Below are 144,179 nucleotides of genomic sequence, written 5' to 3'. Positions count from 1 at the left end.
TCTTCTCATTCATCAATGCACGTGCAACCTCTGCAATGTGCCTGTTTTTCCTTTCTGCGACCCCATTCTGCTGTGGACTATATCTGCATGTAAACTGCCTGCGTATACCATGCATTCGCAGAAAATCTGAAAAATCATTGGAGAAGTACTCTCCCCCTCCATCTGACCTCAATGTCTTGATTTGCATATCTGTCTCCTTCTCAATCATGACTTTGAAGTCCTGAAAGTGACCAAACACTTCACTTTTGTTACGCATGAAGTAGACCCATACTTTCCTTGTATGGTCATCAATGAAAGAGACATAATACCTGCAACCATGTATACTTGCAGTATCGGTTGGACCCCAAACATCTGTGTGCACCACCTCAAGTGGCTTTTTACATACATTGTGCTCATGTGGAAATGAGCCCTTTGACTATTTTCCAAACTGGCATGCTGCACACACTTTATGCATACCATCCACCTTGAATTTGGGCAAACCTTTTACAATCTGTTTTGATTGCATGTTGCGCAATCTCTGCTCATTGACATGGCCAATGCGTTTGTGCCAAATGTCAACATCAGCCACAACACCTGTGCCCTGTGCAAATAATGCAGCTTTTACCTCAGGCATATCTACATTCAGCGTAAACATTCTACCCACACATTTGCCCTCTGTGATCAGCTTACAGCCATTCTGAAAATCTTCTACATAACAGCCATTTGGATTGAAGCGAACCTGCAAACCCTACTCAACCATTTGTCCAATAGAAACAAGATTCTTTGTAATGTTTAGGACATGAAGTACATCTGCTAAGTACTTTGATTTCCCACTCTTCGTATTTAGAGGTATGTCCCCTACATGAGCAATGGGGTGAGCTGTGTCATCTCCTGTCTGTACATAGCCTGACACATCTAGTTTGCCCATATCTCTAAATCACTCTCCATGAGACGTCATGTGATTAGAGGTACCTGAATCCACATACCAAACATCATCTTGGGTGGAATTCTCTGCAAACATTGTATTCATTACATGCTGCATAACAAACATGCGCTCGTTTTTGCTGTCATCTGCATCTTTGCTAGTAGATGCATAGTTGCCCTGTTCTCTCTTTCCACTTGATTTTCCCTTTGGACAGTCATGTGACATGTGACCTCTTTCACCACAAGTCCAACATTCTCTGCTATCTGCAATATGTTGTTGCCTGCTTGATCCTGCACCACGACCTCTTTGACTCCCCCTGCCTTGAGACTGGTTTCCCCTACCACCTGTATTGATTTGATTTGATTGACCTTCTTGAAATTGGCCCCTGCAACCACTTGGGCCTCGACCACGACCTCTACCTCTACCTCTGTTGGAGTTAGAATAGAAGGCCTGTTCAGACCTATTTCTACCATGAGAAGAAGACGTGTCAAGACCAAGGTTCTTCTCCTCAAGAATAAGCATAGAAATCAAATCTTGGAACACGGGGATGTCGTCTCTTGTATTCATGGAAGACCTGAAATGTACATACTCATCTCCTAGACCATCCAAGCATGCACGGACAATGTCATCGTCTTCCACTGAGACTTTAATAGATCCAAGAGCCTCAATGATACTCTTGATCTTCAAAGCATAATCATTGATGGAGAGGTTGTTCCTCATAACCTGATTTAGCTCCGACTTTAGTTGAAGCTTTCTGGCCTTGGTGTTTACCTCGAACACTCTGCCTAAGTTTTTCCATGCAATGGCGGGGGTTTCAGCATCTTGTAGATAGACCATCATGCCATCTGTGATGCTCATAGAAAGCCAATACATCACTTTGCTCTGGCCTTGTTGCCAGTCCCTCAAATCTTTCCTTTATTTTGGCTATAGCATTTGCCTCGGGAATCTCTGGTTTCTTTTCATTGTCTCCTTCTACATAGTCCCAATAACCTTTTCCTTTTAGGAAATTTGTTATTCTGAACTTCCATGCAGGGTAGTTATTTTTCTCAAGCTTCTCAGTAACAATTTGACTGAAACCGTCAAACATCTTGAAGCACTAAGACAAAATAGCTGCAATCTGCAAAAACCTGCAAATCTGTTGAACCTGCTATCGTGGTACCTGTAACGCTTTCTACATCAACGAGTGTCCACAATCAAGCGTACATACAACCGTTGTACTTGTACAATAAATCTCTGTGTACTGCACTTTGGAGACCTGTTCAGAAACTTGTAAGAAAAACCTCTAAAATCTGGTCGTGGATTGCGAACGAAGGGATTGTGATGCTCTTGCTCTCTTAGCCTCTCTTGCCTGCACCAGGGCTCTGATACCATGTAAAGAAAGAGGATGCAAGAGAGCTACACAAGACAAGCACAAAGCACACAGAGATGGAAAGCTTCTTCTTCTTCTCACAGGAAAGAGAGTACAAAATGACTAAATGCTAAAACTGAAAAGTAGCACATATGTACATGCGGTCACTAAGTGTGAACTCGCTAGAAGCGTACTAGGTTGGCACTATAAGTGTAGTCCAGCTGTAGAATCACTGGCAGAGATCCTCCGTGTCAGTCACCTAACGCGCCAGTGAGTAAATATCGTAAGCGGCCAAGACCCGTAGTGGATGCCAGCTCAAGATGTAGAGCTCGACATCTCAACATAGAAAACTTGCCATCACCAATTGCGGAAAAAAATGCCTTCCCCTACTCAAGAGTCAGCTAATCCAGAGGTTGAGAAGGAGAGAAAGGAATGCACCATGGATTCTCTTGAATAAACGACAAACAAAGTGTTGTCACCAAAGCAGACAATTTAAGAAGATGAGACAGCAATACCAAAGATTAGCACAACTCCAGCGGCTCATGAAGCACAAATAACAGAAGAAACAATGACAATTGAGGTTGGCACTTTTGATCAAGGTCAAAAAGGTCAACAAAAGCCAAGGTCTCCTCATTTGTAGGCTGCGGTAGATGAAGGGGCACAATTGATCAGGCCTTCTGACATTGACGCACATTTGGACCAGATCAAGCTCCAATTTCAATGTCAAAGAGCACTCTACAACCTGCACAAATTAGAGTTGGAGGACACAAAGAAGAAGACAGCCAAAGCGGCCAAAAACAATCTGGAACTGCAAAACAAATCGAGGAGTTACAGAAAGTACAATTACAACTCTAGTCATAATTACAGAAAGAACAAGAAAATGTCGCCTATTACTACAAGGAAGTTCAAGCATTCAATGAATCAAACACAAATTTGCAGGTAGAGCAGCAGAGACTAGAGGAAGAGCTAACCAAAGAGAGGCAACATAATGAAAAGCTTGGAGAGTCATATGCAGTGGTGAGCAAGACTCTTACATAGCTTTTAGCCTTTTAAGAGATGCCAAGTTCAATAAGTACGTCAGCTAAACCAACCTCGCTGACAAAAGAGGTCCAAGATCTAAAGAATGCCCTTGCTCAAGAGCAGTACGACAAGCAAATCATAACAGCCGGGCATAGACCTTTACAAAAAGCTAAAGATAAAGAGATTGAAGAACACAACGCAGACGAAGCAAGCCCAGCCAGTCCCTATAGAAGTCACACAAATATAAGGACAGGGACAGTTCACGTTTGAAACTCACCATGCAGATATAAACACACAAACACAATGCATGAGTTTGAAGACCCGCCATTACATCAATCTTTGACACTACAAAAGATGAAATTTAACGGTGGATATCAGAAGTCAGGGATCCTTCACACAAAGGATATCTACAACACAAACTCAAGGTGTTGGATTCCACTGCTTTCTCATGATCACAGCTGATGAAGTGGTGAAGAATCTAGGGCATGAAATGTTCGCATTTCCATTGATGAGGTAGGCGGCTCTCTTATGGAAAAGAAAAATGTTGCCTATCATCGAGCCCAAACACAAAGGCGATTACAAGGGTGTTCCTATAACTACTATACAAGTACAAACAATCATCAAGAATCAACCAACCTGGAGAAGGAAATGGTTTCAACAGCGTCCAACATATGAAACCTATTACAGAAATGCTCCACAACATCTTCGGATCGACTTGACCTATCATCCCATCAATAGAAGGCGATGCTGGGATAGCTTCTATTCCTGGCAAAGTAGGAGACCAACTGTTCTCAATTACCCAGTCATAACCAAGCCAAGCAAACCTTCTCCCCTCAAAAAAGTATATGATTCCCACGGTCAAAGAAGTCATCAACATGATGAAGGAAGTACCAAATCTTGCATGCCAGATGCTTGTAAAGATTGCATGCTAATCACCTGCATAACGGCCTTCAATGATATTGAAGCAGTGGAGCATCCTTGGTAGGTATTTGTGGAAGGAACAAGAGGACTATATTGGAATATGGAAACAGAAGTTCCCAGCAAAAACATCATCATGGGATTATATGCAGGAGTCATGTTTTTGCCCTCACACTACATGCAAACCTTTGAGGGGGCATTCATGACAGGATTCTTTGAAGTTGACTCCTCCACATTTAATTCCATGACCAAGGATTTACCAGCTCGGCATATCGCATATCATAGTACTCTCAACAATAACCCTTTCAGAGAGCTGGCAAACAAGATTATGGAACTCAAGACAAGGGCAGATAAATTCAGACGACTCACAGGGATGCTGGAAAAAAGAATGATAAACTACTAAAGGCAACAATCAAATGCTGCACAAGGACGTGCAATGAATAGGAAGGGGCAAATGTTTGGTGGATACAGTGGACTGTCACCTAAAAGCCGGATACACGCCAAACTTTGTTGTATTCAATCATTTTTTCAAAAGAAGCCGTGTAATTCTACTATTGATGATTCTCAAATTGTAATATAGTTTACCATTCTCTATTACCCACTCATAACCTACAAGCATTGTAAGTGGCCGTGGGAAAGGGTCTCAAGTTTTTAAGTCAAAACCCTTAGTTTTGAGGGAGACATTATCATTATCTTTGGGATTTATTTGACGTCAACTAAGAGTTGTACTTCTGCTACAAGTTGTAATCAACCTTTCTCCTTGTCTGGTAATCAGAATTTGATTCCGAATAACACATTGTGTTCCTTGTCTCTTGCTCTTTAATCTAAGTGTAATCATTCTCAATTCTGTTGTGGTTTGCGACGTCTTGTCTATGAGCTAAATGCGCTGATTAGAGGTCTTAAATGGTTATTTTTTGATGTTTTGACCTTGGAAGAGTGTTTCTCAGCTTGAAGGGAACCTTTTCGTGTAGTTATGTTTCAATTTTCTATACATTTTTTTGGGATGGATCATGATTTATGTACCTTCCCAAATGATTTCAAAACTTGGTAGGTTTATGCCCTTAGGTGTTGTAACACCTCTCCTTACGTTTCTTGCATTCCAAATTCGTTTGGATACCAAAAAGGCGTGATGACCTAGAGCAGTGAGATTGGACATAGGCTAATGTTTTGACTAGGAAGTGGTTGATTTTCTATTGTAGATGTATGAACAATTCTTTAGGTTCACTTCTTTGAAATTGACAATCTCATTGAGTCTTCGTGCCCCATCCCAAGTCACTTCCTTGTGTATTGACATTATGTTTGTACCACATAGTTATGTTGTAGACGTCCGTCGTGGTGACCCGCTAACAGGTACAGATGAACTTTGCTCCCTTTTGGGCTAGTTCATACAATGGGAGAGCCTTCATTGCAAAGAAATGAATCTATGATATAAATTCATGTACACCAAGAATGACATGAGTTTAGACACATTTGTTGGAACTGAAGGTTAGATGAATTTCAATCCCTTTTGGGCCAATTCATACAATGGGAAAGCCTTTGTTTCAAACATATGAATGAATGTGCAATAGAAATTGATGTGCCGTAGGAATGAGTTAAGTTTAGACACATTCATTGGTGCTCACGCTTGTTGCACACAAAAAAAATTATTCGATCATTTCAATGTCATTTTTAGAGACAATATGACCTAGAAGTTGATCCTTCTAGACCAGAAAGAGTGATTTAAAGGGGTTTCGACAAATCCACTTTTCCTTGCATCTCTCAAATAACATTTTCAAAAATAGGAGATGCATATCCTCTGTGGATAATACTGTGAAATCGTCCACAAAGATAGCCAGGATTTTGTGTAAGAACTCATTGGATATCTCCATCATACAATGTTGAAATGTAGCTGGAGCATTACACAATCCGAATGGCATGACTAGGTACATAAATGCTCCCCATTCAGTGATGAAGGCTGTCTTTGCTCTATCTTTTGGTGCAATTTTAAGCTAATTATAGCCATCCATGAAGCTATACATTTTGTGACCAGCTATTTTGTTCAACATCATATATGTGAATGAGAGTGGGAATGGGTCCTTGATTGTCTGGGCATTCAACTTTCGATAGTCAACACACACCCTCATCTTCCCGTTCATCTTTGATACAACCACTATTTGAAATAATTAATTATTGCTTGCTATCCTTGTAATGCTTGCTTGTAGAAGGTTGTCAATCTCCTCTTTGACCTTCTTGGCATACTTAGGATTCATTCTATATCATTCGAGCCTTACTAATCTTGCATCAGGCTTAAGTAGTATCTTATGCTGGCACAACTCTAGATCTAGATCGACGCCTTTTTGGTATGTGTGTTCCCAAGCAAATACATCTTTGCACTTTTGAAAGAGTTTCTTGGCTTTTTCCTTGATCACCAATGTCAGATGCTTATTGATTTTGATCATTTTGGGATTCTCCACTGAACTCAGATTCCACTCTTCAATTTCTTGGTCATTTGGAAATAAGTAGTTTGGTCCATTTCCTTTTCTTTTTGCCAGTGAACTCGGCTTTCTTGTCAGTATTTAGATCCTTGGGGCATATTTAATTGAATGGATTCCCTAATTTAGTCAACCCTACTTCCATGTCTATCCCTTTGGTGCTTTGATCATGATTCTCTGTATTGGCTTGCCATAAACTACTTTTGACTAGAATCCTTTATGGCATGTGGTGATTGAGCTAGGGTTCTACCATCTAGAGTTACTAGCCCCTCACCTAGATTGGACTCACTAAAATTATCTAGATATAGTTGTATTTGCCTCTCAGCTTAATCCTTATCCATCAACATTGCATTGAAATCAATCTATGCTATCTGAAATATGTTCATAGATGCGAGCATACGCTCGATCTTCTTTGTCCTATACTTCTTGCAGATCTCCTCTAGTCTCATGGCTTTCTTCCAGCTCCTAGTGTTGTTGGTCTTTATATGAAAATCCAAATTGGGCCCTTGAATGGTCAACATCATACATGTATAGCTGTGAATGGATCTTGCACTCCTAAGCCATGGTCTACCCAATAGCATACTATCTACTCCTTGCATATCCAACACTAGAAAATTGGTTTTGAACTTTTCCTTTTCCACTTTAATTTGTAAGATTTCCTCCAACCCAGTGGACTGGACAACTTGTTGGTCAGTCATTCTTATCTTGGATGGAACTTGTTTCATTTCTTAAATGTTGAGTTTGTCCTTGACATGCTCTCCCAACATATTTACACTTACCCTACCATCACTTGATAATGGCTCCCATTGCTTCTTGATCTTATAATCTACTTGGATGACATTTATTTCATTATCTTTGATGAAAAACAAGTCCATGGCCATTGCTTCAATTGCTTCTCGATCTTATAATCTACTTGGATGACAATTACTTCATTATCTTTGATCGAAAACAAGTCCATGGTAATTGCTTCAATTGCTTGATTCCTCTTCCTTTAGATAAATTTTACATCCTTTGGTGGGTCTGCTTGATATCTTCTGCACTCATCAACCTCCGTAGCTTTGCCCTTAGCTTTCCATGTAGCCTGTGGCTTTTCCCATCTTTGAGCCTCTTCAGTCTGCTTTGTTTCTTGCTCACGCTCATTTGATAGATCCTTGATCACCACTCCAACGCTTTTGGTAATAACTCTCACTAGAACTGGTTCAACTGGATTTGCTTCAGATCCTAAAGGAGTACGAGCGGAAGTGCGATGCGAGAGAGAGTGCGAAAAGAAGAGCACGACGATATGGTGAACTCGCTCTCTGTAATGTGTAGAGCATAGTGAGTTCTTATTAGGTTTTTACAAAAGAATATGTGTACATACCTGGCGGCCCGCCCACTTACCTGGGCGACTACATTGGGCTTTATACCCCAACAATCTCCCACTTAAAGTCTAATGTGGTACTTTAAGTGTGAGAGAAGCTACTATACAAGCTAATATACAAGAGATGTAGAGAAGTGATGTACTACCTTACACCTAACTGCTTGCAAAAATGCGCAAAGCTCTTTGAGGGAAGTCCTTTTGTAAGTAGATCAGCAGGATTTTCTGTGGTGTGAATTTTGACAAGTTGAAGTTGCTTATCCTCGAGCATTTCCCTGATGAAATGATACTTCACATCCACATGCTTTGTCTTTGAGTAATAAACTGGATTGCGAGCCAATTGTATAGCACTTTGACTATCACAACATAACACAGGCGTCTCTTCTTTGATTCCCAAATCTGCTACTAGTCGATTAAGCCAAATTGATTCTTTGCATGCCTCTGATGCTGCAACATATTCAGCCTCTGTAGTAGACTGAGTAACACAATCTTGTAATCTAGAACGCCATGATACTGCTCCACCAGCCAATGTAAAGACATACCCGGACGTAGACCTTCGGTTGTCTAAGTCACCTGCATAATCAAAGTCTGTAAAACCCTTTACACTTAGCTCCTGACTCCCATAGCATATACGCATACTCTTTGTAGCTTTCAGGTATCTCAATATTCCTTTCACTGCCTCCCAATGTTTCTTGCCTGGGTTTGACATGTATCGACTTACTACTCCCACTGCAAATGCAATGTCTGGGTGAGTAGCAATCATTGCATACATCAAACTACCCACTGCAGAACCATATGGAATCTTATCCATTTCAGCCTGTTCTTCCTCAGACACAGGACAATCTTGTTTGCTAAGTTTCACATATGGTGGCAATGGAACACTCAATGCCTTTCCCTTCTCCATATTGAAACGTTGCAAAACCTTGTCAATATACTCTGTTTGAGATAACCAAATCAACTTCTTTGATCTGTCTCTCTCATTGCGCATACCAAGTATATGACTTGCCTCACCCATGTCTTTCATGTCAAACGATTTTGCCATCTTTGACTTCAAAGCTGAAATTTCTTCCAAGTGCTTGCCAGTAATCAACATGTCATCCACATACAAAATAAGGATCAGCCAACTACCATCCTTAGCCTTCTTTGTATATAGACAGTGATCGAACTCACTACGTTTGTAGCCTTGAGAAAGCATAAACTTGTGGAATTTATGGTACCATGCCCTCGGTGATTGTTTTAAGCCATGAAGACTCTTTAACAATTGGCATACCAAATCTTCCTTGCCTTTCTCAACAAACCCTTCTGGCTGCTGCATGTAAATTTCCACATCTAAATCACCATGAAAGAACGCTGTCTTGACATCCATTTGGTGCAACACCAAATCTAATATGGCAACCAATGCAAGAAAGCATCTCAATGTAGTCATCTTGACCACCGGAGAGAAGACTTCATCAAAGTCAATGCCTTGTTCTTGCTTAAAGCCCTTCGCAACAAGCCTTGCTTTGTACTTTGGCTGACTATCATGAGTGGTGATCTTATACCTGTAAACCCATTTACAAGGTAGAGCCTTTTTGCCCTGTGGTAATTTAACTAGCTTCCATGTCTGGTTTTAATGCAGAGCTGTCATCTTTGACTGCATGGCCAATTGCCAATTCCCGGAGTCCTTCATTTGCACTGCTTCCTTGTAACATGAAGGCTCATTGCAATCAGTAAACATGACATAGTTCATAGATGGAACAAACCGATCAGGAGGTCGCATGATACGTCCAGATTTACGCAAAATAGGTGGCTCAGGCTCAGCCACAACCTGTGGTTCCACTCTATCCCGTCCTCATCTTCTTGGAAGACAACTCTTCTAATCTCCTCAACCCTCTCTGGTTTAGAATGATATTTGGCTTCATTAAAGTGAACATCATTGCTGCGGATAACCTTTCTGGATTCGGGATCCCAAAGTCTGTACCCCATCTCACCAGAATTACCATAGCCTAGAAAGATGCACTTTCTACTCTTTGGCTCAAGTTTGTTCCTAAATTCCTTTGGAACGTGAGTATATGTCTCACAGCCAAAGACTCTGAGATGCTTGTATGAGGGCACCTTGCCAGACCATACCATCTCTGCCACTGAATCCTTCTGCAAAACCTTGCTAGGATCTATTTATAAGATGAACAACTGTTGATACAGCTTCATCCCAAAACCCATTTGGCAGCTGTGCATTAGACAACATACTTCTGACCTTCTCTTGTATGGTCCTATTCATCCTCTCAGCAACACCATTTTGAGGAGGATTGTAAGGAGCAGTAAGTTCACGTTTTATACCTTTTGACTCACAAAAAGGCCTTTGAAACATACTCTCCACCATTGTCACTGCATAAGCATTTAAGCTTCTTGCCACTCTGATTCTCCACAAGTGTCACAAACGTTTTGAAAACACTAAACGCTTCATCCTTGTGCTTGAGAAAGTAAACCCATACTTTCCTCAAGTAATCATCTATAAATGTCATAAAGTAAGAAGCTCCCCCTAGAGATAGGTTAGGCATAGGTCCACACAAATCACTATGAACAAGTGCCAACTGTGTATCTCTTCTACTGCTTCTATGCTTATGTGGCTGCTATGTTTGCTTACCATACAGACAATGAGCACAGAATTCAAAATCATTAAATGAAAAGCCAGGAAAATAACCAGAACGAGACAAGATTTACATTCCCTTCTTGGACATATGTCCTAACCGGCTATGCCACAAAGAAACGTTTGGCTGCTCGGTTACATTGATTACATTTTTAGAGACATTTGATACATAAATCATGTAAAGTCCTCCAGACTTTACTCCATGTGCTACTGTCATAGAACCCTTGGATATCTTCCACATGTTCTGTCCAAAAGTGGTGATGTAGCCAGCATCATCAAGTAAACCTGTGCTGATCAAGCTCTTTATAATTGCGGGAACATGTCTCACATTCTTCAACGTGAAAGAAGAGCCATTCTGAAACTTCAATTGAACATCTCCAGCACGTAAGATCTCACATGTCTGCCCATTGCCTAGCCGAACATGATCTTTAGTGGTCACATAAGAGGCAAACCACTCCTTGTTTGGAGACACATGAAGTGATGCCCCTGAGTCTATAATCCAGTCACTCAGTGCATTTCCATCAGATGCTGTAAGAAGAGCTGAGTCCATTGTATTCTTCAAGAAGTAGATGTCTCGTGACACTAGACTGTCATCCTCTGCAACAGTGTTTGTCACATTTATTTCTTGAATCTTCACTGAGGAATTGTTCTTCTCACCATGGTCTTCAGCTTTCTCTTTGCCTTTTTCTGCTTTCCATTCTTTGCAGTCTCTTTTCATGTGACCCTTCTTGCCACAATGGTAGCATTCTATGTTACTCTTGCCTTTAGCACTGCGGGACTTGCTACGAGACTGATTCCTCTTTCCACCTTTGTACTTTTCTTTGGTCCTTCCCCTGACAACTAAGGCTATTCCTTTGCCTTTGTCTATTGTCTTTCTATTGGTTTCTTCAGTAAGCAGACTGCCTTCTACACCTGCTATGGTTAAACCATCTGGAGGTGCAGAATTACTCAAAGCTGTGCGAAAAGTGTCCCAACTTTCCGGCAATGTGATCAACAGGAACATAGCTCTAACAGGTTCATCAAACTTGACACCTTGAGCTGACAACTGACTGTAGATGGTGTTGAATTCATTCAAATGATTGGACATAGGTGTCCCTTCTTTCATCTTCAAGTCAACAAGCTTCTTAAGCCAGTATACCTATGAAGCTGCACTTTGCTTCTCATAAAGATCACTCAACTTTGTCCATGCTTCATAAGCCGACATCTCGTCTGCTACATTGAAGTAAACGCTTTCTGCCAAAGTCAGCATAATGGTAGAAAGTGCCAATTCATCCATTTCGCTCCATTCATCTTCGTCAATATCTTCTGGTTTTATCCCTTTGAGCTTTATAGGTTTTATCTGCTTCTTTATTACCAACACGTGCCAAATCTGCTTCTTCCACAATGGGAAATTGGTTCCATCCAGTTTCTTGATATTGTAAAGAGCAGTGTCTTGTGATCCAGCCATAGCTACGCTTCACAGTAGTTTACTTTCCTGGGAAAATTTCGGCAGAGTTTCCCCTATAAACTGACCTCTGAACCAATATCAACCTGTCAAATGAACCAAGAAAGCTTCAGATTCTGCAGAAATTTCGACATAGTCTCCTTTGTAAAATGGCTCTGGTGTACTAAAAAAAACAGACCAAAAACAGCTCAAAAACACTATCTCTCTAACACTGTAAGCTGTGGGTAAACCTGTCCTCCACCTGTACTGTCTCTCACTGTCCTGTCACTGTCCTGTAAGCATAGACTGCGACAATGCCTCAACGGTAGTAAAGCAAAGATGCCATCCCAATTGTCTAAATACATCCTAGCTGCCTATCTAAGGGTGCTCGAGGGATCGCTCCAAGACCTGTATCACCAAAAGGATCTCAACATTCGAGAATCCCCCAGCTCAATAAAACCTCACTCGACCCTCAACAAAGGCTGCAGTAAATCTGACAATACATAGACTTCCCACAAAGTCATACATCCACAAATTTCCCACTATATGTTGTAACCGCTGCGGCGGTTGTTTGCTGCGTGACTCACAGCCAGCAAACCCTCAACAGACATACATCAATTTGACAATACATCCCATGTGGAAGTACCTGCACTGTCAGGATGAAATCTGGAATATCAAGCAGCAAACACAAGCTACCTGATGAACTAGTGGATGTCGCCTACAGTCTGTGTGTAGATGTGCCCGTGTCGTATGTGACACGCTTCCAAGAACTGTGAGCCGTTCTTCGATGTGTAGACAGCCACAAATCAGCACTCTGGGAGTGCCGATATCCTCAGCACCTGCAGTCGTAGGCCGAAACCCCAAATTTGCAGAGTCGGATCTGCACCCGCCAAGACCACATAGTCGAAAATGGCCTGCGCAGAGCTTTGTCGAAGCCGAACGATGGCCGAGAATGATTTGGGGCCGCGTCTTTGCCTGTCGAATCTCACTCCAATCTGAGCAGGTGACTCTGGCTACCTGCAAATGCTGCCCTGAGCCTCGATCTGAGCTCTGATACCAGTTGAAGGAGTAGGAGCGGAAGTGCGACACGAGAGAGAGTGCGAGAAGAAGAGCACGACGATATGGTGAACTCGCTCTCTGTAATGTGTAGAGCATAGTGAGTTCTTATTAGGTTTTTACGAAAGAATATGTGTACATACCTGGCAGCCCGCCCACTTACCTGGGCGACCACATTGGGCTTTATACCCCAACAGATCCTTCTGTCTTTGTTGGAATTAGGGTTGCAGAGAAACACACACAGCTTGGAGAAGACGAAGGAAGCTCAAGACACACAATAGAGAGTGTATTACTTAGTGTGCAATGGAAAAGATAGATAGCCCTAGAGTGATGGGCGTATATACAATGCACGGGGGAAAAAACCTCCTAAAGAGGGAAAAAATGCCCCGGCGGTCCTAGTGTGTTCACACACATCACTACCACATGTATATGGTAACAAATCCCCCCTGGAGTGATGCGGTGAATGAGAGCTGGCACATGAGTAAAGGGAAGTGCCATGCCCTGAGGACAGGATCAGTCCACAAAGGGGAGTAAGCCCAAAGCTTTGCGAAAAGCTTCAAGCTTCTCACGAGACAATGCCTTTGTGAAAAGATCTGCAAGGTTGTCATGTGTTGGCACATAAGCCAAGTTGATCTCTCCTACTGAGAGCCTCTCCCTGACATAGTGGTAATGCACCTCAATGTGCTTTGTGCGAGCATGAAAAACTGGGTTCCTCGCAACTGCCAATGCGCTCTGACTGTCAGCGTAGATAGTGTTGGCAATGTCCTGTCCAACACCCAAATCAGCCATAAGGCGTCTGAGCCATACACACTCAACCGTAGCTGTGAAGACTGCCCTGTACTCAGCCTCACAACTTGAAGTGGCCACAGTAGGTTGCTTCTTGCTCAACCATGATATACATGAATTGCCAAGCATGAAACAAAAACCACTTGTGGACACTCTCGTGTCAAAACAACCAACCCAATCTGAGTCCGAAAAAGTGTTGGGATTAAAGCCCAAGTGGCCTCTTATGCGGATATGGCCGCCCGCCCGCCTAACTCACTTACCTCTAACTCTTTGTATATACTAACTTATACTTTGTGAATACTAAGGAATTGGGAGATAACCCTTTTAACAGTTCTCTGCGTACTACTGTACTGTGTAAGCTCACTGTGTGTGTGTGTGAGAGAGTCGACCCACGCTCCGCTCCGCGACTTCAATTGGTATCAGAGCCTTGGTTCAGTGCGGATTTGCGCAATCGCGCGCGCGCACTTTTTCGGCAGATTCTGGATCCGGAGTTCGAAAATTCACACTCGGCGTTCCGGGAGCGTTTCCAGTAGGTGACCTGGAGTTTTACCCCCCTTTCGAAGCCGTTTATGCCCTCAGAATTTTGTTCTGAGCACTACAGCAGAAGATAGATTTCAGCCGCAAAGAAATCCGTCTTGTGTAGATTGACAAGCAGGAGGTGGTCGACATCAATATCGACATCGACATACATCACTTATTCGTCTTCAGAGCATCATCTATAGACCAGGTACACATATATATCATCAGATATATATATTGCACTCTGCATTGCTACTTCTTGTGCTTGCCAGGTTCCAGGGGAGGTGTGGCCATACGACGGCTTGACACCATTGGCATGTATTGCAGATTGATGTACTGTGATTGTGGGTCTGCTAGTTGTGAGTCACGCTAGCAGACAGACCGCCGCAGCGGTCATAGGACAGTGATTGGTCTATTATAGGATGTATGCTAGTTCTGGGCAGTTTGCTGAGCCATCTGAGAGGGTCGTGTGTGAGGTTTTTTGAAGCCAAGCACTGGGGGCTGGGTTACCCAGTGTGAGGTGGATTAGGTTGCTGGAGTTCCCCTCTACACGCATCTTCTTCGGCGACTTTTATCCCTTAGGATGTATGACTTTGTGTAGACACTGGATTGCATCTTATGCGTCAGGCCGTTGAGGCATTGATCAGGGTTCAGTCTTGAGACAGATACAGGTTCTGTCATCGCCCAGAGAGGAGACAGTGTATGCTTACAGGACAGCATATTACAGGGATTTTTTAGATTTGTCATTGGTCAGCTATTTATGATTGTTTCTTGAGCTATCTTTTGGTTCCCAGAGCTCAGTTTACAGGGGAGACTCTGTCAAAAATTTTCAAAAATACTGACAGTTCCTGAGGAGAGGTGTTCAGCTTGTTGATTACAGCTTGTTTACTGTGTACAGAGGCCAGTTTACAGGGGAAACTCTGCCGGATTTTTCTTAGGAGTAAACAGTTTGGCAGATATGGCATCTTCTCAAAGTGAGACTCTTTACAACATAAAGAAGCTGGATGGCACAAACTTTCCATTCTGGAAGAAGCAGATTTGGCAGGTTTTGGTGCAGAAAAAACAAGTGAAGCCACTGAAGCTCAAAGGGGAGAGACCAGAATTTATGGCTAAAGATGAGCGGGAAGAGCTTGACGAGTTAGCTTGTTCCACAATCATGCTGACACTGGCAGAAAATGTTTACTTCAATGTAGCAGAAGAGACTACAGCGTATGGCGTATGGCAAAAGCTATGTGATATGTACGAGAAACAAAGTGCTGCTTCTCAGATTTACTGGCTCAAGAAATTGGTGGATTTGAAGATGAAGGAAGGGACACCCATGTCAAATCATCTGAATGAATTTCACTCAATTTTCAGCCAGTTAACAGCACAGGAGATAGTCTTTCCAGATTCAGTGAAGGCTATGTTTCTCTTAATCACTTTGCCAGACAGTTGGGATACTTTTCGTACAGCGTTAAGTAATTCTGTCGCGCCAGAAGGTCTTACAAGTGCCAATGTAGAAGGCAGCTTGCTCACAGAGGAAGTGAACAGGAAGAACATTGACAAAGGCAAAGGCAATAGTGCTTTGGTCGTTCGAGGGAGACAACAGTTTAAAGAGAAGAAGGGTAAGAAGGCACAAAACCGAAGTAAGTCTCGTGATTCGAAGTCAAAGGATGACATAGAATGCTACCATTGTGGCAAGAAGGGTCACATGAAGCGAGACTGTATGAAGTGGAAATAAGAAAAAGGAAAAACAAAGAGTTCTGAGCAAGATGAAAAGAAGAGTTCAGTGAAGATTGAAGAGGTGAATGTCACAGGATCTGGTTCAGACAGTGATTCTGGTATAGCAGCTGGTGACATCTTCCTTACAAGCAATCTTGATTCTGTTTTCTTGACTGCAGAGGATGGACATGCTATGAGTGATTGGATTATCGACTCAGGGGCATCTTTACATGTTTCTCCGCACAAAGAGTGGTTTACATCATATGTGGCTACTAAAGATTATGTCAGACTTGGCAATGAGCAGGTTTGTGACATACTTGGAGTGGGAGATGTGCAGTTGAAGTTTCAGAATGGCTCTTCTTTATGGCTCAAGAATGTCAGACATGTTCCAGCAATCCGAAAGAGCTTGATTAGTACAGGGAAGTTGGATGATGCGGGTTATGTGACAGTTTTTGGGAACAGCGCTTGGAAGATCTCCAAAGGTTCGATGACTGTAGCACATGGCAGCAAGTCAGGAACTCTGTACACTTTACATGTTTCAGAGGTTAAAAACCATGTAATTAATGTGATTGAGCAGCCAAGTGTGTCACTGTGGCATCGTAGGTTGGGACATATGTCAAAAAGAGGAATGGAAATACTTTCTCATTATGGTTATTTGCCTAGCTTTTCATTTCAAGATTTCAAGTTTTGTGAGCATTGTGTTTATGGTAAGCAAACACAGGAACCGCACAGATCAAAGAGGAATCGTAGGGACGAACGGTTAGCTCTTGTACACAGTGATCTATGCGGACCAATGCCTAGTTTGTCACTAGGGGGAGCAGCGTACTTTTGCACATTCATAGATGACTATTCTCGCAAAGTATGGGTTTACTTCTTGAAGCACAAGGATGAGGTGCTCAAGGTCTTTAAGACATTCTTGCAGCTGGTGGAGAATCAGAGTGGTCAGAAGCTGAAGTGCTTGAGAACTGACAATGGTGGAGAGTACGTTTCCAAAGCTTTTCAAGACTTTTGTGAAGCAAAAGGGATTAAGCGGGAACTTACTGCACCATATAATCCTTCACAGAATGGGGTTGCAGAACGTATGAATAGGACCATACAAGAGAAGGTTAGAAGCATGTTGTCAAATGCTGAGTTGCCTGATGGATTTTGGGCGGAAGCAGTGGCTACAGCAGTCCATTTGATCAACAGGTCTCCTAGTAGGGTTCTGGATAAGAGTGCAGTGGCCGAGATGCTATGGACAGGCAAGGCACCTTCGTATAAGCATCTCAGAGTCTTTGGTTGTGAAGCTTATAGCCATATTCCTAAGGAGTTCAGAAATAAGTTAGAACCAAAGAGCAAGAAGTGTATATTTCTTGGCTACGGAGAATCGGGCGAGATGGGTTACCGGCTTTGGGATCCTGAGTCCAGAAAGCTTATTCGTAGCAATGATGTGCATTTCAATGAAGCCAAGTTTCACGCTAAGCCAGAGAAGACAGAGGAGATCAGAAGAGTTGTCTTCAGGGAAGATGGACCTAGTGCTAGCACATCAAGACAGCATGGTCAAGCTCAGGAACAGCCTATAGTGGCTAGAGAGGCAGAATCAGTTGTGGTGCGACGTTTTGAGCGTGTCTCCAAACCACCTGATCGTTATGTGCCATCTCTAAATTATGTCATGCTCACAGATTGCGGAGAACCATCTTGTTACAAGGAAGCATTACAAGTGGTTGACTCGAAAAAATGGCAGTTGGCCATGCAGTCAGAGATGACAGCTCTGCATAAAAACCAGACATGGAAGTTGGTTAAATTACCACAGGGCAAAAAGGCTCTACCTTGTAAATGGGTTTACAGGTATAAGATCACCGCTCATGATAGTCAGCCAAAGTACAAAGCAAGGCTTGTTGCCAAGGGCTTTAAGCAAGAACAAGGCATTGACTTTGATGAAGTCTTCTCTCCAGTGGTCAAGATGACTACATTGAGATGCTTTCTTGCATTGGTTGCTATATTGGATTTGGTGTTGCACCAAATGGATGTCAAGAAAGCGTTCTTGCATGGTGATTTAGATGTGGAAATTTACATGCAGCAGCCAGAAGGGTTTGTTGAGAAAGGCATGGAACATTTGGTATGCCAGTTGTTAAAGAGTCTTTATGGCTTAAAACAATCACCGAGGGCATGGTACCATAAGTTCCACCAGTTTATGCTTTCTCAAGGCTACAAACGTAGTGAGTTCGATCACTGTCTATATACAAAGAAGGCTAAGGATGGCAGTTGGCTGATCCTTATTTTGTATGTGGATGACATGTTGATTGCTGGCAAACACTTGGAAGAAATTTCAGCTTTGAAGTCAAAGATGGCAAAATCGTTTGACATGAAAGACATGGGTGAGGCAAGTCATATACTTGGTATGCGCATTGAGAGAGACAGATCAAAGAAGTTGATTTGGTTATCTCAAACAGAGTATATTGACAAGGTTTTGCAACGTTTCAATATGGAGAAGGGAAAGGCATTGAGTGTTCCATTGCCACCATATGTGAAACTTAGCAAACAAGATTGTCCTGTGTCTGAGGAAGAAAAGGCTGAAATGGATAAGATTCCATATGCGTCTGCAGTGGGTAGTTTGATGTATGCAATGATTGCTACACGTCCGGATATTGCATTTGCAGTGGGAGTGGTTATCAGATATATGTCAAATCCCGGCAAGAAACATTGGGAGGCAGTGAAAGGTATCATGAGATACTTAAAACATACAAAGAGTATGCGCATATGCTATGGTAGTCAGGATTTGAGTGTCAGAGGATACACTGACTCAGATTATGCAGGAGACTTGGATAAGAGGAGATCTACATCAGGCTATGTCTTTACATTGGCTAGAGGTGCCATATCATGGCGATCTCGATTACAAGATTGTGTTACGCAGTCTACTACAGAAGCTGAGTATGTTGCAGCAAATGAGGCATGCAAAGAAGCTATTTGGCTTGGTAGATTGGTTGCAGACTTGGGAATCAATGCAGATATGCCAGAGTTATATTGTGATAGTCAAAGTGCTATACAATTGGCAAAATCGTATTTCCACCACTGAAAAGAGGCAACAAAATGTCATAAATGTCCTGTGAGCTTACATTACTGTCTCAAGTACATGACAGCAAGGGTGGAACAGAATCTTCTACAAATTCTACATCCCAAGAAACCAGAATACGTTTTGTTTGCGGATGATACAACCTGTAACCTTTGCTTTCAGCACTATAACCAACAAAAATACATTTGACAGCCTTATCATCCAGTTTTCTGCGTTGCACTTGTGGCACCAAAGCATATGCCAAACAGCCAAAAACACGCATGTGCTCAATAGAAGGCTTTCTATCATGCCATGCTTCATATGGAGTAATAGACTGCAAAGCTTTCGTAGGACACCTGTTAAGTACATAAGTGGCACACATGATGGCCTCAAGCCAAAAAGAATGCGGCAAAGCTTGACTTTTGACCATACATCGTGCCATTTCCGTCAGTGACCTGTTTTTCCTCTCAGCAACACCATTTTTGCTTAGGTGTATAAGGCACTGTACATTGGTGTTTTATCCCACGACTAGCCAGAAATGCATTAAATTCATGAGACATATACTCCCCCCCTCGATCGGAACGGAGGTTGCCCATAGTACATTTCGAGACATTTTCAGCTATAGCCAGAAATTGTTTGAAGAACATAAAAACTTCGGACTTCGCTTTAAGCGGAAATACCCATGCATGCCTGGAGTAATCATCGATGAAAGTCATGAAGTACAGGTAATTGCCCAAGGACGAAGTTTGCATGGGCCCACAAACATCACTATGCACAAGCTGCAACCTGCATGTGGCCCGAACTAAACCATCCTTTGGAAATTTAGAACGTTGCATCTTACCCAAAATACAAGCATGCATCATGGACATCAGTATTTTGGGTATAAGCTTATACAGAAATACCACACATGTGAATCTGCAGCAACTCACAAGCATGCATCATGGACAACAGGATTGTAAGTGCACTCTGCGCTAAAAGCCCATTCTGCATCAACATCAGCAACACAATCTCCTTTCATAGAAGACTCAACAATGGTTGCATTTGTAGTGGAACCAGCATTTGCAGTGGAACCACCCTCTTTCTTCTTAGCCTCTTTGGCCTTCAACTTAGGACACGACTTGATCAAGTGATCATTGGCTTTACATTAATGGCAACGCATCTTCTTTTTGCCCTTATCACCAGAATTGCCAGACGAAGTACTGCGAGCAGAAGCATTAGGAACAGAATTTTTGCCACTCGCAGCAGAACCATAAGAAGTGGTTGCATTACTGTTACCACCCTTTCTTTGAGAAGCAATAAAAGCCTGTTCAACTGCACGCTGCCTAGTCCTGTTTTTTCTAGAAAGTGACTCTTGCAACAGCGATCTGCATAATGCATCAAACTTGACAACTTCAGGATTTCCTTGGGTCATCAGTCTCCAAGTACTAGCAAAAGTCTGGTAGGAATCTGGTCCATATCATCTTCCTCATGCATAATCTTCGACTCCAGATCTTTACGCAGCAAAGCAATTTTAGCCTCTTTGCGGCTTGCATAAAGACCTGCTAAAATATCCCAAGCCTGTTTTGCAGATTTTGTTGAACGGATGTGAGGAACAATGGTGCGCTTCACAGACAACGCAATCAATGCATGAGCCTGCGCATCCTTAACATCCCAACGAGCTTGTTCTACTGTAGGCAAAACAACTCTAACAGCTGCAATCCTTGTAGCAAGACCTGCAACATCCTCAACATCGCCTACATCCTCGAACCAGGATGTACATCAATGCCCTGCACAATGTTCCAGACACCCTTTGACACAAGAACATGTTGCATCATATAAGCCCACATAGGGTAGTTGTCCCCATCCAACCTGTCCTCAGCAGCAAACATCTTGAACACATCTGTGTTGTTGTTGTCAGCCATGGTAAATGTTGCACCTGATGTGAAAACTGCCCGAAAATAGGAGAAACGGAGCGGGAACAACATGTGCTATATAGCACAAACTGTAGAAGACTATAAGGCACCTGTTATGCTAAAAACGACACTGACAAAAATTTTGCACAAAATGAAAAAATAGCCTGTGCAGTACTGCCTGTAGTGGAAACGGAGGCCGAAACTGCGAACGCTTGCCAAAGCTCACTGAAATCGGAGAAAGTGAGCAGGCGTGTGCTGGAGCAACTGGCGACTAATCCCAGGAGGACGTGACCTGCTCTGATACCAATTGTTGGAATTAGGGTTGCAGAGAAACACACACAGCTTGGAGAAGACGAAGGAAGCTCAAGGCACACAATAGAGAGTGTATTACTTAGTGTGCAATGGAAAAGATAGATAGCCCTAGAGTGATGGGCGTATATACAATGCACGGGGGAAAAAACCTCCTAAAGAGGGAAAAAATGCCCCGGCGGTCCTAGTGTGTTCACACACATCACTACCACATGTATATGGTAACAGTCTTCACATTATCTAGACACTAGGTTGCAAATTGTCCATAGTTTTTGCAAGTGTAGCAGCTGAATTTTTTGCATTTGAAGTCAACTCTACCTCGCCCTTGGCCATTGGTGCCTTGATACCGCCCTCTTCCAGGCCCATTACTAGTATTGACCTTGTTTTCTCTGGTACTAGATGCTCCATCTATCTTCAACACCATCAAGTTCATTAATGCGATCATCGACATATCCTTTCCCTTCTTAGAATGATCTGTCGTGATTTGGCAATTATTCTAGAAAAGGCCATATGCCTTACAATATGTACATTGAGAGCACTCATCAAACATGTGATCTTTTGATTTTCACTTTGAACACCAGGTTTCTACCTCACCAATTGAAGGTCTAATCTTGGACATCTTTGCAATATGTTTAGACATAGCTTCAATCTTCTTGGTCTAGGATCCTTTCTTCTTGGTTTGACCTTATCATCTGAGTCCCTGCCAGACAAACTAGAGCTAGGAAGGACTCCAACTCCTAGTCAATGTCTCACTGTCATTGGAGTCTCTTCGTCCCTTGTGGCCCCTTTCTTTCTTTGCCTAGTGCTCTAGCTTCAATGCTCGTTGTACCAGGTCATTGAACTTGTTTGTTGGTGTTGGTTAGAACCTCTTGTTCCCTGAGCCTTTTTCTTTGAAAACCAATGAGGAATTCTTTTTTTTGAAGGAGGCTCATTCAATTTCTTGGTCAATTCTTTGATTTTGTCAACATAGCTTCTAATTGAGAGCCTTTCCTGCTTAATTTTATCCAGTTCACATAAAATATCTACATCACCTTTATTGTCAATATACTCTATACGAAATGCTTTGATCAACTTGTTGTATGTTCAGAGCTTGTAGGTTGGGAAGTAATAATACCACTTCCATGATGCGTTATTCAAGGTCTGTGGAAAATGTTCTCCCCACTCAACTTCATCAACGTCCTTTGGTTCAACGTATTGTTCAAATGCCTGAATGTGAACATTGGGATCATCCTTCTTTCCACCCTCGAATATAAAAAAAGTGCATCCTCAGATTAGTGGGGCACTCATTGTTTCTAGTTTGGTGATGGTGTGAGACATGGTCCAGGGGTTTGGATTTCTCTTTCATTTTCAACTTTCGTTCTCTGGTGCAATGCTTCTTGTAATGATCGGTATTTGCATTCCACTTATCATTATACTTATCATTTGTTTTTGTGACTATGTCCATGTCATGCTTCCTTTAAGATTTTTTGTGTGCTACTTTGTGACTCTGTCTAATGCCGTCACTCCATTGGTCTGATCCTTTCCTTTGCCCTTATCCGCTTTCTGAGACTCATGCAATTGAGAGCATCTCTCAGCTCTCTCTGAATGTTGTCTCCTCGACTAAGCTGAATGCTAGGAACACCCCAAGTCAAGGAGGTTACGTACTGATGATAAATTAAAATTGACAATAATTTGATCTAAAATTGATGGATCTAGCTCACCATATTCATGGACATGCTGCTATGCAACATGCTGTGTTTGATGGATAGCCCATTTGCATGATTACAAGGACATAAAACCTTGACTAAGAGGTAGACATCTCGATCGAATGGTCCACACTGTGGTCACTACTCATAATGTTTGTGAACACAACCGTAAAACATAAATTTAATTTCAAATCTATACTTTATTCGAAAAAATAGTACATAACCCTAAACCTAAACGTAACCTTACAAAAACGTAAATGAATTAAAAAATGTCTAACAAGAATGCAAACATATATTCCAAACAATTAACGGACCAATGGGCAAGCCATATGCAAAGCGGCAAACAAAAACAACAAGTGTGCAATACATTTTTAAAGTCTATTTGCATTTTTTATGTAAAATCGCAAACCAACTTTAAAAATGGCTTACCTAACTGCTAATTTTGCTTGCCTCTTTGCACATGACTTACCTTTGTCCCTATTGATGGTTTCCATAAGCAGTATGCAAAGTGGCAAGCACAAACAACAAGAGAACAAGACGGTTTCTAAAGTTTGTTTGCGATTTCAAGAGAAAAAACGCAAACGCATCCGAGAAATGGCTTTCTCTCTTACCGTTTGAACTAACAAGAATGTATATGTTTTGCCCAAACCAGCAATAGAGAAGTGGGCAAGCCATATAGAAAGCGGCAAGCAAAAATGGCAATTGTCCAAAGCATCTGAAGCCCTTTTATGTTTTTCTCTTAACAATGCAAACGGACTCGACAAATGGCACGCTTGCCATTTTTCACACGACTTATTCAAACCAACGCAAGTCGTGTACAAAGCGGCAAGCAAAAAATGCAAGAGAGCAAGCCAAAATTTGAAATTCATTTGCGTTTTCAAGAGAAGTCTTGGAAATAGACTCCATAAACATACTCCCCTCTTGCCACTTATGCTGAACAATAACGAATATGGCTTGCCCAAACCATAAATAGGCACAGGGAAAGCCGTGTGCAAACCAACACATAGAAATGGCAAGTGCACAAGCCGTTTTCGAAGTCCAAATGCATTTTTCTAGAGAAAAAATGCATACGAACTGCAAAAATCGTAAGTGTGTAAGCCGTTTTTAAAGTCCATTTGTATTTTTATGAGCATAAGACTTTTCCTTCGTGCATATTGATAGTTTGAGCAAGCCATATACAAAGTGGCAAGTAGAAATGACAAGAGAGCAATCCGTTTTAGGAGCCCGTTTGCATTTTTTCTCTTAAAAATGCAAATGGACTTCAAAAATGGTTTATGTACTTGTCATTGGTGCTTGTTGCTTTGTACATGGCTTATCCTTGTTGATGGATTAGACAAGCCATGCGAAAAGTGGAAATCCCACGCAGTAAGAGGACAAGACATTTTTTAAGTCAATTTGCGTTTTTAAGAGAAAAAGACGCAAACAGATTCTAAAAATGACTTGCTCTCTTGACATTTGTGCTAACAAGGATGCTTACGAAAGCAATAGGCAAGTATGCAAGCCATATATGAAGTTTCGAGTACAAATGGCAAGCGCGTAAGCCATTTCTAAAGTCCATTTGCATTTTTTCTCTAAAAGAACACGAAGAAACATTAGAAACAACTTGCGTTGTTGCCAATTCTACTTATCACTTTGCACATGGCTTGTTGTTTTGCATGCAGCTTGCTATATGTGCTTGTTGCTTTGCATACAACTTAAAAATTTTCCTATTGATGGTTTGGGCAAGCCCTATGCGTTCTTGTTAGCAAAAACGGCAAAAGAGCGAGCCATTTTTTAAGTTCGTTTGCGTTCTTAAGAGAAAAAATGCAAACCACTTTACATACGGTTCGTCCAAATCATCAATAAGTAACTGGGTAATCCATATGCAAAGCGTCAAGCACAATCGGTAAGAGGGCAAGCCATATGAGAAGTCCGTTTGCAGTTTAAAAGAAAAATGCAAACAAACTTTAAAAACGGATTGCCCACTTATTGTTTGTGGTTGCTGCTTTGGATATTGCTTGTGCACTTGCCTATTGATGGCTTGAGCAAGCCGTGTGCATTCTTGTGAACACAAACAACAAGATGGAAAAGCTTTTATGAAGCCTGTTTACATTTCTATGAGAAAAAAACACAAATAGACATCAGGAACGGCTTGCCATTTTGTTGTTTGTGTTGATCGCTTTGCATATGGGAAAAAAGAAAACAAGTGATTTAGCCTCATTGTACATGTTTTATTTACTCACTAGGAGAGTCTCCCCATGCTTTTGATGTAGCCCTCTCTAGTAGAGGTGGTTTGTAGCCCTGTGGGTAGTTTTATTAACTAATGGAAGGATCTTTTTCTTGGAAAAAAATGGCTTGCTTGCCACTTTGCACACGACTTATTAAACCAGGGTAAGTCGTGTGCAAAGCGGCAAGCACAAAGTGTAAGAGAGCATGCCAAATCTAAAGCCCGTTTGCGTTTTTAAAGAGAAGTCTTGGAAATAGACTCTAGAAACATACTCCTCTCTTGCCGTTTATACTAAACACTAACGCGTATGGCTTGCCCAAACCATAAATAGGCATAAGGAAAAGCCATGTGCAAACCAACACGTAGAAATGGCAAGCGCGCAAGCCATTTTTAAAACTGTGGGCAAGCCGTATACAAAGTAGAAAGCACAAATGGCAAGGGCGTAGCCTATTTTTAAAGTCCATTCACGCACTTGCCATTTCTACTTACCACTTTGCACCATGGCTTGTTGTTTTGCACACAACTTGCTATATGTGTTTGCTGCTTTGCATACAATTTTAACATTTGACAATTGATGGTTTGGGCAAGCCTTATGCATTCTTGTTAGCACAAACAGCAAAAGAGCGAGCCATTCTTGAAGGCCGTTTGCAGTTTTAAGAGAAAAAATGCAAACAAACTTCAAGAATGGTTTTCCATCTTGTCATTTGTGCTAATCACTTTATATACAGTTCATCCAAACCATCAATAACTAACTGGGTAATCCATATGCAAAGCATCAAGCACAATTGTCAAGAGGGAAAGCCATATGCGAAGTTCGTTTACATTTGTAAGAGGAAAAACACAAACGGTTTGTGCACTTGTTCAAGATGGAAAAGCGTTTCTAAAGTCTGTATATGTTCTTATGAGAAAATGCACAAATAGACTTTAGGAACGACTTGCCATTTTTTTGTTCGTCATGACCGCTTTGCATACAACTTGTCTAAACCATCAATAGGTAACTGGGCAAGCCATATGTGAAGTGGCAAGAACAAATGGCAATTGCACAAGCCGTTTCTAAAGTCCGTCTGCACCTTTTCTCTCCTAAAGTGAATGGACTTTATAAATGGCTTGCACGCTTGCCATTTCTATTTACCATCTTGTCTAGACCATCAATAGCTACAAGGGCAAACTATATGCGCACATATGGCAAGTGCACACACCATTTTTGAAGTTTGTTTGTGTTTTGAAGAATTTAAACGCAAACGAACTTAAAAAACGGTTGCACACTTGCTATATGTGCTTGTCGCTTGGTACACGGCTTGACCACTTGCCTCTTGATAGTTTGGGCTAACCCTAAGTGGAGTCAAATGACCAAACTAACTTGGCACTAAGCCGAGTTAGAGTAGCCAACTCTAAGCAGCTTGATACGGCAAACTTGAAGCAGTCAAACCATGAGCCGTTTATCCTAAGCGGCTAGTCCTAAGTACACTAAAACAGCCAAGCCAACTTGGCCCTAAGCCGGTTTAGAGCAGTCAAACCTAAGCGGCTTTATAGAACCAACCCTAAACTGCTTTACACAGCTTACTCAAAGCGGTCAAACCATAAGCTGCTAACCCTAAGCGGACTGAAATATCCAAACCAACACGACTCTAAGCGGATTCAGAGCAGAAAACCCTAAGCATCTTTACACTACCAACCTTAAGCAGCTAGCTCTAAGGGGATTGTTTAGAGCGGCTCGCTCTAAGCGGATTGTTTAGAGCGGCTAGCTCTAAGTGGCCAAACCATAAACTCTAAGCGGCTAATCCTAAGCACAATGAAAACGGCCAAACTAACTTGGCTATAAGCTGGGTTAGAGTGGCTAGCACTAAGTGGCTTTACATGGCCATATCGAAGCTAGCAAACCATAAACTTGAGACCCTAGGTCACTTTGAGTTGGCCGTTTAAAGCAGCCATAACATAAACCCTAGACCCTAAACGCAATGGATTACACATTTATGACTCCAAATTCAATTCTAAAAACTCATATGGACTCCTTATGACTATGTCTACTTGTAGTATCAGCCTTGTCTCTATTCTTATTAGCAAAAATAGCAAGATGACCCGTCATTTTTTAAGTTCGTTTGCATTTGTAAAAAAGAAAAATGCAAATATACCGACATCATAAATGGCTTGTCATCTTGCTGTTTGTGCCAAAAGCACATATCTAGACTTAAATCCTAAATTATAAATTTCAATCTTTAACTCAAAACCTAAATCTAACTGAAATGGTAATCTTAAACTAAAGTCAAACATAATTCCATTTAACACAACATAAAATCTAACTTTGAACTTAAACATAACACTAGTTATAAACCTAAGCTTATAATGTAAACTTAACTTTAGCTAACAAATATAAATTTATTATTTTTATTTAAATGAAATTTAAAAATGTGAATCAATTACTTAAATTTGAATTCAAAAATATAAACCCTAATTTAAATTCACTCTTTGAATTTACAAGTTGATAACAAAATAAAATTCCAATCTTACATTTTAAAGATAAAATATTCATATATTTGGAAATTATAATTTAAATTTAAATGAAGACTTCAATATCACATTGATATAAAAAAACAATAAGAATTAATTAACAAAAAAGTTGAAATCTTTCATATTTTAATTATTTTTTGATCTAATAATTAATTATATATTTTTTCTTTCTAAATTTCTTTGAATTTGTTGTACGTACATGCTTGTATTAGGTTATGTGTATGCTAGATCTACAATGTCTATGTGTAAGTGTGTGTGTGTGTCTTTTTATGTACACACAGAGAGAGTGAGAGAGAGAGGGAGAGAGGTGAAGCTTACCCACAACAAAAGGGGGGAGGGTGGATTTACCTCTTATCACGAATAGCTCAAAATGGGCTCGTGGCCTACTCCACAATTTTTTTTGCCCTCACTGACCGTTGATACCACTGTCGGTATTTGCATTGATATTTTCGACGTGCATATCAACATCGCGAGAAAGTCTAAAAAAGTGTCTCCCTTTTTGCGTTGATAGGCTAAAGGGTCGCTAGTAGTGGAGGACATAGAAAAAGAAGAAAAGCCATGTTTCTCTTCCTTCTCCCTCTCATTGTACTCTTTTGATAAGATAAACGATGAAGCTACCTCATTAAGTGACATGACCTACACATACACATATGGAGAGAGAGAGAGAGAGAGAGAGAGAGAGAGAGAGAGAGAGAGAGAGAGAACCAATCTGTTATCATTTTACCATTACACTAATTGTTTAATTTAACTTTTCTATTTTTTGTTGCATTTTTTGGTCTCTTTCCTTGTGTGCTACAACAAAACAAACACTTTTGCCATAAAATTTACAAAGCAAAGAGCACAACACCAATTTGGTGTGGCTATTTGGTTTGATATTTTTCTTTTACTTCCCATGCCTATGTAGTAGGGTAGATTGCACACTAGACTATGGGGCTGGGCACAACTTTCGTTTCTCTAATTTTTGGACAGACACAATGCCAACTCTCCAACGTACTTCTGGATGGAATTTTGTAGTCCATGCACTATATGGTTTTCAATAGCTTAGTATGTTTTAATTAGTGCCATAACACAACCCCTCTACCTTATTTTAATTATATATAATAAAGATAAAGAGATACCTTAGTTAGAGCTGAGTCTCCCTATGTTCTTAAGATTAAGTGTTGGTGTTAGAGGGCTCCCCCATACGCCCTGTGAAGGTTCCTTTTAGGGGCCCTTAAGGTATTTAACCAATGTCTCATACCAGCCCAAATTAGCTACATGATCGGCTATGAGGAGGAATGATGCGCTGCCTTAGATAAAGAAATACCTTGGTTAGAGCCGAGTCCCCCTATGTTCTTAAGATTTTAGCAAAATTAACTGTTACCCATTAAATTTTTGTGAGAACAAACTTAGACAAAAGCAAAAGAGAACGTGGGCTCTTTTAATATTTGAGAGCTTTTAGTCCTGACTTCTCATTGGTTAATCATGGTAGTGACTCCTTAATAAAAAGAAAGTCAAACGTTCAGCACCACTACTGTTTTCTAGGGTCTTGTCCCTTGTATATTACTAATATCATAATATTATTATTGTATGACCCGAAATATTACAATTACAATTTTATTAAATCTCACTAATGCCCTTAATGCATAGCGGAACGGGGCTCTTAGTCCCTTTCTAGGCCTAGTCAACAAGGCCAACATCGTTTATTTGTGTTTAATCTGAACTCTCTCCGAGCAACACGTGGAAGTCTGTAGTAGCGAGCTCAATCAAGCAGCTCAGGGTCGTTGAGAGGGAGAACAGAGAGAGCGAGAAAGAGCAGACCTTATGGCAGGAACCGCGCTAAAAGGCGCTCCCATTTCCTGTTATGGTGGTGGTCTCATCATTCTCGGAAGCTCCCCTTCTTTTGGGCTCCTACGGTTCAATGGACCGCGCCCCTTGTTGGTCATCAGATGTTCCGCAAAGGACACAGCTTCACAGGCCTCTGCCCCCACGTCGCCCATCACCAGACATCAACTCCGTGATGGAGGATCCACATCCACTGCGCTCCATGACCAAGTTTCGTGCATCCCGGACGAAACTCCTCCTTCCGAACAGAAGGTGCCGCTTTCCCTCCACTCCCCCTTTCTTTTCCCCCTTTCTTTTGCGTACAATTCTGTGACTTTCGTAAGGTTTGCCATTGCGTGGGTATGAGGGTGGAAAACAAAGTTTTGCTGTGAGCTGTTTGTCATTCCCTCAGTGTCTCAAGAATCTTACATGATGTAATAGAAAACAGTATGATGAGGGTTTCCATGAAAGGATTAGTGTCATTTCAAAAGAATTTATATGATGAGGGTTATCTGATGGGTGGAGGTAGGGGGCTGATTGCCAGACTTGCCTGCGAATAGAGAACCGCAAGTGAAGTATAGAGATGTAGACCCACTAGCATTTTACCTGTCTGGTCTGCCAAAATAAGGCCCTGGTGGCCAAACCTGTGTTTGCTGTGCCACATACTCACCACTTGCCCTCTTTTAAGCTTCACATACTCACCCGAAGTGCATGTCGCGTTTTCTTTTTCCTTTAAACTCATGCTTTCACCTCCATTGTGTCCCTCAGATCTTCTTGTTGTAAGTGTACCACCCCTTTTCCTTCTCTCATCACTGAATCCTGCCTCTATCTCCATTCCATATCTTTCTGGCTACTGGTGCCTGTATTTAAGAGAGGCAGGACTGAGGGCGGGCGCAGAGGGCGAGAGGCTGGTGACCGGGGGGGGGGGGGGGGGGGGAGCGGGGGCGTGTAGGTGGATGGCGAGCAGCAGCGAGCCCAAATGTAGTACACATTTAAAGAAGACCGACTCAGTCGAAACTTTACTTTAAGCTTTAACACACAGAGAAACCTTGCAGAAGAAACGTGTAATGGGAATTAACACTTCAAAGTACACACAGCTCGGAAGCTAGAATGCTCCGAGCAAACGCCGACTACCTTTAGGCCCCAAAAACTGACGCCCCTTTCGGTATTTCTTTATTCCTTTAGAGGGTAAAGTTACAAAACTAGAGCCCTGAGGATCTTCACCTGTATCCAACTAGATCTCACCTGTTCTGGCAAAATTTCGGCAGCATAATGTCCCCACTCGCCCTTAACAAATCTCCTTGCTGGAACTCACTTCCAAAGACTTAAACCCTATGATTTTAGCCCAAAAACAGCAATTACAGCTCGCTGTATTTACTGGTTTTTATTTGCAAAGTTTCTCTGCGTATTAAAGTAAAGTTTCTAGTGAAAGTCCAAGTCCACTGTCTTATGGCTCGGTTTCAGTCATCTATGAATGTCAAGAAGTATAACGCTCCCCCTAGAGACTTGACTGGCATAGGTCCGTACAAGTTGCTATGAACGAGATCTAGAGGACTCCCTAACTCCTTGTCCAAGGGCGCTGATGTCAACCTAGTCTGTTTGCCATAGATGCAATGCTCACATAAAGAGAAGTTAGAGTAATCTAACACAGGGATATATCCAGAACGCTACGAGACTTTCATTCCCTTTTGACCAATGTGACCTAGCCGGCTATGCCACAACTCTCTAGACGGCAGCTCGACTACACAAATAGAATTCTCTTTTACGGAAGAGATATAAAGTGAGTACAATGAGCCAGATTTCTGGCCTTTAAGCATGACCAGATTTCTCTTGTTAGGAAGTATAATGCTCCCCCTAGAAACTTGATTGGCATAGGTCCGCACAAGTTGCTACGAACGAGATCTAGAGGACTCACTAACTCCTTATCCAAGGGCGCTGATGTCAACATAGTCTGTTTGCCATAGATGCAATGCTCACATAAAGAGAAGTTAGAGTAATCTAACACAGGGATATATCCAGAACACTGCAAGACTTTCATTCCCTTCCGACTCATATGACCTAGCCGGCTATGCCACAACTCTCTAGACGACAGCTCGACCACACAAATAGAATTCTCTTTCACGGAAGAGACATAAAGTGAGTACAATGAGCTAGATTTCTGGCCTTTAAAGCATGACCAGATTTCTCTTCTTGATAATCCAAGAACCATGAGCAAATATGGTAGTGTAACCCAAATTATTCAGCTGTCCAAACTCTTTGTCAATTTGGGTATATGTGTCACGAAGACGTGGCAGTTATTAACCATGTCACAGAGATGTGGCAACTGCTAACCTTGGTTGTTGGTTTCTTTCCAATGGGGTTTATTTTATTTGTTTTGAGACCCTCTTTTTGAAGTAGCAAACGGTCGAACATTGTATGGCCAATGTGAACGGTAGATTCACCCGCAGGCGGGAAGTGGTCGGCACTGGAATTCGTATGGTAAGAGGATGTCTAGGCTCAGAGCAAGATCAATAGGTCCCCCCCGTCGCACTTAGCAAGTTGGTGGATACTAGGAAGTGAACTCAATTAAGGCGTAAAGTCAAGGTGGGACTACCAACAAAAAGTATCCGACAGTTGGGCCACATTGCACTTTTGGATGCGGCTCCAATGAGGATAGATGGTCAGAAGACCAGTGGGAGCCCAACGGAAGCATCTCCTAAAATTTAGGGAACTGCTATTTTGGGCCGTAAAATGTGTTCGCGTCATTACCTCCGGTATGACTAGGGGAACACTTTATAACTCTGCCGCGAAGTCAACTGACGCGTCGGTTGGGATATTTTTAAGCGGCGAACCCGAAACGGGAAAATGCTTGAAAATGCGCCAAGTGTCACATTTTGGTGAACTTTCCTCTTGCAGAAAAATGGGCGCTGATTTTTATGCTGGGAGAGGCCTCATTTCAGCTTTTGTCACAGGTTAAGAGCTATGGAGTGCTTCCTTTCCCTCTCATGTACAGTGTGGTGCTAGGAGTGATGCCCTGCACACTACACACTGCTCTCTCTCTCCCCTACGTGCAATTATGTGATGTCCCACAAGAGGGCTACTCATTTGATTGATGTACAGTTGTGTGGGTTCATGCTTTTGTGCTGAGGCAAGAGCCTCCTTGAGCAGGAACAGGGGTAGCTAACTGCTGCTCCAAAGCAGGCACTGGTGAGGGTCATAACCTCACCGTACAGGTGCAAAATCAGCGCTGTGTATGCGCTGTAAATTCACTGTTTTTCAGCCGTACGGACGCCAGGATCATTGGGAATCGTGCCCCACTGGCAAAGGACAGTCAGGGGACTGTTTGGGGCTGAAAACAGGGCAAAAACCAGTAAATACAGCGTGCTGAATTTACTGTTTTTGGACAGGAATCAGAGGGTATATGACAGTGCAAGCGAGTTCCAGCAGGGGAATTGGTTTCGCGCAAGTTTTGGGGCTGTTATGCTGCCGAAATTTGGCCAAATCAAATGGTATCTAGGTGGATACACGTGAAGGATTCCGAGGACCTTACCTTGTAATTTCCCCTCCTAAAGAATAAAGAAATACCGAAAGGGGCGCCAATTTTGGGGCCTACAGGTTGTCGGCGTCTGCTCGGAGCATTCTAGCTTCCGAGGTGTGTGTGTGATTAAGTGTTAATTCCCATTACAGGTTCTCTTTGCAAAGTGCTCTGTGTGTGTGTATAAAGTAAAGAATTTCGGGTGAAAGCCAACGCCTACCGCCCTACGGGCCGGTTTCATGGTTCCATTGCCGGGACATCAATCACTTTTTCCTTAAAGAGTGAGCCTGGATTGTTCAGGGTAAAGACGCACAGTGCAAGAACGCGGGGATTACACTATGGCCGACATGGGGAAGGGAATTATGGAAGAGGGTTCCTATAAGGGAAGTATGTGCCACTTCCCCCAACTTTCCAGCCCCGTTTTCCAGTGATTACTCGCGTCCCTTGTATTCGGCACTCTTTTATGATATTGATCATTCGTTCGCGTCCCTCATTCTCGTGTCCCTCTTGCGTGGGCCCACGGCCCGTGGCTGTCCACCACGTTTTCGGCCCGTTCTGCCTCGTTTTTCCACGTTTGCTCCGCGTTCTCGGCCCGTGTGGCCCCGTTTTGCCCCGTTTCACCACGTTCCTTGCGTGATTGCCCCGTTTTGCCCCGTTCCGCGCATTTTCTCCACGTTCCTCACAGTTTTTCACCGTTTTGTCTCGTTTGAACCGCGTTTCGCCCCGTTTTCACCGCGTTCTTCGCATTCTTGCCCCGTTTTTTAGCGTTTTACCTCGTTTTGCCCCGTCTTACACCGTTTGGGACCGGTTTTCACCGTTTTTGAGCAGTTTTTCGCAGTTTTCGCCGTTTTGGACCTAGTTTCGCATTGTTTCATAGTTTTTCAACGTTTTCAAGCCGTTTTCGCACAGTTTGTCAGTTTTCGACATTTTTGAGTTTTTTCTTTTCGGTTTCGGCCACAAAAATACAGGAATGGTTGGAGATCAAGAATATGATGACGGCTACAGAACCGAGCTTGATCTAAATAAGAAGAAGAAGAAAGAAACAAAGACACGACAAGATGCACAAGACACAATAGAAAGAAGACTCGAGGCCCGCATCATGGCCTCCGTGGAACAACAAATCAACCTGATGTCGGCTAACCTGGGTGATTTGATTCAAACACAGCTAGGCCAACGATACGAAGACCAACCAGGTCCCAGCAATGTCAACACGCGGCGTAACACCCAAAGACGAACACGACTCGAAGATGAAGATGATCAGGATGATCAAAGTGAAAGACGCTACTACAGCCCGGACCGACATCTAGAAGACGAAAACAGACTGGGAAAATTCAAACCCAGTCCCCCAGAGAAATACAAAGGCAACCGCTCCTCACTGGCACTCAACAAGTGGTTCAGCGAGGTCGAAGACTACATGCAGTGGAACAGCATAGGCAGACGCAGATATGTGCAAGTGGCCAAAACCTTTCTGGCCGACGACGCCTATGTCTGGTTCCTCACTGAACAGCAATCAAAGCATTGGGAGAACTGGGAGGATCTACAAAAAGACATGCTAAGCTATTTTGTCCCAGAAAATGAGGGCAACAAAGTCAGGGATTCGTGGCGCGATCTACACCAAGACGGCCACATATCATACTACATTGTCAAGTACCGGCGACTCATGCTCCAACTCCCATTGATGCACACAGCAGACAGGCTGCATGGTTTCCTGTACGGCCTTAAGCACTGGGCCCGCCGAGAGGTAGAGAAACAGAGTCCCAACACCTGGGAAGTGGCCGCCAACATGGCAGAAAAGCTCCGTGACACAAACACCACACCAGGTTTGCCTCCAAACAACCGTCCCAACAATTTTGCACCCAACCACTGGCCTAACCCACCCGTCGGGCAAGGTCGCGGATTTGTACAGAATAACAGAAGCAATGTTACTCGCCCCCCACCGCCCAATCTCAACCCGGGACTAGGCCGCGGAAATGGCGCCTTAGTCCCACGCAGCGTTTTTGCAAGCAACTCCTACAATCCCACACCCAACAGTTTTGCCTCCCAGAACTACAACGGCAATAATAACAACCTGTTCCCTGACCGCGTGTGGTGCAACGACTGCAAGAAGGATCATGGTCCCTACTACGCTTGTGTACGCAAGCGCAATTACACCTCAACATCATATGGCAGAGCCAACACCATACAAATCGAAGAACCACCCTCCCCCCCCCAACGAAGAATCGAAGAAACGGCTGACGCTAGTGCTGACCAACAACTTCGGATTGGAGCCGTAGCCCTCCACCCTCAATGCATGGCAGCATCAATCACGGACATTCAGAACTTGTATGTCCAGACAACGATTGGGACCCATCAACAATGGATCATGGTAGACTCAGGCGCTACACACAATTTCCTATCCCCTCAGTGTGCCGCTCGCCTGGGCCTACGCCTCACCACTGTCAATGAAACGACCGTCAAATTTGCCCAAGGAAAGGATAACAACGTAAAGGTAGCACGTCAAGTGAGGGTCGAGATGGGTGAATTCACATGTCGCCTTGACTTCATAGTGGTCCCAATGGACGACTTTGAGGCCATCATTGGTCTGTCCTTCAACGACAAGTATCTCATTGCACTCCTCGGCATGAAGGTGGATCAGTTACTGCTAAATAATCAAGGCAAAGCAGTGACAGTGCAAGGCGCCAGACTCACAACGAAGCAAGCATTCACCCGTCAGGCGCATACGCAATCCAAAGTCCCTACCATCAACCGCCAAGACCCTGCACAGTTAGCAGCGATGAAAGGAAAACAGAAACTCCCAGAATACTCGTCCCCCAAACTCAAACCTCATGAGTGGTCCAAGCAATCAGAGAGTGCTTCTCAAGAAAGGAGCTCAGGTTCATCTCTGCATCATGCAAGCAAAGGAGCAACCCACAGCAAGGCTCAACTCCATCACCATCGAGCAAGCCAAAGTGGGCGACCCCTCCCTTACCCCCATCCTCCAGAAGTACAAGGATGTCATGCCCCCAGAACTCCCCCTTGGCCTACCCCCCCCTCGGCAAATTCAACATGAAATTGACCTCATCCCAGGAAGCACACCCCCGGCAAAGGCCCCCTACCGCATGAACGACACCGAGCTCAAAGAGCTCAAGAAGCAACTCCAAGAGTTAGAAGACCAAGGGTTCATCCGACCAAGCAGCTCCCCTTTTGGCGCCCCAGTCTTGTTCGTCAAGAAGAAAGACGGTTCGATGCGACTCTGCGTGGATTACCGGGCCCTGAACAAGATCACTATCAAGAACAGGTACGCAGTCCCCCTCATGGAAGATCTGCTGGATAGACTACAGGGTGCCCAATACTTTACTCGCATCGACCTCCGATCAGGCTACCACCAAGTCCGCATCGCCTCTAAAGACATCCTGAAGACTGCCTTCCGCACCCGCTACGGCTCCTGGGAATGGATGGTCTTAGGGTTCGGTCTCACCGGCGGTCCGGGTACTTTCTGCAGAATCATCCATAACAGTTTCCGCGACATGATTGACGACTACCTCATCACTTACATCTATGATCTGCTCATTTACAGCAAAACCTTAGAAGAGCACCAGAAGCATGTCGCGGCAGTACTCCAGCGCCTCCGGGAACAACAACTTTATGCCAAGCTGGAGAAGTGTGAGTTCGCTGTCCGGAAGATCGAGTTCCTTGGCTTCATTGTCACGTCCGAAGGAATTATGGTGGACCTCAAGAAAGTCGATGCTGTCATCAAGTGGGCCCCACTGACATCCATCAAAGAAGTCCGAGAGTTCGTGGGTTTCTGTCAGTACACCCGCCGCTTCATCCGCGACTTCAGCAAGATTGCGGCGCCACTGACAGAGATAACCAAAGGCCACAAACCCTTTCAGTGGACCTCTAAAGAAGAAGAAGCCTTTGAGAACCTGAAGATAGCCATGTGCAGTACCCCTGTCCTTCGACTACCCGACTTCACCAAACCTTTTGAAGTCCACACCGATGCCTCCGATGGTGCCATTGGCGGTGTCCTCATGCAAGAACATCAACCCATCACCTACGAGTCCCACAAGTTCACAGATGTGGAGACCAGATGGACCACCCATGAGAAGGAAATGCTCGCTGTCGTCCACTGCCTCCGAAAGTGGCGACACTATGTCCAAGACAAACACACCAAGGTATACACTGACAACATCTCCCTCAAGTACTTCCAGACACAACCCAAACTCACCCCCAAGCAAGCTAGATGGCAAGATACTCTCGCAGAATACGACATCGACATCATACACAAACCAGGTACTACAAATGTCATGCCAGATGCTCTCAGCCGAATGCCCACCCTCACGGCTATCTCCACAGCAACCAGCACTTTACGCCAACGGATCCTCGACGCACAAAAAGCTGATCCTGCTGTTCTCCGCATGCTCAACGACCACATCTCTGGGAGAGCGGCAGTGGGTCTTTTTGAAGTCAAAGATAACCTCTTCTACGCACATGGAAAAATCTACATCCCCAATGACCCAGAGTTAAAGAAAGACCTCATGTGGGAGGCTCATGACTGCAAGCTAGCTGGACATGGGGGCCAGAAGAGGTCTTATGACAAACTCCATCAACACTACATGTGGCCAAAAATGAAGGACGATGTAATCGACTACGTGCGTACCTGCCCAACCTGCCAACTGGTCAAAGCCCAAAGAGTCAAGCCTGCTGGCCTCCTCCACCCAATGCCAACACCCTCCCGGCCTTGGGACATGGTAAGTATGGACTTCATCGTCGACCTCCCCCCCTCCCACGGCCACACCACCATCATCGTGGTCGTCGACTACTTCACCAAGCAAGCTCACTTCATACCTGCAAAGCCTCCCGTCACAGCCTACTAAGTAGCCAAACACTTCTTCGCCAAAGTATTCAAATACCACGGCCTCCCCTTAGCCTTAGTGTCTGATCGCGACACCCGCTTCCTCAGCGACCTCTGGCGCGAGCTCTTCAAGCTGCTAGGAACCCAGCTCCGCTTCTCCTCCGCCTACCACCCAGAAACCGATGGCCAAACAGAAAGAGTCAACCAAGGCATTGAAGACTACATCCGCAACTACGTCAAAGCAGATCAAAAGGACTGGTCCGAATACATGGACATCATGGAATTCCACTACAACAACTCCATCCATAGCAGCACTGGCTACACCCCCTTCGAGCTCTCCACAGGTAAAGAAGTCATCACCCCTCTTGCACTGGCAACCGGCGACGTGCATGCCCAGGATCTGGAATGTGAAGAGTTTTTGCAGCAATGGCAAACACGCATGCAACGCGCAAAGAAGAGTCTCGAGCAAAGCAAGGTACGCATAGCCAAATACGCCAACCAAAAGAGAAGACCGGCCGAGCTGTTCCAAGAAGGTGACTTGGTATTGGTAAGCTCCCAAAATATCAACCTCCCTCAAGGCCTCTCCCCGAAGTTCAACCACCGATTCTACAGGCCATACAAGGTGCTCAAGAGCTACAACGACATCACCTACAAGCTGGAGCTACCCCCACAAATCAACATCCACAACGCTTTCCATGTAAGTCTCCTCAAGAGGTTTGCACCGGATAGCACCTATGGTCGGAATGTCCCCGAATATGTAAAGGATGGCCCGCCCAATGAGCCGGAGGCCATCCTAAAGTCGCGCTTTGGGCGCCGGGGACAACTATTCTATGTCAAGTGGCGCAACCGACCCATGACGGAATGCACTTGGGTACCTGAAGAAATCATGCTCCGTCTCGGACGACCCCTTGTGCTCCGATTCTACAACATGCCCACTGAAGAGGAGGACATCGATCAACATGACACCACATAGAATAGTCCTCAACCCCCTTGTAAATAGCACCACCCTAGGTAGCTAGACATTTTGGAACAACAACAAACTCTCATCTTTGTAAATATCCACCCCTCAACCTCGGCAACAAATTTTGTATCGGCACGCCTCAAAACCCCGGCATGACGTGGGCGTCAAGCTCTCTCAACCCGGGGGAGTATATAAGGGAAGTATGTGCCACTTCCCCCAACTTTCCAGCCCCGTTTTCCAGTGATTACTCGCGTCCCTTGTATTCGACACTCTTTTATGATATTGATCATTCGTTCGCGTCCCTCATTCTCGTGTCCCTCTTGCGTTCAGTTTTCAAGTTGCGTTCTTGTATGTGCGTTTGCTTACCTGCAGGTCCCGTTTGCATCGCAGGTGAGCCGGCGCGGCCCCGTTTCAGCGACGCCCCGAACGAGGGCGTCACAGTTCCTCTCCAAAGGACAGGTAGGAGATTCCTATGGTTTTTGAGATTGGCGAGAGCTCACGGCCACGTCAGTCTGTACCTCCTGTCAACGTGAATGTCCCTCCAGTAGTACAGGGCTTTATGACAGGGCAACTTGAGGATGATGCGTTTAAGACTCAGTTAGTTGCCGCGGTGAATGTCTTTTCGCAGCTGGTGCAGAATCCGAGGTTTATGGAATTCTTGCAAGCGCCACTAGTGCAACATCAAAATAGGCAACCTACGCCGCGTACGGAGCTTGTTGAAGCTCAAGCCCAGGTACTTCATGATGCGCAGGAGGAAAGGGAACACTCGCATGTTGCGGAGTCGGGGGCTCCAAAGCAGGTTCCTCCCGTGCTTGATCAGGTGGCTAGAACGCCTATTCCACAGGTTATGCCAGTTCAGACCGCCACCTTTCAGAGCCAGCATGCTGTCTTGAATGGACAGGGAGCTGGATACCAGGCTATGCACTCAATTTTTCCACCACCCACGGTACATCCTGGGTATTTCGGGGGTGGATCAGTGTTCCAAAGTATGGCTGGTTATGCGCTTGGAAGTCAGCCGTACATGCCAGGAACAGTGTTCGGGGGTATGCAAGGCATCATGCCAAACCCCATGTATGGTACTATCGGCATGCAGCAAGGTTTCCACGGCAACCAGGGCCAGTTTGGGGTGCCACAGGCTCATTTTGGCATGGCTGGTTTTTCTGGACAGCAGCTAGATATCGCACCTCTGATGCAAAATGTGAATGGCCAACACGTGCCGATCATGCCTAGTACAGTGCCCATGTTGCAGACCATCCCGTATGACAACTTGGGGGCACTAGAGAAGCCGAAGGCTTACAAAGAAGGTGGTGCAGCGGTAAAGTTCAGTACCTTTAGTGGTTTCGAGGATAAGACAAAGGCACTCACTTTCCTCCAGCAGTTTGATACAGCTTATGCGGGAGGGAATTTTACAGAGGCCTCGAAGGTCAAGAAAGCTGCCACTTTCTTAAAGGACAATGCGCTTACATGGTGGACGGCATTGTTAATGCAAGGACAGGCACCCGCCACTTGGGTTTACTTCAAGCAAATGTTTGCATCTGCTTGGCTATCAAATGAATTTGAAGCCGATGTCCTGACAGATTGGCACCAGCTTACGGCAGCTTCGTGCAAGAGCTTGCTGGAGTACAATAGGAGGTTTTGTAAAGCATTACTCTCAGTGACCTCCTACAGATTTGTGCCATTGACAGAGCAGATAGAGAAGTATTGTTGTGGGCTGCCTAAAGGGCTTCGCGATTACTGTACAAAGAACAGAGTGGCTACCCTTACTCAGCTTATGGAAGTTGCGAACACTGGTCTTGCCCTGTTGAAAGGAGAGGACAGTGGATTTCCGAGCAGTGATAAAGGAGGGCAGCAAAAGAAAAATTCAGCGACGAAGCCCTTTGTGAAAACGGCTCCTGATGCGTCATAGGGGTCAGAACAGGCCACCAAAGACAAGGATTCAGCTGGGACTTCTGGAGCGCAGGCAAAGAAACAGAAAAGGAAGCCTTTTGTGCGCAAGTCGCTCGAGGAAAAGAAGGTCCTAATGGCTGAGAACAAATGCTTTATATGCGAGCAGCCTGGTCATATTTCTATAAATTGTCCACAAAGGAAAAGGCCAGCTGACTCAGAGGATAAAGAAGACCAGAAAGGCAAAAAGCCCAAACCCACGGCAGGTTTAGTGCCAGACATGGTGGGTGACAGGCCCAGCACAGATGCCAGTGAGTTATGCAGGGCATGGGGTAAAGTTAGGGATCAGACGACACTCATCTTCTTTGATCCAGGTGCCAAAGCCAACTTTATCTCACCAGAGTTAGCTATGAAGCTCGGCATCAAAGCTGAAGAGATGGGGTACACAGCAGAGGCAGGGTTGGCATGTCCTGGCCACTCAGAGTGTGTTACTCCCATCATTGGAAAACTGCGTCTGCATATTCAGTCGTATGTGGACACTGAAGAGTTTTACATCATGCCGCTGGAAGGTTGTGACACCTTGTTGGGGATCCCGTGGATGTTCCGAGTGCATGGAGTCTTGGATGCCTACAACAAAAAGATCACTGTACAACATAGGGGCAAAACTCACATCTTGGATGTAAAGCTTAAAGGAGAGTCAGTCCCTATTGTATCTGCTTCTGCTATCACTTCTGTAATAAAGAATCATCTTTCTGTGTACTTGATTTTTGCACGTGATGTCTCAGATAGTGATCAGTCAAATTTATCTGTGTTAGATAAAGAAAGGTCAGCATTTTTGCAAAAGTTTAGTGACTGTTTTTCTGATTCATTACCGTCGCAATTGCCGCTAGAGAGACTTGAGGACCATCGGATAGATTTGGTGCCCGGGTGTAGCCCACCAAATAGACCTCCCTACAGGGTTATTGCGGCGCAACAGAAAGAGATTATGGGCCAGGTTGAGGAGTTATTAGAGAAGGGGCTGATTCAGCCTAGTTCTTCACCGTTTTGCTCCCCAGTGCTCCTAGTGCAGAAGAAGGATGGCTCATGGCGCATGTGTATTGATTACCGTGCGTTGAATAAGAATACCATCAAGAATAGGTTTCCTATTCCTCGCATTGATGATATTCTCGATCGTTTAGAGGGTGCTGCAATTTTCAGCAGGATAGACCTGAAGAGTGGGTACCATCAGATTCGTATAAGCCCAGAGGATGTCCACAAGACTGCGTTTAGAACGACATTTGGTCTTTATGAGTTTCTAGTGATGCCGTTTGGGCTAACAAATGCTCCTACCACGTTCAACAGAATGATGGACCGGATTTTCCGCTCGCATCAACAGTTTGTTGGAACATTCTTCGATGACATGATTGTGTATTCGAAGAATGAAGAGGAGCATAGGCGTCACTTGACCATTGTGTTCGAAGAGCTGCGCAGTCACAGGTTACTTGTCAATCCTAAGAAAAGTGAATTCTTCCTTGAAGAGATCCACTTTCTGGGCCACATAGTCTCAAAGGATGGTGTTAGAATGGATCCCGCAAAGGTCGAAGCTATCAAGACATGGCCAGACTTGAAGACTGTGCACGATGTCAGAAGCTTCTTGGGATTGTGTTCCTACTATAGAAGGTTTATCATAAATTTTGCAGAGATAGCATCGCCTCTTCACGCATTGCAAAAGAAAGAGGTCACTTTCAGATGGACCCAAAAAGAGATTTCAGCTTTTATTCTCTTAAAGGAAAAGTTGACTTCAGATCCAGTTATTGTTCTGCCAGATCTCAGGAAGTCATTTGTGGTCCAGTGTGACGCGTGTGGCAGTAGCATCGGAGCAGTGCTAATGCAAGATGGACGGGTAGTAGCCTATGAAAGCCGAATTTTGCAAGGGCCAGAGAGGACTATGCAAGTCTATGAGAAAGAGCTCTTGGCCGTGATTCATGCGCTTTCTAGCTGGAAGCACTACCTCTTAGGTGCTGATTTTGTTGTCCAAACAGATCATCAGACCTTGCGATACTCCTTGACACAGTCAAAGTTATCCGAAAAGCATATGCGATGGGCAAACATTCTTTCCATGTTCCACTTCCAGATTATGCATGTGGAAGGCAAGAAGAATGTTGTGGCTGATGCGTTATCAAGAAAGCCACAAATTTCAGCTGTGTCGATTCCTTATCATCATGAGTTAGATGACATGAAGGAACAGTATACTGTTGATGAAGATTTTGCAAGGATCTTTGAACAATTACAAGAGGGGCAACATCACGAGCACTACCTCCTCAGAGATGGTTTTATGATGATGCATGGCAGACTTTGTGTCACTAGGCCACTGCGACATAAGGTCATGGAAGAGAGTCATGTCCCACCGTATGCAGGGCATCGTGGCACTGATGTAACAGTTAAAGCGGTAGAGGCGTTCTTCTATTGGCCTACCTTGAGGAGAGATGTGGATGCCTTTGTGCGAGCATGCATAGTTTGCCAAAAGGTCAAGTTTGACAGGCAAAAGGCACCAGGGTTGTTACAACCACTCCCGATTCCGGATAAGCCATGGGAAAGCATTGCTATGGACTTTATCTTTGATCTTCCAAGGATGCCAACAGGGAATGATGGTATATGGACCATTATCTGTAGGTTCAACAAGCAGGCCCATTTTATCCCTGTCAGGAAGAAGATAAAATCTGATCAGATGGCACGCTTGTTCATGTACAATGTGTTTAAGTACCATGGTATGCCACAATCGATTATCAGTGATCGTGATCCTCGCATGACCAGTTTGTTCTGGAGAGGATTGTTTGAGAACATGGGTACTACGCTCAAGTTCTCGTCTTCGTTTCATCCACAAACTGATGGATAGTCAGAAGAGGCCAATTCTACTGTCTTAGCTGAAATGCTATGTGTCAGATAATAAGGGCAAGTGGGAACAGTATTTGCCTATGCTTGAGTATGCGTACAATAATACGGTGCATTCGTCTACTGGCAAAGCACCTTTTGAAATTGTTGAAGGCGGCAAAAAGGTTCCTCCCATTTTGCACACAAAGGACAAGATCTTTGAGGCAGATCGATATGTTGAGAACATGGATGAGATGTATAAGAAGATTAAAGTTGCCTTGGAGAAGACTCAGGCAAAACAGAAAAAGGTTGCTGATCGTCACCGTCGTGAATTGCTACTATCACCTGGTGATTGGGTTCTCTTAAGGTTCGAAAAGGCAAGGTTAAAGAAGATGAAGGGCAAGGAACGGCTGTTTCCTAAGCTCAGCATGCGTTACTATGGGCCTTTTCAAGTGCTTGACAAGATCAGCGATGTGGCTTACAGGCTGAAATTGCCTGATGCGTGGAAGATTCATAATGCGTTTCGCGTGAGTCTTCTAAGACCCTTCGTGGGTGATGTGCCAGAAGATATGCCAGTTGAGGATCAACCAGAAGTTGAGGAACTTGATGAGATCCTGGTACCTGAGCAAGTTTTGGCACATAAGGACAGAAAAGTTAAAGGACAAGTTGCAAGACGTTATTTGGTGAAGTTCAAGAACTATCCACCTATGGATGCAAAGTGGATGGAAGAGCATGAACTGTCAGAGTCACCAAATGTATTGCAGCTTTACCTTGAAGCCTTTGGGTTACAGCCTACTTATGCCCCAACCCAACGTGTGCAAAGGAGGGGTAATGATAGAGCTAGTACATCAAATGTACATATGAATTCAGTGCCATAGATGGAAATGGCAAAAGTATGAAGGCCTCATTAAGTCATTTGTATCTATGTATGTTACGACCTTTCTTGCGGATACATGCGATGATAAAAGAGTGTTAATAGCACAAGATCATCAGTGGCGTGTATTTATGGTATGCAATCGAGGACGTTTTTCAAGAGGGGGGTATGTCACGAGGACGTGGCAGTTATTAACCATGTCACAGAGATGTGGCAACTGCTAACCTTGGTTGTTGGTTTCTTTCCAATGGGGTTTATTTTATTTGTTTTGAGACACTCTTTTTGAAGTAGCAAACGGTCGGACATTGTATGGCCAATGTGAACGGTAGATTCACCCGCAGACGGGAAGTGGTCGGCACTGGAATTCGTATGGTAAGAGGATGTCTAGGCTCAGAGCAAGATCAATAGGTCCCCCCCGTCGCACTTAGCAAGTTGGTGGATACTAGGAAGTGAACTCAATTAAGGCGTAAAGTCAAGGTGGGACTACCAACAAAAAGTATCCGACAGTTGGGCCACATTGCACTTTTGGATGCGGCTCCAATGAGGATAGATGGTCAGAAGACCAGTGGGAGCCCAACGGAAGCATCTCCTAAAATTTAGGGAACTGCTATTTTGGGCCGTGAAATGTGTTCGCGTCATTACCTCCGGTATGACTAGGGGAACACTTTATAACTCTGCCGCGAAGTCAACTGACGCGTCGGTTGGGATATTTTTAAGCGGCGAACCCGAAACGGGAAAATGCTTGAAAATGCGCCAAGTGTCACATTTTGGTGAACTTTCCTCTTGCAGAAAAATGGGCGCTGATTTTTATGCTGGGAGAGGCCTCATTTCAGCTTTTGTCACATGTTAAGAGCTATGGAGTGCTTCCTTTCCCTCTCATGTACAGTGTGGTGCTAGGAGTGATGCCCTGCACACTACACACTGCTCTCTCTCTCCCCTACGTGCAGTTATGTGATGCCCCACAAGAGGGCTACTCATTTGATTGATGTACAGTTGTGTGGGTTCATGCTTTTGTGCTGAGGCAAGAGCCTCCTTGAGCAGGAACAGGGGTAGCTAACTGCTGCTCCAAAGCAGGCACTGGTGAGGGTCATAACCTCACCGTACAGGTGCAAAATCAGCGCTGTGTATGCGCTGTAAATTCACTGTTTTTCAGCCGTACGGATGCCAGGATCATTGGGAATCGTGCCCCACTGGCAAAGGACAATTAGGGGACTGTTTGGGGCTGAAAACAGGGCAAAAACCAGTAAATACAGCGTGCTGAATTTACTGTTTTTGGACAGGTATCAGAGGGTATACGACAGTGCAAGCGAGTTCCAGCAGGGGAATTGGTTTTGCGCAAGTTTTGGGGTTGTTATGTTGTCGAAATTTGGCCAAATCAAATGGTATCTAGGTGGATACACGTGAAGGATTCCGAGGACCTTACCTTGTAATTTACCCTCCTAAAGAATAAAGAAATACCGAAAGGGGCGCCAATTTTGGGGCCTACAGGTTGTCGCATCTGCTCGGAGCATTCTAGCTTCCGAGCTATGTGTGTGATTAAGTGTTAATTCCCATTACAGGTTCTCTTTGCAAAGTGCTCTGTGTGTGTGTATTAAGTAAAGAATTTCGGGTGAAAGCCAACGCCTACCGCCCTACGGGCCGGTTTCAACATGTTTGACATTGTACAGCATAAACTCGGTGTCATTACGCATAGAAAACTTGATACTGCCCACATCGAATATATCAGGCTCATAAGAGTTGCCTAGCTTCACCGTGCCATGCGTGGCAGTGTATGTAGAGAATCACTCCTTGTGAGGAGTCACATGAAAGCTAGCACCTAAGTCCACAACCAATTATGCGCATAACACTCGTCAAGAGCTAACAATGCATCAGGACTTAAATCCGATGTAAAAATCGACACATCATTTGGCACTTTAGAAACTGTCTCAATGGTTGGAGAGTCAAACCACATCAAACTCTTCAATTTTTACGCTGCTTCTAGGTTTGCTTCAGACTTCGCTTTCTCCTTGCTCTTGTCACGTTGTAATGTGCGGCAATCTTTCTTCAAGTGTCCCTTTTTATGGCAGTAGTAACATTGTCTCCTACTCTATTTGGTATGTACGTTGATGAGGTGTCTGATTACATTGACAGAGAGGGTGATAGAGGTGCCCAGCTGGTAGGGACGTGGATCCCATTGTTGTTATATGCTGATGATATTGTGTTGATCTCTTACTCACCAGAGGGTATGCAGCGACAATTGGATGCATTACACAGTTTTGCAGAGGATAGTGGATTGTCTGTAAACCTTGGTAAAACCAAGGTTATGGTGTTTAACACCACACCACAATGGATCAGGAGATCAACACCGACTTTCACATATGGTCAGGAGATTTTAGAGTATACAAATGCATACACTTACCTTGGGGTTGTCTTGTAAGGTGCAGCGGAATGAATGTTGTATTTTCTCAAGATTAGTGATCTTTATTGCTCAAGGTTCCTTTTAGTTCTTAGGGAAAGAGAGAGCTTTTCGTCTTATGGAGAGTGCTATGATCACGAACAAAGCGAGTGGATATTGTGCGTGCAAGTGAATGAGATTGAGAGAAGGAGAGAGAAGAGATACGACACCCGAGAGGTTGTAAAACCCTCCTCCGAAGGCCCCACTCTTGTCGGCGAGGGTGGTCTACTTTTGATTGCACAAAGGTGTACGATGCGAATGCAATGGACTGATGCAATGGGACTATGCCGATGACGACGACGGTGATGACGACGGCGACTTCGTGGCTGAAAATTGTGATCTTCTATGGGCTGAATTCGGTGGCTGTTTCGAGGCTGAAAATGACTGTTTTCTTACTGTGGTTATGGCTGAAAATGATCAAGTTGTCGGGGGTCTTGCTGATGGTAAAAACGCTGAAGACTTGGACCTAGCAGGCTGCGTTTTTAGGGGCTGTTGTACCTGCTGAAAACTCTGCAAAAGCAGGCCTGTCCAAGGCTGAAAAACGCTGCAAGGGCAGCAGCCGAGCGTTAGTGGTTACTGACAAAAAACGCCAGCATGAAGGGGCAAAAACGCCAGCATGAAGGGGATGATGGCAATGTCTGCAAGAGGATGAAGCGCCAGGGGGTGAGACCTGATGGCGATGCTGGATCTAGGAAAAACGCCAAGGATGGGGTGATAATGGCGATGGATCTGATGCTGAGGGGGGGTATTGCTGAGAAGTTGCCTGTTGAGCGGGAAGCTCCTGCTGCCTCTTCTGCCAGAAAGTGCTAACTTGGGTTTGCTTATATATTAACTTAGCAAAATTGCCCTACCTACTTTTGTTGGAAAGTCACTTAAAAATAATAAGTGAAAATAACCAATAAATAGGAAAATAGGCTAAATGCACTAGAAAATTCCCCTAACTGATGCTAATGGATTCTGATGGGAATTCCGATGATCATGCTGTGCGCAACCGGAGGATATGCATCTATGCTAAGTGACTGGGCATGCACGGTCTACGAATAGACTCACAAAAGTGCCAGATCACTGCTAATCTAGACTTGACTGGACTGATTGAACCCTGTTGTGGTGTAGCTTGTCCACGGACACATAGGGTTGGGATGTGTCACGTGACATCCCCTCCTTTTCAAAGTGAGGTATTGGTACCGAACTGTATGGCGTCGAGGGAGATCGCCAACAGCATCCGGAATCCTGGAAGGGACTCTTCGCCGGCCCACTCTGATGTGTGGGTCGTGCGGTACTTGAACTTCATAAAGGTCTGCAACGCTTGCTTCTTTGGGCCGCGCCGAAAGCGACACAAAGTCTTCTGAGGTTCCTTTAATGCTTCAACTTCGTGGATAGTCATGCTTCTTTCTTCTTCAAGAATCTCCATGGCTGAAAATTCCTGAAACCATTTCCAACACAAAACCATGAACATACCTATTCCATGTAAAGTGAGTGGAAAAAATCTTGTCTTCGCTAAAGACTGTGTATGCAATGTAGATGAACATGGAGACGGAGTGACAACCCGTTCATCAAACACATGCAAACAATGAGATCGAATCTTTTTCTTATGATCTAGAGCAATCAACTGTGGCAAAACACAATGGAAATGCCCATGCTTGGTGCTCATACTTTCATGTGCTTGTTCGGAAACTCTGTCATGCCAAGGAAGAGACATGGAATGTGACTTCCTTACATACAAACTTTTCAACTTTTCATTAACAATCCGCATACATTCGTGCTTATCCATGAGAGAAACGTGCTCAACATACAATATGTCATGCCTAGGAAAAGGGATCACATAACGATGCTGACTAAAATACAGGAAACCGTCATGAATGAAACACTCGAACAATGCGTGCTATCAATCATGCGAACACATAATACTTCCTGTGAGGGTTCTTTTGACCAAGGCTCGAGAGCCAAGATCGGTTCTTCGGGGTCTATCGAATCGTCTTGGGGGGAATCTGTGGACCTCGACTCGAAAGCCAAGATCGATTCTTGGTGATTGATCGAATCTACAACGAGGTTAGCTTCGCTAGAAAAAGCATCAACTAACACATCATCTTTGTGAACAATCACATCATCTTCATGCAATTCATCATGCTTGTGAGAAATCACATCTTGATCATGCAAATCATCATGCTTGTCATTGTCATCCAAATCATCATGCAAATCATTGTCAATCAAATCATCATTATGGTTCACACAATCATGCAAGTCCTGTGTATCATACTTTGAAGAAGAAGAGATTGAGAGAGTCTTCTTTTCCTGATCCTGTTGCATCTGTGCCTGCATTCGAGAAAAGAGCCGCAACATCTCTTGCCTTATTGCTTTGTTCTCGCGATCAAACTTGGCTTGCATTTCTTTGTTCTCTCGATCAAATTCTGCTTCTCTTGCTTTGGCTTCCAAGCATGCTTGCTCGCTCTCACGCGCTATGGCTGCCATTCTTTCTTGGAACTGGCGCTCTATGGCTGCCATGTCTTCTTCGTAGGCTTTTCTTTCTGCTTTTCTTTCTAGGTCTAACTCCTCCATAGGAGTTCGTGCAATCTTTGTCGTAGATGGGGAAGGGTCGGAAAAACCTCCTGGTGAGGAAAATTCTTCTTCGTCTCTCTCATGCTCATCACCTCCAAGCGAAGTATCCATTCCGCTTCGAGTGATGACCATTCTGCAATCGTGGGATCTTGGGGGTCTTGGGTTCTTAAGTTCATGAGGAACTTGGGTTCTTGAGGGTCTTGAGGTTCTTGAGGTCCTTGATTTGTGAGAATCTTGGGTTCTTGAGGTCCTTGATTCGTGAGAATCCTGGGTTCTTAGAGGTGTTCTTTCGCTTGCAAATCGCGTTGAGAAGGATCTTCTCTTCACCCGAGTTCTACCCTTTTCTGCGGGCGCACCCCTTGGCGGCCTTGCGCTCACACCAAGGTTGCTTTTTCCCGCCTCACGTCGATTGGCCGGCCGCTAAGTGCACGGTCCGCTCTCAATGAGTGAAAAGAGACACAAGGGGAGGTTGGACAAGCCCTTCTTTCTTGGGATTCCTGTCACTCTTCAACAAAACACGATTAGGAATCGACACGCCCAAGCGAACTTGGGTTCGTGCGATCGCAACAAGCAAAAAAAATTCTTATGGTTCTTTCCTTGAGTAATGCAGAACACTTCCAAAGCTCTGATACCAATGTAAGGTGCAGCGGAATGAATGTTGTATTTTCTCAAGATTAGTGATCTTTATTGCTCAAGGTTCCTTTTAGTTCTTAGGGAAAGAGAGCTTTCCGTCTTATGGAGAGTGCTATGATCACGAACAAAGCGAGTGGATATTGTGCGTGCAAGTGAATGAGACTGAGAGAAGGAGAGAGAAGAGATACGACACCCGAGAGGTTGTAAAACCCTCCTCCAAAGGCCCCACTCTCGTCGTGGTCTACTTTGATTGCACAAAGGTGTACGATGCGAATGCAATGGACTGATGCAATGGGACTATGCTGATGACGACGACGGTGACTTCGTGGCTGAAAACTGTGATCTTCTATGGGCTGAATTCGGTGGCTGTTTCGAGGCTGAAAATGACTGTTTTCTTGCTGTGGTTATGGCTGAAAATGATCTCAAGTTGTCGGGGGTCTTGCTGATGGTAAAAACGCTGAAGACTTGGACCTAGCAGGCTGCGTTTTTAGGGGCTGTTGTACCTGCTGAAAACTCTGCAAAAGCAGGCCTGTCCAAGGCTGAAAAACGCTGTAAGGGCAGCAGCTGAGCGTTAGTGGTTACTGACAAAAAAAGCCAGCATGAAGGGGCAAAAACGCCAGCATGAAGGGGATGATGGCAATGTCTGCAAGAGGATGAAGCGCCAGGGGGTGAGACCTGATGGCGATGCTGGATCTAGGAAAAACGCCAAGGATGGGGTGATAATGGCGATGGATCTGATGCTGAGGGGGGGTATTGCTGAGAAGTTGCCTGTTGAGCGGGAAGCTCCTGCTGCCTCTTCTGCCAGAAAGTGCTAATTTGGGTTTGCTTATATATTAACTTAGCAAAATTGCCCTACCTACTTTTGTTGGAAAGTCACTTAAAAATAATAAGTGAAAATAACCAATAAATAGGAAAATAGGCTAAATGCACTAGAAAATTCCCCTAATTGATGCTAATGGATTTTGATGGGAATTCTGATGATCATGCTATGTGCAACCGGAGGATATGCATCTATGCTAAGTGACTGGGCATGCACGGTCCACGAATAGACTCACAAAAGTGCCAGATCACTGCTAATCTAGACTTGACTGGACTGATTGAACCCTGTTGTGGTGTAGCTTGTCCACGGACACATAGGGTTGGGATGTGTCACGTGACATGTCTTCATTGGGCAGTGGTTTTCTTTGGGGAGAGCAACAGAGACTAGACCGACTAAAGCTTTTGCGGCCTTGGGAGGCTTTGAGAGGACGCGTTCGCAGGTTCAGTTGCAGGAACCTCGAACAAAGTTATGGCTCTTTGATACTTTAGTAGCCTCAGCTATGTTGTATGTGGTGCAGTTATCGGGACCTTTTGTAGGCCAGGATGGTTGGAGACGTATGGAGAGGCCCTTGGTATCTATGATCTCTCGACTGATCAGAGCCAAGGTCTCCGTACCCCACGGTATCACTAGAGAAGAGCTAGCTGCCCCTCCTATGGAGATTGAGGCGCTTACTAGATCAGTCTCCTTTGTGCACAGCTTGTGGGATACTACTAGAGACAGATATGGTAGACTCACCCTTGAGTCTTCCAGACAGTTAGCTCTTCAGGGGGACACTTCATGTTGGTATGCACAGATGACATCATGGTTTTAGACGCATGGCTTTACCATGGACAGGCTGTCCCCTTCCCAGTACTCTCTTCAGGGCCCAGGCACCCTTGATGTCTCTTACATGGGTGGAGATTACTAGACTCATTCGTGAGGACCTCATCCAGCTGGATACCAAGAGGACATGGATAGAGCCGCCACAGGAGGTGGGCACGAAGATGGCTTTCTAGAGAGCATCTTCTCCACCTCACAGGAGATGGGTTTCTCATTCGACCCAGCTACTTGGACACACACGTCTCATGGTTTGCGGCGTGCCATTGGTCAGATACGCACATCCTCACATCAGCTGGAGATTGAGATTGGTAGATTCAGAGGGATAACAACAGACAACAGGATATGCTGCTTATGCCAGCTAGAGCCAGAGATTGGGCTACATTACATATGTCATTGCACAGTGTACTATGAGATACGGGGCCGTTTCCACTGCTTATTCAAAGAGGTTTTCTGTCCTCTCTCTAGGGTCATGAGTTATGAGGATCAGAGATGTCTTGGGCTTTATCTACTTGAGTTACACATATGTAGAGACACTTTACTGGGGAGAGATAGAGAGAGACAGTCCGAGAGACAGATTACAGATTTCTTTTCACTAGATATGGAGCAGCCATCACTGCAGAGCTCGGCCCACACTCATTCGACCACTTCTGGCACTCTCATTGACTGAGCACTAGAGCTACGGAGATCCAGACGGCCATGATTGAGGAGAGGGGCTACACAGCATCGACGGAGACTACAACAGAGGATTCGAGCCATACTCTCTCGACATCCTGAGTGCAGATGAGGATGGATTCTAGTACTAGTATCTTTGTTCTAGTTCTTTTGTACCGAGACATGGTATTAGATTCACCATTTTGTAACAGATTGGTCTCATAGGTCATTTTGGCCTTTTGAAGACGTTAATATAACATTTCATGTCATCTCTCTCTCTCTCTCTCTCTCTCTCTCTCTCTCTCTCTCTTTATGTGTGTGTGTATATCTCAAAGCCTTGAAGCATGTAAAGGCTCTATCTCCCTCCACTTTAATAGCAACATTCGACAAAGTCATCTCTATGTGTAAACTCTCAAGAACTGAATACATGCTCAAGAGTCAAGGCATTAAAATTTCTCAGGTTTTTGGTGATTCTTAACTTCATAAATAAGATAAGCTTGTGTTTGATTTATTTTCATTGTAGTAAAAGCTCATCTTGTTTAGTATGAAATATGCTGTGAATCATTTTGGTAATGACATTTAGCCTCAAATTTGAGAATTAAGTTCAAAATGTAGAATTGACATTTGAGTCCAATTAGTATTCTGCTCATGCTGACACGACAAAGTTCTAATCTGATGCTTTTCAAACCGCCCACAAAGGTCGAATTTGCTTCCACTTCTTTAGGGATACATTCCAATTATTGAGGTAGATGGTGCTCCTGCTTCAGTAAATATGAAAACTTTGTTAACAGTTTTACTGTTCACTGTGTAACAAAAGTGTGTGCGTTAGTAAAAGTTGCTTGCTTTGCCTTTTAAGTAACTTTTAAATCTACAAATGACTTGTTTTTTGTTCCTTGCTTCATTTCGTTTTTGTTTGTCTGCTCTTTTCCAGAGAATTGGGTCAGGCATACAAACAATCCTGAAAAGATTTTGGAAAGTAGCTGCACCTTACTGGAGCTCACAAGACAAAGTCCAGGCTAGACTTAGATTGGGTGGTGTGTTTGCCTTGACTTTGGCCACTACTGGCATTAGTGTTGGATTCAATTTTTTGGGACGGGACTTCTATAATGCCCTCGCAAGTAGGTCATTTTTGCTATGTTAAATGCAATGGTCATTGAGAGGCCACCAAGATTTTTTTCTTGTTTATGTGCTTCTTGTATGGTAACTTGATTGAGCCGCTTTATTTGAATGCATTAACAGGCAAAGACCAGGAACAGTTCACTAAGCAGCTTCTCTACTACTTGGGTTCGTTTATAGGAGGCATTCCGGTGAGCTAAATGCTGCGCTTTTTGTAGGTACTTTCCTGTACACTGTTAGGCTGTGTTTTTCCCTTTTCTATGTTCTTAAATCCTTTAGACTTACTGAAAATCTGACCAACTAATTTTTCTTGTTAGTTCTTTGTGCTAAGAGACTATGCAAGAGATACACTTGCATTAAGATGGCGAGCCTGGATGACAAGTTATTATTTGGATCGCTATTTTAAGAATCGCACATTTTATCAAATCCAGTCACAGTCACTTCTTGACAATCCAGATCAGCGTATTGTCGATGACTTGAACTCCTTTACTGGGACAGCCTTATCTTTTTCCTTAGCTCTTTTTAATGCTACAATCGACTTGATATCTTTCAGCGGGATCTTGTATGGCATTTATCCTCCATTGTTCTACATATTGGTTGTTTATTCAATTGGGGGCACAGCCATCAGTGTTGCCGTGGGCAAGGTAAAGCTCTCCACTTTAATGTTTTCTAATTTCAGTTATTAGATGCTCAATAAAGAAACTTTATTGCCCACTTATTCATCCTTGCTTGTACATAACATCTCTCTCTCTATCCCCCCCTTTCCCTCTCTCTCCCCATACAAACTGGCAATACCACAACCAAATAGACAACATAGCGAGAAAACACACACACACACACACACACACACACACACACACACACACACACACACACACACACACACACACACACACACACACACACACACACACACACACACACACACACACACACACACACACACACACACACACACACACACACACACACACACACACACACACACACACACACACACCACACACACACACACACACACACACACACACACACACACACACACACACACACACACACACACACACACACACACACACACACACACACACACACACACACACACACACACACACACACACACACACACACACACACACACACACACACACACACACACACACACAACACACACACACACACACACACACACACACACACACACACACACACACACACACACACACACACACACACACACACACACACACACACACACACACACACACACACACACACACACACACACACACCACACACACACACACACAACACACACACACACACACACACACACACACACACACACACACACACACACACACACACACACACACACACACACACACACACACACACAACACACACACACACACACACACACACACACACACACACACACACACACACACACACACACACACACACCACACACACACACACACACACACACACACACACACACACACACACACACACACACACACACACACACACACACACACACACACACACACACACACACACACACACACACACAACACACACACACACACACACACACACACACACACACACACACACACACACACACACACACACACACACCACACACACACACACACACACACACACACACACACACACACACACACACACACACACACACACACACACACACACACACACACACACACACACACACACACACACACACACACACACACACACACACACACACACACACACCACACACACACACACACACACACACACACACACCACACACACACACACACACACACACACACACACACACACACACACACACACACACACACACACACACACACACACACACACACACCACACACACACACACACACACACACACACACACACACACACACACACACACACACACACACACACACACACACACACACACACACACACACACACACACACACACACACACACACACACACACACACACACACACACACACACACACACACACACACACACACACACACACACACACACACACACACACACACACACACACACACACACACACACACACACACACACACACACACACACACACACACACACACACACACACACACACACACACACACACACACACACACACACACACACACACACACACACACACACACACACACACACACACACACACACACACACACACACACACACACACACACACACACACACACACACACACACACACACACACACACACACACACACACACACACACACACACACACACACACACACACACACACACACACACACACACACACACACACACACACACACACACACACACACACACACACACACACACACACACACACACACACACACACACACACACACACACACACACACACACACACACACACACACACACACACACACACACACACACACACACACACACACACACACACACACACACACACCACACACACACACACACACACACACACACACACACACACACACACACACACACACACACACACACACAGAGAGAGAGAGAGAGAGAGAGAGAGAGAGAGAGAGAGAGAGAGAGAGAGAGAGAGAGAGAGAGAGAGAGAGAGAGCACTCTGAATGGCAAGGTGAGCATTGACACCAAGATCATTGCGATAGAGACGGCTCTTTAGGAGTTCATCACCCTCAACAAGAAGACCATGGATAGCAACATCAAGGGGGCTTAGTGGCACGAATCGCTAAGCTTGAGGCCTCCATGGGATGGAAGAAAGAAAGAGTGCTTATGCCTGAACACATCACCAAATGGAGGCTCACAAAGAGGCATGGGAGAAGGAGAAGCGTCAAATGCATGATGAGGTTCTCTTGATACTCGAGGCATGTATTGCCGTGCTTAAGCTTTCAAGGAGGTAGTGAAAGAAGAGGTGGCTACCATCAAAACCACCAAGAAAGAAGAAGGGGAGATCAAGGAGGTAGACGGAGAATCTATAAAGGATGAAGTCAACCAGGAATTGACCGAAACCATTGAAATTAAAATAAAGGAAAACAAGAAAGGATGTGGGGGAGCCACCTCTTTCTTCTTTGTCGTCTCCAACGCCCATGCCACCTCGAATAATAACGCGCTCGCTGTTGCTGCTCATCCCCCTCGCCTCCTTGATCACCATCGCGTCTCCCCCCCCCCCCCCCGCCCCCCCCCGGGCCCTGCCCACTGCCCCCAGCCCACCTCCTTGCCCACTCCCGGTCCTGCTTGGCTGGTCTCGCCAGGACCTTCGACGTGCTCGGTCCAGCAGAAGGCCTTCGTTCCCCGACGCCGCTTCGCCCTTTCTTCACAGCAGCAAACATTGATGGAGGCTCATGCTCCACCTCAGAGGGACTCTCAAGAAGCCCCCTCGCCCGACCCTGCAGAGCAAGCGAGCCTCGTAGCAGGTGTGGAACGCCTTCAAGCGACTTCCGTCATTTTGCAAGATTCTCGGCACCAGACCCAGCTGAGGAGAGGTGCGCAGAGGAGAGGTGCGTGATCTTCTCCAGGCCTGCCTTCTCGCAGAGGTGGGCAAGATCTTGGATCTTCAGCTCCTCGGACGCGGCTACTATCAGATAGAGTTTGAGACTTCCGAGATGGCATCCAAGGTCATCACGATGAGTGCCTTGGCCATCCAAGCAGTTCGAGCCTACTTTCGACAGTGGAGGCATGGTTTTGATCCAGCTACAAATGTTTTGGTAGAGTGTGCAGACCTTCCCATATCTGTCTACTTCCCCGGTTTGAGGAGGGAGTACCTGCCACTCTTGTCGAGGATAGGCTCAAAGATTGGGACTGTGTCACCAGCGTGTGACTACTATCTATCCTTTTTGTTGATTTCTTTCTTATTATCTATTTACTTTCACTTTTTGGAAACACCCCTCGAGAAATCTAACTGCCCTGCATTGCATAGCTAGTGTGGAACTGTCCAGAGGGAGTCCAGGCCTGAGGGCAAGAGAGCACTAAGGTTGGACAAGGACTATGGTTAGCCAAAGTGGGGTCATTGACTAGCCAAAGTGGAATCCTTTGCTACAGAAATATTACCGATTTATCAAAATAATAATTGTTTTACAAGGAGAACTCCGAAAAATGGTGTCCGTGTTAGCTTGCTGCTAACATTTCCCCCCTCCTCGCCTGTGTCGTCCCTTGAAACAACTTTATAGGCTTAACTAGTCTTCGGGTTGACGGCGGGCGAGGCGGTCGTTAAGTGCTTCCAGTGCCTTCTGATATCTGATTCTTCGTTCTTTGTCCGGCACTTGCAGAAATTGCATGGTGACTTGATTCTTCAGTTCCACCGCTGAGTAGTCTACAAACCTGGATGTTAGGTTGCTTATCACCGGCGCAAATATCTTCGTTCGCCAGGTGAAGAATCCAGTGTAGAATGCTTCTTCAAAGGCTAGTATATTATTCGAGGGCAGGAACATGCATCTGGCATAGAATCCGTGAAGGATTTCTTTTGAAGGTTACCCACTCATATCGTAGCATAAGCCTTTGTTTCCTTCCAAGAATGAGAGCCATGGGACTCCTGTCTGCTCAGGCTCATTGAAAACTTGTATGCATGTGAATAGCGTCCTGTAGATCTTAGATAACATTGCACAGGAGAGATCTGGTAGACTCTTGAAGAATGACATGGCGCCCGTTAGGGTTTTCACCATATATTCCTCTGTCGCTTGGCCTCTCTGTGGAGCTGACAGCGTGGGGAAGTTGAGCCAAGTTGGCCTCTTCTTCTGCAGTGCTTCATGCGCTTGCCATGTACTTACTTTTGGTACATGACAGAATGTTGGATCTCTTTGTAGGGCTGCAGGTGCTCTTGTGAACAGAATCAGGTATCTCGGGTTCTTGTTCAGCTTAACCTCCACTTTGGGTGGTCTTTATCTGCGCCATCTTCTTGCATATCTTTGTACAGCCTTTCTTTTGATGACCATTTGACAAAAAATTGTCCAAACTTGATGAAAGTTGGCTAGTGACCTTAACTTAAGGTGCTTAACAGATCTGTATCAAAGTTTGGGCAAAAACTTAATATAGCTATGGTTGTGCATTTCCATTCACTTTGTATAAGTCTTGGGCTCACTTGGAGTTCCAAAGTTGTATTTGGTAGTTTGAGGGCTCAAGCTTAAACCCATAGTAGAAGGGATTGTGGTGAAAGCAGAGTACCGGGGAACGCTCCCTAGCCTCCGTTCCGGGGGGTAGTTCCCTTCCCCAACGTTCGAAACGTTCCGGAACGTTTGACGTTCCTCAAACGTTCCGGGTTCCGGGTGGCCAGTGCAAACTGGAATGGCCATTCCGGAACGTTCCGGAACGCCCCTGGAACGTTCCGGAATGCCCCTGGAACGGCCAACCGCTACAAACAAATTTGGCAAAAATTGAAAAAATTGAAGTAAATATTTGGACTTCTTTTTGAAGTGTGGAAGGCCTCAAGGACTCATAAAATGCACCCCCCTCCCCCTTTCTCTCCACAAGCTAATCCTCAAGGCTCAAGCTCTCTCCCTCTCACACTCTCAAGATCTCTCCCTCTCAAGACTCACTCTCTCAAGGCTCAAGGCTTCAAGCCTTCAAGCTCTCTTCCTCTCCCTACCACTCTCTCAAATCTCTCCCTCTCCCTCTTACTCTCTCGAGTCTCTCCCTCTCACTCTCTCTCTCTCTCTCTCTCTCTCTCTCTCTCTCTCTCTCTCTTATCATCTAGTCATAGCAAGGTTGAATGGTCTTCAAAACGAGTTTTTTGTTAGTATTAGAGTCAAAGCACTCTAATATTGCTTGTATTTAAACACAAGGAGCTAAAAAATGCACTATTTGGGTGTTTTTTATACCTCCCGTTCCGCGCCGTTCTCGTTCCGGACCCCTAGCCGTTCCCCCGTTCCGCGGGAATCCCGTCGCCGTTCCCGTTCCGCGTTCCGAATAACTATGGGTGAAAGCCCTTAAAAGGAAGCCTTGAGGCAAGGACGCTTCATTCTTGAGTATCCACTCTTGAGGATCCACTTTTGAGAGCTTCCTCTCTCTAGAGTGTTCACTCTTTGGCCTAGCCTTGAGCTTAATGTTTATGCTTGAGAGGCTAGTGCTAACCATTGTAATTAGAGTAAGCTCTTCTTGATTAATCTAATTCTTATTTTCTCATTAGTCTCTTCTTCTCTACATTTCATCTTGTCATGAAGTAGTATTACACTTTCATTATTCTAGATTTGAGAGATGTATGTACTTCTTGCTAGTAACCACTCTTATCTCTCTACGAGCAATTGATTTGCGATATTTAGCATCACAAATTAGGTTGATTAAGTTGGGTCTTAATCTTGTAATTTGTGTGTGTGCCCTATTCTTTGCTCGTGTGTGTAGATAGGTTTTATGAAGCTCTAGCACCATTCACCTCGTGTGTGTAAGCTATTGATGAAGTGCCTTAATTGACATGTGGTAATTAGTGTGTGCTTATCATTAGTGTGTTTGGAGTTTCTAGTCTATGGCAAGTCGGACTTCGGTGGACTTGATGTGTGTAGGAGATTAATTGATTAGTGATTAGAGTAGGTTTAGAGTTAGTCTTGCCATGGGTAATCTCTACTTGCATTGGAGAGGTGATCTCTTGAATCCTCTATTCCATTCATCCGATGCTCGTGCTTCCATGCCCTAGCCGGGTTGCCGGATCCACGGATTTGATAATTTTGTGTGGGTTGCGATTAGGTTATGCTACGCCGCCTCCCTACAGAGGGCCAAGAGGCCACCTTCACAGGTGTGAGCAAGCTCTTGAGACTTTTTGTTGTGCATCACGCACACTGATCAGCTGGAGAAAAACAATGGCTTTCTCGGTTAGTAGTGCTCCTATGCCTGATTGGCTGCCAGGTGAAGGTTTCAGATGGATTCCCCTGGGGATTGCAGTTCGATACTTGGTCTGTCAGGTTGGCTTGGACTTGTCTCCTGAGCAGCAGATTGCTTCCCTCCTATCCATCAAGAGGAAGTTGTTACGTTGGAGCTCCATAGGACTTTCTCTGGCAGACAGAGTTGTAGTGGCCAACCAGGTGTTGTTGGCTACTATGTGGTACATCACTCCTTGCTAAATCTTTTCGAGTTCCTACATCAGCCAGGTAGAGAGGCTGATCAGGAACTTCCTTTGGTTAGGGCGGGACACTCAGGTAGCCCGGGCAAGAGTGGCCTGGCAGGTCATCACTCTTCCTTGTTCTCAGGGAGGGTTGGGGATCATAGACTGAGCCCTTCTTGGGAAGTTGTTGTCAGAGGATTACTTCCAGGGGAGGAGCCCGAGAAGGAGTTTTTGCTTTAACAGCTTAGTGCTAGAGTACCTCAGGTTGGAGGTCCCTGGTGACCTTCGACCAGATGGATTTTCACAGAGATGCGCAGAGTTGGCGTGAGCAGGAGACTGGAGGACCGTTTCGCTGTGAGTTTGCTGCGCTCCTGGGAGCAGCTGCGGAGAGGCGTTGAGTAGCATCAGCCTACTTGTACGGAGGAGCGCTTGAGACAGCCCCTTGTTTGGAACCCCATGGTTAGCACTCATAGAGGCCACTTGGTTGGTAGTAGGCCTCATGTTTCTTGGGGTCCCATGGGGTCCAACACGCACTTTAGGTGACTGCCTACAGTTTTTAGGCTTATCAGAGGAGCTTCAAAGCATCCAACTACAAGGCATGAGAGGGGTGTAGAGCATGTGTCAGGATATCACAGACGCAGTACCAGCTGAGTGGCTAACACCTCTCAAGTCAGCAGTGCCCAAATGGAGGTTCTCATAGCAGTTCGGGCTTGCTCAGAGACTGTACCCTCCTTGTTTTTCGAGCTACAGGGTGAGGGTCGCTTACACCAAATTTCAGTAGAGGCCCCACAGGTGGCAGTGTCACGGGGACGTGGCAGGTGTTAACTATGTCACAAGGACGTGGCAACTGCTAACTTTAGTTGTTGGTTTCTTTCCAATGGGTTTTGTTTTATTTTTGAGACCCTCTTTTTGAAGTAGCAAACGGTTGGACATTGTATTGCCAATGTGAACGGTAGTTTCACCCGCAGACGGGAAGTGGTCGGCACTGGAATCGTATAGTAAGAGGATGTCTAGGCTCAGAGCAAGATCATATAGGTCCCCCCGTCGCACTTAGCAAGTTGGGAATACTAGCAGAAAATATCCGATAGTTGGGCCACATTGCACTTTTGGATGCGGTGCCAATGAGGATAGATGGTCAGATGACCACAGGGAGCCGAACAGAATCATTTCCTAAAATTTAGGGAATTGCTATTTTGGGCCGCGAAATGTGTTCGCGTCATTACCTCCGGTATGACTAGGGGAACACTTTACAACTGTGCCGCAAAGTCAACTGGGCGACCAGTCGGGAGATTTTTAGGCAGCAATCCCGAAACAGGCAAAAGCTTGTAAATGCGCCAAGTGGCACATTTCTGTGCAATTGCCTCATGCAGAAGAAGTGGCACTGAATTTTAAGCTGGGAAGAGGCCTCATTTGCATTTTGTCACAGGTTAAGAGCTATGGAGTGCTTTCTTTCCCTCTCATGTACAGTGTGGTGCTAAGAGTGATGCCCTGCACGCTACACACTGCTCTCTCTCCCCCCTACTGCAGTTATGTGATGCCCCACAAGAGGACTCTTCATTTGACTGATGTACAACTGCGTGGGTTCATGCTTTTGTGCTAAGGCAAGAGCCTCCTTGAGCAGGAACAAGGGTAGCTAGCTGTTACTCTAAAGCAGGCACCGGTGGGGGTCATAACCTCACCATACAGGTGCAAATTCAGCGCTGTGCATGTGCAGAAAATTGACTGTTTTTTTAGCCATACGGACGCCAGAACACTTGGGAATCGTGCCCCACTGGCAGAGGACAGCTAGAGGACTGTTTGGGGCTGAAAACAGGGCAAACACCAATAAATACATCGTGCTGAATTTACTGTTTTTGGCGAGGAATCAGAGGGTATACGCCAGTGGAAGTGAGTTCCAACAGTGGAATTGATTTCGCGCAAGTTTTGGGACTGTTATTCTACCGAAATTTGGCCAAATCAGGTAGTATCTAGCGAGATACAGGTAAAGGATTCCGAGGACTCTTCTTTGTAATTTACCCTCCTAAAGAATAAAGAAATACCGAAAGGGGCGCCAATTTTGGGGCCTACATGTTGTCGGCGTCTGCTCGGAGCATTCTAGCTTCCGAGCCGTGTGTGTACTTAAGTGTTAATCGCCGTTGCAGGTTACCTTTGCAAAGTGCTCTGTGTGTGTGTCTAAAGTAAAGAATTTCGGGTGAAAGCCAATGCCTACCGCCCTACGGGCCGGTTTCAAGGTTCCCTTGCCGGGACATCAATGACTTTTTCCTCAAGAAGTGAGCCTCGGTTGTTTCGGGTAAAGACACAGAGTACAGAAACGCGGGATTACACTATGGCCGACAAAGGGAAGGGCATTATGGAAGAGGGTTCCTCTTCAAAGGACAGACAGGAAATCCCTATGGTTTTCGAGATTGGCGAGAGCTCACGGCCGCGTCAGTCTGTACCTCCTATCAATGTGGATGTCCCTCCAGTAGTACAGGGCTTTATGACTAGGAAACTTGACGATGATGCGTTCATGACTCAGCTAGTTGCTGCGGTGAATGTGCAACCGGCCCATGGGGCGGTAGGCGCTGGCTTTCACCCGAAATTCTTTACTTTAGACACACACACAGAGCACTTTGCAAAGGAAACCTGCGACGGGTATTAACACTTGAATACACACACGGCTCAGAAGCTAGATTGCCCCGAGCAGACGCCGACAACTTGTAGGCCCCAAAATTGGCGCCCCTTTCGGTATTTCTTTATACTTTGAGAGGGTAAATTTACAAAGTAGAGTCCTGGGAATCCTTTGTCTATATCCAACTAGATACCACTTGATTTGGCCAAATTTCGGCAGCATAACAGCCCCAAAACTTGCGTGAAACCAATTCCCGTGTTGGAACTCACTGCCACTGGCATAAACCCTCTGATTCCTGCCCAAAAACAGTAAATTCAGCACGTTGTATTTACTGGCTTTTGCCCTGTTTTCAGCCCCAAACAGTCCCCTAACCATCCTCTGCCAGTGGGTCACTATTCCCAATGGTTTTGGCGTCCGTATGGCTGAAAAACAATCAATTTACAGCGGATACACAGCGCTGAAAATGCACCTGTACGGTGAGGTTATGACCCTCACCGGTGCCTGCTTTGGAGTAGCAGTTAGCTACCCCTGTTCCTGCTCAAGGAGGCTCTTGCCTCAACACAAAAGCATGAACCCACACAGCTGTACATCAGTCAAATGAAGAGCCCTCTTGTGGGGCATCACATAATTGCACGTAGGGGAGAGAGAGAGAGAGAGCAGTGTGTAGTGTGCAGGTCATCACTCCTAGCACCACACTGTACATAGAATGGAAAGGAAGCACTCCATAGCTCTTAACCTACAGGTTCTCAATGAAGCATTCCCCCATCATAAATCGAGCGCCCCCTCTTCTGCCCTTGACTTGTAATGCATCTGTGAACAAATAGATAAAAAAAGGGGAAGATTTCCATGGCTGCCAAAACCTGCGTATCGCTGAAAACGCAGCAAAACAGCCCTATAAACACGCATCTGATGCCTTCCAACGCTGAAAACGAGCTCCTTGGGCCTAGGCAAAGTCATGGGAAGCTCAAAAATGGAGAGAAATGGCGGAAAATCAGTGTTAACAGCCTCCAAAAGTGCTCCAAAAAGTCGGTTACGAGTTCTCTTCTCCCAGACTTGGTAAATTGGCCAAAAAGTGCCACTTGGCACTCATACATACAATTTCCCCGCATTCGGCTTCCCGCTTAAAAATCTCTCAACTCGTGCATTAGTTGACTTTGCAGCAGAGTAATAAAATGTTCCCCTGGTCATACCGAAGGTAATGACGCGAACACATTTCATGGCCCAAAATAGCAGTTCCCTAATTTTTAGGAGATGCTTCTGTTGGGCTCCCACTTGTCATCTGACCATCTATCGTCATTGGGACCGCATCCAAAAGTGCAATGTGGCCCAACTGTCGGATACTTTCTGTTGGTATTCCCACCTTGACTTTATGCCTTTATTGAGTTCACTTCCTAGTATCCACCAACTTGCTAAGTGCGACGGGGGGACCTACATGATCTTGAACTGAGCCTAGACATCCTTTTAATTTACGAGTTCCAGTGCCGACCAACTTTCCGTCTGCGGATGAAACTACCGTTCACATTGGCCATACAATGTCCGACCATTTGCAACTTCAAAAAGAGGGTCTCAAAAATTAAACAAAAATCATTGGAAAGAAACCAACAACTAAGGTTAGCAGTTACCACGTCCTTGTGACAGAATGTCTTATCGCAGCTGGTGCAGAATCCAAGGTTTATGGAGTTCCTTCAAGCGCCACTAGTGTAATAGCAAAATAGGCAACCTACGCCGCGTACGGAGCTTGTGGAGGCTCAAGCCCAGTTACTTCATGCGGCTCAGGAGGAAAGGGAACACTTGCATGTTGGGGATTCAGGGGCTCCAAAACAGGTTCCTCCCGTGCTTGAACAGGTGGCTAGAACGCCTATTCCACAGGTTATGCCAGTTCAGCCCGCCACCTTTCAGAGCTCGCATGTTGTCTTGAATGGACAGAGAACTGGATACCAGGCTATGCACCCAGTTTTTCCACCACCCACGGTACATCCTGGGTATTTCGGGGGTGGATCAATGTTCTAAAGTATGGCTGGTTATGCGCCTGGAAGTCAGCCGTACATGCCAGGAACAGTGTTTGGGGGTATGCAAGGCATCATGCCAAACCCCATGTATGGAAGTATCGGCATGCAGCAGGGTTTTCAGAGCAACTGCGGCTAGTTTGGGGTGCCACAGAGTCAGTTTGGCATGGCTGGTTTTTTGAACAGCAGCCAGATATCGCACCTCTGACGCAAAATGTGAATGGCCAAGATGTGCCGATCATGCCTACTACAATGCCCATGTTGCACACCATTCCTTATGACAACTTGGGGGCACTGGAGAAGCCGAAAGCTTACAAAGAAGGTGGTGCAGCTGTGAAATTCAGCACTTTCAGTGGCTTTGAGGATAAAGCAAAGGCTCTCACTTTCCTCCAGCAGTTTGATACAGCTTATGCAGGAGGGAATTTTACAGAGGCCTTGAAAGTCAGGAAAGCTGCCACTTTCTTAAAGGACAATGCACTTACTTGGTGGACGACATTGTTAATGCAAGGGCAGGCACCCGCCACTTGGGTTTACTTCAAGCAAATGTTTGCATCTCCTTGGCTGTCAAATGAATTTGAAGCCAACGTCACCAGCTTACTTCAGCTTCATGCAAGAGCTTGCTGGAGTACAATCGAAGGTTTTGTAAAGCGCTACTCTCAGTGACCTCCTACAGATTCGTGCCACTGACAGAGCAGATAGAGAAGTGCTGTTGTGGGCTGCCTAAAGGGCTTCGCGATTAGTACCAAGAACAGAGTGGCTACCCTCACTCAGTTAATGGAAGTTGCGAACATTGGTCTTGCCTTGTTGAAAGGAGAGGACAGTGGATTTCCGAGCAACGACAAAGGAGGGCAGCAAAATAAAAATTCAGCGAAGAAGCCCTTTGTGAAAACGGCTCCTGATGCGTCACAGGGGTCAGAAAAGGTCATCAAAGACAAGGATTCAGCCTGGACTTCTGGAGCGCATGCAAAGAAACAGAAAAGGAAGCCTTTTGTGCGCAAGTCGCTTGAGGAAAAGAAGGTCCTAATGGCTGAAAACAAATGCTTTATATGCGAGCAGCTTGGACCAGCTGACTCTGATGATAAAGAGGACCAGAAAGGCAAGAAGCCTAAACCCACGGCAGGTTTGGTGCCAGACATGGTGGGTGAGAGGCCCAATACAGATGCCAGTGAGTTATGCAGGGCATGGGGTAAAGTTAGGGATCAAACGACACTCATCTTCTTTGATCCAGGTGCCAAATCCAACTTTATCTCACCAGAGTTAGCTATGAAGCTGGGCATCAGAGCTGAAGAGATGGGGTACACGGCAGAGGCAGGGTTGGCATGTTCTGGCCACTCAGAGTGTGTTACTCCCATTATTGGTGAAACCGGTCCGTGGTGGGGCGGTAGCTTTGGCTTTCACCCGAAATTCTTTACCTTAGACTTTACGACACAAAGGAACTTCACGAATAAGCCCGTGACTAGAATTCAACACTTCAAGACAAACCACGGCCTGACAGCTAGAGCGCGACCAAGCAGACAACGACACCCTGTTGGCCCCAAAGACTGGCGCCCCTTTCGGTATTTCTTTATTCTTATTATACTTGAGAAAAACCTGTAAACTTCCACAAGATGTCCCACTTTTATCGGGCTGAAATTCCTCTGTTCCAACCCGATTTCGGCAACATAACCACAGTAGAAGTCTCCTCGGACAAAATCCCAAGCAAACATTGACTTTCCACACACTCTAGAGCGCTTCGCAAAACCTGGCGAGAAAATGCAGCTCGCTGAATTCTCTGTTTTTGCGCTCCGATCTGCGTGCCAATCACTTTTCAAGGTAGCCCTCGAGCTCTCGCACCTGTAGGGTCACTTGCCCCTTGAATTAGACGAGATTCCTCGGGGGAAATCTCTCCAAAATGGCCTGTACAAGCACCCAATGCTTTCCCGAGGCTCCCTTGACAAAATAAACGATCCGAACTCTTGCACCTAGCCCTCACAAAGCTGTCCAAACCTGTCCATGACTGTAATTGCAGGTTTTTGACCCAATTTCGCCAGCATAACGGCACAAATATCCCTGTAGGTCGAAAGTACACGTCAAGGACACTTTCCCTTGTGGTATGGAAGCTTTCTAGTGAGCTGTAGGTCAATTTCAGCGTGCTGTAATTTACTGTTTTGCCACTGTTTGGTGCCTACTGCCTTGTACACGCATCACAAGGCCTTTCCGAGGCTCCCCTGACGATTCCCTGCAGTTTAGGTGCGAAACCCTAAACCTGCAGAAAAACACAGCAGGCTGTAATTCTCTGTTTTGGACCGTTTCAAGCGGAGCGAGCCTACACGTGTCTGAGGTGCTCCCGCACGCAATGGGACAGTTCCTCTGTAAATCGGACGAGTTTTCACACGAGAAAACTCTCCGTTTTTGCATTCCTTCGCGATGAAACTGTGCGTACTTGAAGGGGATTAGCAATTAGCTAATCCGGTTCCTGTATAGAAGGCTCTTGCCTTGGCAAACGCGCATAAACCCCCAGAACTGTACATGGTCATCTGAGAAGCCCATCTAGTGGGCCATGACCATATGTGCCCTCTTCATGCAAATCTGGCAAAAGCATTAGGAGGCGCTAAGTGTTCAGTTTGCCACTGTTGAGTAAATTTCCTAGTACCCACCAACTTATAAGTGTCGCGAGGGGCCTAAATGACTTTGAACTGAGCCTAGACACCCTTTTACTCCTCGGATTCCAGTGCCGATTAGCCCGACCAACTCGTGTTGACCTGCCCTTCCCGACTGCAGGTGAAACTCTTGGCCGTTGGCCGTTTCACATTGGCCACGCAATGTCCGATCATTTGCAACTTCAGAAAGAGGGTCTCAAAAATTAAACAAAAATCATCGGAAAGAAACCAACAACTCAAGTTAGCATTTGCCACGTCCTCGTGACATACCATCCTCTTAAAATCGCAAACGTCCTCGATTGCGTGCCATACATACATGCCACTGATGATCTTGTGTTGTTAGCACTCTTTTATCATCGCATGTATCCGCAAGAAAGACTGTCAAAACATGTGTACAAATGACTTAATGAGACCTTCATACCTTTGTCAAACTGTACACTACTATTGCATTGAACCCATGAGTACATTTGATGTGCTAGCTCTATCATTACCCCTCCTTTGCAGACATTGGGTTGGGGCATACATAGGCTGTAACCCAAAGGCCTCAAGGTAAAGCTGCAATATATTTGGTGACTTTGACAGTTCATGCGTTTCCATCCACTTTGCATTCATACGTGGATAGTTCTTGAACTTCACCAAGTAGCATCTTTGCAACCTGTCCCTAAACTTTTACGTGTGCAAAAGGCTCTTGCCTCGCAAACAAGCATAATTCCACAACCTGTGACGTACCACCCACGACCAAGTAAGCTCAAATTTCAAGATGATTTACCGATGCGTCAAAGAATCCAAGCAATCACCTCAGAAAATCGGCAAGCAACGTGTCACCTGGCAGACCCCCATCACTCCCGCAGGAGATCAAGTGGCCAATCTACCATCGTGAGACCTCTCCCTATCTCATCTTGGTTCATACTTGCAAACCCTAAAACGCAGCAAAAAATCAGCCCTAATTTGACCACTTTTTGGCAGGGCAAACATGCGGAATTTCCTGTGTGTCCTGTGAAGAGGAACCCTCTTCCTTGGTGTCATCTGTCCTGTCAGCCATAGTGTAATTCCAAGTTCTTGTAATCTGTGTCTTTACCCAAAACAACCGAGGCTCACTCTTTGAGGAAAAAGTGATTGATGTCCTGGCAATGGAACCTTGAAACCGGTTCGTGGTGGGGCGGTTAGTGTAACAGGGAACGGGGGGAACACGGCCCAAACGTTCCGAAATGACGTTCCGGACGAGTCCCGTTCCCGGAACGGAGATGGGAACGGAACGCCGTTCCGGAACGGGGTGTAACCGGAACGGTGTTCCGGCGGTGTTCCGGAATGGGGGGAACGAGGCGGAACATGAGGTGGAGTAGCGAAACGCGGGGCGGAACGGGCAAAAGTAGGCATTTGGGGGAAAAGAATTGGGCTTTTGGGGGCAGATTTGGGGTTGTTCAGGGAACATATTTGGGGCAGTTTGAGGGTAGGTTAGGGGGCAGATTTGGGAGCAGTTTTGGGGTTGTTTAGGAGTTTATTTGGGACTAAGCTGAATGGAGGTAATTCAAGCCTTACTCTAGGTGTCCCGTTCCGGCCCCGTTCCCGTTCCGCCCCCCCCTCCTCCTCCCCGTTCCCGTCCCGTTCCGGACCCTCCCATTCCCGTTCCCCGTTCCTGTTCCGGGTAACTATGGGGGCGGTAGGCTTTAATCCGAAATTCTTTACTTTAGACTTTACGACACAAAGGAACTTCACGAATAAGCCTGTGACCGGAATTCAACACTTCAAGACAAACCATGGCCTGGCAGCTAGAGCGCGACCAAGCAGACAACGACACCCTGTTGGCCCCAAAGACTGGCGCCCCTTTTGGTATTTCTTTATTCTTATTATACTTAAGAAAAACCTGTAAACTTCCACAAGATGTCCCACTTTTATCGGGCTGAAATTCCTCTACTCCAACCCGATTTCGGCAACATAACCATAGTAGAAGTCTCCACGGACAAAATCCCAAGCAAACATTGACTTTCCACGCACTCTAGAGCGCTCTGCAAAACTTGGCGAGAAAATGCAGCTCGCTGAATTCTCTGTTTTTGCGCTCCAATCTGCGTGCCGATCACTTTTCTGGGTAGCCCTCGAGCTCTCGCACCTGTAGGGTCACTTGCCCCTTGAATTAGACGAGATTCCTCGCGGGAAATCTCTCCAAAATGGCTTGTACAAGCACCCAATGCTTTCCCGATGCTCCCCTGACAAAATAAACGATCCGAACCCTTGCACCTAGCCCTCACCAAGCTGTCCAAACCTGTTCATGGCTATAATTGCAGGTTTTTGACCCAATTTCTCCAGCATAACGGCGCAAATATCCCTGTAGGTCGAAAGCACACGTCAAGGACACTTTCCCTTGTGGTATGGAAGCTTTCCAGTGAGCTGCAATTTCAGCGTGCTGTAATTTACTGTTTTGCCACTGTTTGGTGCCTACTGCCCTGTACACGCATCACAAGGCCTTTCCGAGGCTCCCCTGGCGATTCCCTGGAGTTCAGGTGTGAAACCCTAAACCTGCAGAAAAACACAGCAGGCTGTAATTCTCTCTTTTGGACTGTTTCGAGCGGAGCGAACACGCCTACGCGTGTCTCAGGTGCTCCCGCATGCAATGGGACAGTTCCTCTGTAAATCGGACGAGTTTTCACGCGAGAAAACTCTCCGTTTTCGCATCCCTTCGCGATGGAATTGGGCGTACTTGAAGGGGATTAGCAATTAGCTAATCCGGTACATGTACAGAAGGCTCTTACCTTGGCAAACGCGCATAAACCCCCAGAACTGTACATGGTCATCTGAGAAGCCCATCTAGTGGGGCATTACCATATGTGCAAAGGGGAGAGAGAGATGGGCGAGAGAAAATCGTTGCGCTACATAGAGCAAGGGAGAAGGCAAGCTTTCCATTAAAGTTGTGATCACCTGGCACCCACTACTCACACACACTGTAGCAACCACTAATGGGCTGAAATCAACCCCCTCTCTCAAATTGGGCGCCCCCCCCTTCATGCAAATCTGGCAAAAGCATCAGGAGGCGCCAAGTGTTCAGTTTGCCACTTTTGAGTTAATTTCCTAGTACCCACCAACTTATATGAGTCGCGAGGGGCCTAAATGACTTTGAACTGAGCCTAGACACCCTATTACTCCTCGAATTCCAGTGCCGATTAGCCCGACCAACTCGTGGTGACCTGCCCTTCCCGACTGCGGGTGAAACTCTCGGCCGTTGGCCGTTTCACACTCGCCACGTAATGTCCGACCATTTGCAATTTCAGAAAGAGGGTCTCAAAAATTAAACAAAAATCATCAGAAAGAAACCAACAACTCAAGTTAGCATTTGCCACGTCTCGTCACAATTGGAAAGCTGCGTCTGCATATCCAGTCATATGTGGACACAAAAGAGTTCTACATCATGCCGCTGGAAGGATCTGATGCCTTGTTGGGGATCCCGTGGATGTTCCGAGTGCATGGAGTCTTGGATGCCTACAACAAAAAAATCAATGTACAGCATAGGGACGAAACTCACATCTTGGATGTAAAGCTTAAAGGAGAGTCAGTCCCTATTGTATCTGCTTCTGCTATCACTTCTGTAATAAAGAATCATCTTTCTGTGTACTTGATTTTTGCACGTGATGTCTCAGATAGTGATCAGTCAAATTTATCTGTGTTAGATAAAGAAAGGTCAGCATTTTTGCAAAAGTTTAGTGACTGTTTTTCTGATTCATTACCGTCGCAATTGCTGCCAGAGAGACCTGAGGACCATCGGATAGATTTGGTGCCAGGGTGTAGCCCACCAAATAAACCTCCCTACAGGGTTAGTGCGGCGCAACAGAAAGAGATTATGGGTCAGGTTGAGGAGTTATTAGAGAAGGGGCTGATTCAGGCTAGTTCTTCATCCTTTTGCTCCCCAGTGCTCCTAGTGCAGAAGAAGGATGGCTCATGGCGCATGTGTATTGATTACCGTACCTTGAATAAGAATACCATCAAGAATAGGTTTCCTATTCCTAGAATTGATGATATTCTCGATCGTTTAGAGGGTGCTGCAAATTTCAGCAGTATAGACCTTAAGAGTGGGTACCATAAGATTCGTATAAGGCCAGAGGATGTGCACAAGACTGTGTTTAGAACGACAATTGGTCTTTATGAGTTTCTAGTGATGCAGTTTGGTCTAACGAATGCTCCTGCCACGTTCAACAGAATGATGGACCGGATTTTCCGCTCGCATCAACAGTTTGTTGGGCGTTCTTCGATGACATGATAGTGTATTCGAAGAATGAAGAGGAGCATAGGCGTCACTCGACCATTGTGTTCGAAGAGCTGCGTAGTCACAGGCTATTTGTCAATCCTAAGAAAAGTGAATTCTTCCTGGAAGAGATCCACTTTGTTGGCCACATAGTCTCAAAGGATGGTGTTAGAATGGATCCTGCAAAGGTCGAAGCTATCAAGACATGGCCAGACTTGAAGACTGTGCACGATGTCAGAAGCTTCTTGGGATTGTGTTCCTACTATAGAAGGTTTATCAGAAATTTTGCAGAGATAGCATCGCCTCTTCACGCATTGCAAAAGAAAGAGGTCACTTTCAGATGGACCCAAAAAGAGATTTCAGCTTTTAGTCTCTTAAAGGAAAAGTTGACTTCAGATCCGGTAATTGTTCTGCCAGATCTTAGGAAGTCATTTGTGGTCCAGTGTGACGCGTGTGGCAGTAGCATCGGAGCAGTGCTAATGCAAGACGGACAGGTAGTAGCTTATGAAAGCCGAATTTTGCAAGGGCCAGAGAAGACTATGCAAGTCTATGAGAAAGAGCTCTTGGCCGTGATTCATGCGCTTTCTAGCTGGAAGCACTATCTCTTAGGTGCTGATTTTGTTGTCCAAACAGATCATAAGGCCTTGCGATACTTCTTAACACAGTCAAAGTTATTCGAAAAGCATATGCGATGGGCAAACATTCTTTCCATGTTCCACTTCCAGACTATGCATGTGGAAGGCAAGAAGAATGTTGTGGCTGATGCGTTATCAAGAAAGCCACAAATTTCAGCTGTGTATCAGCATGAGCTAGATGACATGAAGGAACAGTATACTGTTGATGAAGATTTTGCAAGGATCTTTGAACAGTTACAAGAGGGGCAACATCACGCACACTACCTCCTCAGAGATGGTTTTATGATGATGCATGGTAGACTTTGTGTCACAAGGCCACTGCGACATAAGGTCATGGAAGAGAGTCATGTCCCACCGTATGCAGGGCATCATGGCATTGATGCGACAGTTAAAGCGGTAGAGACATTCTTCTATTGGCCTACCTTGAGGAGACATGTGGATGCCTTTGTGCGAGCATGCATAATTTGCCAAAAGGTCAAGTTTGACAGGCAAAAGGCACCAGGGTTGTTACAACCACTGCCGATTCCGGATAAGCCATGGGAAAGCATTGCTATGGACTTTATCTTTGATCTTCCAAGAATGCCATCAGGGAATGATGGTTTATGGACTATTATCTGCAGGTTCAGCAAGCAGGCCCATTTTATCCCTGTCAAGAAGAAGATAAAATCTGATCAGATGGGACGCTTGTTCATGTACAATGTGTTTAAGTACCATGGTATGCCACAATCGATTATCAGTGATCGTGATCCTCGCATGACCAGTTTGTTCTAGAGAGGATTGTTTGAGAACATGAGCACTACGTCAAATTCTCGTCTTCGTTTCATCCATAAACTGATGGACAGTCAGAAGAGGCTAATTCTACTGTCTTAGATCTGTTGAAATGCTATGTGTCAGATAATAAGGGCAAGTGGGAACATTATTTGCCTATGCTTGAGTATGCGTACAATAATACGGTGCTTTCCTCTACTGGCAAAGCACCTTTTGAGATTGTTGAAGGTGGCAAAAAGGTTCCTCCCATTTTGCATACAAAGGACAAGATCTCTGAGGTAGATTGATATGTCGAGAACGTGGATGAGATGTATAAGAAAATTAAAGTTGCCTTGGAGAAGACTTAGGCAAAACAGAAAAAGGCTGCTGATCGTCACTGTGTGAATTGTTGTTATCACCTGGTGATTGGGTTTTGTTATGGTTCGAAAAGGAAAGGTTAAAGAAGATGAAGGGCAAGGAACAGGTGTTTCCTAAGCTCAGCATGCGCTACTATGGGCCTTTCAAGTGCTTGACAAGATCAGCGATGTGGCTTACAGGCTGAAATTGCCTGATGCGTGGAAGATTTATAAGCGTTTCATGTGAGTCTTCTAAGACCCTTCGTGGGTGATGTGCCAGAAGATATGGCAGATGAGGATCAGCCAGAAGTTGAGGAACTTGATGAGATCGTGGTACCTGAGCAAGTTTTCGCACATAAGGACATAAAAGTTAAAGGACAAGTCGCAAACGCTATTTGGTGAAGTTCAAGAACTATCCGCCTATGGATGCAAAGTGGATGGAAGAGCATGAACTGTCAGTCACCAAATGTATTGCAGCTTTACCTTGAAGCCTTTGGGTTACAACCCACTTATGTCCCAACCCAACGTGTGCAGAGGAGGGGTAATGATAAAGCTAGTACACGAAATGTACATATGAATTTAGTGTAATAGATGGAAATGACAAAATTATGAAGGTCTCATTAAGTCATTTGTATCTATGTGTTACGACCTTTCTTACGGATACATGCGATGATAAAAGAGTGTTAATAGCACAAGATCATCAATAGCGGGCATTTATGGTATGCAATCGAGGACGTTTGCGATTTCAAGAGGGGGGTATGTCACGGGGATGTGGCAGCTGTTAACTATGTCACAAGGACGGGGCAATTGGTAACTTTAGTTGTTGGTTTCTTTCCAATGGGTTTTGTTTTTTTTTTGAGACCCTCTTTTTGAAGTAGCAAACGGTCGGACATTGTATGGCCAATGTGAACGGTAGTTTCACCCGCAGACGGGAAGTGGTCTGCACTGGAATTCGTATAGTAAGAGGATGTCTAGGCTAATAGCAAGATCATATAGGTCCCCCCGTCGCACTTAGCAATTTGGTGGATACTAGGAAGTGAACTCAATAAAGGCATTAAGTCAAGTGGGACTACCAACAGAAAATATCCGACAGTTGGGCCACATTGCACTTTTGGATGTGGTCCCAATGAGGATAGATGGTCAGATGACCACAGGGAGTTCAACGGAATCATTTCCTAAAATTTAGGGAACTGCTATTTTGGGCCGCGAAATGTGTTCGCGTCATTACCTCCGGTATGACGAGGGGAACACCTTACAACTCTGCCGTGAAGTCAACTGGGCGACCAGTCGGGAGATTTTTAGGCGGCAACCGCGAAACGGGCAAAAGCTTGTCAATGCGCCAAGTGGCACATTTTTGTGCACCTGCCTCATGCAGAAGAAGTGGCGCTGAATTTTAAGCTGGGAAGAGGCCTCATTTGCATTTTGTCACAGGTTAAGAGCTATGGAGTGCTTTCTTTCCCTCTCATGTACAGTGTGGTGCTAGGAGTGATGCCCTGCACGCTAGACACTGCTCTCTCTCTCCCCTACGTGCAGTTATGTGATGCCCCACAAGAGGGCTCTTCATTTGACTGATGTACAACTGTGTGGGTTCATGCTTTTGTGCTGAGGCAAGAGCCTCCTTGAGCAGGAACAGGGGTAGCTAGCTGTTACTCTAAAGCAGGCACTGGTGAGGGTCATAACCTCACCGTACAGGTGCAAATTCAGCGCTGTGTATGCGCAGAAAATTGACTGTTTTTCAGCCATATGGACGCTAGAACACTTGGGAATCGTGTCCCATTGGCAGATGATAGCTAGGGGACTGTTTGGGGTTGAAAACAGGGCAAAAACCAGTAAATACAGCGTGCTGAATTTACTGTTTTTGGGCAGGAATCAGAGGGTATACGCCAATGGAAGTGAGTTCTAGCAGGGGAATTGATTTCGCGCAAGTTTTGGGGTTGTTATGCTACCAAAATTTGGTCAAATCAGGTAGTATCTAGCGGGATACAGGTAAAGATTCCGAGGACTCTTCTTTGTAATTTACCCTCCTAAAGAATAAAGAAATACTGAAAGGGGTGCCAATTTTCGGGCCTACAGGTTGTCGGCGTCTGCTCGGAGCATTCTAGCTTCCAAGCCGTGTGTGTACTTAAGTGTTAATCCCCGTTGCAGGTTACCTTTGCAAAGTGCTCTGTGTGTGTGTCTAAAGTAAAGAATTTCGGGTGAAAGCCAGTGCCTACCGCCCTACGGGCCGGTTTTAGACAGAGTGCTGTTTTCAGAGGAGCCGAGTTGTGGGCATCTGTTGGAGGACTTGTGTCATAGATCCTGACCCAGCAGCTCTTGAGACTTGCCACTGGAGGCTGTGGGCTTGGGAGTGCTGTCCACTGGCACTAGTGCAGTGGGATGCTGGAGAGTGGTTTTGGAGGGACCCTTTCTCCTCAGTCGACCATCCAGGTGTCCCTTTCTTTCAGGCCACTATTCGATTGGGACGTCACATACTGGCAGCACGGAGAGAGGCTCGTCCTGCTGTAGCACCTCATTGGTAGGAGGAGGGTCTCACAACTGAGTTCTTGTCAGCTTTTTGGGCGAGGTTGTGGGACTCCAGACAGGCGCGGCCAGTCACTTTGTTTCAGTGGCTGGTTGCACATCTAGCTACAACAGTTGGGAACTGGCTTGTACATAGCGGTCTCTCGGCAGCATGCGCAGCTTGTGACCATCCTCTGGAGAGTCAGCGTCATTGTCGTTGGGATTGTCCTTTGGCACAACAGGTTTGGCTTCGTGTCCTTCGTCTGATGCTAGCTCTTTTCACGGCATGGCAATACACTTGGGGGGTAGCTGCTTGGCCCACTCTCACGGGCCCGACACTTCTGTTTGAGCTATCCTCCATCAGCAAGATGATAGTGATGGAGGGGGGTCGACCTACACTCCAGCTTGCTACAGAGATTACCCCACAGGAGTGGTGCAGTGAGAGAGAGGAGTGTTGGGTGCTCATCTGCCGCCTGACACTTTGGTTCATTTGGCGGGCCCGCTGCTTCCGCATCTTTGAGGCTCGCCTTGTACCACAAGCAGAGACTGTTCGTGATCTTTGGCTAGAATTGGTCCATACTCTCAGAGGCCAGTTCGAGAGACTCCAGGGCAGCTCCGACCGCATGCGGGAGCGTAGAGAGGCCTTCCTTCGACTCTGGTGCCCTGGGCCTTTCTTCACCATGGTTGAGGGTGTGCTGAGATGGCACTACTGTCTACCTGTGTGGCTTTTCCCTCCTCCCATTTCTTGATTTAGTCTCATTGTACATATGTTGTTTTTCATTGGGAGAGTCTCTGTCACAAAGTGATGACGTGGCTACCGACAACAAAAACCCTAATTTTTGCCAGAAACCCTAATTTCTGGAAACCCTAACCCTAACTGCTGGCTGGAAACCCTAAAAATCAGGCGCCAAATGCCACGTGGAAGCAGTGTACGGACTTTCGGATTTTTAGGGTTGAAAAAAAGCGACGCAAGTGGGGCTGATTTTCTACGCAATTTCAGCTTTTTCTCTACGTTGAGCAGAGAGAGAGAGAGAGAGAGAGAGAGAGAGAGAGAGAGAGAGAGAGAGAGAGAGAGAGAGAGAGAGAGAGAGAGAGAGAGAGAGAGAGAGAGAGAGAGAGAGAGAGAGAGAGAGAGAGAGAGAGATTTATTTGAATTATTTTACAAAAGCCACAGAGAAAGTTTGAGAGAGAGAATCTCTGCTTTTGATTTTTAAGCTTTTGGGGCTCTGCTTTTGGGCATCCAGAGCATCTGGACGCAGAGTTTGAGAGTGAAACCCTAACCGCTCTTTGTACCTTGACATTGATTAATACATAAAGAAATACCGAAAGGGGCGCCAGTCTTTGGGGCCAATATCTCTAGGCACGGAACTCCGCCGGGCCAGTGCAAGTCTATTGTGATCTGCGAATTGTTTTGAAGTGGTTATTTAGTGCTGTCGTGATTGATTCTTGACTTGGAGTGTCCAAGTCTGTTACAGTCTCCCGTTGTAGCCCTATGGGCAGTCTCATTAACTAATAGAAGGATCTTTTTCTCGGAAAAAAAAAGAAAGGATGTGGGGATGTTGTTAGGAAGAAAGTGAAGGAAGAGGTGAAGGAATTCTACTTTGGAGTTCCACATTGAGAGACGATGGAGTGGATGCGGATGATTTAGAGGCATAGCATAAGATCTTTTCGTCCCATGGATTTTATGAGCTGCTACAGGGGGGTTCTTACAACAAATATTGTTCTATCATATGGTTACTAGCACTGGACTACACGGTTTCGCTACACTGCCAGAGGTGGAGAGAGCTTTTGGCAGGTTTGCGTGGATTTTCCGCAGCCAGTTTGAGCTTCCTTACCATTTTTATGATTGAATGCATCTTATTATTCAATGTATTGTGTGGTGGCTGTATGGGTATTATTGCATTGTATATCTTTTAGGTTTTTTCCCATATTCTTGTGTATCAACCAATGATTGTAATGCAAAGGGTTAAGAGCAGCCCCCCCCCCCCCGCCCACCCAAAAAAAAAGAAAGTAGACTACATCGAAGAAACCATATGGGTGAAAAAAACTATTAAGGAGGAAAGGATGAGGAGGGCCTGAAGGCGCAATGTAGGCAAATAGTATTACACCCAAATAAGATGCCATCTACTCTCCAGAGAGAGAGCCTTTTGCTAAAGCATGGGGGATCGGGAAGGAGGTCAACAAATGCACTCTCTTGCTTTAATTTGTGATTGGGTGATGCGACGAAGCCTCCCTGAGAGCCCCATCTTTGTGGATGATGACCTCACAACGCCCCAAGTAGAACACATCCCTGTATCATGCAAGCTTGACAAGAGGGCAAAAATGCCTTTTCAAGATGGGTGCATCTTCATTGATGGAAGACAGTCGCAGAGGGATTTGGCCTATGAGACAGAGGACGAAACACCATTGGAGATAACATTCACTGTATGGAACTGTGATGGTTTCTTATCGAACACCCTGGGCGATTGGAGGAGATGATGGTAGGGATATCATTCTACTAACTGAGACGCAACAGAGTTAGGAGAGGGGCCTTCCTGTAACAAACTTGGACACCCAAGTCTAGATTCTGTCGCGACACAAAAGAGATTCACTTCAAAATACTTCACAATTCAAGAGTCGACACGGCCCGATAGTTGCGTGCCAAGAGAGATTTGCCCCAAAGACTGGCGCCCCTTTCGGTATTTCTTTTATATTAATCTTTGAGCAAAGTACAACTCCCGCGAGTGCTTGCTCGCAGACTCTGTGTCCAGATGCTCTGAGAAGTGAGACCCCCCCTTGGGTTTATTTATTCATACAAGGGATGCCAAAAGCAGAGCCCCAAAGCATGTAAACTCAAAAGCAAAAGGCCCAAAAGTAGCCAGAGCTGCCTGCGGAAATCCGTACAGTAATGCCACGTCAGCAGTGTGAATAGCGGACGTCCGTACAGCTTGCCACATCAGCAGCGTGAATCGCGGGCGTTTGTATAGCAGCCACGTTAGCATTTTTAAGGAATTATTTTAATGCTAGGTGTCCCTTCGGCCCCTCGGCGGTTGTCCATAAGTTGGAACAACTTATTGGTCTTGCCACGTCATTAGTTTGTGACACTTCCCCACCTCCTAGGCTTCCACTGGCAGGCAGCATATTGGATAGTCATACACCGACATGGCTCTTCCAAAGGGGCAGTTGGTATTGCCATACTTTTCAGTCAAGGATTGTAGGACAGGATACGGGGCAAAGTACATGTGCCTTAGGAGACGACTGTTTTGAGACAAAGGTAGTGATCCATATGCTACAGAGTTCAGACATAGTCACCTTACTCTATACTATCCCAAAGACATACTATGGTTCATAGAGGAGGGAGAGGTATTTGTAGTGGGAGACTTCAGTCTTCATGTCGAGATCCACATGTTACAGAGTTCAGACACGGTCACCTTACTCTTTACTATCCAAAGACATACTACGGTTTGTAGAGGAGCGAGAGGTATTCATAGTGGGAGACTTCAATGCCTGACCACGAAGCTAACTTTTGACTTTCAGGACCCTAGGGCCTATCCTCTTAGAGACTATAGACTGAAGAGATGCGGGCTTGGGAATGGTATCAACAAAGGAGGAGACAGCATATGGATCATGCTTCCTCTCTTTGGGAGCATCACATTATCTCATCTACTATGGCATGGTGCAATGTCTTGGATTAGGAGAGCTCACATGTTTTCACAAGGGTTGCTTTCGAGAGCTTTCCAAACACCACCTACACTCCTAAGACCCACAGTATTGGGACTAAGCCCGAGAATAGATGGTATCATGAGAAGTGTAGACAACTATATAGACGCCTCCAAGAGCAGAGACTCTTGGGATAGATATGTCACAGCCAGGCCAGATGTGAGATGCGTTTTCTTACTAGACACTAAGAGGTGCGCCTATGAGGAGGCACAAGTGGGAACTCTTCCGTATGACCATGAGTAGAGACTCCAGTATAGCATGTGTGGTCAGCTGCGCGAGCAACATCCCCCTACATCTATTGAGGACTTGACAACATGGTACGCATGCATGCCTAGTTGCAAGATCCTATGCGATAGCATGATAGAGATCAGAGGGATGAGAGTCAACAACAGTAGAGTGATCAACATGGACAAAGACGGAGACAGAGACAAGCAGGCAAGGTAAGGGGGCAGCCTATCCTTGTTTACAGACATGTAGTGAGATAGAGGAATGATGAGGCACAACAGCCCTCAGTTAGACCTCCTAATGTGAGGTTAGTAGACCATGATAGAGAGGTTGATCCAGAGCTGTTGGACAAGCAAGTAGAGCATGAGGATCAACAATCAGAGGCATTTTGAGGTCAGCTTGAGGTGCTCTAGGAGAGGCCAATTCAGCTTCCTCTTGACTGCTTGGAGATTCACTCACGGGTGCCTCACAACAATAGGTACTATTGAAGGAGAGCAAGATTTTTAGTCTCCTTGTTTAGCTAAGGACTTTGATTATTCAATAGGTTTTGTTTGTCCGTCCGACGTTCCATTATCCATGTGGTTGCTAGCATATTTCTATGCTCTTGGTCCGTAGAGATTTCCAGATCACCCTTTAGGGATGGACCGCAATGTGTCGATATTTTCATGTTGCAATTTTTTTCAGGAGTCAAGACACTCGACCATTCTTGGTATAGAGAGACCCCCTATGATAAGATTCAGATTGCAGATGATACATGAGTTCTCTTGGATGGAGGAGACTATCTATGATACCTTACAAGAGTAGACGATGGTGGAGGCTAGTAATCATATCAACCACGGTAAGGGACGGGACGTTTAATACGCTGTGTACAATACGCGTACTAGACGTATTTTCAAGCAAAAAGCAAAATACGTTAATTTTTTTAGATATGATGCTTTAATAAGGACAATTGAAGCGGGTCATGCACCTCCTCAATAACTCTTCAATGTTAATCATATCATATATAAACAAGCACCATTAAGCTCTAAAACACACTTGAATAACTAGCAAAAGACATTAGAATAGAATACGTTTTGAGCACAAAAACACTAGAATAGAAAACGTTATGAGATGAACTGTACTGTGCAATACGGGACGTCCCGTATTCCTAATAAAGTATGTGTATTATCTTTCCCAAGCCAGTAATGTTGTGTATCTTAAACAATTTGCACACTTGTACGAGAGTCGGATTAGTGATGCTTTGGGAAAGCTTTGGAGTTCCACATAGAGAGATGATGGAGTGGATGTTGATGATTTTGGAGGCACAACATAGGGACTGTCCAATTCCATGGCTTTAATAAGCTCCTACAAGAGGATTCTTACAGTAGATACTTTATATCTTTTGGTTACTACACAATTTCACTACACCGCCGGAAGTGTAGAGCCTTTGAGAGATTTGTGTAGGTTTCGTGCAGCCAGTTCGATCTTCCTTACCATTTTCATGATTGAATGTATTGTATTATGTGATGTATCTTGTGGTTCTATGGATGTTTTTCCCAATGATGTCATTGTAGATCCTTCAAAGGATTTCCCATATTTCTTGTAAATTGACCTATGGTTGAGTTTTATGCAATGCAGAGAGAGAGAGAGAGAGAGAGAGAGAGAGAGAGAGAGAGAGAGAGAGAGAGAGAGAGAGAGATGAATGAAATGTGAAATGTCATGTTAACGTCTTCGAAAGGCCATATTGACCTATGAGACCAAAGAGTTGCATCATGGTGAATCTGATACAAGGTTTGGATAAAAAGAAAGAAAGAAACCAACTAAAGAGAAACACTATTAGAGCTGTAAAAGGTGGGTGTCAAGAGTTTGAGACGTACATATACTAAAAGTGGGTGCGTATCTCAGAGATCAAATACAAAATGGTGGATATGTGTATCAGAATGCGGAGATGGCTTGCATCGGGCGTTGCACGATAGTGTCGATGTCCTCCATGGTGAGAGTTTGCACAGGGAGTCTCCCATGTCTAGATCTGATCCTCTATTGCAAGTCCCTTCGTCGATGGGAGCATCCCCTCATCCAGGTCCTCGTGGACCTCCTCAGCTCTGCTGCTCGACTCGATATACCTCTGCTAATGATGTGCCCTGTATCCCTCCTCTCTGGATGGTCTCGTCTTTGCTCAATCTTTGGATGGAATAACATTATGATGTGTCTCTGGGTGTCTCCCGGTGTGTGAGCCTCTCTCTCTCAGTAACCCTGCTCGCTATCACCGAATCTCCAATAGATAGAGGCCAAGACATCTCTAATCCAGGTTTCTCATAATGCTAGATAGAAGCCCAAAACCCTCTCTAACGAGGCAGTGAAAGCGGCCATGTCTCACATAGTATGCTGTACATTGGCATATATAATGAAGCTATGTCTCTGACTCTCTCTGACACAATTCGCACAACCTAGCCTCAACTGAAATGCCTCGATATTGGCTAGTCCCAATCTCCAATTGGTGTGATGAGGTCTGAATCTGTCCAATAGCACACCCTAATCTGTGGGACAAGTCACAAGTGAGTGTTCATGTAGGCAGGCCTAGATAAGAAACCATCCTCTGTGAGTTGGAGAAAATGCTGTCATCTGTAGTCATCTTTGTGTCCAACTCCTGTATTGGTTGTATCGATGTCCTCTAGGTATCTGTCTGAAATAGATCTTGTCGTATAAGTCTAGTGACCTCCCTCCGTGTCAAGGAGAGAGAGGGAGGGTGCATGTAGAGAATACTGAAAGGGGGTGGGGGGGGGAGAGGGTCCGTAGAGAAACCATGTAGCTCAAATCATTCTGCCATTTGTGCATATCAACATGATGTATCTCCCTATGCTGTCAAGTGCCAGGAGGACTCCAAACTAGCCGAGCATAACGATCTCGTGGGAGCTCCCATAAGCTGTGTATGAATACCATTGATCTCGTAAGAGACTCAACCACCAAAGGGGCAGCCAGCTCTGCTTGGATGATCGCATGGGAAACCGAGGCCTTAGCCTTGATCATCCTAGAGATCATGGAGATAAGTGGCCTCTGCATGTCTCGCCACCATCTGTGCGTCCAAGCTGACTACTGCAATGATCTACTGAGCGTCTCCATATCTGCACTCCAAAGTCCATATAGCATAGCTGCCAAAGTATCAAAAAACCATAGCTTGGTGCAAGGCTCCTGAAACTGACATGTGAACACATTTTCTCCAAACCTTCCAAAGCTGTGTATGCTCTAGGCAGTCTAGTCTGCCGCTCTCCTCATGGAGAAAATCGGACCACTAAAATCCACATACATGCCAAAAGAGTGGTGGATAGTGGGCAGCCTTGTTTCACCCCAATGGTGGAGTGAATAATCTCTGACATCCCCTGGGCGTACGCACTCGTCCTGTAACTGTCTCGTACAAGGCTATGATCCCCATATGAGCTCTACCGCCAGTCCCAGCTCCTATAGTCCTATAGTTTGTGCATCAATTTGCCCCTCGAAACTGTATCAAAAGCTTTGCGGAAATCCACAAAGCCACATTAAATCCTCCTCCCATGAAATCTGCCCTCCTCAATAATAGCTCGTAGTGTGAGAATGTGATCTAGGGTAAAGAAACTCCTCTTGAAACCAACTTGGCCTGGCGCTTAGATGCCCTCTCTTTCTACCCATCTAATGCTCAATGATGGATGCACATAATCTGGCTAGTGTGTGTCCAATCATGATGGTAGGGTAGTTCCCAAGCAAAGTAGGGTCCCTAGATTTGAAAATAGGTACAGGTGCAGTGGAAAAGTCTCTCTCTCTCTCTCTCTCTCTCTCTCTCTCTCTCTCTCTCTCTCTCTCTCTCTCTCTCTCTCTCTCTCTCTCTCTCTGTGAATCGGGTGATGATGTCGTTTGCAACCGCGAGCAAACCTCTTCTCTCGGGACTGAGGAGCCAACAGATCCCGATAGATCTCCTCGTACACAAGCTCCTAGCGTGAATCGCCCACCGTACGAGTATCGCAACGACCTGCAAGTACAAAAACACCACGTGTAGGGTGACTATGTAACAGGAGGGGCACCGCGTGCTAGCGAAAAAGAACAGACTGAACAACTTTAAGCACTTCAAATAATACTGAATTAAAAGGGATGCATGACACACGAGAGACGGAGTGGTGGAGCTCCACCTTAAGAGAGGAGTGGCCCCAAACCTTGGCACCCCTTTCGATATTTCTTTATATTATTGCTTCACCAAAGTGCAACTCCCATGGCTTTGTTCTACATCTCATGCGGGTAAGAGCCCATGGGTCATATTTAAAGACTCTTGCCTCTAAAAGCAATTTACATGAAAAGCATTCAAGTTCTAAAAGCATCTAGTCCCAAAAGCTAACGCCCAATGTTGCCAACGCGTTTCACGGAAATCTGTACAACTGCCACGTCATCAGCGTAAAACGCAAGCGTTGGTACAACTGCCACGTCATCAGCAATCTACGGAAGATAAATGTGTGTGAAGTTCCTGCTTTATTTTAATGTCTTTAGGTCAGTTGGGCCTCATCAGACAGGGTCCTATAAGTTGGTGAGACTTCTTCTTCAATTGCTTCTTCTTCTTAGGGTTTAGGCCCCTCGGCTGGGATCTTCAAGATGGCTTGGGTCTTTAGTGGTTTGACACGCCAGCATTTTGTGAAATTCTACATGCAAAGGAGAGGGAGCGCTAGAGATAGGAAGAGAGCTCATTGGACAAAAATGCTAGAGAGAGAGAGAGAGAGAGAGAGAGAGAGAGAGAGAGAGAGAGAGAGAGAGAGAGAGAGAGAGAGAGAGAGAGAGAGAGAGAGAGAGAGTTGGTGGAGAGAAACGCTAGACAAAGAGAGAGACTGCACACAAAAATGCTAGAGAGTGTGTGCCCAAACACTGAAACTCTGCATTGGACAACTTGCCAAAAAGTACAAGGGGGAGTGCATGTATAGGCAATTACCAAAATTTCCCTATCTGGCTAGAAACCCCACGATTTTGATAAATGGCACTCACTAAAAGTGGCTTGGGACACATATTTAGTATCAGAATTGCTGAATACTTGAGACTCTGACCAACGGGGGTCCCTTCTCCTGCCAACCTACCGGGTGGGAAATAGTGTGAAGTACATCGCCGAGAAAAGATCCATCTACCTCAGATATGGCCGGGCACAACCACAAAACAGCCCACTCCCTGATCTTCTCCTGAGAGATATTGGAGCCACCACTGGATAGGAATTTGAACTCTAACATCCCCTCTCAGCTCCTGGACGGGAAACAAGTCCAAGGGAGCTGGCATGAGAGGATAATGTCACCTGTGGAAGAGGTTTGGTGAAAATATCAACGGGGTTATCTAACGTCGGAATATACTCTAGTCGAATAGAGCCATCTTTGATCTTCTCATGAACAAAATGGTACTGTATCTCTATATGCTTGGTCCGGGCATGAAACACCGGGTTCCTCGCAATGGCTATATAAATTTGGTTGTCATAGTACATCGTGGTCGTCTGCTGGGGAAATCCCCTAATGACTTGATTGCCTTTAAATACCGCAGAGTTTGAAGAGCATGCTCTAAATGTGACTTGGCGGGTCTCTGCATGAAAGAACTTAGAAATCCCGTCGGGAAACTGACATCAAACTGGGTGTTGAGAACCAAATAAGAGAACCGACCAATTTCCAATACTATGTAGCATTTGCTATATTTGAGGAGTCATACTGTGACAACTTTTGATTGGGATCCATAAGGGTTGAGATAGGTTTGCACTTAGTCATACCAAATGCTTCCACTCTTGGATATAGAGCTCTGGAGAGAGAAAGATGCGGCTCTTTCTACCATATCTCCAATCCAAGAAAGTAATGAAGCAAGCCGAAATTTGTCATCTCAAACTTCTTAGCCAAGGTCTCCATAGTAGTGCGGATATGCTCAACATGGCTACCTATGATCACAAGATCATCCACATAGAGGATAACAAGAGTCACCAATCCTCCCTCACTGTAAATATACAACTCTGGGTCTGCACAAGAACGTCGACAGGAGTGTCGCAAGAAGAAAGAGTCTTATCTTCTGGTACCATGCTCGACGGGCTTGTCTACCTCAGATACGTCCTGGTACAGCCACAAAACAGCCCCCACTCGCTAATCTGCTCTTGGGAGAAAGTGGAGCCACCACCGGATAGGAATCTAAACTCAACAATAAGGTGCAATGTATTGCTTGTATTGGGCTGACTGCTGCTGCGCTCTGCTGCCAGCTGACGTCTAAGTGCACACCCTAGGAACTACCTGCCTGCTGCTGCCCGCTGTTTACAACAGATTTCATGCACTAGATATGCGTCTTGCTTTGATTCGACACCGACCTTGTTGTTTGGAGGAGGTAGAGGGGCAACCACTTATTTGGAATGCATATGCGACTGCTTTAGAGAGGCGACAACTAGGATAGAGGACGTACCTTAATTGGGCTAGATGGGAGGATGCCCAACTGCCTCTTTACGTTGTTGGTTGGAGGCTTCCTTGTTTGGTCCAGAGGTTACCAGAGCTACTTACGGGTGTCAAAGGTGGCAACGGAAGATGCAATGAAGACAAGACCTGGCTCGTGATCCGGTGGGTACCTCGACTCCGATCTAGAACGCCTACAATGCCAAACACATGAACAAGGCACACTTGTGGAGAAGAGAGATCACATAGGTAGAATGAGACAGGACATCTGAGAATGAGTGAGAGAGAGAGAGAGAGAGAGAGAGAGAGAGAGAGAGAGAGAGAGAGAGAGATCTGGGAAAGGCTCTCCATGCTGATAACAATCTGCTCATACAAGTGATCAAGGGTGGTTCGGCATAGAACTGACATGCCAATGGATAGACCCAAGGACACACACAACTGCGACTGTTACTGACACTGCCAACTGCTCTTGCACACGAGACCACTGTCAAGGTCTCCACATGGGCTAGACTCTCCAACATGGATCCTCCTTCTGACAAAGGAAGGACCAACAGTGAAGCCCGTCGAATGGGCTACCGTAAGGAGGAATGGGGAAGGGGAGAAATGCTGCCTATCAACAAACAGAGGATCACCAAGTGCTCTCTGGCTCTGCTCCCATAGCGATGCATAACATGCCTTGGCTGGTCTCCCAAAACGCTGGGAATGGTGGCCAAGAAAACGCTGGGGAATGGTCCCCACTGGCTGTGGGCAGCAGGCAAAATGCCAGGGAAAGGAGGTGAAAAACGCCAGGGATGAACTGCTGTGCATGAAAAACGCTGGCTTATCTGTAGAGAAAACGCCAGGATGCCAGCATGAGAAAAATGCCAGGCTGCCCCTTGGGGTGCCTAGGAGAGGGCGCCCCTCACTGGGGCTAATCTGCACTGCTAGGAAGTGATCCCCCCCTGGCTGCCTATATAGGGCTGACCTCCGCCTCTGCTTGACCCACTCCTCCAGCCCCACGACCATGGAAAATAGGGAATAGGTGTGAAGAGGGTACTAGATGCACATAGGCTCAGGGGGGAAAATGGAAAATATACGAGGGCTGGGGAATGCTATTCCCAGCCTGCAGGACAACTGGAGACCATGGAACCAAGCCAAAACCCGAGCTAAACATGGCTAGACATGACCCGAAATGAGAGAACAACCTCACACTGGCCGGGCACAGCCACAAAACAGTCCCCCACTCCCTAATCTGCTCCTGGGAGATACCGAAGCTACCACCGGACAGGAATATGAACTCTAACAATAGGATCCACAGAGGGGTTGCTGCATGTATGTGAGAGATTGATGTGGCTATTCCAACGGACATGCAGGCTCTCATTGGGGGATAGACTGTTTTACCCTCACAATAGGGCTGGTGGGTGCTCTTTGACCGTGACTTTGGACGCCCCATTTTTGTGCAGCATGGGAGGTAGATGTTTGGGATTGCAATAACTAGCCATCATGGCTATCACATCAGATTGGCTTCTCTTGATCAACGCCTAGATACTCGGTGGCAGCTTGTTCGAGTGGTTGGCTCTTTGGCGGCGGGGCTCGTGTTGACATTGTTTTCATCGTAGAGCAGGCACCCCTTTGGAGGTTGTGGATTTTGTAGGGCCACTGGTTGAGTTGGACTAGGATCCTGGTGAGAGTTAGTGGCCTTTCTTAGAGGCTGATGGTCCCCCTCTTTCCTTCTTTGAGAATACTGTATCTCTTGGGAGGGGGATTATCTTGAGGACATGATGCAAAGTTCACCATCCATGTCAGCCAGAGGTTTGGGGCGGGGCTCGTGTTGACATTGTTTTCATCATAGAGCAGGCACCCCTTTGGAGGTTGTGGATTTCGTAGGGCCACTGGTTGAGTTGGACTAGGATCCTGGTGAGTGTTAGTGGCCTTTTTTAGAGGCTGATGGTCCCCCTCTTTCCTTCTTTGAGAATACTGTATCTCTTGGGAAGAGGATTATCTTGAGGACATGATGCAAAGTTCACCATCCATGTGAGCCAGAGGTATGGTGAGATCAACCCATCTCTTTAGCCATTGAGCGACAGTTTTGGTCATGCATTTGGAGCATCAGAATGAGCCGCCAGATATGCTATTTCATGTGGATGATTGCGCACATAGGATTACCTGTTGGGGGTGTTTTTTGGCATTTTTATATGGCTGTCAGTCACACTTCTTTATTTCATGGTTGTACTTTATATATCTAGCGATCGATTATGATGACTTTTTTGAGTAGCCTTGTGGGTCATTCGGGCCTTCTGATTATTCTGTCTTCTTTCTCACAGAAAAACACTTGCCCTGGAGAGCATTTTTAGCATGTAGGCAGACGAAGTTTGTTGCATTCATAAACTTAGATGTGCTGAAACTGTCTACAGTTTATCCAGACGCATAGACATTTGCTAATGCTAAAAACAGATGTGCAGTTTCTGCTTTTAATATTGAAATGCAATTAGTTTACTTGCAGGATTTGGTGAATTTGAACTTTTTGCAAGAGAAGAAAGAAGCCGATTTCCGTTTCGGTTTGGTGCGAATAAGGGAGAATGCTGAGTCAATTGCGTTTTATGGTGGTGAGGGAAATGAAATTCAACTTCTTCTGGACCGCTTCAAGCGTTCTTTTGAGAACTATAGTGTAATCTATCCACCAACAGCCTTCTTTAAATTATTTTAATCTTATGTAATTCTGGCATCTGTTGTTCATTATGTGTACCTTAAGTGGGTACTTAGAAATACATCATTTAATTCTCAAGCATTTGTCTCTCACACTTCTTTGTAAATCACATGGATTGCAGAAATTGCTTGTGGCTTCAAGGAACTTGGAGTTCTTTCAAAGCGGGTATCGCTATGTTATACAAGTATTACCTGCTGCTGTGGTAGCTCCCATGTATTTTTCTGGAATGATAGAGTTTGGAGTCATCAACCAATCGTATTCAGCTTTCAATCATATTTTGTCAGACTTCTCATTAATTGTGTATCAATTCCAGGCATTAAGTGCTTTTTCTGCAGTCATTGATCGATTAGGTGAGTGTTTTAAGGCTTATGGTGTCAGATTTTTTCGTTGAACTTTAATTAGTAATACCTTCCAAAAGTAAATCTGGCGGGTTCAATTTCTCATTCCCAAGCCCTTCTTACAGCAGGCTTAGTTTTTTGATTCTTTTTGCCCTACCTACCCAATGAATTTTTTACAGAAGGCCACTAGGCCTGCTGTTTGTACAGGGTTCTTTAGTTTTCATTAGACTATTTTGATCAAATTTGTGGAACCACAGTAGCCGGTGAATAGAGTGGGGATTAGGGCAAGTGGCTTTATACTTGTCATGTCAGCTGCTTTTTTCCCATAGGTTGCAGGACTTTATCATTTTTCAACACTGATTGAAGCTAGTAACTACCTGGTAGCAGTTTCACACCTTTCCCCCTCAATGGTTTGTTAAATCTCTTTGGCACTTTCAATGCTTTTGTTTATTGAGGTCTTGTGTTGGGGCTCTTCACTCTTTTTTTCTAGCAACAGTCCATTAATGCTGAAGATGTAGTTGCATTCAGCGCGTTGTGCATCTACAATTATAGTTTTAGTTTAAAAGCTTTGAACTTGCTATGTTTCGAAAGACTTTTTCTTTTGAAGAGGAATGCCATATAGTGGGAAATATCTAGTTTTCATCTTTCATCTTCCCAAGGAGGAAGGCACATGCATGTTCAAACCTAAATCGCTCTCCAAAGTTGTAATTTATTAATTTTTCCAGTCTTAACATGATCTAAGGACTGTTGGTAAGCGTTATGCCTCCTATTCCTTTAAAGATAATTGATCGGTAAACAAAGGAAAGATGTAGTTTAATATCTATTGAAGTAGAGCTGCTATTGAGCATGAAGAGTACTGTGCTATTATTCCTATGCAATCTCTTGGAGTTCTAATATTCATGCTGCTCAACATGTTTATTGAAGCTGTGTGCAGTCTAGATGAAAATATATTAACCACCCTTCAAGAAGAAGAATTGACTCCTACATTTCCTCTTATGGGCCACTTCCAGATGTGCAGTTTGAATGCTTTGACAATTTGGAATTTTGGTGCATCTGGAGTGTCTTATGAAATCCTGGTTCACACTTAATTAAAGGTGGTGTGCCTTACAGAACTTGCACGTTGGTCGCCCAAAAAGAATTGTTGAATCACCTTACGATTATAAGTTTCAGTTTTGTTGATGATGCTCTACAAACTGTGATCCAGTCAATTGAAGTACCTCTTGGGCACTTGCTCTATGATGGTTTTGCATTAAAATCAACGTGGTTTTGTTTCAAGAAGGCACTTTTCTGAGCATGTTGTTTACGTGAGTTTGACAACAGAATGTGCAAAATATATTGAGTTTGTTTTGACTTGCAAGCTGAGGAAGCAGGGGGGAGGGGGTGGGGAGAGGGACAAAGATGGGGAGCTGGATAGCAGGTGAGGGGAAGCATCAAACAATGTGGAGGTGGAGAGTAGGGGATGCAGGAAAACTGGGTAGGCCTGAGCAGATTTCTTATTAAGCTCAAGCCCTTTTCTAGTCGATCAGTTTGAAGCGAAAGACGTAAGTCTCAGGGGATTCATTTCCATGACTTGTTTTATTTGTAAACTTTATTGATTGTGCTTTCAAGCTGCCTTAAAGCTGTGTTTGGCTGATGATTGACATTCAACCTTGGAGTCCACTTGTATAATTTTCATGTTATGTTTGGTATAGGAGAGTTTAATGACACATTGGAGCGTCAAAATTCGGCAATTGAAAATGGGAATGCAGTCCAAAATCCATTGATATGTCTTGTGGATAAAGTAGCTTCGTTCTCTTTACTTGGGAATGCTTTTCCTTCTGATGCAACGCTATTGCGAATAGAGAATCTTAGTTTGCAAACCCCTCAATACACTATGACTTTGATAGAAGACCTCACACTGACAGTTTGTGAAGGACAGAACTTGCTGGTAAGTTTGCATGATGGGTTAAATATAATAATCAACCGGTAGGTCAATTTAATCCTGTTATGTTGATTAGGTCATGGGTGCAAGTGGAAGTGGGAAAACCTCCCTGCTTCGGGCTATTGCTGGACTATGGAGGTCTGGAAAAGGGAGCATAACTCGCTTTATTCTTCCTCCAGTTGACGAGAGTAATGGGGCTGCTTTTCAAGCTTCTGAAAGCGGTGTTGATAATAATGATGGAAACACTGCCACAAGGGAGACAGCTGAAGCGGCCAGTGGACTTTCAGATGGAAGAGGAAGCATTTTATTTCTTCCTCAACGGCCATACATGGTTTTAGGGACGTTACGCCAACAGCTTCTATATCCCACATGGAGTGATGCCAGTCAAAATGATGAAGTGTCTGCTGAGAAAGGTATGTTAATTACATTTTGCAAATCTTAATCAGGTTTGGTATGCTGGGTTTCCACCCACTTTATGTTCATTCTATCATCCATGGGAGGTGGTCTTTAATTGTCTCTTGAAGTCATGCTAGAATTGAGGCAAAGTTTCTAATATAGCTGTTCTGCAAGTTGTTTTCTGTGTCTTTGTGCATACTTGGCGTACTGAATTGTTGAGTGGGAACCAGCCAAAGCATTCGGACACGTAATATGCATTCGTCCACCATTTTTCATGGAGTGTGATGCAGAAAATATTTGGCCTTGAAAATTTTGTTATTGCATGGCCATCCTTGGTTATGCTACTTGCCCCTGAAGTGCGATGACACTGCAGTAAGTTGGTGACAAAGGCCACAGGAGGATGAAATGTTGTTAAGCATTTCTAACCCTAAAAAGTTTATGGAAATTTTGCCTTCGTCTTTCGGCTTATGTTGAATGCATTCATTTTGTAGATTTAAAATACTCACCTTGAGGGTGCGTGAAGCATTTTGTTGTTGTCTGCCTGCGTCTGTCTGAAGCATTGGCTTGTAAACCACTATCATTATGTAACGCTTGCAACACAGCTCGAGTAATCTTTTGCTTGCATTTGTGATTTGCAACTTGAGCCAGCTGAAAGCAAACACCTTCAGATGACCAGCAGTGTGTTTACTTATTTTAATTTTTGTCTTCCCTGCAGACCTTTGGACTTTATCTGAGAGATCTGGCAAGGATAACCTTGTGGTTCAGACAACACCTTCAGATGACCAGCTCAGAAATACCCTTTTGAAAGTAAATCTGGGGAACTTGTTGGAACGCTGTGAAGGCCTTGATTCACAGGTTGAATGGGCTAGTGTTCTCTCTCTTGGAGAACAGCAGCGGCTTGCATTTGCACGGCTGTTGTTAGCTCGACCATTGCTAGCACTTCTCGATGAATCTACAAGTGCCCTGGATGAAGAGAACGAGGTACGCTGCCTACTTTCACGGTTTTATCTTTTATAGAGCAACAAACTTGTCAATCAAAAAGGTCACACTTTTGTAACTTTTGCAGTTGTTGCATAGTATGGTGTCTAAAGAATCTGAATACAATCCTCTCTCTCTCTCTCTCTCTCTCTCTCTCTCTCTCTCTCTCTCTCTCTCTCTCTCTCAATGTAACAGATTGGTCTCATAGGTCATTTTGGCCTTTTGAGGACGTTAATATAATATTTCATTTCATTTCATTTCATCTCTCTCTCTCTCTCTCTCTCTCTCTCTCTCTCTCTCTCTCTCTCTCTCTCTCTCTCTCTCTCTCTCTCTCTCTCTCTCTCTCTCTCTCTCTCTCTCTCTCTCTCTCTCTCTCTCTCTCTCGGCAGCACAGGAAAGCACGATACATACACTCGAGGATCGCGTGAAGGCCCAAGATGAGGAAATCGCACTACTCAAGAAAGAGCTTGCAGAGGTGTGATCGCAGAATGTCCTCAAAGAGGGAGAGCTTCAACCCTTAGTAATTGAAGAGCTTAACACGATTAAAGAACAAGTGCGGACCATCAAAGAAGGTGGGGAGCAACAACAAGAAATGACGACCTTGTGGGTAGATGTCATCACAAAGACCCAACAAAAAGCAGAAAAGGCCGAAAAATGGATCGAGATTGTCAAGAAAGGGAAAGGCAAGGAAATAATCCCCACCCCCACACCAACCATGATCAACTTGACACTAGAAGAGAAGCAAAGGAGACGTGTGCGGGCCTTACACGTAAGGATATGTGGCCTCAAAGACCAAGATAATGTGGATGAGGAGGTGAAAGAACTCATGACTCTGGTAGGGTCAACGAGCAGACGCATACAAGGGCCTGGAGAGTGGGCACCAAGAAAAGCGGGAGCAACGGAGAAACCTCGAAGGAAAGGGCACTCATTCTCCGCTTCCCCTCCATGGAAGCGAAGGACTTCCTGAAGAAGAGACCGACTCTAAAGAAGACTGGCATCTTTCTTGGAGATGACCTTACCCTCTCGTAGATTGCTCATATGCAAGAAGTAATGCCGGAAATTAGAGCAGCAAGGGAATAGGGGAAGATTGCTTTTTACATGGATGGAAAGGTGGTGATATTGGAGCGACGTCCCGCATGACGGTGCGAGACCTATGGGACCACACTAAAGATGGCAACCTGGAATTGTAACGGGTCACTTCGTCTTGATGTAGGGGCCTTTGAGGATAGCTTCACAGGGAGAGACATCATCTTCTACTCTGAGACGCATCAAGCCCCTGGGCAATCCATGCCACAAGCGAGCAGTTATAGATGGGAGACAGCCTGTAGACAAGAGACCAGATTGGAGCATCGAGGACGAGGCTCAGGGGGAGTGGTAGTTCTATTCAGGGAGGAGTTGCAGCCATTGATATATATAGCGCGCAAGGATGAGCATGCTAGGTACATGTGGGTGAGGCTCAGGGCAGAGACCGGCAGACACCTCTACATTGCTATCTGTTACTTTCGTCCTAGTACGTAAGTATATGCATCACGACATATGGGAGTTTTCTAAGGATGCTTATCATACTAGGGGATTTCAATGCTAGGACTGCCCACCACTAGACAATATTTTATGATACTTCCGAGGAAATGCTTAAGGAGCTGGACGTTACAAAGATGGGTCTATCCAGATTATCACAAGATGTGGAATACACTGCATATGGCAGATACTTGATAGATATGGGAACCACACATAGATTGGCCATTTTGAATGGCCTACAAAGATTTTCTACAGCTGGAGGTTTTACTTGCTTTCCACACCGACATGGTGCCAGCACAGTGGATTATGTTTTGGCCCAGCCAGGTCTCATTCCATTCTTTCAAGATTTCATGGTGGGCACTAGGCTAGTTGGAGTAGTAGTTGATCATGCTATCTTGTCCTTCACCTTGACGTTTCAGTTCAGCATAGCTCCATTAGGAGAGGTCCCTACACACATGCGGTATACCTTCATGAGGGAGACGGACCCTGTGTATATGGATGAGATATATAGGAAGCTATGCACCCAGGAGCCAGGACGGCCACTAGATGAACTCACTCAGATACTGACAGAGACGCTCCATGATGCAGCATCAGAAGCATACCCCCACAGCCAACCTACACGGAGACGATATGGAAAAATGCCCCAGAACAGTTGGTATGATGAGGAGTGTAGAGAGATGAGGATCAAGTTACAAAAGGGAAGTGCTCATGGGTATTACCATACATAGACAGTCACGGATGATCTTTCGCCGCCTATTGCGACGAAAGAAAAGGGCTTATTTATCCCAGCTAGAGCAGGATCTGTATCAATTATTTATTATTCATGACTTAGGCGAAGCATGGAGGCTATTCCATGAACATTCACCACCACCTGTGGTCACCTCCACTGAGACATGGGGGGAATATGCCACATCTGTCTACACAGCATCAAGACAACCACCTCTACCGGACCCACTAGAGACATGTCCGGAGACATGTTCTTTCTTTACTGCTGAGAGGGTAAGGAAAGCTATTGACAGGATGAAGACAAGGAGAGCACATGATCATGATGGTCTGGTAGCATAGCACTTCATCCATGCCAGAGATATGCTTGCCGAGCTCCTGGCTATGATATTTAATCGAGCCATGTATGAAGGCTTCCCTGAGACTTGGAGTATGTCCACGATTGTGCCTATTTTCAAGTCATGAGATCCCATGATTCCCAGGAATTATCGCACCATCATGGTTGGCCACACATTAGCTAGGCTGTATTCATCCATTCTTGAACAGGAGCTGAGTAGATGGGCAGAGCAAGAGGGCATAAGAGCACTAGGGCAAGCAGGTTTCAAGCAGGTTTCAGTTGAGTTTTCTCCACTCTTGACCAGATTCTGACACTTGGAGCTATTATTGGAGAGGGTAGACACCATGGCAAGAGGATCTATTGTAGCTTTGCAGATTTCCGCAAAGCTTTTGACAGAGTGCCGAGAGCCAGACTTATATGCAGATTACAGGACATGGGTGTGCCTACAGAGCTGATTTGGGGGATTCTGGCTCTATACAGGACAGTGATGAGGCAGGTACACACCATTGAGGGAATGTCTGACATGGTCCTCTCCGCTATTGGAGTAAAGCAGGGATGCCCCCTATGCCCGACTCTTTTTGGGATGTATGTGGTCGAGTTTTTGGACTATGTAGAGCGTCAGGGGGATAGGGAGGGGGCTCAGCTAGCAGGGACATGGATTCCACTATTACTATATGCTGATGATATTGTGCTGATTTTTGACTCTCTAGAGGGGATGCAGCGTCATTTGGATGCTCTGCATACATTTACTCGTGACAATGGATTGTCTGTCAATCTGGGGAAAACCAAGGTTTTGGTGTTCAACACCACACCCCAGTGGGTCAGGAGGTCGGCACCCACATTTATGTATGGCCAGGAGACTGTGGAGTACACAGATGCATATACTTATCTTGGGGTAGTCTTCGGCGAACCGGTGTTGTCACTAAGGAGAGCATCAGAGACTAGACTGACGAGAGGATATACAGCTTTGGGAGGACTGGAGAGGATGTGTTCGCAGGTTCAGTTTCAGGAACCACGAACAAAGCTTTGGCTTTTTGACACTCTAGTGACTCCAGCTATGCTCTATGGAGTTCAGGTATGGGGACCCTCAGTAGACCACCATGGGAGATCTCGCAACAGAGATGGATGGAGACGTATGGAGAGGCCTCTGGTCTCAATGATCGCTCCGATGATCCGGGCTAAGGCCTCAGTACCACATGAGATTATCCGAGGCGAGCTAGCCCCCCCCCCCCGTGGTGGAGGCATTGACGAGATCAATTTCCTTTATGGACGGTCTATGGGATCTCCCCAGGGACAGATACGCTCGGCTTGCCTTGGAGTCATCTCGACAACTAGCTCTACAAGGCGATACAGCATGTTGGTATGGACAGATGACATCATGGTTTCAGTCTCATGGTCTCAACATGGATAGATTACCTCCGCTTTAATACTCCTTGGATGCACCCTCCCTGTCTCTCATACGGACAAAGATCACCAGACTCATACGTCAGGATGTGATTCAGCTGAATACGAGGAGCACATGGATACAACCGACACAGGAGTTAGGCACGAAGATGGCCTTCTAGAGAGAGCATCTTCTCCAACTCACGGAGGACGGCTTTGTGACTAGGCCTGCATACATGGACACACACTTATCTCATGGGATAAGATGCGCTATTGGACAGATACGCACATCCTCACATCAGCTCCAAATCGAGACGGCCGATTTCGAGGGGTGCCGGCAGGAGCTAGGATATGTCACCTATGTAACTTAGAGCCAGAGACAGAGTTGCACTACACATGTCACTGCCCGGCATACTATGAGATACGCGGCCGCTTCCACTGCCTGTTCAGAGAAGGGTTCGGACCTTTTTCTAGAGTCAGGAGATACAAGGATCAAAAGTGTCTCGGATTGTTCCTGCTAGAGCTGCGCAGACTTAGGGAGAGCTTGCTGAGGACATCGGAGGAAAGACAGTCTCAGAGACGAATCACAGATTTCTTTACACCAGCCAGAGGAGAGGCAACGGAGTAGTCATTACAACAGATCTCGGAGCCTACTCATACTAGAGGTACACTGCTTGATCGAGCCACGGAGCTTGGCAAATCCAGACGTCCAAGACCTCGGGGGGTCTCCCACCACCGACGAAGGCTGCAACAAAAGATATAGATCACTCTAGCTTGACATGCAAGATGCCAAACCATAGTACTGATCATGGAGGAGGTTGATGAGATCCGACAACGATCGATGAGAGATTTCATCTGAACCCATACCCCCCCCCCCCCCCCCCCCTTTCCTTTCTCCTTAGTGTTTTAGTGTTAGTTCTTTGTAACTTTGTAATTTCCGTACTCAGACATGGTATCAAATTCACCAATTGTAACTTTTTGGTCTCATAGGTCATTTTGGCCTTTTGAAGACGTTAATATAACATTTCTTTCATCTCTCTCTCTCTCTCTCTCTCTCTCTCTCTCTCTCTCTGGCCCAGCCAGGTCTCATTCCATTCTTTCAGGATTTCATGGTGGGCACTAGGCCAGTTGGAGTAGCAGTTGATCATGCTATCTTGTCTTTCACTCTTATGTTTCAGTTCAGCACAGCTCCATTAGGAGAGGTCCCCACGCACACTCGGTATACCTTCATGAGGGAGACGGATTCTGTGTATATGGATGAGATATACAGGCAGCTATGCACTCAGGAGCCGAGATGGCCACTAGATGAACTCACTCAGATATTGACAGAGACGTTCCATGATGCAGCATCAGAGGCATACCCCCACAGCCAGCCTACACAGAGACGATCTGGGAGCATGCCCCATAATAGTTCGTATGATGAGGAGTGTACAGAGACAAGGATCAAATTACAGAGAAGTGCTCATGGGTATTACCACACATAGATAGTCACGGATTATCTTTCGCCGCCTTGTGCGACGAAAGAAAAGGGCTTATCTATCTCAACTAGAGCGGGATCTGTATCAACTATTTATGAGTCAAGACTTACGAAAATCATGGAGGCTATTCCACGAGCATTCACCCCCACTAGGGGTCACCTCCACAGAGACATGGGGGAAATATGCCACATCTCTCTACACAGCATCAAGGCAACCACCTTTGCCGGACCCACTAGAGACATGCCTAGAGACATGTACTTTCTTTACTGCCGAGAGGGTAAGGAAAGCCATTGACAAGATGAAGACAAGGAGAGCACATAATCATGATGGTCTGGTAGCAGAGCACTTCATCCATGCCAGAGATATGCTTACAGAGATATTCTTGCTATGATGTTTGATCGAGCCATGTATAAAGGCTTTCCTGAGACTTGGAGTATATCTACGATTGTGTCTATTTTCAAGCTAGGAGATCCCACGATTCTTGGGAATTTTCGCACCATCATGGTTAGTCACACATAAGCTAGGCTGTATGCATCCGTTCTTGAGCAGGAGCTGAGTAGATGGGTAGAGTGAGAGGACATACGAGCACTAGGGCAAGCAGGGTTCAGGAGAGGTTTCTCCACTCTTGACCAGATTCTGACACTCAGAGCTATTATTGAGGAGGGTAGACACCATGGCAAGAGGATCTATTGTAGCTTTGTGGATTTCTGGAAAGCTTTTGACACAGTGCCGAGAGACAGACTTATACGCAGACTACAGGACATGGGTGTGCCTACAGAGCTGATATGGGGTATTCTGGCTTTATATAGGACGGTGATGAGGTGGGTACGCACTACAGAGGAAACGTCTGACATGGTCCACTCCACTATTGGAGTAAAGCAAGGATGCCCCCTATCTCTGACTCTTTTTGGGATGTACGTGGATGAGTTTTCAGACTATGTAGAGCGTCAGGGAGACAGAGGGGCTCAGCTAGGAGGGACATGGATTCCGTTGTTACTATATGTTGATGATATTGTGTTGGACTCTCCAGAGGGGATGCAACGTCATTTAGATGCTTTGCAACCTTTTGCTCGTGACAGTGGATTGTGTGTCAACCTGGGGAAAACCAAGGTTATGGTGTTCAACACCACACCACAGTGGGTTAGGAGATCAGCACCGACATTTACGTATGGCCAGGAGACTGTGGAGTACACAGATGCATATACCTATCTTGGGGTAGTTTTTGGTGGACCGGTGTTTTCACTAAGGAGAGCATCAGAGACTAGACCGACGAGAGCATATGCAGCCTTGGTAGGACTGGAGAGGATGTGTTCGCAGGTTCAGTTTCAGGAACTGCGAACAAAGCTCTGGCTTTTTGACACTCTAGTGACTTCAGTTATGCTCTACGGAGTTCAGGTATGGGGACCCTCAGTAGACCATCATGGGAGATTTGGCAACACAGATGGATGGAGATATATGGAGAGGCCTTTGTTCTCTATGATTGCTCGGATGATTCGGGCTAAGGCTTCAGTGCCACATGAGATTTTCCAAGCCGAGCTAGCCCCCCCCCCCCCCCCCCCCCCCCCCTCGTGGTTAAGGCATTGACTAGATCAGTATCCTTTATACAGAGTTTATGGGATCTCCGCAGGGACAGATATGCTCGGCTTGCCTTGGAGTCATCTCGACAACTAGCGCTACAAGGCGATACAACATGTTGGTATGGACAGATGACAGCATGGTTTAAATCACATGGTTTCAGCATGGATAGATTGCCTCCGTTTCAATACTCCCTGGATGCACCCTCCCTGTCTCTCACACAGACAGAGATCACCAGACTCACACGCAAGGATCTGATTCAGCTAGATACCAGGAGCACATGGATACAGCCGACACAGGAGTTGAGCATGAAGATGGCCTTCTGCAGAGAGCATCTTCTCCAACTCACGGAGGACGGTTTTGTGACTAGGCTTGCATACATGGATACGCACTTATCTCATGGGATACGATGCGCTATTGGGCAGATATGCACATCCTCACATCAGTTCCAGATTGAGACTGGCCGATTTCGAGGGGTACTAGCAGGGGCCAGGATATGTCACCTATGTCACTTAGAGCCAGAGACAGAGCTACACTACATGTCATTGCCCGGCATACTATGAGATACGCGGCCGCTTCCACTGTTTGTTCAGAGACGTCTCGGATCAGAGATGTCTCGGATTGTTTCTGCTAGAGCTGCGTAGACTTTTGGAGAGCTTGCTGAGGACATCAGGGGAGAGACAGTCTCAGAGACGAATCACAGATTTCTTTACACCAGCCAGGGGAGAGAGCTCCCACGATCAGATTTAGAGTGCAAGTTCTACGTGATGACTCCTTTTGGACGAGGGAGGCTGTCTATGATACCATACAAGAGCAGACAATAGTTGAGGCCAATTACTTTAGACAGTTTGCAGATCTGTTTGAGAGTCAGTTTAGAGAGGCCTTAGGGAAGTTGGTTTGATCAGAGAGAGGTGCATCTTGATATCTTCCTTAGGCTTTTGAAATGGACAACTAGTGGGCCCCTCCTGCCTCTCTTACAGTTTGGTTGCGCCGCAGATCCGCATCCTTTTTTGGGGTACATCATCAAGAAATGTTACATTGGATGCAGATGATCTTGGAGGCACGGCATAGGGTTTCACAATCCCTTGGCTTTTGTGAGTTGCTACAGGAGGTTTTAAAGCAGATGCTGTATATCAATCAGATACATAGCATTGGAATTTGTGGTTTTCTCTACATCGCTTGACGTGGACAGAGGTTTGGGCAGATTTGTGTAGACTTGATCACAGTTGAGATAGCTATATTTCACCACCTAATTAGAGTATCTTTATCCCTTATCCTGTGGTTTGATGATTTGGGATTTTTCCCCATAATCTCCTCGTATACCTTTCAGGGTTTTTCCCATTTTCTTGTCTATAGGCCTATGGTCGATTTTATGTAATGTAAAGGGTCAAAGCCCCACTTTTATAGCAAAAAAACAACAGAGAGAGGCTGTCCAGAAATGAACTAGAATGAATTGGTCATATATATATATATATGAGAGAGAGAGAGAGAGAGAGAGAGAGAGAGAGAGAGAGAGAGAGAGAGAGAGAGAGAGAGAGAGAGAGAGAGAGAGAGAGAGAGGCAGAAGACAGCTATTGATCACCCCTGTATTGTTTTGGATTTGGCAGGCAGCTTTGTATAGGCTTGTTCATGCAGCTGGTATAACATACATCAGTGTAGGACATAGAAGCAGTCTACGCAAATTTCATTTGTTGCGACTAACCATTGGAGAATGTAAGCAGGATGATTTGGGCAGAAACTGGAATTTAGAATGCCTGGATAAATAGCTTGTGTACATGTAAGTCTATGATCTTTAGAAGAGGTGGATGTAAGTCCCTTTCTTTGGCCGAAATGCAATCCAAAAAAGGCGCATTGTATAGGCGATATTTTTAAATATCAAGGATCCAAAGTGTTTGTATAAAAGACTATATGAATCATGGAACCTGAACTTGCTGATAGCACAGGAAGCCGATTATTTGTACCATTAATTGTCGCCCATTGAATTGCTTCGAATGTGAAAGAAGCATGCAATTTTGTATTCCCATTGTATCACATGAAATTTGTTTATTGCAAATTGTGTGTACTATGCTGACATTTGTCATTTTAATATCAGTGTTGATACAAATTATTTGGATTGATGGTGAATAGTCCGACAGAGGAGAATTATGTTTGCTTTTATCAAGATCAATGTACCAATAAGAAAGGTTCACGTTCAGTGATTTGCGTGCAGTTAATGTTTCTTGAGATTGAAAGGTGGTCAGAATGATCTGTGTGGTTTATTCTGTGAAACTTAACCAAGTGAGGAGTAAGCACGACGGGTTCCCAATGATGGTGGAAGAGACATGTTAAAGGTTGAAACTATATAGAATGTCACAGACCGATTCCATGTCATATAGTTCAGAAAATCACACTGAAAGTGGTCGCGAGGGTCCTAGTGTATCTCCACTCTTCTCACGAGTAAAACACACGTGCTCAATTGGATGCGACACCTTGTTTTGAGTTGTAGTTACCCATGCTTCAGTTGCACAACTTGTTAGGTCTCATTAATGACAAGGCTTTTGCCGAAAGTGCAAATGACAAAATAGATATTTGAAAGCACCAACAACCTGCAAGCTTGTGTTTGGGAAAGCTTGTCAAATGCTCCAAATATAATGAGACAGTTTGTAGGAGTGCATACCAGTGGTTTTCCCGGTATTGCCTCCCAATAAGGAATCCTCTCTGTTTGCTTGTGGTGCAACATGTTCATTATTGTCCGATATCTATTCTGCATGTTTGTTGCTCTTGAAGCCCCCTTTTCAAGGGGTTCTCTCCCAAGATCAGCAGTGAAACAAAGAGTTAAATGCCCCCTTCCTATCTCAAAATCCCAAATTAAAAACGAAAAGCTTAAGAACCTAACAAGCTTTCTTCATAAAGCTATAGGCTCAAGGGGCAACCAAGCAGTACAATCAAGAACATGCATCAGGCGTCGTCCCGACAATGAAAGCAAGAAAACCTTCACACAAGCATGCAAGCCGATGATATGAAATGGTTTAGTAATGCTGAAATGGCACCAGTGTGGCTACTTCGATCCCCCTTTGGAGCTAGTTAGCAACAAATAAAAGCAAATGCTAGAATAAGCATCTGCATCATGTTGAAATACAATCAAGATGGTTTACTGGTTTCACATGTTTGAAAGGAGAGTACGTAATTTCCGAGCTGTGAATGTTGCCTTGGTTTGGATGTCCTTTTAAAATGTACCGTTGTTGACTTTATATTGCACTCACTTTAAAGGCAAATTAATGACCCATGTCAACACATTGGAGCTCAATAGATCAAACCTGAACAGCATGAGAGCTGATATATTGAGGCGGGACATAGAGATGACTTGCTCTTCCTCATGCCACAAGGATGGCACGCTATCTCCAAATGGCTTCATTGTTTGGGCAAGCTACATGGATAACTGTCACATGGTTTGCGGGCGGCTAACGGACAAATCTGCACTTCATCGCATCAGATGAGGATTGAGACAGCATTTGGGAGGGTATAATGGCGGAGGAGAGAGAGAGAGAGTCTATAAAGGATGCTGGGAGAGACCCACGACAAAGGAGAACTATATTTTAACGACCTTTATTTGACTCAAACAATGACAGAGAGCATGAGCTCTCGCTGGCCTACGAGAGCTCTGATCATAAACGAAAGAAGGTGAGAGATGGACCGTAACGCCGACCCCAATTCCTGCGTTTGGTCCTAAAGTCATGTTGATTGTACTTTATGCAACCCTTTGCCTCTTGAAATTTCACTGCTTCATGCGTTAACTAACAAATAACTGCTAGTCAGCAAGATTAACATCAAATCAGAGTGGCGCAGCGGAAGCGTGGTGGGCCCATAACCCACAGGTCCCAGGATCGAAACCTGGCTCTGATACAATAACGCGATCGGTTTTCGTATTCCAATTGGATACAACCGTTTTACCTTTTCAAGATATATTATTGCATTTGTTTTGCTGGACCTGGGGTGATGTGGCGGATGGTGAGCTCCAAGCCGTTTTTGGTAGCTCACCCTCGTTTTTGGTGATCAGTACATACTTGCTTAAATCTTGTAAAATGCTTGAAGCATTGGATCATGTCTTCAGTTCTCATTCTAATTCTAGCAGGTTGGTATGCTGTTGCTGCAGGTTTTAAAAAAGAGCGCACAATATTTTTGAGCATGGGTTGCGAAGCTGAGCTTTGGATATTCACTCACTAGGATAATGCCCTCACTAGAATCCTAGTGCTCGGGATAGCACGTCACATTTGCATTGTAAATTTGTGAGATGTCTTCTCTGTATCACGACTTGACAACAAACAAGGAAGTTCGGGACCTTTTATTGTTTATTTTTCTTTAATTTTTTGCTAGGAGAGCAAAAATTGTGAAAGGTAAGTCATGTGTAAAATGTCTACATTTAACAAATAAGTTAAACTTCATTTGTGTGGAAGATAGTTGATGATGAATCTCTATAACAACACTAATAAAATGTGCTTCTCGTGGCATCGACGGGTACCTTCCACCTTCACGGCCATCAAAAACTCCTTCCATTTGATAACATGATAGTTAAAAATCCCTCTCCTCATCTAGAGGAGAGTAGTGCAGTGACTTTACTTTCACCTTATCCTAAAAACAATGATTTTAATAACATAGAGTTGAATATTGATTTGTTGCCTTTGCTAACAAGTATAAAGATTGTGAGAGCTTTCCTTGCCTTAAAAAACCAATATACATCACAATAGAAAAATGTTACACAATAGATTAAAAACTTCTCATAATAGAAGAAGGAGATCTAACAAAGCATCTAGTTTACTCCAATTATCTATGCCTAAACAAACTTCTAACAACTTGGATTGAATCTCTCGTGAATGGAGACTAGCAAAGAAAAGGGACGTTTGGAATAAACCACATGACATTTCTTGCACCAAATAACCAAGAGGAACCAACATACGATCAATTCAATTGGCAACAATAAATTGAGGTACTCAATTCAAGATACCCAAAGATCAACCCTCGTTCTTGCCTACAAGATATTAATGACTATGCCTCTTTTTCCTATGCATGCAAAATTTTTCCCTTTTGATGTTTTTTCCTCTTGGTTTGGAAATGGGCATTCAATTTTGTTAGATTTGGTGTGAATTGGGAAGTAATTTGGAAAAAGGTGAGAGAAGGAATTTTTTATATTTTATCTATCCAATATACAAATTATGTAAACCATTTACTCATTGCTTACCTTAATCCATTAATGTGGATAATGTGTTGTATGACAAAAAATGAGGAAAGAAATATTGTCTCCCTTATCAAAATGGATTCGCATAATCATTGAGGTTTTTAACCACCGTGATAGTCTCCCAAGTTTTAGACACTAATAGTTAGGCACCATTGATTGGTGATCCTTTAAAAGTTAACGATCACACTCATCCCACTAACTCTTTCCTTCATTCCCACTATATATCAAAAGTATAATCACCATTTAAGGTGTTCCTTGATGAATTTACGTTAGATTTGACAAGAATCACGTACCTCATGAGGAGCAAATGATCATGTAAACGTATAGAAAGGAAAAGAGCTTGAGATCTTGCAAGCACACATGCGTACACCAAGAGAGCACACACAAGAAAGTTCTGTTTCTTCTTCTTCTTTACTAAAAATTATAAGATCACATTGGAAACATAACATAATACAAGGGTCAATGTGAATCCACTAGTGAGCGATTTGGTGAGAAAAGGAGTCAACACTCTTAGTACGTGGCTTATGTCAGATAAGTCGAATTGTAGTCTCATTAGCGATGATCCTTGCTACCTCATGCGACTAATAAATGTAGGTGAGAAGTCATCTAGGTGAACCATGTGATGAGCTTGCTATCTCAACATTGCCCATCCAGATCAATGCCATCTCTTGTGCGCTCTAAGAATTTCTTGAAATCACCTTAGTTTCTTTTATCCAAAGGCCATCCTAGTGATATACACAATATGCTCATCGATCCTCTCATGTACCCAAGGTCGATATCACATGTGAGGGCCATGTCTTTGATCAAGTCGTAGTGCATATCAATGTGCTTTTTTCTTGCATGAAACACTGGATTCATTGTCAATTACATGTTCTTTATGTTGCTATAATGAACGAAAACCAGTATCTAAACATGTAACTCCAATTATCCAAGATTATCTATAACCATGCTACCTCACATACTGCCACTATAGCACCCTTGTATCCAGGTTTTGTACTCGCCAAAGCAACCATGGGTTGGTTCTTGCTAGTCTATGTGATCACATCACTCACAAGAGAAAAAGATTATTAATACTACCCCACATACTGCCACTATAGCACCTTTGTATCGAGGCTTTGTACTTGCCAAAGCAACCATGGTTTGGTTCTTTCTAGTCCATGTGATCACATCATTCACATGAGAAAAAGATAAAACCCCATGTAGATTTCTTGTTAGATACACTACTAGCTTGATCTGTATTTGTGTGACCATAGAGTTGCAATTTCAAGCCAATTTCATAAAAGAGTGCATAATTTAAGGTAGCACTCCCACATTTCAATATGTGTCTCACTATATCCAAATATGGCTTCCTAAGAAGATGCATAGATTGGCTCTCCACTTCAACTGTGTGACTCATATGTGATTGTGAGATTTTCAAGTATATCAAGCTACACAAACTCTACATGTATACCTGGTAGCATTTTCTAGAATTTCATTCGCATAAGCTCTCATCTTCAAATCTTACAATCAGCTTTACCATACTTTGAAAACATATTTTTCTAGCATTTCATTCACATAAGCTCTCATCTTCAAATTTTACAATCAGCTTTACCATACTTTGAAAACATATGTAATGCATAGTGCTTGTGTGGCTTGCATATGCCCTCTTTGGTGCATAAAATCTCTATGCCCAAAAATTACTGCAACTGACCCAAATATTTATATTAAATTCTTGCTTTAAGATAGTCTTTACATGATCCACTTTAGTTCATGATTACATCCATTATTTCAAATCATTGATACAAATGCAACCTATCATAGTGCTTGTATTCTTTTCCAAGATAAACAATGTTGAGTGATGTGCATGAGTCATATGGAAATCAATGGTAGCAAAGTATGCCACAATCCTTCATGCCAAGCTCAAACTACTTGCTTTATCCCATGAATTTCTCCGCATTGATGCTTTCCTTTGAGCCAACCAAATCTCCATCACCATGAGTGCACTCAAATTTGGCATTGTTGGGGTATCATCAACCTTTTTTTTTCTATACATTTGATGACTTGCAAGGCTCGCTTGATCACCAACTTGCCACTCCTTGGGTTTTTAGCATGACTTGTTCTTTTCCTTTCTGTGATACATTTGATCAAATTTCAAGACTCACTCTATAACTAGCGTGCCACTCCATGGGTTTTTAGCATGACTTCCACTATGTGACCCTTGTGGTTCATTTAAAACCTATGATGAGCACTTGCATTTTTGCAGTCACATTTTTCTTTACATCAGCCCCAAGGTCATCCTTTACATCATCATATCAACTTGTCATTTCAACAACCAAATATTCCTACTCACCCTCACTTGATCATGATAAGGTTGGTAAGAACATTTTTTCTCGAGGGGGTAACCAATTACCAACACACATTTTTCAGCCTTTGTCTCCAACTTAGCTCATAAATAATATGGCACATGGACATATGTAATAAATCCAAAGAAAAGGTGTAACATATTGGGTAAATTACCACTATACTTCTCCTCAAGGTTCATATTGCAATGCAAGCGTAGAGGGCCTATTCATAATGTGGACAACCATAGACACTAGCCTAACCCAATGACAATAAGGCATGTTTTTCTCATTCATCAACAAGTCATTTTCCTAACTACACCACTCTCAATGGTCTAATCTCAAGAGTTGAGGAAACTTTTGCAATGTGCTCCTTTTGCTCAACAACACCATTTTGTTGCTGAGTATACCTACATGAAATTTCCTTTAAACTCCATGCTTTTTTAAAAAAACTTCTAAAGTCATTGGGGAAGTATTTCTCGCCTCCTTTTACTACTCAGGCATTGCTAATACTTTCTAGCCCTTTTTTCATGCATTTATTTGAACTTATGAAAGTGAGTTGATACCTCCATCCACCCATAGATGCATCTTTGATGGAGCCCATACATTAGAATGTACCACATCCATCATATTTCCACTTACATGCTTATCATGAGGAAATGATGTTTCTACTTGCTTTCCAAACTAGAATTTGTTACACACCTTATGCATTTTAGCAACTTTAAACACTAGCAATCATATCAAGCTCTTGTCCTTGCATTATTTTTAGCCTTTTCACATTTGCATGCCTAATAAACTTGTGCCTAATGTCATTACATACAAAAACCTTAGAAGCGTGTGCAAACATAGGAGAATTCATCTTGTGTGCATTTGCATCAAGACTGAACATGCTTCCCACCTTCTTTCTACATGCAATCAACCTTCTATACATCTTGTATTCTTTTGCTCGAGACTATCAAACTTGAATATAACTTGCAAACCATGCTCCACCATTTTCCCAACAAAACCAAGTTCTTTGTAATGTTGGGTACATAGAATACATCAAATGGATACTTCACTTTTCCATTTTTCATAGACAATGGCACATTTCCTATCTGCATCATTCTTGGTTTCATAATAACTAGGGACCATGTTTGCAAATCATCAAATTGTTCACCATAAGTGGTCATGTGATTCAAAGCACACTCTTCCACATATCATATTTTTTCCCATATTTAGATACATTTCCAAACATGGTATCATCATATGATGCATATAAAATAACCTCTCTAGCTCATATGTATCCTTTCTAGTCGTATCTAATTGTTTTTTTGTGGATAGGCACGCTAAAATTGATAGTGCCTACTAGATGTCCAATGTCTCAAGCCATCTTTGTTTGCATTACTTCTTTGTTGATTTTCATGACCTCTTTGGTTCACCCAATCTTGACAGTGTCCTCAACCACCCATATTTTCCTTTAAGAATCATACACCAATTGTCTCTCAATGCTGCCTTTCCCATTGCCACCTCATTGTCTTGCAACTCATCCTCTATCTCTACGTTTATTTTTGTAGAAAAATTTCTCAAAAGTATTTGCATCTTGAGAAGATGGATCTTCACCAATGCTCTTCTATTTTGCAATAAGGATGGACACAAATTCTATAAAACTTAAAATGCACTCACAAGAATGAATAGAGGTCTTGAATTGCAAATATGCCAGCCCTTTACCTTACAATCTGGATTTGATCTTATCGACATCATCAACAATAGTATCAATAGATGGAAAGAATTTACAATCATCGCCTATCTTCATTACATGACCATTCACAAACATGCCCTTGTTTTGAAGTATATTCAACTTTATCTTCAACTACAACTTCCTTGCTTGTTTTTCCAAGCCTCCTTTGGTTAACTCAAATTCTGTATGTGACCAATCATTTTGTCTTTGCACACAAGTGAGATAACTAGTACATGACCTTTCATGCACCTTGATTTCAATCCTTGAAAATATTGCTTGTTGAGAAGTAGTTAAAATGGTAATGCTGGTGCGTCTTCTTGATCATCTTTAATGTAGTTCTAATAGCCTTAATCCAACAAGAAGTTGTTCATTCTAAGAATCCAAACATGGAAGTTTTAATTATTCAACTTTTCATTGATAGTCTCAGTGATTGCATCGTTATTAGACAATGTATAGCTTCATGCAAAGGCCCTCCTAGTCCTAAATGGACACAAAATGTGATTGAACCTATTATGGCTACAAAATGTAGCCCAAAGGAATGAACAAAACCCCCAAAGTACACAACCTCCTACAAAACTTATCAAAGTAGAAAATCACGACCAATATCTCCCAAAAATCTTGGATGAGGGTGGAGTACCACCACATCAGGGAACAAAATGGTGAAACTCCTACCCTCAACAACTTCTTTTGTTGCTCTTGCTTGGCATTCAAAGCTCCTCGGGCACAACCAGGCTCTGATATCATGTGAAAAATAGAGAAGGAGAATGATTGAGCGCTTGTAGTCTCTCTCTCTCTCTCTCTCTCTCTCTCTCACACACACACACACACACACACACACACACACACACACACACACACACACACACACACACACACACACACACACACACACACACACACACACACACACACACACACACACACACACACACACACACACACACACACACACACACACGGGGGATGGAGCCTAATTTCTTCTTCTTTTTCTTCACTGCTCAAAATGATCAGATAGGTCTCCAAACATAAGTAGGAGATACAACAAAAAGTAGCAGCTATGTACAATAGTGTGCGAAATTGGTAGTGTGTAAAATATGTCTCCAAACATAAGTAGGAAATACAAAAAAAGTAGTAGCTATGTACAATAGTGTGTGAAATTGATAGTACGTGAGTCCTAGATGTGGAAGAATGCATTAATATGGAGGCAACCACCATAGAACAAACAAAGGCAAAGAAGAAGAAAGTAGTAGAGTAGGCCAAAGATCAAAGTGAAGAAAACGAGGACAAGGGACAAAACATAATTACTCTAGTTCAAATAATAAGAGAGCAATGGCAATAGGAAAGAGTGTTTGTGGAAGCTAAAATGGTTAGAGAGCAACAAGAAAGAGAATGAGAGGAATCAAAAGGAAAGTGGTAGCTGTTGTTACACAGGAAAAGTTGCATAAGAAGTTTAAAATAAGACAAGTTACACACACCCACTCAAGGCACACCACCACCTTCTCCACTTACAAATTTGTACACTCCTCAAACTCAAGTTTTGAAGGACCAACCAAAGGTATATGTGATTATCAAAGGACTAAAGAAAAGAGAAGATTCCAAGCTAATTGAAGTTGACAACACTGAAACAAAAGATATAGAAGATCAAAGTAACAAGTAAGAGAAGGAGAAGACCATTGGCTACGTTCGAGGGATCAATCACAGAAAACATACTGAATTACGTATGTGTAGGGCAGGGGGGGTTTATTGTTCTAAAATTATAAGTGGGGGGTGGGATATAAGTCTCACTAGAGGAGGAAGCATAAAAGAGGAGGAGAAGAGATAGAGATGTATTGGAAAGAGAGGAACATATATTCTCTCTATAAACTCTATTTCTCATTGATAAAGTTACCCTTCTAAACTTATAAGTGGGGGTTGGGATATAAGTCTCACTCGAACAAATCAAGTTACAGCATTGTTTCAAATAAATGGGATAAGCATACAAAACCTTATATGTAATTTAGGGGTATAATATTTTTCTCCCACGACACTTATAAGTGTAAGAAGGGAGTCATAATTGGTAGATTAAACAAGGGGTTTTCTAAGTCTCTCCACTCATAATGGCATGTCCTTTACCATAAGGAGTGGATCCCCCAGGTGGTCGAGAAGGTCGTAGAGGAGAATCAACTTAAGAATCTAGAGAATTCTTATGAATCTTTGAAAAATACAATGCTAACCTTAATAGGAAATCCCATATATTCAATTTCCCACTCTACTTCTTGGGGATCATTTGCCTTGTAGCAAAAGATCCAAAAGGTCAAGCAAAAACTAGATGAGAGATGCCGAAATAGATTTTCATTACTAGATTTATGCTTTCCATCGCTGAGAAAGATGCAAAAGTGAAAGAGTGTGTCATAATTATCAATATCTATCTCTCCTAAATGATTTTCTCATGTTAAACTGATCATTTAATATGGGGAAGTGCCACGGGAGAAAAAGCTAGAATATTTGTTAAGCAAGCAAACTGGCCACAATAGGGAACCAAAGGAGGGAAAATAGGGATCCAAAGGGGGGGCCATCTGCAAAAGAGCAATGTGCAACAATGGGCTTTAAAGACCCTAAGGTTCAGCCCATTAAGACTTCCAAAATGCTAAGGTTCCAAAATTCAAAGGTTGTGTCCAATGGTCAAGCTTAGTAAAATTGGATGCTTTGTGAGTGTGCCAAAAAAGTCTTCAAGGCTCCTACATAGGAGGGGGTGAGGCCTGTAAGTAGGGGATGAGAGAGAAACACACGCACACGCACACACACACACACACACACACACACACACACACACACACACACACACACACACACACACACACACACACACACACACACACACACACACACACACACACACACACACACTCACAGGCTCCCTTTACACAAAGGGAATGAGGGACACATATCAGGTCCCTAGGCCAATTGCCCACAAGGTGCACTCAAATCCTATTGGATGGCCATAGAGGTGGACCAATGAGAATTAGGCTAGAGTAAATCTAGTTTATCTCATTTAAAAACACTTAATAAAAGAACCAATAGGAATTAATCTCTCTAGAAGACTATTGGACAGTCGCTTTTGAAGTATTGTTCATGCCTATCTAAGTAGTTGTTATGCTTTCTGTTGCTCTCTCCACCCAAGCACTCTTGTTATACTCATTAGGAATCTATTCTAATGAAATTCTCACTATGTTCATGCTATTTTCCGCTACCCACAAGTTATTAGGCCATTAAATGTTAGAGAGTGTGTGGATAAAATGGCCACATTGCAAACTCAACTAGTAGATAAAGAGGCACAGATAAAGGCCAAGAAGCCATTCTTACAAAGCTGAGAAGATCAAAGCAAATGGAGGGAACCTCAGATACAATTGAGGGGCTTGGAATCTATGACTCCATGCTCCATGAGCCAACCAATGTGACGACTGTAACCAAAGCCTCACTGATCCATTTGGAGAGAAGGATTGAGCAAGAAGAGAGCCAAATAGTGAAAGATTATACAAATGGGAGTTGATAATACTCTCATTAGATGCTCTCAAATAATTCAAGCATGAAGAAGCAATAATCAATGTTGGTCAGCCAATGCTTCCCTTGACATTGATGAAGAATGAAGCCTTGTTTTACAAAAAGAAAATGCTACTTTTCCTTGATCCCCAAACATGTGTGGAACTTATGAGGGGGTGATAGTAACATTGGAAGAGGTGGAGACATTGTGATTAACCAAAATTATGGAGAAAGAAGTGACTACATGACAAGATGATAAACAAGACCATCTACAAAGAGGTCCCACAATAACTTTGGATTGATCCTACATATACTGGCCTATTGCAAGGAGGAGGAGATGGACCACTTTTCAAACTTTGAAAAAGGCCAACAAGAATCCATCCTTTACTATCTTGTCTTGGCTAGCCCATGCTCCAGCATCATCCTTGTGAGATGTGTATGTTAACTATACCAAAAGCTACAATCTAGGTGCTCAGAGTTGTACCTAATTTGGAATGCCAAATGTTGTGCAAGATATTCCAAATGTAGGTTGAAGCATTTAGAGATGCATATAAAACTGTTCATTCATGTACACGTTCTTAAAGGGAATAGAGGGTTATGTTGGCACCTAAAGGATCCCCAACCCAAACATTCTCATGGGAATCTATGCAAGGTTGATGTTCTTGCCCTCCCACTAGTTGTAGGCATTTGAAGGATGTCTCATTATACGATTTTTTGAGCTTCATAGTGTGTTTTCCAATCTCTACCTAAAGAGTTGCAAGACCACCATGTTTACTTCTAAAACACATTGGCCACCCACCCGCCATTGAATTTTATTGCAAATCAAGCCAAATATGAACCTACAATGGCCACTAAAGTGCACAACAATGCTCATAGACGTGCATCAAAATTGAAGGGGGATACATGTCTATGAGCATAGATCAAGGAGAATTTCTTGAAGATTATCTAGTTTCAACAAAATTTGCAAAAAGCTATAAATTCCCAAACGTAAGCCTATTTGTAATCACACAGTTTTGAGAATTGAGGTTAGTGGACTTCTAGATCGCAGGGAGCCTTACCCTATTCTACATAGCTTTAAGACTTTAACGGTTTTCAAGCTCTAAGTATAGAATCCAATTTTTAACTTGTTTTTTGAACCGTATCATTGAGCTGAGCAACACATTGAACGAAGGGCTTTTGGTAAGGATTGTAATCAAGATTTCTTGGGTCTACAATTTTGGTTTCATAATGGTAATCACTTCCTATTGCTCTTAGTTTAAGTGCTTCTCTTTCACAATTTAAAATGTGTTGAGATGTGAAGACTAAAGGTTGGAATCTCTTGTTTGAATGTCTTAAAGTGTGTTTTTGTGCTAAGGGGGAAGACAATTATTCCTATGCTAAAGCAAGCTTGCTACATTAGTTTTGAGGACCTGGTTAAGAAAAGGTAGTTGTTGTTGATTACTCTCCTTTTGTTTACTTGCAATTCAAGCTCACTTCCTCACCAAAATGGTCAATCTAGTTAGTAGTTGGTGTAGTCAAGAATTCTACTTGTAGTTCTTGATCTTTTGTCTTTGTTTGCTAGCGTTCTAATTACTATGGATAGGGAATTCCAACGTGCTTGACAAGCTAGCGTACTCTTCATACCCTAACCCAGTAGACTACCTATGTATCGACATAGGTGTGCTAGTGGGCAAATAGCTATGCTGCATTATTTGTTGCAATGATCCGCTAATATTATGTCTTCTAGCCCACATTTGGGATTCTTAGTTGTTCAAAAATCTTTACATAGATCTCATCTTCCATGTTCTCAAAGCTTACATTCAAAAACATCGGGCTTCCCTCTCCTCCTATAATGTGAAAATGACCTCTTCCTGGGTGTACTAGTGGCCTTTTGGTCCTTTTCGTTCTCATTTGCTAGAATCCTCAGCATACCTTTTTGTTATGAGAAGGCTCAATCAGAATTTTGTAACTGATTCCAACCTCTTGTTCTTTATTGCTTGAGATGTCGTGCTCACAAATCAAATTTAGCTTATTCTACTACAATGTTAGTCTTTACTAATCAAGCCTTATGAAAGTGTTTTGGATGATCTTGGATTCCTCTTAGATGCTCTACTTTTAGCTTAACAAACCCTCAATGGTCCTAGCCATGAGTTTTCTTCCTTCAACCCATTGATCATGCACTTTATCCTTGCCCTTGGCCTTTCTCTAGCTCTCCCAATCAATGATCTCCTTACTATGTTCTTAGCCATGATTTTTCTTCCTTCAACCCATTGATCATGCACTTTATCCTTGCCCTTGGCCTTTGTCTAGCTCTCCCAATCAATGATCTCCTTAATATGTTCAAATTGCTCAAGCTCACTATTGATGTCCATAATGATAATGTTGTTACTTCTAGTTTGCTTTCACTAATAATGGCATCACTTATACTAGTTTGTCTTCTTCTACAAGCATTTTCCTCTAGACTTGTAAATTCAAAAAGACCATATTTTCCATAATTGTAGTAGTTGCACTCCCTTTTACCTCTTCTTTTTCCACCTACATGTGCACTGAACCTTGGCCAATACGTCCTCTATCGGCATACCCTCTACAGGGAGTGTGATGAAGTAGATGGATCTTCTTCTTCCTTCTTGGCTTCAACCAAGTCAACTTTGTCTTGACACAATTAATGATTTCATAAACCTCTATCTAGAGGTATAAAAGGGTCTCTACTCTCACTCTTTGTGAGCTCTCCATCATCCGTCATCATCACTAGCTCTGCTCTATCACTTTCCCTATTTGCCTCATTTTCTTCTAGATTAGTTTCATCATGCTTATTTTGTGGTTTGTACCATCTTATCTTTGTCACTCTCACATTTTGAACTTGGTATCTAAGCAGGTTTGATAACCTAGTCATATCTCTTTATTTTTGTTTTTTTTAAACCTCATGTTCCTTATACATGATATATTTGCATGAAAGCCTATAGGATTGTCTTTTTTTTTATAAGTATTTTTCTATTTCAAAATGGCTTACTACGATTATGGATAGCCTTTATACAAGATCCTCAAGATGTTTGAGATATTTGTGTCATTTAACTAACACTCAAAGTTTTGTTTTATCTGCAAAGCCTCTTGAAGGCTCCTCTTTTATCATTGAAGTTGTTTTATTCATAAAGGGCATCATTTTTTCTCATGAGCACTCAAACTATGGAGAATAAGGTTGACATATAGAGGGGGTTACCCTCTTGCTAGCACTTACACTTCTCAAGCCGAAGCTTGGCCTCGTCGAATCCCCTTCTGCTCTCATCACTATACTTACACAAGTTGCTAATTTCAACCTTGCTTAGCAAGTTCAACAAATTTTATCTTTGCATTTTGATTACAAAGAGAAATTTTGATTATATAGAGATCTTTTAAAAGTCTCAATACTGTAAGGGTTGAGCATACCATTCCAAATGGTCTCCTCTACTTCAAGTAAAATTTTCAATGAAAGTACTACTTGTTCACTGGGCAAAAAGGAATCCAAAGTGTCAATCCATCTACAATAGACACAGAACAAGCAATGAATGTTACCATTGACTCACTTGATGTGAGAATTCTTGGGCTTTTTAAAGATTAAAGGCATAAATTTTTTTGTTCCTATTTGCATCAACATTGATAACCAAAGGCATTTTCCCCATATGGTTTTTACCTTTACCCTATATACTTTTTTAATGTGGTAAATGCATTGACACTCTCAACCTAGTTTTCCTTGGGGTGGGTACTTCTTGCTCTTTTGGTTTAGGGTAGGAATGCTATGGTGTTTGTCTAAGGTCATGTGTACTCAGACTTTGCGCCATGTGATACATAAAGAGTCAATCCATGCACAATATTCTTCTTTGAGTCGTATTGAGCCACCTCTAAACCTATGAGATGTTTGTTACCATCTTCCATCTTTTTTGAGGAATCTTATTCTTTTTCCTCATGTGTCATCCCATAGGCCAATGTCACCATTGAGATGAAAGGGGGACTTGCTAGCATAGCTCTTCTCCATTTTTAGTGGGAACCTAATTTAGACTAAGCATGCTTCCACTTAACATAGTCGATTATGTCACAAGCCTTTACCTAGATCTCTAAAAGGGCCTTTGCCGCGTCACTCTTTGGAAGATTTCCATCATTCTCACTATCTCTCCCCTATCACACTCCCTATTTTCCTCATTTCCTTGGTCTTTGTTTGTTTGTGGATCTACTTTGGCAAATATTCTAAATACTTGGAAAATTCAATCAAAGCATATTCAAAACTAAAATAAAACCAAATAATATGCATACTTGGAGGTTGAACATAGTGTTGACTTACCCGTAAGTCAAGTGTGCATGACGAAAAATCTTGCTTGAGAAAACCTAGTATGTCTTTGACCTATGAAACACTAAATTAGAGATTAGTGAAAAACAAGCAATATTGAATTGGTAACTCTGCGTATTGCCTTGGAAAAAAAAACACCTTGTTTATATTCTCCTTGGTTAGATTTTGCCTAGAAACTGCTTACAGTAGTAGTTAATAGTGACCAACATAGTTTATCGTGCCCAAAAGTGTTTGTAATCAACTTGTGAAGGTGAACCTATCCACTAATCCTGAGTAGATTGATGAATTCTCTCTTTGAAATTACAACTGTGAAGAGGCCAATCAATGACCATCAACACTCTTGGAGTGATTTGGCATTTGCTACCTGGAACTACTGATAGCCGTTTTTTGGCTCTCTGTAATTGCCATAGTGAGTTACCTCACCCTACCAAAATCACCCAAACACTGTGGCTATTCTTACCTTTTCATTGTACATAGGTGTGTGTGAGTTAGGGGACCTTTCCCATATCTTCTTAAAACCCTCAGCTAGCTAGTCACTGGGCTAGTTGAACCAAAAAATTAAAAAATTAAAATATATTATGGCCCATTTGTGTGTAAATATTTCATTGTACATAGGGCTTAAATATAGGGAATTCTTATAATTATTTTGGCATTTATTTAAATATTTCTACCTAAGTGTGCGTTATTTTCCTATGTATGCTATGTACATTGACTCACCATTACCATAATTTTTCTTATCTATGTATTCTATAAAAAATCATCACCCACCTTGACTAAGGTTTCTGTTGTAGCTCTTGCCCAATGACTTTTGGAGTAGTGACTTTTATAGGAGGCTTCATCATCATCATCATCATTATCTGCAAATCGAGCATGTGCATCTCTTCGAGAAGATTGGTAGCATCCTACCACATTATCATCACAATCACTCTCTTGGACATGTATTCCATGTGCCTTAAGTGACTCCCCTTCACCCTCAGACTGTGGAGGAATAGACTCAGTGAGAGTTTGCCTCTTTCTTTTTATAATATCAACTTTTGTACTTTTGGGATCCCAAGGGATGTTCTTGGGAAAGGGCGTTGCCTATTAGTATTCTCCAAGTATGTAACTGTCGATCAGTGTCTTCTTGGGAATATAAAGGCGGAAGTTATGGCAAAATTAGTCTATTTTTATTTTCTATGTTCTGTTCCAGTTCCAGTTCCATTCTGATTCCTGTGTTTGTCTATTTTGAATGTCTGTGCCTTAAACACTTGGCGATCACAGTATAGGTGTGATGTAGCATGGACGGATTCGAGTTTCTCTTGTAGGAGCGAGTGCTGAAGCGGTGAAAGGTTTAGTTGAATGGAGGGAGGATGTTGCAAGCTTCTCTTATTTTTGGGCGAGAATCCACTCCAAGGGAAAACTTCAAAAATACCTTTCACCATCAGTCATTGCCTTTCACTAAATTTCTATTTCCTAGAGGTATTTTTTCTCATCTCTTGTAAATAAATATACTTCAATAAAAACAAATGAAGGTCCCCTCATTTGATTCCTTATATTTTCATATATCTCTTTTTTCCATTTTATATTTATATATAGCTGACACTATTCTAGATTCCATAAATTGTTTATATATACTAGCCTGTTTTTTCCCATCTTATCCATGTATTATATTTTGCATAATCCAAAACCATGCATATTTTCAAACCTCTAAGAATCAATTAGGTCATGCTCTCATGCAAGGAGGGGCTCACCTTTGGAGCCATATGCAAATTCAACAAAAGGGGGCCACTGAAGATTTGTAAAGAAAAACAGGTATTTTTGTGGGATTTTTTATATCCATTTTCACTCTGAGTTTGAAGCGGTGGTCAAAAGAGAAAATATGGACCAAGAGCTGAATAATCACCTCAAAAGTTTTGGTGATTTTTGGAGGAACCACCGGTGGGCTAGGATGTTTTGAGTGGACCCCAGTCTGCCCACTTTTCTCACAAGTAGCCCATACTTTTCTCTCACCTCTTTCCACACTTCTACACGCACACACACTCATTCCTCTCAATCCCTCACTCAAACCTGCACCTTTCATGGTTTCTCTCACCTTCTTCACCATTAAACTCCCCTCTTACTTCCATAGGTCTCATATGAGCTCTACATGTACATACACCATCTTTATGCTTCTCTTTATTACTTCCAGAGTACAATTCCATCTTACCCCTTCTCTATATACATAAAATTCAGCATGTAAACCATACTTAACCTCTGAAAATTGAGATATCTCATCAATGAAATTGCCATTTTCATCGCGATAATCAACCTTGGTGACGGTGGCGTAAAGAAGAGAAGACAAAGAAGAGGATCGATAGTCATTTTGGGAACCTACACAAGTAAGTCCAAGACTTCTTCAAGCTTCACCATCACAAAGATTTCCTCACTTCATTCAACCATCTTACTTCAACCATCCACCTCATTCTACCCATTGTAAATATATCACTAACTTTCTAGTGATTACTAACACTAACCACTAACATACTAACACAAAATAGCCATTGAGCTAACCATAAAAGACACCTCACCTCAAGACATGTGCATGGTAACCCTCTCTCTCTCTCTCTCTCTCTCTCTCTCTCTCTCTCTCTCTCTCTCCTTCCTTAAAACTCTACTTTCACCTTCTCTACCATCAATAATGCTCTCTTTTGAGCCCACATTCATGACTCAAGCTGACAAAGACGGCCTGCAATGTTTTGATATTTAGAAAAAATCATAATCCTGATTCGCTAGCTTGTTTCCAATAATCTTAATGAGGGGTCTCCAACCTATAAATAGGCCCCTCTCCTTCTTGTAAAACAACCTCCAATATCTCGCATAGCACTCCAACACTCTACGCGTGAGGAGAGACTTAGGTGTAGCAACCACTTTGTGAGCTTCACTCTTGGTGTGAGAGAAGCTTTCAAGCTGCACATTGCAAGTGAGAGAGCGTGAGTTCAAAATCTCAAAACCACTATCGTATATGTTCCTCCATCATTAATAGGTTGTGCCAAAATCTCTCTTGCGTCCTAGTTCGTATACCATAACTAGGTGGTGCCCCTTCACTTGTTTGGCTGTGGGTTTGTTGTTGTTGTTTCTTGCTTGTGGTTGCCCCAACCCCAATTGAGCATCATGGGAGCCTTGAGAGGTGGTTAGAGTTCGCCTCTCTTGTTGTCCGCCCCAGACCGCCTCAATTTTGGTGCCCCCACTGAGGCGGGCTTGTTTTTTTTTATGTAGGATCAACCTTTAGCATAGTGAAGTAGTTTGCATGAATCACAAAAATTTGTAAGATCCTTTCATTCCCATTGCAAGGCAAAAGGTACACATAATTGTTAGTACTAAGTTGCAATTTCAACGTGTAATTCATAGAGTTTTAGGTCCTCTTAGGTTGGCCGAGATAAACGCTTCAGTAAATCCTTTTATTTTGCCTCTCATTAGGTACGACCTTAGTTTGGACGTCTTTTGTTTTATTTTGTTTTAAGCATTAGGGCATGCATAGACAATGGATAATGGCCCAGGAATAGAGGTTTTTCCCTTCTATTTCACTCCACACATTAGAATAAACATTGTAATTAGTAGAAAAATCCATTTTCACCAACGTATGGTGTTCATGTTTGGTGCCCAAAGAGTAGGAGAAATTCTCGTGTCGCCAAACCTTGTCATCCTGCCTCTTATTGATTATCATAGGTCATTTGTTGTGAATATTTTTATTTTGCTGTAGAATAGATTGCAATTTAGAAAATATTATTGTGTAAATCTTTTTAAGAAAGAAAAACAAAAAATGTGTTGTCAATTTGAAACTAATTCAATGGAGGCCCAACATTTCTTTGGGCTGTATGGGTGAGAAATGTTGCTAACCCTGATGATGGTACAGAGTTCCTAAAGAAGGAGAGATTCATAGCCGGTCTCTTTCCCACACTCAAGATAAAAGTTGAGGCGGGTGTACCTGCTACATTTGATGCAGCTAAAACTAGGGCTGTTGAGAAGTATAGAAAACTCAAGTGCCTAAGGAGAGAGGTTCCAATAGAGGGTCCTAGACCTAAGGGAAAATTGCAAGCATCAACATCTAGAGAGATTCCTGAGGTAACAGCGGAGGTAATTGAAAAGTTAAATGAATCCTTAAGTAACTTGTCAATTCACCTTGCACAAATTGTAGGTCCCAAGGGACAAGCAAAGAAGTCAGAAGAGAAAGAGCCACCATGACCTAGGAGAGTCTTGCAATGTTGGAATTGCGCAGAGTCTGGACATGGGATGTATAATTGTCCTTGTCCCCGTGGGGAGCCAGGGAGACCTAACTTGAACTACCTAGTGATGAATGCAGGTGAAGAAACTTGTCAACAACCACAGCTTCTACAAAGTCCAGATGGAGCAAGACCACCTCCACGAGGATTGGAAGGAGTTCCGCCTTTGTCAGACCCAAATGTGCATGTGGTAGAGGTGAAGAATTCCAATGAGGTTGACCTGGAAGCAAATGGCATTAAGTGTGGCTGAGGAAAAGGTAAGGAGAAAGAAGGAGTTACATCACAAAGTGACCATGGAGGAAAAAAGAAGGCAAAGGAGACCAAGGAAACCAAGAGGACACTACATTGAATTAACCTTCAAGACTTTCCTCTTGGACATGGTATGGCTCCGTACAACTTGTTGGAAGACATGAGAGGTAAGGGTCCTGATATCTCATGGCCTCAATTTCTTGCTATGTCCACAAGTTAGGAGGGATTTACAAGGGCAGTTAGCACTAGGAGAAAGGTAACAGAGAGTGTGCCTGTTGTAAAAATTGCACAAGCTGAAATGAATGAGGACATTACACCTGTGCTAGATTGTTACATCAAAGGGAGATTGGTTAGGAAAGGTCTAGTGTATGGGGGTGCACAAATTTGCATCATGACAGAGGGACTCATGCAAAGACTAGGCATGCACATCCATGAGACACCTAAAATCAAAGTCAAGATGGCAAACAATAGCAAGGCTAGGTGTGTAGGCATTTGTAAAAATGTCTTCATAGAGGCCTTTGGAATTAAGAAGGCGGTGGATTTTTATGTTATGTCGACCAAGGGAAGTGGTTATCCATTTATCCTAGGAAGACCATGGCTAATGAAAATGTGAGCTTTGTAGGATTGGGAGAGTGGAAAAATAATTTGCAGGAATGACAATCATAAGAAGGTTGTCTTTGACATGAAGGAGCAATGCCAAGAGGAGCTCCATGAAGAATCATCTCAAAGTGAGACGGAAGAAGATTGTACCGATAACACTTCAGAAGAAGAAAGTAGCGGCAGCATTATTGAAGAGGAGTCTTCCATCGAAGTCATGGGGGTAAGGTTTAAGCCAACCAACCAAGAGACCTCTTGTCAAGTTTTAGAGGAGGTAGGTTCCCAAAAGAACCAAAATGTGGAAGATGAAGGAATGTTAGAAGGTATGTTGTCTACAACACTTACACAGGATGAAAGAGAGGAGTTCAAAGGTGTGTTAAGGAAATTTCCTAACCTTTTTGCTAAAGACTACACCGACGTGCGTGGAGTAGATGATGTTCAACACAAGATCGAGCTAAAGCCAGAGGCCAAACCTAAAGCTCAAAATCTACGAAGGCTAGGAGTCATGAAGGAGCAGGCTCTACTCAAGGAGGTAAAAAAGCTTCTAGCAGTAGGTTTCATTTATCCAGTGAAGAATTCAGAGTGGGTCTCTCCCATTGTTGTCACTCCCAAGAAAAACGGCAAGTGGAGGGTGTGTGTGGATTACCGTCCGCTCCATGAGGCAACAAAAAGAGATCACTTTCCCCTCCCATTTCAGGATGAGATACTAAATGAGGTAGCTGGTCATGAGAAGTACACTATGTGTGATGGCTACTCAGGTTACTTTCAAATAGGGATTGCATTGGAGGACCAATTGAAAACAACCTTCATCACTCCTTGGGGTTGTTATGCTTTTAGAGTCATGCCATTTGGCTTGACAAATGCTCCTGCAACTTTCCAACATTTCAAATGACATGGTGTTTCAAGCATTCTTTGGAAAGTCAATTAGGGTGTTCATTGATGATTTCTACATTTATAGCTCAAAATCATTACATCTACAAAAGGTAGAAGAAGGTTTAAAAAAACTTTACGACATGGGAGGTCAACTCAACCCCGACAAGTGCCACATAGGTGAGGATGAACTGATCTTGCTTGGTCACAAGGTTTCCTATAAAGGTATTGAGGTGGATCCTTCAAAGGCAAAGGCTCTTATTGAGCTACCGTCACCGAAGACTTTTAAAGAGGTCATCTCATTCATTCAAAAGGTGAAGTATATGTCACACTTCATTCACTTAGCCTCGAAGTTACTTCACCCTTTGCAAAAGTTGACACAACAGGTCGAGTTTGTTTGGTCTGTTGAGATTGAAGAATATTTTTGTAACATCAAAGTCATTCTGTCAGAGCTACCAAAACTTATGTCTCCTTGTTGGGAGTACACATTCTTTGTTAGCTCTAGTGTTGGGAAAGAAACAATTAGTTCTATTTTTCTACAACAAGATCCCCACAGTACCAGGATGCGACCCATCTACTTTTCTAGTAGGTTCATGAATGCTTTGGAGAGAGGTTACACAGAGGCAGAACTCATGATGCTTTCTCTCATGTTTTCGGTGAGAAAGTTTAGATCGTACTTGCTACCAAAACCTTTTGTAATTCTCACTGCAGAAAATTTGTTCCCTTGGGTGTCATCTCAAATGAATCTTAGTACTATGATCTCTTAGTGGATTATGGAGTTGTAAGAGTTCCAATACTCTTTCAAGGTAGAAGATAGTGTGCGTGCACAATTGGCAGGGATTCTCACTTATAGGGTACATGAGAAGGAGATTAAGGTGCCTGAAGTAAAAACCCTACCATTGCCACCAGCTACAAGTATTCCTAATGCTTTTACCTTGTTCTTTGATGGAGCTTTTCGATGAGTCATAGGAAAAGCAGGGGGAGGGCTAGTGTTGTTCAACCCAAATGGAGAGGTGGTCATGAAAGAGAAGGTCAATCTACCAGGTTCAACTAGCAACAATGAAGCAGAATACGACACACTACTTCATGGTTTGAAGATGTGCATTAGTCAAGGTATACAATGTCTCGTGGTAAAGGGGGATACACTTCTCATTGTGAAGAAAATCTTAGGCATTTGGGCATGCAAGAATGAAAGCCTCAGGACAAAGGTTCATGCCATTCGTAGGTTTTTTAATCAATTTGAAGAAGTGCAACTATATCATATTTCTAGGAAACAAAATGAAGATGCCGATTTACTTGCACAACAAGCAATTACATGTGTTGAGAAAAGAGTGTAGGTCATCATGGTGGTAGTAGTTGTCAAGCAACCGAGATACCAGGGGTTGGAGTCATTGGCTCCCATTATTGGCTTTGGCTATATTTTGGAGGGCGAGTTTCCACAAGACTTCACTAAAACCCAGAAAAGGAGACTCATGAAGAAGGCAAGTTTCTATCTCTTCCTAGAAGGATCCCTCTATCAAAGAGGGAAGGATCAATTGTGCAGAAGAGTACCAACTATTGAGGAAATTCCAGCCATTTTATAAGGTTTGCATGAAGAGGCATGTGGTGGTCATTTTGCCCAAGAATTAACTGTGAAGAAGATTTTGCTTGCGGGGTATGTTTGGCCAAGCTTGCATGTGGATGTCCAACATTGGTGTAGGTAAATGGAAATAAAAGGTTGGTGCATGGTCCAAGGCAAATAGTGCTTGCAAATGGACCCTTTGAAAAGTGGGGCATTGATGCTATGGGTCCTCTGCCTAGAACAAAGAATGATAAACTCTACATTCTAGTGGCTGTAGACTACATGACTAGGTGGGTAGAGGCTCAAAGTGTGGCCAAGGTAAATGGAAAAACAGTGAGTAGGTTTGTCTACACTAATATTTGTTGTAGATTTTTTTACCATATACATGTGGTAGTGATGTGTGTGAACACACTAGGACCGCCGGCGCATTTTTTCCCTCTTTAGGAGGTTTTTTCCCCCGTGCATTGTATATACGCCCATCACTCTAGGGCTATATATCTTTTCCATTGCACACAAAGTAACACACTCTCTATTGTGTGCCTTGAGCTTCCTTCGTCTTCTCCAAGCTATGTGTGTTTCTCTGCAACCCTAATTCCAACAATTGGTATCAGAGTAGGTCACGTCCTCCCGGGCTTAGTCGCCAGCTGCTCCAGCACACGCCTGCTCACTTTCTCTGATTTCAGTGAGCTTTGGCGAGCGTTCGCAGGTCGACAAATATTTTGGGAGTGCTCAAAGAGCTGGGTCTGCTCAGATTTTTGATTTGGGCTCATTTCGGCCTCCGTTTCCACTACAGGCAGTACTGCACAGGCTATTTCGTCATTTTGTGCAGAATTTCTGTCAGTGCCGTTTTTTGCATAACAGGTGCCTTATAGTCTTCTACGGTTTGTGCTATATAGCACAGGTTGTTCCCGCTCCGTTTCTCCTATTTTCGGACAGTTTTCACATCAGGTGCAGCATTTACCATGGCTGACAACAACAACACAGATGTGTTCAAGATGTTTGCTGCTGAGGACAGGTTGGATGGGGACAACTACCCTATGTGGGCTTATATGATGCAACATGTTCTTGTGTCAAAGGGTGTCTGGAACATTGTGCAGGGCATTGATGTACGTCCTGGTTCTGAAGATGTAGGCGATGTTGAGGATGTTGCAGGTCTTGCTGCAAGGATTGCAGTTGTTAGAGTTGTTTTGCCTACGGCAAAACAAGCTCATTGGGATGTTAAGGATGCGCAGGCTCATGCATTGATTGCGTTGTCTGTGAAGCGCACCATTGTTCCTCACATCCGTTCAGCAAAATCTGCAAAACAGGCTTGGGATATTCTAGCAGGTCTTTATGCAAGCCGCAACGAGGCTAAAATTGCTTTGCTGCGTAAAGAGCTGGAGTCGAAGATTATGAATGAGGAAGATGATATGGTCACTTTCCTTGCTAGTGTCAAGGATATCAATGAGAAGCTTATTTCTGCAGGTGAAGTCATTTCAGACAGTTCCCTTGTGCAGATTGTTCTTGATGCCTTACCAGATTCTTACCAGACTTTTGCTAGTACTTGGAGACTTATGACCCAAGGAAATCGTGAAGTTGTCAAGTTTGATGCATTATGCACATTGCTATTGCAAGAGTCACTTTCCAAAAAAAACAGGACTAGGCAGCGTGCAGTTGAACAGGCTTTTATTGCTTCTCAAAGAAAGGGTGGTAACAGCAATGCAGCCACTTCTTATGGTTCTGCTGTGAGTGGAAAAAATTCTGTTCCTAATGCTTCTGCTGGCAGTACTTCGTCTGGAAATTGTGGTGATAAGGGCAAAAAGAAGATGCGTTGCCATTATTGTAAAGCCAATGATCACTTGATCAAGTCGTGTCCTAAGTTGAAGGCCAAAGAGGCTAAGAAGAAAGAGGGTGGTTCCACTGCAAATGCTGGTTCCACTACAAATGCAGCCATTGTTGAGTCTTCTGTGAAAGGAGACTGTGTTGCTCATGTTGATGCGGAATGGGCTTTTAGCGTAGAGTGCACTTACAATCCTGTTGTCCATGATGCATGCTTGTCAGTTGCTGCAGATTCACATGTGTGGTATTTCGACAGTGGTGCTACAAAGCACATTACCTCACATCGTGAATTGTTTACCTCTCTCGAGTCTGTCCCTCATGGGAATTCAGTCACTTGTGCCAACAACGCCTCTTATCCAGTTCAGGGAGTTGGAAAGATTGTGCTCACTGCTGCTAATGGCAGTTCCTTCACACTTGTTGATGCACTTTATGTACCTGGGATCAAGAAGAATCTCTTGTCTGTATCCGCACTTGCTAGACTTGGACTTGTAGTCAAATTTGTGGATGAGAGATGTACAGTTCATGATCTCACTTTTGGTGATGAAATTGTTGCATCTGGCCTTTTGTGTCGTGGGCTGTATAAGCTCACTTTGTATGACAAGTGTGGACAAAATTTTGCAAATGCTGTTGCAGATTCAAGGGCTATTTTAGATGCAAAACTTTGGCATGCACGTTTTGGTCATCTGAATTTTGCGAGTTTGCTGCGTTTACAGAAATCTAATATGGTTGCTTCTTTGCCGCCTCTTGAAGCACCTGTCAAACATGTTTGTGAAGGCTGTACTTTGGGTAAGATGCAGCGTTCTAAATTTCCAAAGGATGGTTCAGTTCGGGACACATGCAGGTTGCAGCTTGTGCATAGTGATGTTTGTGGGCCCATGCAAACTCTGTCCTTGGGCAATTACCTGTACCTCCACGCATGCATGGGTATTTCCTCTAAAAGCAAAGTCCGAAGTTTTTATGTGCTTCAAACAATTTTTGGCTATGGCTGAAAATGTCTCGAAATGTACTATGGGCACCCTCCATTCCGATCGAGGGGGGAAGTATATGTCTCATGAATTTAATGCATTTCTGGCTAGTCGTGGGATAAAACACCAATGTACAGTGCCTTATACACCTCAACAAAATGGTGTTGCTGAGAGGAAAAACAGGTCACTGACAAAAATGGCACGATGTATGGTCAAAAGTCAAGCTTTGCCGCATTCTTTTTGGCTTGAGGCCATTATGTGTGCCACTTATGTACTTAACAGGTGTCCTACAAAAGATTTGCAGTCTATTACTCCATATGAAGCATGGCATGATAGAAAACCTTCTATTGAGCACATGCGTGTTTTTGGCTGTTTGGCATATGCTTTGGTGCCACAAGTGCAGCGCAGAAAATTGGATGATAAGGCTGTCAAATGTATTTTTGTTGGTTATAGTGATGAAAGAAAAGGTTACATGTTGTATCATCCGCAAACAAAACGTATTCTAGTTTCTTGGGATGTAGTGTTTGTGGAAGATTCTGTTCAGCCCTTGCTGTCATGTACTAGAGACAGTAATGTAAGCTCACAGGACATTTATGACACTTTGTTGCCTCTTTTCAGTGGTGGAAATACGAATGTAAGTTCCAATGAGGCAAATGTATAGACTATGGGGGTTTCTGAAAATGTTTTAGATCAGCCTATTACTGATGCAGATGTACATGATGTACTTGATGAGGAAAGGGCTGAAAATGAGAAGGCTAGAGGTATGCCAAAATGGTTGGTGCACACTTTGCGTGACAGTAAATTGTATGCACCTTTGTCTAGTCGTACTCGTTCAAGTTCTCGTCATGCATCTTATGCATCAGATTGTTATGCTTTGGCTATGTCTAGCTTACATGATGTTGAGGAGCCTCTGACTTTTGATGAAGCACAAAATTCAAAAAATTGGATGGCTACCATGCAATCAGAATATGATGCACTTATAGAGAATAACACATGGACTTTATGTGATTTGCCTCGTGGAAAAAAGGCCATTGGTACAAAGTGGGTTTACAAGTTGAAACGCAAGCCGGATGGTGAGATCGACCTCCATAAGGCTCGACTTGTTGCAAAGGGTTATGCAGAGCAAAAAGGCATAGATTATGAAGAGACTTTTGCTCCCACTTGTCGTATGACTACTGTGCATTTTCTATGTGCATTGGCAGCTCATTTTGGTTGGGATGTACATCAATCAGACATTGTTACTGCTTTCCTAAATGGTGACATATTTGAGGAAGTTTATGTAACGCAGCCTCGCGGTTTTGTCATAAAAGGACAAGAGGACAAAGTGTGCAAATGTAACAAGGTTTTGTATGGGTTGAAGCAATCTCCTCGTGCTTGGTATGAAAAAGCTGACACTCATTTGGTCAAACAAGGCTTTCGTAACAGTCCAACAGAAAGCACATTGTATGTAAAGCGTGAGGGTGATGTATTTCTCATCGTGGTTCTTTATGTTGATGATTTGCTGATCACTGGACCAAATGAGAGACATATTGATGAATTTAAGGCTGATTTGAATGCTACTTTCAAGATGAAAGATTTGGGGATGTTGCATCATTACTTGGGTATAAAGTTTAAGCAGTGTGATGGTGGTATTGCCTTGTGTTAGAAAAATTACATAGAGACATTGCTATGTAAGTTTGGACTTGAGGATTGCAAACCTATTGCCACTCCCATGGAAATAGGTTTGAAGTTGAGTCTACATGATGCTGGCAATCCTGCTGATGTCACTCTTTACCAAACTGTTGTTGGCTGCCTCATTTATGTATGCAACACGAGGCCGGATATTCAGTTTGCAGTCTCACAGGTCAGCAGATTTATGCATAGCCCAGGGTCTAAGCATTGGCAGGCTGTCAAGAGGATTTTCCGCTACCTTAGTGGCACTTTACATCTTGGCTTTTTTGATCCCAAGGGGGGATCATTGCCGCCAGACTTACATGCTTTTTCGGACTCAAATTGGGCTGGTTCTTTTGACACACGAGTGTCCACAAGTGGTTTTTGTTTCATGCTTGGAAGTGCATGTATATCATGGTTGAGCAAGAAGCAACCTACTGTGGCCACTTCGAGTTGTGAGGTTGAGTACAGGGCAGTCTTCACAACTACGGTTGAGTGTGTATGGCTCAGACGCCTTATGGCTGATTTGGGTGTTGGACAGGACTCTGCCAACACTATCTACACTGACAGTCAGAGCGCATTGGCAGTTGCGAGAAACCCAGTTTTTCATGCTCGCACAAAGCACATTGAGGTGCATTACCACTATGTCAGGGAGAGGCTCTCAGCAGGAGAGATCAGCTTGGCTTATGTGCCAACACAGGACAACCTTGCAGATCTTTTCACAAGGGCATTGTCTCATGAGAAGCTTGAAGCTTTTCGCAAAGCTTTGGGCTTACTCCCCTTTGTGGACTGATCCTGTCCTCAGGGCATGGCACTTCCTTTTACTCATGTGCCAACGAGCTACCGCATCACTCCAGGGGGGATTTGTTACCATATACATGTGGTAGTGATGTGTGTGAACACACTAGGGCCGCCGGGGCATTTTTTCCCTCTTTAGGAGGTTTTTTCCCCCGTGCATTGTATATACGCCCATCACTCTAGGGCTATCTATCTTTTCCATTGCACACTAAGTAACACACTCTCTATTGTGTGTGTTGAGCTTCCTTCGTCTTCTCCAAGCTGTGTGTGTTTCTCTGCAACCCTAATTCCAACAGATTTGGCACACCTCTAGAGATTGTTTCTAATAATGGTTTAGGGTTCAAGAAGGGTTTACTTACAGAAGTTTGTGAAGAGCTCCATATTCTACATCGTCATAGCACACCATACTACCCACAGTCAAATGGTTTGGTGGAGAAGGCTAATGGTGTAATTGCAGGCATCATTATAAAGATGGTGCAAAACAAAACAAAGTCATGGAATGACTTCTTGGATGGTGCCTTGTGGGCATATCGAACCACATATAGGGAAGCCACGGAGTTCACACCATTTCACTTGTTCTATGGTCAAGAGGCTTTACAGCCTATTGAGCTCAACATCCCAATGATATGGCTTCATGGAAGAGGTGCTCAAGATGATCAAGAGGTATGGATGGATCGACTTCTTACACTAGTGGAGCTTCAGTGGAAAAGAGAAACAGCCTATGAGTGCTATAAGAGGAAAGCTACACAAGCGAAGGAGAAGCTTGATAAGAAACTCAAGGACAAAGACATCAAGGAATGACAATCGACTTGATAATCGTTTTGATGCCAAATTTGAAACTAGATGGCAAGGGCCATACATAGTCAAGAAGGCTTTCAATTCAAGTTACTATCAGCTTATGGACTTGAATGGTAAAGAGCACTCCAGGAAGGTAAACGGGTATCGCTTGAAGCCCTATTTGAGTCGCCTTCTACCAAAGGATCTACCGAAGAACTGTCAAAGAGCGACTATCTCATGTAAGTTTTGTTGCATGATGCATGAGTGTGACAAGAAGCCACACAATGAAAATCCTGTCAAGGGACCAAATATCATAGAGGACTCAAAGCACTCTCTTTGCAAAAGATGCTTTCTGATGGTACATGAATATACCAGCATCTTGGGAGAGGGCTAATGCTAGCCGTTTTTCGGCTCTCCGTAAGCCATAGTGAGTTACCACACCCTACCAAAATCACCTAAACACTGTGGCTATTCTTATCTTTTCATTGTACATAGGCGTGTGCGCGTTAGGGGACCTTTCCCATATCTTCTTAAAACCCTCAACTAGCTAGTCACTAGGCTAGTTGAACCAAAAAATAAAAAATAAAAAAAATAAAAAAATATATTATGGCCCATTTGTGTGTAAATATTTCATTGTACATAGGGCCTAAATATAGGGAATTTTTATAATTATTTTGGTATTTATTTAAATATTTCTAACTAGGTGTGCATTATTTTCCTATGTATGCTATGTACATTGACTCACCATTACCATAATTTTTCTTATCTATGTATTCTATTATAAATCATTTCATGCAAGCTTCTCTTATTTTTGGGCGAGAATCCACTCCAAGGAAAAACTTCAAAAATACCTTTCACCATCAGTCATTGCCTTTCACTAAATTCCTATTTCCTAGAGGTATTCTTTCTTATCTCTTGTAAATAAATATACTTTAATAAAAACAAATGAGGGTCTCCTCATTTGATTCCTTATATTTTCATATATCTCTTTTTTTCATTTTATATTTATACATAGCTAACACTATTCTAGATTCCATAAATTGTTTATATATAACATCCTGTTTTTTTTTCCATCTTATCCATGTATTATATTTTGCATAATCCACAACCATGCATATTTTCAAACCCCTAAGAATCAATTAGGTCATGATCTCATGCAAGGAAGGGCTCACCTTTGGAGCCATATACAAATTCAACAAAAGGGGGGCCACTTAAGACTTTTTTGTGAAGAAAAACAGGTATTTTGATGGGATTTTTTAAATCCATTTCCACTCCAAATTTGAAGTGGTGGTAAAAAGAGAAAATATGGACCAAGAGCTGAATAATCACCTCAAACATTTTGGTGATTTTTGGAGCAACTGCCAATGAGCTCGGATTTTTTGAGTGGACCCAAGTCTACCCACTTTTCTCACAAGTAGCCCATAGTTTTCTCTCACCTCTTTCCATACTTCTACACACACACACACACACACTCATTCTTCTCAATCCCTCACTCAAACCTGCACCTTTCATGGTTTTTCTTACCTTCTTCACCATTAACCTTCCCTCTTACTTCCATAGCTCTCATATGAGCTCTACATATACATACACCATCTCTATGCTTCTCTCTATTACTTCCAAAGTACAATTCCATCTTACCCCTTCTCTATATACATAAAATTCAGCATGTAAACCATGCTTAACCTCTGAAAATTGAGATATCTCATCAACGGAATTGCCATTTTCATCGCGATAATCAACCTTGGCAACGGTGGCGTAAAGAAGAGAAGACGAAGAAGAGGATCGATAGTCATTTTGGGAACCTACACAAGTCCAAGACTTCTTCAAGCTTCACCATCACAAGGATTTCCTCACTTCATTCAACCATCTTACTTCAACCATCCACCTCATTCTACCCATTGTAAATATATCATTAACTTTCTAGTGATTACTAACAATAACCACTAACATACTAGCACAAAATAGCCATTGACCTAATCATAAAAGACACCTCACCTCAAGTGTTACCATATACATGTGGTAGTGATGTGTTTGAATACACTAGGACCGCCGGGGCATTTTCTCCCTCTTTAGGAGGTTTTTTCCCCCGCGCATTGTATATACGCCCATCACGCTAGGGCTATCTATCTTTCCATTGCACACTAAGTAACACACTCTCTATTGTGTGCCTTGAGCTTCCTTCGTCTTCTCCAAGCTGTGTGTGTTTCTCTGCAACCCTAATTCCAACAATTGGTATCAGAGCAGGTCACGTCCTCCCGGGCTTAGTCGCCACCTGCTCCAGCACACGCCTGCTCGCTTTCTCCGATTTCAGTGAGCTTTGGAGAGCGTTCGCATGTCGACAAATATTTTGGGTGCGCTCGAAGAGCTTGGTCTGCTCAGATTTTTGATTTGGGCTCATTTCGGCCTCCGTTTCCACTACAGGCAGTACTGCACAGGCTATTTCGTCCTTTTGTGCAGAATTTTTGTCAGTGCTGTTTTCTGCATAACAGGTGCCTTATAGTCTTCTACGGTTTTTGCTATATAGCACAGGTTGTTCCCGCTCCGTTTCTCCTATTTTCGGGCAGTTTTCACATCAGGTGCAGCATTTACCATGGCTGACAACAACAACACAGATGTGTTCAAGATGTTTGCTGCTGAGGACAGGTTGGATGGGGACAACTACCCTATGTGGGCTTATATGATGCAACATGTTCTTGTGTCAAAGGGTGTCTGGAACATTGTGCAGGGCATTGATGTACGTCCTGGTTCTGAGGATGTAGGCGATGTTGAGGATGTTGCAGGTCTTGCTGAAAGGATTGCAGCTGTTAGAGTTGTTTTGCCTACGGCAGAACAAGCTCGTTGGGATGTTAAGGATGCGCAGGCTCATGCATTGATTGCGTTGTCTGTGAAGCGCACCATTGTTCCTCACATCCGTTCAGCAAAATCTGCAAAACAGGCTTGGGATATTTTAGCAGGTCTTTATGCAAGCCGCAATGAGGCTAAAATTGCTTTGCTGCGTAAAGAGCTGGAGTCGAAGATTATGAATGAGGAAGATGATATGGACACTTTCCTTGCTAGTGTCAAGGATATTAATGAGCAGCTTATTTCTACAGGTGTAGTCATTTCACACAGTTCCCTTGTGTAGACTGTTCTTGATGCCTTACCAGATTCTTACCAGACTTTTGCTAGTACTTGGAGACTTATGACCCAAGGAAATCCTGAAGTTGTGAAGTTTGATGCATTATGCACATTGTTGTTGCAAGAGTCCCTTTCCATAAAAAATAGGACTAGGCAGCATGCAATTGAACAGGCTTTTATTGCTTCTCAAAGAAAGGGTGGTAACAGCAATGCAGCCACTTCTTATGGTTCTGCTGCGAGTGGAAAAAATTCTGTTCCTAATGCTTCTGCTGGCAACAATTCGTCTGGAAATTCTGGTGATAAGGGCAAAAAGAAGATGCGTTGCCATTATTGTAAAGCCAATGATCACTTGATCAAGTCGTGTCCTAAGTTGAAGGCCAAAGGGGCTAAGAAGAAAGAGGGTGGTTCCACTGCAAATGCTGGTTCCACTACAAATGCAGCCATTGTTGAGTCTTCTGTGAAAGGAGACTGTGTTGCTTATGTTGATGCAGAATAGGCTTTTAGCGCAGAGTGCACTTACAATCCTGCTGTCCATGATGCATGCTTGTCAGTTGCTACAGATTCACATGTGTGGTATTTCGACAGTGGTGCTACAAAGCACATTACTTCACATCGTGAATTGTTTACCTCTCTCGAGTCTGTCCCTCATGGGAATTCAGTCACTTGTGCCAACAACGCCTCTTATCCAGTTCAGGGAGTTGGAAAGATTGTGCTCACTGCTGCTAATGGCAGTTCCTTCACACTTGTTGATGCACTTTATGTACCTGGGATCAAGAAGAATCTCTTGTCTGTATCCGCACTTGCTAGACTTGGACTTGTAGTCAAATTTGTGGATGAGAGATGTACAGTTCATGATCTCACTTTTGGTGATGAAATTGTTGCATCTGGCCTTTTGTGCCGTGGGCTGTATAAGCTCACTTTGTATGACAAGTGTGGACAACATTTTGCAAATGCTGTTGCAGATTCAAGGGCTATTTCAGATGCAAAACTTTGGCATGCACGTTTTGGTCATCTGAATTTTGCGAGTTTGCTGTGTTTGCAGAAATCTAATATGGTTGCTTCTTTGCCACCTCTTGAAGCACCTGTCAAACATGTTTGTAAAGGTTGTATTTTGGGTAAGATGCAGCGTTCTAAATTTCCAAAGGATGGTTCAGTACGGGCCACATGCAGGTTGCAGCTTGTGCATAGTGATGTTTGTGGGCCCATGCAAACTCCGTCCTTGGGCAGTTACCTGTACTTTGTGACTTTCATTGATGATTACTCCAGGCATGCATGGGTATTTCCGCTTAAAGCGAAGTCCGAAGTTTTTATGCGCTTCAAACAATTTTTGGCTATGGCTGAAAATGTCTCGAAATGTACTATGGGCACCCTCCATTCCGATCGAGGGGGGGAGTATATGTCTCATGAATTTAATGCATTTCTGGCTAGTCGTGGGATAAAACACCAATGTACAATGCCTTATACACCTCAGCAAAATGGTGTTGCTGAGAGGAAAAACAGGTCACTGACGAAAATGGCACGATGTATGGTCAAAAGTCAAGCTTTACCGCATTCTTTTTGGCTTGAGGCCATCATGTGTGCCAGTTATGTCCTTAACAGGTGTCCTACTAAAGCTTTGCAGTCTATTACTCCATATGAAGCATGGCATGATAGAAAGCCTTCTATTGAGCACATGCGTGTTTTTGGCTGTTTGGCATATGCTTTGGTGCCACAAGTGCAGCGCAAAAAATTTGATGATAAGGTTGTCAAATGTATTTTTGTTGGTTATAGTGCTGAAAGCAAAGGTTACAGGTTGTATCATCTGCAAACAAAACGTATTCTGGTTTCACGGGATGTAGTGTTTGTGGAAGATTCTGTTCAGCCCTTGCTGTCATGTACTAGAGACATTAATGTAAGCTCACAGGACATTTATGACACTTTGTTGCCTCTTTTCAGTGGTGGAAATACGAATGTAAGTTCCAATGAGGCAAATGTATAGACTATGGGGGTTTCTGAAAATGTTTTAGATCAGCCTATTACTGATGCAGATGTACATGATGTACTTGATGAGGAAAGGGCTGAAAATGAGAAGGCTAGAGGTATGCCAAAATGGTTGGTGCACACTTTGCGTGACAGTAAATTGGATGCACCTTTGTCTAGTCGTACTCGTTCAGGCTCTCACCATGCATCTTATGCATCAGATTGTTATGCTTTGGCTGTGTCTAGCTTACATGATGTTGAGGAGCCTTTGACTTTTGATGAAGCACAAAATTCAGAAAATTGGATGGCTGCCATCATGCAATCAGAATATGATGCACTTATAGAGAAAATGACACATGGACTTTATGTGATTTGCCTCCTGGCAAAAAGGCCATTGGTACAAAGTGAGTTTACAAGTTGAAACGCAAGCCGGATGGTGAGATCGATCGCCATAAGGCTCGACTTGTTCCAAAGGGTTATGCACAGCAAAAAGGCATAGATTATGAAGAGACTTTTGCTCCCACTTTTCGTATGACTACTGTGCATTTTCTATGTGCATTGGCAGCTCATTTTGGTTGGGATGTACATCAATCAGACATTGTTACTGCTTTCCTAAATGGTGACATATTTGAGGAAGTTTATGTAACACAGCCTCGTGGTTTTGTCATAAAAGGACAAGAGGACAAAGTGTACAAATGTAACAAGGCTTTGTATGGGTTGAAGCAATCTCCTCGTGCTTGGTATGAGAAAGCTCACACTCATTTGGTCAAACAAGGCTTCGTAACAGTCCAACAGAAAGCACATTGTATGTAAAGCGTGAGGGTGATGTATTTCTCATCGTGGTTCTTTATGTTGATGATTTGCTGATCACTGGACCAAATGAGATACATATTGCTGAATTTAAGGCTGATTTGAATGCTACTTTCAAGATGAAAGATTTGGGGATGTTGCATCATTACTTGGGTATACAGTTTAAGTAGTGTGATGGTGGTATTGCCTTGTGTCAGAAAAGTTACATAGAGACATTGCTATGTAAGTTTGGACTTGAGGATTGCAAACCTATTGCCACTCCCATGGAAACAGGTTTGAAGTTGAGTCTACATGATGTTGGTGATCCTGCTGATGTCACTCTTTACCAAACTATTGTTGGCTGCCTCATTTATGTATGCAACACGAGGCCGGATATTCAGTTTGCAGTCTCACAGGTCAGCAGATTTATGCATAGCCCAGGGTCTAAGCATTGGCAGGCTGTCAAGAGGATTTTCCGCTACCTTAGTGGCACTTTACATCTTGGCTTGTTTTATCCCAAGGGGGGATCATTGCCACCAGACTTACATGCTTTTTCGGACTCTGATTGGGCTGGTTGTTTTGACACGTGAGTGTCCACAAGTGGTTTTTGTTTCATGCTTGGTAGTTCATGTATATCATGGTTGAGCAAGAAGCAACCTACTGTGGCCACTTCGAGTTGTGAGGCTGAGTACAGGGTAGTCTTCACAGCTACGGTTGAGTGTGTATGGCTCAGACGCCTTATGGCTGATTTGGGTGTTGGACAGGACATTGCCAACACTATCTACACTGACAGTCAGAGCGCATTGGCAGTTGCGAGGAACCCAGTTTTTCATGCTCGCACAAAGCACATTGAGGTGCATTACCACTATGTCAGGGAGAGGCTCTCAGCAGGAGAGATCAGCTTGGCTTATGTGCCAACACAGGACAACCTTGCAGATCTTTTCACAAAGGCATTGTCTCATTAGAAGGTTGAAGCTTTCCGCAAAGCTTTGGGCTTACTCCCCTTTGTGGACTGATCCTGTCCTCAGGGCATGGCACCTCCCTTTATTCATGTACCAGCTCTCGTTCACTGCATCACTCCAGGGGGGATTTGTTACCATATACATGTGGTAGTGATGTGTGTGAACAAACTAGGACCGCCGGGGCATTTTTTCTCTCTTTAGGAGGTTTTTTCCCCCGTGCATTGTATATACGCCCATCACTCTAGGGCTATCTATCTTTCCATTGCACACTAAGTAACACACTCTCAATTGTGTGCCTTGAGCTTCCTTCGTCTTCTCCAAGCTGTGTGTGTTTCTCTGCAACCCTAATTCCAACATCAAGACATGTGCATAGTAACTCTCTCTCTCTCTCTCTCTTTCTCTCTCTCTCTCTCTCTCTCTCTCTCTCTCTCTCTCTCTCTCTCTCTCTCTCTCTCTCTCTCCTTCCTTAAAACTCTACTTTCACCTTATCTACCATCAATAATTCTCTCTTTTGAGCCCACATCCATGACTCAAGCAAACAAAGAAGGCCCGCGATGTTTTGATATTTAAAAAAAATCATAATCCTGATTTGTTAGCTTGTAAATTAGGATTTCCAATAATCTTAATGAGGGGTCTCCAACCTATAAATAGGCCCCTCTCCTTCTTGTAAAACAACCTCCAATATCTCACATAGCACCCCAACACTCTATGTGTCAGGAGAGACTTAGGTGTAGTAACCACTTTGTGAGCTTCACTCTTGGTGTGAGAGAAGCTTTCAAGCTACACATTGCAAGTGAGAGAGCGTGAGTTCAAAATCTCAAAACCACTATTGTATATGTTCCTCCATCATCAATAAATTGAGGTTTGGTGCATCAAACGCATGATTCGACGTTCAAATCTTTGTCCTTCCACTTGTGCGATACGGTTTAGTGAATTCAAGGTGACTTGTGTATTTTGAGTTCTATTGTTTGATCTTGTTTTAGAAAGTGTTTTAGTGTGTTTTCATTGACAATTTTGTGTCCATTGTAAGAGGGTATTGTGTTGAGAGGTCTTCCACACCTAAGACAGTGTATGCGTGTGTGTATGTGTGTGTGTGTGTGTGTGTGTGTGTGTGTGTGTTGGCAATGTTTAGCATTCACTAAGCATTGAGTGAGTTTTGTACATTCTCTACGATAGCAGCATAATGAACCATCTCCATTTGCAAGTCACAAATAAGGTATTACGCAAGATCCATTCCTCTCTCTCTTCCCTTGGTGCATTTTGTGTGTGTCTTGGTGTGAGGTTGCTTGTGTGTGTTTTGTGGCGCATCTTCTTGGTTGTGCCAAAATCTCTCTTGCGTCCTAGTCTGCATACCATAACTAGGTGGTGCCCCTTTACTTGTTTGGCTGTGGGTTTGTTGTCGTTGTTTCTTGCTTGTGGTTGCCCCAACCCCAATTGAGCAGCACGGGAGCCTTGAGAGGTGTTTAGAGGTCACCTCTCTTGTTGCCCGCCCCGGACCGCCTCACTACCACTTATATGGCCACAATTAGTGCTATAATTTAAACAACAAATCCTCTCAAGTTGGAATCTTATTCACAACTGGATCTTGAAATAATCACATCTCTCTATGAACAGAAGAGAGAGATTCTTAACACCCCAAAGAAGGTAGTCATACTAGATTTCCCTAGGTGCTCAAACAAGAGATCCCCTATATTGAGGCTCTCTTAGTCTATTCATGTCATTCCATGAATTAGTGATATCGAGACCATGCCTACTTGCTAACCACAGAAAGCATCATCCCTAGTGGCTGCACCTTGTGCTTAGAACCAATGATGTAAAGTGCTTACTCTTGTAGACATATACAACAATCACAAGAAAATGTATAAGCCTCAACTCTTTCTGAAGAAAGGAGCTGATGTTATAGTGGAAGCATAAGCAATGATTTAGTGGAATGAATCCCACCGTACCGGCATGCCATACACGTATATCAAAAAACAAACTTGTAAGCCCTTGGCTTCAACGGACGGTCTCAATAGTTTGAGTCGATGCCATACGTGCCTTGCACAATTTGTACTGGCATTGATATATCATGGTTTATCATTGCCAAACATAAATTGTGAGCTTATATCTTTTTATTGCCAATTTGTCAAACCTGTGTGCTAGTACTTTTGATCTGAAATCAATGGGCAATAGTTTGGCACAGAGTCAAAACCTTGTTAGTCTTTCAAAGCACTTTGCTTTGCACATGAGGGAAATATTGTTAAAATGAAATGTTAAATCATTAAAAAACTTGATATTTGCTAACCTTGTTTCCCAACTATGGTAAGTTGTCATGAAATTCAAAAGTAAATCTTGCTTGATAATGAAGTGCAATTAGAGTTTATCATCTGAGCTAGCCATGTATACCGAGAAATAGAGAGCTGCCGTACGAACCATGCATGCAGTCATGGCTTGGTTCATACCGACCTTTAATGAAAAAGCATGCAAACCTGCTGCAAACTCCTTCTATGTTTGTATGTTGATAGCATATTCCAAACATTGGAAGCTCCTATGCAATATGTCCTAAGGTGAAGCCTTCCTTCACAGAAGTCCATTGGAAAGTTGAGATAGAACGAATCTTGAGTGCTCATTAGCTAACAGATGCTCTTGCTAACAAACATATGTCAATGCAAAAAAAAACCGATCATGTCAAGTTTTCATAAAGAATTGGCCTCGCCAAATCATGCAGCTTATTGAGAATCATGAGATTGCCCGATATTGAAAGAGATAGCTTATGAAGCTTAGCTATCAAACTTATCTAACTGCCAAACTCTTATTAACCAAAGCAGTCTTTGCTTGTCAAGTTGGCATTGTAAAAAGTTCTACAAGATTGAATAAGTTCAAAATTTGAAACTTAAACTTAATGTACTTACCAATTTTTTGGAATCACCACCCTTGGCATCGTAAGTCGTAGCACCCTGTAGTATGATTGTCGACGTTGGATTCAGATCATAGCTTTGGATTTTGTGTGCCCTCTGCAAGATGTATATGCTTTGGAGTGACCATGCACCCAATTAATATATATAGAAGGGAGCCGTGCTCCTAGAAGCCTTGTTTTCCCCTTTCGCTTGATAGCACAAAGATGACATATCAAAGAGATATTGGTCGACTTGACACACAAGTCAAGTTATTGAGCATCATTGTACAAAGCCTTTGTCTTAAGTTAAAACATGACCGATGTACCATGGTGCATCTTATAACATTGTCATACTAGAGTACCAAGGGTGGGAGCCTTCATTTTTGGGCCTAGTGGAGGTCACCTAGTGGAGGTCACGCCTCCTTGCCTTGTGCAAAAATGGCAACTTGTGCTGCATATGTCATATGTGCCCCTGATCTGGCAAGGCGGGTGACTTGGTGGCAGGGCTATGACCTTCTAGGGGCATTGTCGATTGGGGAGAAGGAGCGAGGCTGCCCTCAAAATCCCGAGATCTCATTCAGATTCTAATGGACCTCCTTGTGGTGGCTCAATGGTGTGGGTTGAATTCTGCGGGTGGTTGTTTCTTTTTACTGCTCCTTTGTAGAACTTGGATGACCATGGCAATTCCTTTTGTAAGGTCTTTGTGACTTTATGGTTCCTGGTTGGAGTACTCTTCCAAGCAACGTGTGCACAAGTGGCAGCGGTGCCCTGTTTTGGTGGCAACTCGGGTGGTATCGTGGTGATGGGGACTTCGAGTTCAGCCCTATCGAATGTACTTGGTATGCCTCTTGATACTTGCTTTGTTAGCGATGGCCTCCCTTGTTCAATCAGTCTACTAGTGTCTTTCTCCTTGGTGTTATCTCTGTATCTAATGGTAATGTCTTGGTATTTGATGCTTCTGCAGATGCCCTAGCTCCGCTTGTGAGCAGGGCTTGCCTTGTAAATTTTTTGATTAATTTAACTCTACTCATGATGGTGAGTTTTGGAAAAAAATAATCTAACTTTTATTTGAAATTTTCACTAAGCGATGGTAAACATGATTAGGATTTTGTATATGTTGCAATAATTTAAACCAAATCCTAATACTTGCAGCCAATAACAATACTTACGAGCCAATCTCTCACCTTTTCTTTATCTTTAGAAACATTTCAAGTACATAGATTGACTTTCAAAGCTATCAATATGGTTTTTCTCTTCTTCATTCCCACTCTCTTCACCTCCTTATTCACAATGTTTACTCTCCACATCATTCTCTTGCTCTTCTAGCATTTCAACTTGTGGAAGCTCGTTCGCTTGAGTGTACCTTGCTTCAAGCTTGTTTGTGTGTGTTCCTACCTGTGAGAGCTATTGAAATCTTCTCATCTTCTAGATGCAAAGGAAGAGATCACCACACTCAATGAGCCATACATCACCTTGAACCAAGCTTGCTCAAGTCCATGGAAGAAATAACACAGAGATATATACCATACATTTAACAAAGATGAATGAATTTCTCAAAAATACTTTGTATTCTAATTTCCATCAAGAAAGGAAAAAATAACAATGTAAATGGGATTACTATCACTAAATTGTGTACATATAAAATCCTTAAACGTTTGAAATGGAACTCTATATAATAAATGCCTCTACTAGGATTAATTAGAGTTAGGTCTTCGAGCGAGCTCAAAGGAGCAAGATTTTTTTTTTGGAGCCACCCTTCCTACTTCCTCCTCTCTCTATCTATGTGCTTCCTCCTCTTCTGTTGCTCCTCCTCCACTTCCTCCCTCCATCTCCTCCTCTAGCTGCCCTACCTTCCTCCATTTCCTCCGTCAGTTGCTCTCCCTCCATCTCCTCCTCCCTTCCCCAAGGTCATCTTCTCTCTCTCTCTCTCTCTCTCTCTCTCTCTCTCTCTCTCTCTCTCTCTCTCTCTCTCTCTCTCTCTCTCTCACCCGTTTTTTGACATAGTAGATAGGAGTTCACTCTTTTGACCATAACTTGCTCATCTGAACTCCGATTTAGGTGATCTACAGCCTCAATCGAAGAGCACGAAGCCCTCTACGCATTGATGTAAAGACATAATTTTTCAGTGTAATGGAAGGCTTTTTTGTAACAGCATCTCAGAACTGAAAAAACTGTCAAAACTTTTTTTTTTGTTGCCAACTTGAAGGCAATGTCAGACAAAACTCGCAAGGGTGGAAAAGCCACACTCTCCATGGAGAATGATGCAAAATCTCCAAGGAATTTGGAGCTAATCCAACCACATCGTCTACAACAACGGAAGCAATGATCATGGCTTACTTGATCTCATTACAAGAAATCGTCAACAAGCAAGGTGAAGAGTTGTGTGCACTTGCAATGGAGAATGGCACTTTAAGAGTTCTCGTTGTGGAGAATGAGCACCTCAAGAAGGTTCTTGAAATACAAACAACACGCTTGATGCATCTTGAGAATGAAGTTCAAGAATATAAACGCTCTCTTGTTGACATGAATGTATTGAAAGAGCGCTTGAGCAAAGTTGAGAGTGATCATGTATTGAAAGAGGAAACAATAGATACAATACGACATGATGTATGTTAGATGATAAATGCATCCAAATCATGGGCTGATATATATAAGGATAATGTGGTTTCTACATCTTCTATCACGCAAGCCGTTGTCCAAGCAAAGAATGTAGAGAATGTGGACACTCAAGAATTGCAAGAATGACAAAAACGCTCAAAGAACATCGTCATTCGTGGAATCAAGGAGGAAAGCATGGAAACACCCCAATCTCTTGCGGTTGCTATTGAAGAGTTTTTTGCTACACACTTTGGTATGTCAGGAATCATGGCTTATGGTGCACATCGAGTTGGAAAACAAGGAGTCCCTTGCTCGGAAGAAAGACCTATTGTATGTACCATGGCTGATGAGGTAAAGAGAAAGATCATTCTTGACAATGGTTGGATTTACCTCAAAGGAACGGGTTGTAATGTATATGAGGATCACACTCTTATGCAACAAAATGTACGTCGCAAAGCATATGAGGAAATAAGCAAGAAGGTTAAGGTATCATCTCAAGAAGAAAAGCCACTTGAGGAGGATGCAAGTCCACCCAAGAAATAGGGACACATGATCTTTGAGACCAACTCACGCTTGCAAATAAGCTTTTGGAATTGTAACGAGTATCCATGGAATGCGGGAATTGGCATTGATGAGCTTACCAATGACTCCGATGTGATACTTCTTGTCGAAACATGGAAGCATGATGCGCAACGAATTCTTGGATTTGACAAATACGATGTGCATTCTTTGATGTGGGCCAAAAATACAAAGCAACGAAGAGGCCAAGGAGGCGTAGCATGTATGACCAAAAAGGGTTTGAAAGATGTTAAAGAAGATAAGTATAAACGCTACTTATGGCTGAAAATCAGCCCACCAAATGGTCAAGTCATGTTTGTGGCTGGTTGCTACATTCCTCACTATGACTCCAACTTTTATGCTCGCTTGAATATGGATAGAGATCATCCCTTTGTTGAACTAGAGGAAGACATTGCTCATTACAAGGATCAAGGTGAAGTCATTGTTTTTGGAGACATGAATGCTCGCACAAATATGTTACAACACGACACACAACAAGTCGACATGCCGCATGTCTCAAGAAGAATGGATGACTCATACATGTATAATCGAAGTTCTAATGATGCAAAATAGCTGGATCACTATGGAAAGTCACTTCTACATATGTGCAATAGTACCGGAATGCTCATTGCAAATGGTGTATCTCTATGGCAAGGCACCAATGACTTTACATATATAAACCACAATGGGGATAGCGTGATTGACTATATGTTGTTCTTGGAAGCCACTCTAGAATGCATACAAAGCTTTACA

At 43.7% G+C, this 144,179-nt stretch overlaps 1 protein-coding gene across 1 annotated transcript; it reads left to right on the top strand.

Annotated features, from left to right (window-relative positions):
• Positions 1-29,456: 29,456 nt before the first annotated feature.
• Positions 29,457-102,035, top strand: ABCD2 (ABC transporter family protein). The gene is made up of 10 exons (XM_086530083.1): positions 29,457-29,836; positions 53,325-53,511; positions 53,633-53,700; positions 53,827-54,153; positions 89,132-89,296; positions 89,457-89,685; positions 91,365-91,600; positions 91,671-92,007; positions 92,706-92,971; positions 101,590-102,035. Exons 1-10 carry the CDS (start codon positions 29,564-29,566, stop codon positions 101,746-101,748), a joined length of 2,247 nt encoding a protein of 748 aa, XP_086386209.1. The 5' UTR covers positions 29,457-29,563; the 3' UTR covers positions 101,749-102,035.
• Positions 102,036-144,179: the final 42,144 nt, after the last annotated feature.

This window comes from Adiantum capillus-veneris, chromosome 15 (genome assembly GCF_014529385.1).
Source record: "Adiantum capillus-veneris isolate H3 chromosome 15, ASM1452938v2, whole genome shotgun sequence".
Classification (NCBI taxonomy): Eukaryota; Viridiplantae; Streptophyta; class Polypodiopsida; order Polypodiales; family Pteridaceae; genus Adiantum; species Adiantum capillus-veneris.
This window is presented reverse-complemented; position numbering and strand designations above follow the sequence as displayed.

Coding starts and splice junctions, on each gene's coding strand:
- ABCD2 (XM_086530083.1), top strand. CDS start 29,564: ATGGCAGGAACCGCGCTAAAAGGCGCTCCCATTTCCTGTTATGGTGGT. Junction 53,512..53,632: donor CTTCTATAATGCCCTCGCAA/GTAGGTCATTTT, acceptor ATGCATTAACAG/GCAAAGACCAGGAACAGTTC. Junction 91,601..91,670: donor GTGAAGGACAGAACTTGCTG/GTAAGTTTGCAT, acceptor TATGTTGATTAG/GTCATGGGTGCAAGTGGAAG.